The sequence below is a fragment of the Cervus canadensis genome, chromosome 2 (assembly GCF_019320065.1).
Source record: "Cervus canadensis isolate Bull #8, Minnesota chromosome 2, ASM1932006v1, whole genome shotgun sequence".
Taxonomy (NCBI): domain Eukaryota; kingdom Metazoa; phylum Chordata; class Mammalia; order Artiodactyla; family Cervidae; genus Cervus; species Cervus canadensis.
In genome coordinates, this window is record NC_057387.1 from 101,588,119 (window position 1) to 101,731,890 (window position 143,772).

At 42.2% G+C, this 143,772-nt stretch overlaps 4 protein-coding genes, 1 long non-coding RNA gene, 1 other non-coding gene and 3 pseudogenes across 9 annotated transcripts; 7 read left to right on the forward strand and 2 right to left on the reverse strand.

Annotated features, from left to right (window-relative positions):
• The first annotated feature begins 379 nt into the window (after positions 1 to 379).
• Positions 380 to 507, forward strand: LOC122437488 (annotated as a pseudogene).
• A 7,661-nt stretch (positions 508 to 8,168) lies between these two features.
• Positions 8,169 to 8,240, reverse strand: TRNAA-UGC. The gene has a single exon. It is a non-coding gene; the product is annotated as a tRNA-Ala (tRNA).
• Positions 8,241 to 15,785: 7,545 nt separating this feature from the next.
• RHBDL2 (rhomboid like 2) lies at positions 15,786 to 70,052 on the forward strand. Of its 4 annotated transcripts, none has more exons than XM_043461838.1 (9): positions 15,786 to 16,016; positions 16,683 to 16,761; positions 38,566 to 38,831; positions 41,671 to 41,819; positions 43,512 to 43,624; positions 58,797 to 58,897; positions 60,497 to 60,557; positions 68,657 to 68,718; positions 69,480 to 70,052. In XM_043461838.1, exons 3-9 carry the CDS (start codon positions 38,586 to 38,588, stop codon positions 69,657 to 69,659), a joined length of 912 nt encoding a protein of 303 aa, XP_043317773.1. In that variant the 5' UTR covers positions 15,786 to 16,016; positions 16,683 to 16,761; positions 38,566 to 38,585; the 3' UTR covers positions 69,660 to 70,052. The 4 variants fall into 4 exon arrangements, with proteins under 4 accessions (XP_043317773.1, XP_043317774.1, XP_043317775.1 ...); XM_043461839.1 differs by having other exon boundaries at positions 16,686 to 16,761; XM_043461837.1 differs by lacking the exon at positions 16,683 to 16,761 and having other exon boundaries at positions 15,788 to 16,016.
• Positions 24,125 to 76,778, reverse strand: LOC122437194. Its single transcript, XR_006268188.1, has 3 exons — positions 76,488 to 76,778; positions 26,060 to 26,152; positions 24,125 to 25,212 (listed from the first exon to the last, which is right to left on the reverse strand). It is a non-coding gene; the product is annotated as an uncharacterized LOC122437194 (long non-coding RNA).
• On the forward strand, positions 32,693 to 32,759 carry LOC122437581 (annotated as a pseudogene).
• LOC122437192 lies at positions 46,613 to 49,134 on the forward strand (annotated as a pseudogene).
• Positions 73,959 to 75,875, forward strand: GJA9 (gap junction protein alpha 9). The gene has a single exon (XM_043461835.1). The coding sequence runs from the start codon at positions 74,236 to 74,238 to the stop codon at positions 75,775 to 75,777; it is 1,542 nt and encodes a 513-aa protein (XP_043317770.1). The 5' UTR covers positions 73,959 to 74,235; the 3' UTR covers positions 75,778 to 75,875.
• A 196-nt stretch (positions 76,779 to 76,974) lies between the features above and the next one.
• On the forward strand, positions 76,975 to 83,942 carry LOC122437193 (MYC binding protein). The gene is made up of 5 exons (XM_043461841.1): positions 76,975 to 77,108; positions 77,303 to 77,375; positions 81,085 to 81,133; positions 81,324 to 81,453; positions 82,699 to 83,942. The coding sequence occupies exons 1-5, from the start codon at positions 77,025 to 77,027 to the stop codon at positions 82,741 to 82,743; spliced, it is 381 nt and encodes a 126-aa protein (XP_043317776.1). The 5' UTR covers positions 76,975 to 77,024; the 3' UTR covers positions 82,744 to 83,942.
• Positions 83,943 to 86,986: 3,044 nt separating this feature from the next.
• Positions 86,987 to 101,449, forward strand: RRAGC (Ras related GTP binding C). The gene is made up of 7 exons (XM_043461836.1): positions 86,987 to 87,335; positions 89,066 to 89,269; positions 90,227 to 90,426; positions 92,869 to 92,983; positions 93,941 to 94,083; positions 95,776 to 95,924; positions 99,900 to 101,449. Exons 1-7 carry the CDS (start codon positions 87,099 to 87,101, stop codon positions 100,049 to 100,051), a joined length of 1,200 nt encoding a protein of 399 aa, XP_043317771.1. The 5' UTR covers positions 86,987 to 87,098; the 3' UTR covers positions 100,052 to 101,449.
• The last annotated feature ends 42,323 nt before the right edge of the window (positions 101,450 to 143,772 follow it).

The window sequence follows — 143,772 nt, forward strand, 5'->3', positions numbered from 1 at the left end:
GTTATTTGACAGTGAGAGCTATGGAATACATTTTTCAAATTCAAGTGAATTACCCCTGTGAGTTCTATATAGTTGCTATCCAGAATGCTTTAGTCCATCTGATCTTGTGAGGATTTCATTCTTCTTGAAGTTTTTGTGACACTTGGTTTTACAGAATCTGAACACCTTTGGAAACAAACATGATGCTGTGGCCTAGGCAAACAGGGCAGAACAGAAATAACACTTCTCAGTCTGCTTGTTGAACTCAATGGGGTTGTGCAGGCTTAATATGAAGTGACATAGCCCTGCCACAGAAAGTGCTTCCTTCTCCAAGACAGACTAAATTTCAAGTTCACTTAGCTGACTTGAAATCTGTGGAATTCAGGTAAACAGGTAGGTGTTGCTCACTTTGGCAGTATATATACTAAAATGGGAACAATACAGAGAAGATTAGCATGGCCTCAATGATACTCAATTATTTTTGTGCTCAATGATGACACAAAAATTCATGAAGTGCTCCATATTAAAAAAAAGTGAGGAAGATTGCATTAGTCAGAACAATCTAAATGTTCTGCAACCAAATGGACCTTAGTTCTTTACTTACCTTGAAATATTTAAGCAAACGATCTAAATGAGAAAATACTATAAAGCCTCTTCCAGAAAAAATTTATAAAGATCTTTTTAATTGACCTTGATTTATACTTGATTTTTTTTCCCCTTAAACACACAAGCACAGAGTCTCCTATAAGAAAGGATTATTAGGCTTAATTTGCTTGAGGACACTGAGATGTTAATAGAGCTTCCCAGGTGGCATTAGTGGTAAAGAACCCACCTGCCAATGCAAGAGAGGTAAGAGATATGGGTTCAATCCTTGGGTTAGGTAGATCCCCTGGAGAAGTGCATGGCAACCCACTCTAGTATTCTTGCCTGGAGAATCCTGTGGACAGGAGCCTGGCTGGCTATAGTCCATATGGTTGCAAAGAGTTGGACATGACTGAAGTGACTTAGCATGCACGCCCTCACTGAGATGTTGATAGACTTTGAATTTCTAAGTATCTTCCACTATATTCCATTTTGCATGTAACTTGCATCCTATCAATCTAGTAAAAGTCTTTTTTGTTTTGTTTTAGTTTTTGATTCTTCAACCACAAACTTAAAGAACATGGTTCACTTAAAGAACATGAAATGTAGAATAGATGGAATCCATTTCTGCTTATAAATAATCTGATAGAAAATGAGGACAGAGCCATCGTTTATGAAAGTGAAATCAAGGTGTAATCAAGACAGAACTTCAAGGAATCCTTGAACAATAGTAACTTGCCAAGAAAATTCAAGACACCTTCATTAACTCTCAATATTCTTTATTCTTTAGTCCCATTCAATTGTATGTACATATTATTTTCCAGATTATTATGTCATAGACTGAGGTGAGAGGGAAATATTTGTTTTCAATATAGTCCAACAACTTTGGTAGCTAGGCTCCAAGATGGTACCCAATAATGCTCTCCTTTTGATATTTATTTATTTGTTATTTAAAAAATGTTACAACCAAAAGGTATTAAGAAGACCAAGTGTCCATCAATTGATATATGGATAAAATATAGTAATTCTATACAAGGGAATATTTTTTCAGAAAAAAAATTTCCCAGTTTTATTGAGATCTGATTGACATGTAATACTGTGCAAGCTTAAGGGACATAACTTGATAATTTGGTATGCCTATATATTGCAAGGTCTTCCCTCATAGCTCTGTTGGTAAAGAATCTGCCTGCAATGCAGGAAACCTGGGTTTGATTCCTGGGTTGTGAAGATCCCCTGGAGAAGGAAATGGCAACCCACTCTAGTACTCTTGCCTAGATAATCCCACAGGCAGAGGAGCCTGGCAGGCTACAGTCCATGGGGTTACAAGAGTTGGACACAACTTAACAACTAAACCACCACCATATATTGCAAAATGATTGTCACAGTAATTTTGTTAATAATTTTGTTAATGATTTAGTTAACATCTCTTAAACTACATAATTACTTTTTGTGTATGTATGGGAGGTGGGAATATTTAAGATTTACTCTCAGTAACTTTTGTGGCCTTGTGATATTCATTCTCTTGTGTTCTTCCCCTCCACGTTTAATAAAGACTGACTTGTGAGATCTTTAGAGTTCTCCCAAAGTGATAGTATGAACCTACTGAGCGGAGGTCATAAAGTAGGTCTTCTGCTTTTTAGTCTCTTGGGTAACTTGCTTTTGAGGAACAAGTCACTATTTTATGAAGATTCTAAGTAACTCTGGGAGATACTCACATGGAAAGGAACTGGGACCTCTTACCAACAGCTGACACCAACTTTGCCACTTGGAAGCAGATCCCATAACCCCAGTCAAGCTTCCAGATGACTACAACTTTAGCTGACATCTCAAATGCAATCTCATGAAAGATTCTGAACTTCCCTGCCAAATTGCTCCTGCATTCCTGACCCACAGAAACTGCAAGATGTAATAGTTTATTGTTGTTTTACCCCATTAAATTTTGGGGTAATGTGTTATATAGCAATAGATAATTAATATAATCTCCATTTTCAAGAATAATGACAGAAACCCTCAGGAAAGCAAGGACCTCAGGCCGGCAACTATAAGGAACTGAACTCTGCCAACACGCAGTGAACTTCAGATGAGATTGTATTCCTTTTGGACACCTTGATTGTATCCCACTTCAACACTGTGAGATACTGAACAGATGACTCAGCTAACTTGTACCCAAACTCCTTACTCATGGAAACTGTGAGATAATAAATTTGTGTTGTTTTAAAAAAGAAGAGTAATGGTAATCAGGGGAGCCTAGCCGTAATGTGGTCTGTAACAGTATAACAAAACTGCTGTCTCCAGATTTATCCCTAAAGATGTATTAAACAACAGTACATTTATTTTTGTAAGTAAATTTGGGGAAAAAATATCCTATTTAGTCCACAAAACTATTCCAAGAAGGCATTGCTAGTTTTAGGGGATGAACTATTTAGCAGATATTATGAGAAATGTCACAGGAAAGAGGTCTGACAAGCTTGGGAAGTGCTAGGTGAAGCAAAGCTGAACAGACTTCTCTTTTGATACAGGACTTCTTAGAGCCTCATGATGCTGACATGCACTATGACTCTTCAAGGGAGGATTATAATATGAAACACTTCCTTTGCTTAATTAACCAAGGGACCCCTTTTTTGGGAATCATCTAATGAGACTAAAATTCACGGAATATACTTGGGACACTGGCCAAAGAGAAATGACCCATACTGTACAATTCCCTATTATCAATATTGTCATTCAGAACCTTCAGAGATAACTGTGTCTGCTTCGAGTATACAGAACAAATAGAAGTTTAAATTTTTTCTTGTATAATCTATAATAGAAAATAATCTGAAAAAAAAATAAAAAAAATTAAAAAAAAAGAAAATAATCTGAAAAAAAATGCATATAAAACCAAATCACTTTGCTGTAGAGTTGAAACAACATGGTAAATTAACAGTACTTCAATTTGTAAAGAAAGCTTTAAATTTTATAAAACTGTAAAATATGGCAATAGAAAAATGAAATCATAGAACTCTGCAAAGAAAATAGAGATATTATGAACAGCCTGGGCTTCTGTGGTGGCTCAGATTGTAAAGAATTTGCCTGCAATGGGGAGATCTGGGTTCAGCCTCTGGGTTGGGAAGATTCCTTGGAGAAGAGAATGGCTACCCACTCCAGTATTCTTGCGTGGAGAATTCCATGGACAGAGGAACCTGTAAAACGTCTTTTGCTGGGCAAAGACAGCTTCTTCAATAAATGGTGCTGGGAAAACTGGATAGCTACATGTAAAAGAATGAAATTAGAATACTTCCTAACACCATACACAAACATAAACTAAAAATGGATTAAAGACCTAAATGTAAGACCAGAAACTATAAAACTCTTAGAGGAAAACACAGGCAGGACACTTGATGACATAAATCAAAGCGAGATCCTCTATGACCCACCTCCTAGAGTAATGGAAATAAAAACAAAAGTAAATAAGTGGGACCTGATTAAACTTAAAAACTTCTGCACAACAAATGAAACCATAAGCAATGTGAAAAGACAACCCTCAGAATGGGAGAAAATAATAGCAAATGAAACAACTGACAAAGGATTAATTTCCAAAATATACAAGCAGCTCATACAACTCAATGCCAGAAAAACAAACAACCCAATCAAAAAGTGGGGAAAAGACCTAAACAGACATTTCTCCAAAGAAGACATACAGATGGCTAACAAACACATGAAAAGATGTTCAACATAGCTCATTATTAGAGAAATGCAAATCAAAACTACAATGAGATATCACTTCACACCAATCAGAACGGCCCTCATCAAAAAGTCTACAAACAATAAATGCTGGAGAGGGTGTGGAGAAAAGGGAACCCTCTTGTAGTGTTGGTGGGAATGTAAATTGATACAGCCACTATGGAAGACCATATGGAGATTCCTTAAAACCTAGAAATAAAACCACCATTTGACACAGCAATCCCACTCCTACGCATATACCCTGAGGAAACCAAAACTGAAAGAGACACATGTATCCCATTGTTCATTGCATTTACAATAGCTAGAACATGGAAGCAACCTAGATGTCCATTGACAGATGAATGAATAAAGAAGTTGTGGTACATATACACAATGTGATATTACTCAGCCATAAAAAGGAACACATTTGAGTCAGTTCTAATGAGGTGGATGAAGCTAGACCTTATTATACAGAGTGAAGTGAGTCAGAAAGAGAAAGAGAAAGATCATTTTCTAATGCATATATACAGAATCTAGAAAAATGGTACTGAAAAATGTATTACAAGGCAACAGTGGAGAAACAGATATAGAGAATAGACTTATGGACAGGGGGAGAGGGGATGAGAGGGTTAGATGCATGGAAAGAGTAACATGGAAACTTACATCACCATGTGTAATATAGACAGTCAACAGGAATTTGCTGTCTGGCTCAGGAGACTCAAACAGGGGCTCTGTGTCAACCTAGAGGGGTGGAATGGGGAGGGAAATGGAAGGAAGGTCCAAAAGGGAGGGGATATATGTATACCTATTGCTGATTCATGTTGAGGTTTGACAGAAAACAGCAAAATTCATAAAGCAATTATCCTTCAATAAAAAACAAATAAATTTAAAAAATGTCTTTTGCCCATTTGTCTGTTTGGTTGCTTTTCCTTTCATTCTCTTTGATGAAAAGCCATTCATTTTAAAGTGGCTAGATTTATCAATCTTCTCCTTAATAGTAAGCATTTATTTACATCTTTAGGAAATTCTTCTCAGCCAAAGTTCTTAAAGACACTTTGTTATATTTTCTTCCAAAAGTTTAGACTTTTTGCCTTATTTGTTTCAGTTCTTTGTATATTTGGAATTTAATTTAAAAATGCTTTTATTTTATTTGTTTGGCTACAGCAGGTTGTAGTTGCAGCATGTAGAATCTTTGGTTGCAGCTTGTGAATTCTTAGTTGCAGCATGTAGGATCTAGTTCTCTGACCAGAGATGGAACCTGGGTCCCCTGCAATGAGGGCATGGAGTCTTAGTCACTGGACCATGATGGAGGCCTTGAAAAAATGTTTTTAATATTTTCACTATTTATAGTAGTAAGCATTGGAAGGATTGATGTTGAAGCTGAAACTCCAATACTTTGGCCACCTGATGTGAAGAGCTGACTCATTTGAAAAGACCCTGATGCTGGGAAAGATCGAGGGCAGGAAGAGAAGGGGACGACAGAGGATGAGACGGTTTGATGGCATCACCGACTCAATGGATATAGGTTTGGGTGGACTCCGGGAGTTGGTGATGGACAGGGAGGCCTGGCGTGCTGCGGTTCATGGGGTTGCAAAGAGTCGGACACGACTGAGCGAATGAACTGAACTGAACTGAACTGAAGCTCCTAATGGTCTTTGAAGGTCCTTACCACTTAATATTCACACCCTTGAGTAGTTTCCTCCCTGAGGGAATCAGGGCTGATTTCTATGATGGTAGTAGTGATGATGTGTGACTTTGAGAGTAGATTATAAAAGGCATTGTGGCTTCAACCTCAGTACCTTGGGATGTTTGCTCTGCGGTAAATCAGCCAGCAGGTTGTGTGAACTCAATCAGCCCTGTGAAGAGGTCCACAAGGAAAGGAATGGAGGCCTCCTGCTAACAATGTGTACCAACCTGCCAGCAAGATGAGTGAGACACTTAAAGTGCATCCTCCAGCCCCAGTCAAGCCTTCAGATGACTGCAGCATCATTAGAGATTCTGAGGACCATTCAACAAGGCTGTTTTTGAGATTAAATGTAAGACATAATAACTGTTTGCTGTTAAAACTGAATCACTAAGTTTTGGGGAAATATATAGCAGTAGGTCATTAATACACTATTTAAATATATTATTTCTCTATAAGTACTACTTTTGCTGCATGTCAAAAAATTTGACCTGTAATATTTTGGTTTCAAATATTTCCTTTAATTTACTTTTTAAATTGAAGTGTAGTTGATTTACAATGGTATGATCTATTTTCTAGTTTCCATGATGATTTCTTCCTTGACCATCAATCATTTGAAAATAAGTTTTTTAAATTTCCAGATTTTTAAATTTATCTTTTTGGTATTTTTCTTTCATATTTTATTATTCTGCTAAAATACACATAATGTGAAATTTGCCATTTGAAGCAATTTAAAATATATGATTCAGTGGTATTGGTTATATTCACCATGTTATAAAACTATCACCATAAAACTAAGATCATGGCATCCAGTCCCATCACTTCATGGCAAATAGAAGGGGAAAAAGTGGAAGCAGTGACAGATTTTCTTTTCTTAGTCTCCAAAATCACTGTGGATGGTGATTGCAGCCATGAAATTAAAAGATGCTTGCTCCTTGGAAGGAAACCTATGACAAACCTAAACAGACTATTAAAAAGCAGACATCACTTTGCCGACAAAGATCTGTCTAGTCAAAGCTATGGTTTTTCCAATAGTCATGTACAGATGTGAGAGTTGGACCATAAAGAAGACTAAGCATCGAAGAATTGATGGTTTTGAATTGTGGTGCTGGAGAAGAGTGTTGAGAGTCCCTTGGACTGCAAGGAGATCAAATCAGTCAATCCTAAAGAAATCAACCCTGAATATTCATTAAAAGGGCTGATGCTGAAGGTAAAGCTCCAATACTTTGGCCACCTGATGCACAGAGCTGACTCATTAGAAAAGACTCTGATGCTGGGAAAGACTGAAGGCAACAGGAGGAGGTGGAGGCAAAGGATGAGATGGTTAGATAGCATCACTGACTCAATGGACATGAGTTTGAACAAACTCCAGGAGATAGTGGAGGACAGGGAAGCCTGGTGTGCTGCAGTCTATGGGGTTGCAGAGTTGGACATGACTTAGTGACTGAACAACAAAACATCAAGAACAAAGAGAAGACTTAAAAAGCAATGAGAATCCACTGGGTTGTACACTTAAAGATGGTTAAAATGGTAAATACTATGTTACGTATATATATATTTTTTATTTGTATAAACCTAACTTCTTTTTTTTTTTTTAATTTTTTATTAGTTGGAGGCTAATTACTTCACAACATTTCAGTGGGTTTTGTCATACATTGATATGAATCAGCCATAGATTTACACGTATTCCCCATCCCGATCCCCCCTCCCACCTCCCTCTCCACCCGATTCCTCTGGGTCTTCCCAGTGCACCAGGCCCGAGCACTTGTCTCATGCATCCCACCTGGGCTGGGGATCTGTTTCACCATAGATAGTATACATGCTGTTCTTTTGAAATATCCCACCCTCACATTCTCCCACATAGTTCAATAGTCTGTTACGTATATTTTATCAAAAAAAGTTTTGAGAAGCTTAACTAAGGTCAGCAGTTCTAAATCAAAACCTTCACCAATCTCTGTAACTTGCAGGCGTGTGTGTGTGTGTGTATGTGTGTGAGCACGAGCATACTCAGTCAACTACGTCCAACTCCTTGTGACCCCATGGACTGTAGCCTGCCAGGGTCCTCTGCCAATGGAATTTTCCAGACAAGAATACTGGAATGGGTTGTTATTTCCTACTCCAGAGGATCTTCCTGAGCCAAGAGATCAAACCTGTATCTTGTGCATCTTCTGCACTAGCAGGCAGATTCTTTATGACTGAGCCTCGTGGGAAGCCCAAAATATGGAGATGCCGGGGATTGAACCCAGGGCCTCATACATGCAAAGCATGCGCTCTACCACTGAGCTACATCCCCTGACTAGCTTTTAGTATGGTGAATTTCAATATGGTGAATATAGCCAGGGATCACGCTGCATATACCAGTCCTTCCAGTTACCCTACTGTTGGTTTTTCTGGCAGTCAAGAGTTCCTAAATTTCTCTAAGTGAAATTAAACAAAGGAAAATGCCCAGGATTTTCAGACTCTCTTGTTACTTGCCTAGACTTCCAGTCATTGCTATTTGCTTTTTCTTGGTTGTAGTTTTAATTCCCTCTAATTTATTGCAACATATTAAACATAATTAAATTATAGCTTATAGTTCAAAATAGCAGTATCTCGGTACTTTCCTGGTGGTCCAGGAGTTAAGAATCTGACTTGCAGTGCTGGGGACACAAGTTCAATCCCTGGTCTGGAAAGATCCCACATGGCACAGGTCCCCACCCACATCCCACTAATCCTGTGTATCACAGGTATTGAGCCTAAGCCCCAGATCCTGGGGGGCCGCAACCATTGAAGCCCAAGTGTCTAGAGTCCATGCTCTGCAACAAAAGAAACCACTGCAATGAGAGGCCCAGGCACCACAACGGAGAGTAGACCCCACTCACCGCAACTAGAGAAAGCCCATGTGCAGCAATGGAGACTCAATGCAGCCAAAAATTTTTTTAAAAATTTTAAAAAAATATATATTTCTGATCTTTATGGGTATGATCCTCTAGCTGGTTGTTTCTGCTTGTAGGGATTTGTTTCTTCGAGTAGTCAGAGACTTTTTAAAAAAATTGTGAGTCATGTTGAAACTTTGTGGGAAATATTTGAGGACTGAGTTTAATCATATTCTTCAAGAGGAAGTTTGGGTTTGCTTCTCCCAGCTGTCTCTCTGTCCTGCCAATCCAGAAACACTCTAAATTTTCATCTTGGAGTGTTTGGTTCATACAGATAAGGAGAGTATGTCCCTAGGTAAACACATATAAGTGGAGGCATGGGATAGAGAATTCTCAGGAGAGGCAGTTTTGTGTTTATTTTTCACTCTTCTCTGATCCGCGTGAGGATATGTCTTCAACCCCACTCCCACTCTCCCAGTTTTTGTTTTTAGTTTGCCCGCTGCACACTGAGGATATTAGTGGCTTGGGTGCTGGAGAGGTGACTCAGCCTTGCCCTCTGACTTTATTTTCTGCTCTCTTTAGGCCCAGGATGGGCTTCCCTGTAGCTCAGCTGGTAAAGAATCCACCTTCAATGCAGGAGCTCCCGGTTTGATCCCTGGGTAGGGAAGATCCCCTGGAGAAGGGTAGTCTATCCACTCCAGTTTTCTTGGGTTTCCCTGGTGACTCAGATGGTAAAGAATCTACTTGTAATGTGGGAGACCTGGGTTCGATCCTTGGGTTGCAAAGATCCCATGGAGGAGGGCATGGCAACCCACTCTAGTATTCTGATCTGGAGAATTCACCACAGTCCATGGGGTCGCAAAGTCACTGAGTGACTTTCACTTTTACTTTTCCATACCTCCATGGTCCATGAAAACACAGATGCTGAGTCACTAAGAATCTGTATATGACATCGGTACAAATATGACTCTCACACTGGCTTACTCCTGTTTTCTCCTAGAGACTCCTCACATTCCAGTCTGGGTCAGTCATGCATTAAAAATATTTTCTTTTCATTTTATCTAGTTTCTTTTGTTTGTTTTTGCTTTTTTTTTTTTTTTTTGAAGTGGAAGTCCTCAGTCATGTCTGACCCTTTGCGACCCCATGGACTACATAATCCATGGAATCTTCCAGCTCAGAATACTGGAGTGGGTAGCTGTTCCCTTCCCCAGGGGATTTTCCCAACCCAGGGATTGAACCCAGGCCTCCCACATTGCAGGTGGATTCTTTACCAGCTCCACTGTATTAGATTTTCTGTACTTTTTCATAGATGAGTATCTTTTTAACAGTTTATTTGTCTTTTAGACATAGAATGCTAAAACCTATAAGGGAAGATCTCTTATTGGGAGACTTCTCTTTGCAGTTCATCTAACCTGTTTAGGCAAGAGCTCAGCATTCGGGAAACATGCTACTGGGAATCCGGAGGAATACGAGGAGTAGCTTGTTGCAGCCTGAATTATACCACTTTTTGTTAGAGCCCGACACCCTGGCCTTAGAGTTGTCCGGGTGTTCATGCTTCCTACCTCCAGTGACTCACCTGTACTTTTACCAATCGCTATGGATCGGACAAGGAGCTTGGTAGCCAGAAGCCAGAGAGACATGTCCTGACACCTGCTGGTGGCTGAGGGAGTCTTCACCTGGGAAAGGTGAGAACCTCATTTTTGGTGCCCAGTTTGAAAGTTCAACAAACATTCATTGTTTCCTACTTCGTGTCAGATTTGGGGCATAATTGCGTGGATACAAAGATGAAACAGTGAAGGTTACTGTTCTTGAAGAACTCATAATCCCAGGGCATACTTTTTAGCAGGGAGAGAGAGACACACACACCTAGGTATTGTAACTACATTGCGGTAGGTGTTATGGTGTGTGTGAGAAAATAGAACCTATGTGTGGGTCTCTGCAGCCAGTTCCTGGCTCAGCTGCTGAAACCCTTGTAGTTTCTTAATAGATAAGAGCATCTTTCTTTCTAATGGGGCAACTCTGAGTGGGCTCCTGGACGGGAGCTGGTCACCAGAAAGACCAAGCTATGGTTAGAAGCTTGGAATTTTCAGCCCTGCCTCCACCCCCACGTCTCCAGTGAGGGTAGAGGGCTTGGAAATGGGAGTAAATAATTGATCACGCCTATACAAGTAAGCCTCTGTAAAATGCCAAGAGCATGGGCTTCTGAGAGCTTCCATGCTGGTGAATGCAGCCAAATACTGGGAAGGTGTGTGCCCTAACTCCATGGAAACAGAAGCTCTTGCTCTTGGGATCCTCCCAGACCTCATCCTGTATGTCTTCACCTGTTTCTTCATCTGTATCCTTTATCATAAAATTTTTTAACAGACTGGTAAATGTGTTTCTGAGTTCTGTGACCCACTGTAGCAAGTTAATCAAATCTGAGTAGAGGAATGCGGGAATGTCCAATTTGTAACCAAGTTGTTTAGAAGTTGTGGGTAACCTGTTATTTGGGACTGGCATCTGAAGTGGGGACTGTCTCATGGGACTGAGCCCTTCATCTGCGCCATGTAACACTCTCTTCAGGGCAATCATGTCAGAACAGAGTTCATTGTAGGACACCCAGCTGGGGTCATAGAGAATTGCTTAGTGGTCACACATTTGGTGACCAGAAGTGTCAGAAGTTGTGTGGCAAGTTCAGAGTGCCATAGAAAAGATTTGTTAACTCCGCATCTCTTCATAAGGAACTCTCTGTAGCTCCCAGGCTTACTTTTAGTTACAGCTATAAGCAGAGACAAAGTGGAGTCTCCCTTCCCCTATGGACATTTTTAGGAAAAGGAAACAAATTGACCCAGCCTGAGTCAAATGTCCTCTTTCTGAGGACACTGAAAAACCAATGCAACAAATTCTGGGTGCAGATTACATATACGACAGCCAAAGTTTTGAGGGATGAATGAGGAGGAGCTGGGCGTGGTGAGCTGGAAAGGTGCGTGGCCCTTGCCTTCCTATAGCACCCAAACCCAAATCAGTCCTACCATCCTACTACGTTCTTTGCCAGAGCAGCAAAGCCCAGTCCTAAACACTGGGCTGCCTGGGAATTCCCAGGCAAAAGATCTAGATCTCATGATGTTGGTGGGATGAGGAGGGATGGTTCTGGGTATGTTACTTTACAAAGAAGAAGCCTGGTTCACTGACCTCGAGGGGCCATGATCTTTATATACAATGGAATACTACTCAGCCATAAAAAGAATGAAATAATGTTGTTTGTAGCAACATGGATGGAGCTAGAGATTAACATACTGAGTGAAGTAAGTCAGAAAGAGAAAGACAAATACCGTATGATATCACTTATATGTGGAATATAAAGCATGACACAAATGAACTTCTTTGCAAAACAGAAACAGACTTGCAGACATAGAGAGCAGACTTGTGGTTGCCAACGGGGAGGGGATGGGGGTGGAGGGATTGAGAGTTTGGGATTAGCAGATGCAAATTATTACATGCAGGATGGATAAAGAAGGCCCCACTGTATAACACAGGGATATCTTCTGGTAAAACATGATGGAAAAGAATATGGAAAAGAATGTGTGTGTATATATATATAAGTATATATATATATATGTAAAATCACTTTGATGTACAGCAGAAATTAACACAATCTGTAAATCAACTATACTTCAATAAAATACATTTTTAAAAAGGGAATGAGTATGATTTTGGTGAATTCACCACAGTGCAGGACCAGGCTCTGAATTTTGCAGGTTTAGAAACATGAGCTTGTCAATGTTTCAGAACCGACATGATTTGTAGGTACTGATCCATATGAATGGGGTTCAACAGCAACCAATACACAAATCCTAAACAAGAATTTTACAAAATGTATTTAAGGGCATATCAGTCTTCCCCAGATCTGCTTTTCAAATACCTTTTTGAACCCCAACTGAATGCTGAACCCTGTCCTGGGTGCTAGGGACACAGAGATCAATTAGATACAGGCTTTGCTCTCTGAGAGCTCCCTAATTTAAGTGTTTGTTGGGTGTGGGCAGACACCTTCCCTCTGTGAAATCACACAGCTTGAGAAACCAAGTCATAGTCAGGAAGCAGCTTGTTGAGGGTGAGACAAGAACAAGGGAGATTGGTTGGAGGCTGGACTGCACTGTGGTGTCTCTGACAGCCTGGGTCCCGCTTTACTTGGTGGGGAGAACTGGATCCTGGAGTTGAGTTGGCACAGCCACTGTTCCCGTGCAGTTCTGCAACCCAGCACTGCCACTGCTGGCCTCAGAGGCTCTTTGCACTTGTATGGCTGCCCATAGTCCCTTAAAGCAGGACCTTTTCTCTGTAGACGGTTCCCCTCTTATGGAAAATCTCCCCCCAGATCTGGGAGCTGAACAGTGTTGGTGGCATTCCCCAAGAGTCTCATCCATTTCCCACTGATCTTACCATCATGTCACTTAGGACAGCAGCTGCCCTGAGGGCCCCTCAGCCTTGCTTCCTTGTTAATCTGTGTTCTTTTTATTTAAGGGCGCAGGCTCCGGAGTGCATGTGCTGAGTAGTTAACAGCACCCAGGCTTGGTATCTTTGTTTCCCGACCCCAGATCAAATGTACATCGCCTGCATTGGAAGGCAGATTCTTAACCCCTGGACCACCAGGGAAGTCTCCACGTATATGTGTTGTTCTGATTAGACTCTCCATACTCCTCTGTGAGCCTCTACATTACTTTGGTCGAGTTTCTCTCCTCCCAATAGTTTTTTCAAACATTTGACAATTCCCTTCAATCTTCCACCCAACCTTTATCCCTCTAACAGGTGACCGTGCCACCTACTTTAGTTAGGAAATAGGAGTGGGGTGCCACTCCATTAAGCTCCTGAGGAAAGGCTCAGCTATCCATCTTTAGTGCTTTGGGGCATCTTCCAGGGCCACCCCTCCTCACTTCAGCTTACTTGCTCTGTCCACTCCAATTTGCATCTGTTTTTCTGGCCTTTCTGCTCAACCCCTATAGTGGGGCCGTGTTCCCTTTCCAGCCAGTTCATGTGTTGAAGCCCCAAGCCCCCATGTGATGGTACTGGACATGGAGCCTCTGGGGGGTAATTAGGTCAGGAAGGTGGAGTCCTCATGATGAGATGAGAGCCCTTCTGCAAAGAGATGCCAGAGAGCTTGCTTCTCTCTGCTTTCCACCAGGTGAGGACCTAGAGAGAAGGTGACTGTCTGCAAACCAGGAAGAAGGCCCTCTCTAGATACTGATCTGCCAGCACCTTGATCTTGGACTTCCCGGCATCCAGAACTGAAAAATGAGCTTGTTTAAGCCAGCCAGACGGGAATTTGTTTTTAACTTCTGGCTGCACCCTGCGGCTTTTGGGACCTCAGTTCCCCAACCAAGTAGCCAATTCATTGGAAGGTGGAATCTTAACCACTGGACTGCCAGGTCCCTATAGTATGTTGTTACAGGAGCCCAAAGTGACTCAAACCCTTGGCGCTCACTTCTGGCCATTTCCTCTTTATTTATTCCCTCTTTATTTATTTGGCTGTGCCAGGTCTTAGTCACAGCATGCAAACTCTTAGTTGCGGTATGTGGGATCTAGTTCCCCGACCAGGGATCAAACCTGGGCTCCCTGCATTGGGAGTGTGGAGTCAGCCACTGGACCACCATGCAAGTCCCCTTTCCTCTTTCTTTCTCCTACCCTATGCTCTGCATGTCTCTTGGTATTTCCTAGGGTCCTGTCTTAGATTCCCTTTTCTCCTTTCTCTGGTTTCTCTCCCTGAGTGACCTCACTCACTCCCAGGGCTTCAGTTGCTATTTCTGTACCACTTCTAAATATCTTTTTTCCAGCTGTTTGGTTCCCCTGTGTGAGATAATAGGGGAACTATTACCTGGTCTCTGTCCCAGGTTCCTGGTTTAGAGAGAGCGCCTAAAAGTCTTGTAATTTCCCAAGTGATAAGAGCGCTGCCAGCATCTTTTTGTTCTAATATTTGGTTTTTGACTCTGTCCCTGACACAAGGCTCTTAAAACACTTGTAAAACTTCTCAGTCCAGATAAGAGCACAATGAACATCTTTTGTTTTAACGAGGTCACTCTGGGTGAGCTTCTGAATGGGAGTTGGTCACTAGAAAGACCAAGCCAGGCAGTGTTAGAAGATTGAAATTTTCTATCCTCTGACAGGACAGAGGGGCTGGACATGGAGTTAATAATTGATCATGCCTATGTGAGGAGGTCTCCATAAAATCCCAACATTAGGAGTTCAGGGAATTTCCATGTTGGTAAACACATCCACCTATGGTTAGGGTGTTGCATCCCAACTCCACGAGCACAGACACTCCTGTGCTTGGTAGTCATCCAGACCTCACCCTATAGATCTCAGGAAGGGAACACAGGAACCTCTGATGTGTAGCTAAGTTGGACGAAAGTTGTGGGTGACCTGGGGACCTACTTCTTGCAATTGGCTTCTGAAGTGGGCAGCAGTCTGAGCCCTTCACCTGTGGGATCCGACATTCGCTTCAGGTAGATTGTGTCAGAACTGAGTTAAATTGGAGGACACCCAGCTGCTATTGCAGAATTGTTTGGGGTGGGTTAAATCCACACATCTGGTGTCAGAGTGTTGGATGGTATTCCTATGTGAGTAAAGAAGAAACACAGAAGGGAAGACCGTTTTTTCCTTAGACCTCCCCTTTCCCCCACCATCCATTTTCTGTCTGGTTCTGTCTTGCTCTGGGTCTTGGGGCGCGGACCCCTGTGGGATGCATCAATAAGTTCTCTTGCTCTCCAGCATCTTTTTGAGAAGGAATCAGGAAATAAGAAGGTGGGAAAAGAAAGGAGTCCTCCGGCTGCGGTCTTTCTCCAGAGAGCTGCGAACGCAGAGCAAGAGACCCGGGAGGGTAGGACTAGGAAGAGGATTGGAGTTCAGGGCCGGGGCCAAGGAGAAAGAGCAAAGGGGCGGTCACAGGCTCCCTGGCTAAAGTCCAGACAGGCGGAGCGAGAGGGCTCTTTCATCCAGGGCCAGCCCAGGGCTGAGGTTGCCGAGCTGGCTGGCCCAGCCCAGGCCCTCTCAGGGCTGGGAGGGGATTTCCTCGGGATCCCTCCCCCGGGGGCTGGGCGAGCGGGAACCTGTGCGGAGGATTTTAATTTGAGGAGCGACCTAGGAGTGTCTGGCAGGGCGGGAACTTCAGGACACCTGAGGCAGCCCCTTGGGCTGGAAGGCAGGGAGCAGCCTGTCCTGCCTGGGTCGCACCTTGGCCTCCCCAGGTAAGCTGCGGGCGCTGGGAGCCGTCGATCCGGTCCCTCCGTCGGGCGGGTGGAGTGGGGTGGGGGGGAGAGCCCGAGGCCCAGGGCCGACCGAAGAGTTCTCCCTTGGCAGCCTCCTTCCGGAGGAGGCTTCAGGAGTGTCCGCTCCTGCTACTTTCATTTTAAAAGTTGGCAGCAGGTTGGGCCAGGAGTCGGGGGGCTCTGACTCACCCCTCTCCTCGATGGTAGGAGGACCAGGTAATGCCATTGCCCCTCTGAGCCTTGGTCAATCTCTCGCCTTCTTTCTCTTCCTTCATCCTGTTCTCCTCAGTAACCTGTCCCCAACTCCAGGCCCCCAGAGCTCTCCTCCCTCCAACTGAGCCAGATCCTAGTCCTCCCTAGAATTCTGCCCCAGGGGGCCACAGCCAGGGCCGGGCTGTCTCTGGCTGCTTCCTACCAGCAAGTCTCCGAGATTGTTTCCTCCTTCCTGCTATGGGTGTCTGAAGGATTCTGTGCACTCCTTAATATGTTACTTTTTATTCTTTATTCATGATTCTCCCCCGGGGGTGGGGTGCCGGGGGTGGGGTGGGGCATGGGTGACGTTATGGGTGGGACACACAGTTTCCCTCTGCCTGGGAATAAGAGGACTGAAATTTATTTCACAAATGTATGGTGATCATCTATAAGCAGGTGGCCAGCGTGACAGAGTGGAAACATTTTGGAGTCTTAGAGGCATTTGGATTGATATCCCCGCCTCTTCCTGAAGGTCAGTTTCCTTATCTCTAAATAGTGTTGTTATGAAGAGGACATGAGATGTTGTTGTTGTTGTCGGGACTCCATGGACATGAGATGATACATATCAAACACCGAGTCCAATGCTGGGCACACAGCAAGGCCTCCAGAAACACCTGTGCTTCTTTGACCGCTTCCTGCCATGACCCGCCCTAACTGCCGCCCTTCCCTCTTTATCTTGTAAAGATGTAGCAGACGCCTTTGGCCTTGAAGGCGCTTGAGCCGACCTGTAAACCCTGAGCTGGGAGTGAAGGGGCTGAATAGGGAAAACGCCGCCTGCCGTTTGAGGTTAGAACAGCATCAGGGCTGGGACCTCTAGCTGGAAGGAAAGGAAGGCTCTCCCGCTGTGTTTCTGAAATTGCATACTTAGTGATGGGAACTGTCAGTTCCTATGACCCACTCCGCCTGGCCTCAGGTTACACCTTTTTAAATGGGTAATCTCATTTAATCATAACCCTATTATATTATCCTCAGCCCCATTTTACAGTTGAGAACATGAAGATACAAACAGACAAAGGGATTTGCCTAAGGTCACATGGCTAATAATAAGTAGTGGATCCAGAATTCAAATCTAGGTCAGACTCTGGATTTCTTGCATTTTGTTCAAATCCTTATTGTCCTTCAAGTTTCTGTGTATCAGAAAGAACAAAAGGCCATCAGCCTTCCCCCAGCTTCCTCGACACTGGCTTCTCACTTGCTATACATCAGTTTATCTCCTGCTCTGGGCTGCTTCATCCAATTGGGAAGAGCATAGTCCTCCCCTGATTCATTCATTCAGTCACTCATTCACACTTCATTCATTCATTCATGTGCTCTGTTGGTCCTATGTATATGTTCACAGCTTATAGTGAGCACCCTGTATGTTTCTGATACAGAAATGTTCAAGGAATCTTTTGTGAGTAAGTTAATTCAAACAATCGGATTTGTTCTGTGGGTTCCATAATAGGGATTCAAAGATGAATAAAATAGGTCTTCCCTGGCGACTCAGTGGTAAAGAATCCAGCCAATGCAGGATACACAGGTTTGATTCCCTGATCTGGGAAGATCCCACATGCCGTGGAGCAACTAGGTCCATTCACCACAATTATTGAGCCTATGCTCTAGAGCCCGGGAGCTGCAACTACTGAAGCCCACTCACCCTAAATCCCATGATTTACAAGAGAAGCCACCGCAATGAGAAGCCTGCACACAACAACTAGAGAATAGCCCACACAGCAACAAAGACCCAGCATAGCCAAACATAAATAAATAACTTTAAAAGATGAATAAAACAGAAGTTCTATCTTCAGGGCTTTCAGAGCCTTGTGGAGGAGACAGTGATAATACAAAGAAGACAGTGGTACCCTAAGGGGCATTTAATTCTTCCCTGTCTGCTTTATTCATTACTGTATCCCTTGCTTAGCACAATGGCAAGTGCATAGTAGAGGCTTAATAAGGCTTTGCAGAGGAAATGTTAGGACAGAGTCTTGGAGGGGGTGTTAGGACTTGGCCAGGAGAACAAATTGGGGAGGGAAGATGTTCTAGCAGAGAGAGATGCTCATGAAAAGGCCTAGTGGAGGGTGGGAGCTAGAATTGCTAGGCTCTTAGTAAGACCAAAACTAGCAGTTACCAGTGGGGAGAGAGAAAGGGATCGGGCAAGATAGGAGTAGGAGACTGAGAGGTTCAGGCTACTATGTGTAAAATAAACAAGCTACAAGGATATATTATATAGCACAAGGAATATAGCCAATATTTTATAACAGCTTTAAATGGAGTATAACCTATAAAAATTCTGAATTACTATGTTGTACACCTGAAACTAACATATTATCACAAGTCAACTATACCTCAATAAAAAATTAATTAGAGGTAACAAGGAAGAAAAGAATGAAGGTGGATTCTCTTACAGACAGAAGATTATTCTGGTTTGGCTGATCGATTTGACAGTGAGGACTGGTTTTAACAATTGGATTATATGGCAGACATTTTCCATAAATTGAGCAAGCTAAATCTGTAGCTCCAAGGTTTGGAGGAAGATATATCTAAAGCATGTCTCTAATAAAGACTATGCCAGAAAGTTCTATCTTGCAACTGATTTTAATTTGTGAGAAATAATTTATTGTTGACTTAAAAATGTATGAGAGTAACATAGCTTATCCAAAATTCTTATGGGGCTTCATGAGTAAGACTGTGAACACTACAGGTGTATGGCACACACAACATCATTGGCCAGGGATATTACAGTCGGGACTGATCAGGTGAGGTGAAGTGACTTGTCCGGAGATAAGCAGGAGGCAGAACTGTAGCAAGGACCAGGGTTTTCTAGGTGTGGCAATTCAGTGTTCTTTCCAAATCTCCTCCTTCTTCCTTCTTCTACTCACTTGGTGGTTTATTCAGCAAACAGTAAGCATTATTAGATGGGATAAAAAGGAAAACGTCCTACTTTCCTGGAGCTTATATTCTAGTAGAAAGAGACAGACAACAGATAAACAAACCAGATTTTTATTTTTACTTATTTATTTGACTGCATCAAATCTTAGGCAGTGAAAGGAGAAGAGAATGGCAGAGGATGAGATGGTTAGATAGCATTACCGACTCAACAGACATGAATTTGAGCAAACGCCAGGAAACAGTGAAGGACAGGGAAGCCTGGCTTGTATGCTCCAGTTTACCGGGTTGCAAAGAGCTGGACACACACAGTGATTGAAAACGACAACAACATTGAGTCTTAGTTGTCATACCAGAGATCTTCTTTGTTCCGTGTGGGACCATTATTGATTGTGGCTGTGGGCTTCAGTTTGTCGCAGCACGTGGGCTCCCAAGCTCTGGCTCAGTAGCTGCTTAGTTGCCCCATGGCATGTGGAATCTTCCCTCATAGCTCAGTCAGTAAAGAATCTGCCTGCAATGCAGTAGACCCGTGTTTGATTCCTGGGTTGGGAAGATCCCCTGGAGAAGGAAATGGCAATCCATTCTAGTATTCTTGCCTGGAAAATCCCATGGACAGAGGAGCCTGGCGGGCTACAGTCCATGGGGTTGCAAGAGTTGGACAAGACTTAGCGACTAAACCAACCAACCAACGAATGTGGAATCTTAGTTCCTTGACCAGGGATTGAACCCATGTACCCTGCATTGGAAGGTAGATTATTAACCACTAGACCACCAGGGAAATCCCCAAACCAGATATTTTTAGATAGTTAAGTGCTGAAAGTGAGTTAGAAGGGGGATGTGATAGAGTATATGGGGTGGGCAGAGGTTGGGCTGCCACTACAGAGAGGCCAGAAAAAGAGCTAGCCTTGAGTGTATGTGCTGGGGTGTGGGGGTGGGGTTTGGGGGGTGGGGAGGAGAAAGGGTTAGGTAGCGGGAACAGCAAGTGCAAAGACCCTGAGACAGGAGAGAGCTTGGTGTGTGCTTGAGACAGAAAGAAGCCCTTCTGGTTGCAGCACAGAGATGTTGGGAGAGTAGTAGAAGGTTAAAAGAAGGCTGGAGCTAGGTGTTGCAGGATTTATCAGCCATGCCAAGGATCCTGTATTTACCTTGAAGACAATGGGAAACCCTGAAGAATTTTATTTATTTATATATTTATTTATTATTTTATTTATTTATGTATTGGCTGTGCTGGGTCTTTGTTGCTGTGTGTGGGCTTTCTTTAGTTGCAGTGAGCAGGGGCTACTCTCTAGTTGCTTTGTGGGGACTTCTCATTGAGGTGGCTTCTCTTGTTGCAGAGCATGGACTCTAGCGCGTGGGCTTCGGTAGTAGCCACACATGGGCTCAGTAGTTGTGACGCATAGGCCCATTTGTTCCAGGGCATGTGAGATCCTCCCAGACCAAGGATTGAACAGGGTTCCCTGAATTGCAAAGTGGACTGCCAACCACTAAACTACCAGGAAAGCCCCCCACTGAAGGATTTTTAAGCAAACAGTTGGTGTACTCTGACATGATTGTGTTTTGTTTTGGAAGGGGGTCAGGAATGGAAACAGATGGCGATTAACTGAGAGGCTCTTTCAGGTAAGATAGCTGCCGTCCACTCTGGTAGGGGGTGTGAAGATGAATGGTGATCACGGGAAGGCAGAATGGTGTGGAATGTCATGTCATCCTCTAGACCTGATGAGGGGCTCTAGTAACTGTTGCTATATAACAAATCACTATAAAGCCTAGTAGCTTCCAACAACAGCCATTTGATTTTGTCATGAGTCTGTGGGTCTGGAATTTGGGTTTAAGTGAGGAGTTCTGCTGCATGTGGTGTCAGCTGAGATCATGCCCTTGGCTATATTCAGCTGGTGGATGAACTGGGCTGGAAGGTCCAAGAAGGCTTCACTCATAGGTCTGGCATTTTGGTGCTCTTCTACGTGGTCTCTCTCTCCTTGTGAGTAGCTTGGACTTCCTCATGGGATGGTGGCCTCAGTGGAGGTCATTCTTCTTATATGATGTCAGACCTCAAAGAGGGAACATTCCAAGAGGAACAGAAGTAGGGCTGCAGATATTTGCAGGCCTGGCCTTGGGGGTATCCGGCACGACTTCTGCCTCATGTTATCAGTCAAAACTAGTCACAGGTCTGGCCCAGATTCAAGGTGGGGAAACAAAACCACCTTTTAGTGGAGAAGCAGCAAGTAATACGCTCCATCTTTAATCTACCAGACTGAGCTTCTGGAAACTGAATAAGCACAGCTGCCCTGATGATACTGACCCACCTTAAAATCTAAAGCACCGTTCAGTAGCGCCCTCTTCTTACCTGAGGTTTTGCTTTCCCCGGTTTCAGTTACCTGAAGTCAACTTCGGTCTGAAAATATTAAGTGGAAAATTCCAGAAATGAACAATTCATAAATTTTGAATCGTGCACTCTTCTGAGTAGCCTGATGAAATCTCAAGCTGTCCTGCTCCATCTGGCCCAGGACGTGAATCATTTCTTTGTCTAATGTATCCTGCCCAATCATCTAGCTGCAGTCTTGGTTATCAGTTGAGGTATGCCAAAGTCACCCTTATTTTACTTAATAATGGCCCCAAAACACAAGGGTAATAGTGCAATTAATTGGCATTAATAATGCCAATTATCTGTGGCAATTCGGATATGCCACAGATAAGCTGTAAAGTGCTTCCTTTAAGTGAAAAGGTGAAAGTTCTTGACTTAATAAGGAAAGGAAAAAGGGAACTTCCCTGGTGGTTCAGTGGTGAGGACTCTGTGTTTCCACTGTAGGGGGCACAAGTTTGATTCCTGGTCAGGGAACTAAGATTCCACAAGTCACATGGTGTGGCCAACAACAACAACAACAAACAGTGGTAAGAAAAAAAATTGCATTCTGAGGCTGCTAAGATCTGTGGTAAAAATCAATCATCTATCTATGAAATTGTGAAGAAGGGAAAAAAAAATTCATGCTAGGTTTGCTATTTCACCTCAAACTGCAAAAGTTACAGCCACAATGTGTGATAAGTGCTTAGTTAAGATGGAAACAGCATTATATTTGTACAATAAGATATTTGGAGAGAGAGAGAAAGATGACAACATTCATACAATTTTTATTACAGAATATTGTTTTAATTATTCTACTTTATTATTAGTTATTTTTGTTAATGTTTCATTTATAAATTAAACTTTACCATAGGTATGTGTGTATAAGAAAAACCATTGTATAAATAAAATTTGGTGCTACCCACAGGTTCAGATATTCCCTGGGGACTTGGAATGTATTGCTGTGGATAAGGGGTGACTACTGTATCCTGTGTTGGAACAATTTATAGATCTTTATTCTCCACTGGGGAATAAAGAGGGCCTGGGGAATAGGAGGTGGTTTTGTTTTTGCTTTTTGGTGTGTTTCCAGAGTGTAGCATATACAAGGCATTCAGGGTATGTTGTCCAATAAATTCACACATCACGTAAGAAGTCATTGGTTGTCAATCATAGCATATATGAGAATCCCCCAGGGAGCTGTTACAACGACAGGCAGATTCCTGGGCAAGACCCCAGCCCAGAATACAAATTTCTAGGGCAGGGGGTTTCAACCTTAGCTGCACATCAGAAAATCCCAATGCCCAGGCCCTAGCTCCAGAGGCCTTAGTTCAACTGATTGGGGGTGGGTGGGGGGTGAGCTCAGACATTAATACTGCTTTACAATCTCCTCAGACAATTCTGATGTGTAGCCAGGGTTAAGAACCACTGCCCTGGGATTAGAACCAGCCATCTCCACTTGACTTTTTCAGATGATTCTGTAGGTGGTTTATGTCAGGGTGACCAGCTGTCCTTGGTGTGCTCAGGACTGTCCTAATTTTAGCACCCTAAATCACTTATCCCTAGTCCCATGCAAAGCAGCACAGTTGCTTACCATCAATGGACCATTTTTTAAGAAACACTGAAGATGAGGCAGTGAAAGCCTTTTTGAAGAATACCTACAAATACCTAAAAAGAGCAGTGATTCTGCCTTCTTACTGAAGGGACTGAAATAGTATCATAATGTTATCAAACAGAGCCAACTCCTTGAATTAAGGAGGTTGGGAGTTTTCTTTCAGCCCTGTGCTCTGGTGGGCTAGGTCATTGCGTGCTGCATGCTAAGTCACTTCAGTGGTGTCTGACTCTGTGTGACCCCTGAACTGTAGCCCGCCAGGCTTCTCTGTCCATGGCATTCTCCAGGCAAGAATACTGGAGTGGGTTGCCATTTCCTCCTCCTCCAGGGGATCTTCCCAACATGGGGATCAGACTTGTGTCTCTTACGTCTCCTGCATTGGCAGGCAGGTTCTTTACCACTAGCACCATCTGGGAGTTTTCCTTCAGCTCTGTGCTCTGGTGGGTTAGGTCATTAGCCTAGTTAAATAGTGTGTCTGTCTTTGGGACTTCTTCCATATTCTATTTCTTAGTGTGCATGAGGCAACTTTGAAAGTCTGATCACAATCAACAAGGAAAATGTGTTGAGAATAGTATGAGATACAACATAAAGCTTTGGTCTTTACAGTATGTATTATCATTACTATTATTTATTATAATAGAAAACAAAAATGTTATAATAGAGTACTTAAATAGCTCTGTGGGGAGGCAGTGGGTATACTAATAGTGGAGTGGCTCAGGATCTAGCCTCAGAAGAATGGGACAGTGCTCTGGCTTTGCTTTTGATGTGCAATCACAGGTACCTCTTTTTGCCTTAGTTGTTCATCTGTAAAATGGGAATAAAAATGGTGTCTTCTTCACAGGTCAGCTAGGAGGATTCACCGAAATACCACAAGTGATGGGGATTCCCTGGTGGTCCAGTGGTTAGGACTCAGTACTTTTACTGCTGTGGGCCTATGTTCGATCCCTGTTCAGGCAACTAAGATTCTGCAAGCCTTGAGGTGTGGCCAAATGAAACAAAAACAAAAAATAAACTAAAAACCCCACCAGTGAAAGTAGTTCTGTGGATTGGGAAGGGGCAGTACCATGATGGTCTTTGAATGGGAGAGACACAAAGAAATTATTCCACTGAGAGGTCTTGTACAAAGAAATTATTCCACCAGAGTCTTGGTCCCCCCACCTTGAACCACAGCCACAGTTGTGGGATTCCAAAGAAGAATCTTTTAACACACAGTAGGCATGCAGACACCTCAGGAAGAAGAGCATCCCTACCTTAGGTGCCCTCACAATTGAGGGCAAGTGTGTTTTGCTTCAGGAAGAAGGAACACTTTTGGAAAAGGGGATTTGTGATGGTACTTTCCATTTCATTTTGAAATCTTTTGCCTATTTATTTCAAGTGTATTCTCGGAGATGTAGCGAAAAGAAAACAACCACAACCACAAACCCATAAATTGGAAAGGCTGGTTCTTAATTTCTGTAGCTAAAAAAGCCCTCTTTCAGGCTATAACCACAGAGAGATTGCTGCAGGACTCTGGAATGAGGCATAATGATGGTCTGCAGTATGATGAAGGAGGCTGTTCGTCTCTGTGGCCCAGAAGCCCAATCCGTGGCCTCTCCAATTAGCCAGGTTGCCCGGCAACACCACCCAAAGCCTCCCCACCAGGCCCAGCTGGGCAGCAATTGGGTACACCCAGCATAGTCTGTTGCCCAGCCTTCTGGACACCCCGGCCACATCAAGGCTGGACTCAGCCTCTGCAAGGGCCCGCCTGGTACCAATGAATGGGTGGGGCCAGCTGTTTAAAAAAACAATTCAGATGTCTGAAACCTATTTGTTCGCGTGCAGCTGGGAAAGCAGCACAAGTTAGTGATCGAAAGCCTCTTCTGCCAAAGAGGAGTTGTCCTAAGGTTGGTGGCCTTGGCAGTGCTCTCCTGGGTGAGGTGAAGAAGGGAAGGTGAGCCTGACTTAGTCCTCGGGTTCTCAGAGAATCACATCCTTTTTCTTTCCTGGACGTCCTTCTCCATCTTGACTCTTTGCGGCAGTGATGGGAGTGGTGGGTGTTCCCAGTCCTGCTTGCCAGTTCTTCTACAGCTCCCATCTGGGAACTCTCAGGGCCTAGTTGGAATCTGATTGGAGAGCTGGAGGAGGAAGTGGGAGGAGGAAGGAGGGAAGGATGGGATGAAAATACTCAAAACTATGCACACTTCTTGAACACTTGTTACATGGAAATCACAAGGCAGAGGAACACATGGGATCTTTGGAGTCAGATGCCATCAAAGTTTCCTGTTCCAGCCTTCTTCTCACTAGCTCTATGACCTTGAGCCAGGTACTTGGGAAGCCTGAGTTACCTTATCCATAAATTGGGGATGTTATTATCCCAACTTACAAGACTGTTGTAAGAAGTAAAGAAGAGTGTGCTCTTAAAGTGTTTGGCATAGAACCTGGCACACAGTAAGTGCTCACTATTATGGCAACTCTTAGGATTTCATTTGATTCTTACAATAATTCTGTAAGACACTGAGGGGAGTAGAACTAGAGTCTTAACAGTGCCAAGCACAAGGAATAGTGCTCCCTGAAGACAGGTAACAGTTCTTTTTGTAACCAATACAGCATGGTAGCTCTGCAGTCTCGATGAAGGCTCAGTGGTGGCAGAATGATGACAGTGGGGGGGTGTGCGGAGGAAAAGGATGAGAGAAGTGCTTCTCGGTTTAAGAGAAATAACCAAAACTCTTAGTTAATATGCTGTACATGGAATTCCTCTCTCCTTCCCTCCCTCCTTCCGGTATTTATTTCTTTTTTTTTTTTTTCAATTTGTTTCAATTGTTTATTAACGGACCAGATTACAAAAATAATCCTGGTAGATACCTTAGTTCATCCTTCTAATAAGCCTGTTGATCTGGTCTCCGGTATTCTTTTAAATAAACTTTGTATTTTGGAACAATTGTAGATTTACTAATACATCATAGTTGCAGAGAGTTTGTTTACCTTTTACTCAGATACAAGTATTTTCTGAACACCTTCGATGCATCAGGAACTTTCTGGGCTTGAGGAATACGGCAACAAAACCATGTCAGCCTCCTGTTGGAAGATCACAGAGATTGTGAGATAGAGTGGACCTCTAATAGTACTCACACTTCTGACACCAAATGTGTGGGTTTTCCATGTCAAGCAATTCTGACGCTGACTACCCCACAGACTAAGGACTCAGTCCCACAAAGCTGCTACCTATTTCAGATGCCAGTTGCAAGCCTAGGCTTCCAGGGCTTTTGACCAGATGGCTATAATTTCAGCATTTCTGTCACCTCCCTCCTTGGGTTCCATAATTTGTTAGAGCAGCTCACTGAACTCAGGACAGGACATTACCTACTATCGTCAGTTTATTATAAAGACTACAACTCAGGAGCAGCCAAATGGAAGAGATGCATAGGGCAAGGTATGTGGGAAGGGACGTAGAGCCTCCACACCGTCTGTAAATGCATCACCCTCCCAGCACCTTGAACTGTTCACCTAACCTGGAAGCTCTCCTAACCCATTTGTTTAGGATTTGTATGGAGATTCAATTACATAGGAATGATTGATTAAATTATTGACCACTGGTGGTGAAACTCAGTTTCGAGCACTTCTTCCCATCCCAGAGGTGGGGGACTGAAAGTTCCAACCCTCTAGTCACATGGCTGTTTCCTCTGGCGACCAGTCCCCATCCTCTAAGAATAACTTCATTTACATAAACTCAGGTACAGTTGAAAGAGGCTTATTAAGAATAGCAAAAGATAGTCCTCTCACATCTATCGCTCAGGAAATTTCAAGGGTTCTAGGAGCTCAGTGCCTGGAGCTGGGGAGGAAGACCAAATATATATATTTCTTAATGTATTGCAATGTCATGGTAGATTACAAGATCACTGGAAGGAAATAAGCAGAAACAAAGGAAGTCCAGGCAGTTGGAAGTACACCAAAATTACAGAGCCAGGTAGGCAAAAAGAGCCACCTTGTCGCTGCTGCATGCTCACTGCTTCAGCCTGCATGAAGCACACAGCTGGCATTGGACGCTGGGTACCACACTGACCCCAGTGGCAGGCTGGATGGACACCAGATACTGCTGCCATTGCTTCAAAGTGCACCATGTGAAGAATCTTCCCCACCCACAGCTCCAGTCCTCCACATTTTAAGCAAATGCAACTGATTGCTGAAGCCCAGGTCACATACCTGAGCCTAATAACCTGGAAAAGTGGGTATCGGACATTTTTAGCTTTTGTACTGGGAAGTGGTCCCTGCTGCCCACCCAGATTCATGAGTAATTGGCTGAGAAAATTACATAAGCATTATCAAAAGAATACAGTGGAAGTGTTACAGAACCAAACTTGGGTCCACTCACCCACGCACTGAAGCCAATCTACTGACTCTGGGCTGTGGTGAAGGAAAGTGCTGTGTTTATTGCAGGGCATCAAGCAAGGAGTCCAGGGTGGCTAGTTCTCAAAACACCTGAACTCCCTAATGGGTTTCAGCCAAGCATTTTTTTAAAGGCAAGGTGAGGAAGGGGCGACCCAGGGTATGTGATCAGCTGGCACACAATTCTCTGATGAGGTACCAGGGTGGTGCCATGGGGTTAACATCAATCCTTAGGTTCAGTAGGCCTGGGGGCTCTGTGCTCATGGTCATCAGGAGTCAACATCTTTCATCTGGTGGGGGTTTCAGTATCTGCAAAACAACTCAAGAAATGTGCATCAGATACTGCTATCTAGGTACTTTAGAGAGGAGCTGAAGCAGAGGATATGGCAGAGAGGTCTATCCTGGGAAGGCCCCAGAGGGTCCTGCTCAGTTACAGAAGTCCTTAACTTACTTTTTTTTTGACTTAATTTATAACATAATTTTGAGAAACACTATATTGAAAATGCTATATGGCATTTTGAGGGACTCCAAGGAGTTCCAGTCCTTCACGTCTCAGTGCAGAAAGAATTCAGTGAGAGGCAAAGTGATAGATGAGAAGTAATTTATTAGAACAGGATGCTTGTGAGGCTTATAAGTGGGCAGGCAAAAGGTGCCCCACCCCAAGAACTTAATGGGCTACAGTTTTATAATCAAAGGAGAAGTCAGAAAGGGAGAAAACCACTTTCTTCCTCATTCTTGAGCAGATGTCATGCTTCCATCGTCACCTCCTCCTCTATGTCAGGTGGGGGAGTCTTTTTTGTCCCTACATGGTCAAAACACTATGACTGTAACTATGATTGTCATGACGCTATGGAAAAATTATCTCAGATCTTAGTACCTTGAGGATCTTTCACTTTGAAATGTTACCTTTCCATAAATTATTGGTTTTTATGTGTGCAGAGAGCATGTCCTAGGGGTCATTAACTTACCAGGCTCACTGGGCAAGATGCAGGTCTCACGCCACCATGGTTTACTGTCAGGGGGCATGTCTCATGCTTCTGTTGTGTGGTTTTGTTGCTAAGCAGCCCTGCTTGGTTTTGTGGTTAAGCAAACCTGCTTTCTTGAGTGATCATTAACTTACAAGGGTCTCCAATACTTTTTTCTTGATTTATAGTCCCCTAGTGGGATTAACTATTTAATTACCAATTTTGTCTCTTTACTCTGTCCCTATCAGTATTCTCAATAGTGAATAAGGGCACCTAAGAGGTCTTTGGGCTTCCCTTATAGCTCGGTTGGTAAAGAATCCACGTGCAATGCAGGAGACCCCAGTTCGATTCCTGAGTTGGTAAGATCCACTGGACAAGGGATAGGCTACCCACTCCAGTAATCTTGGGCTTCCCTTGTGGCTCAGCCAGTAAAGAATCCGCCTGCAATGTGGGAGACCTGGGTTTGATCACCTGCAGAGGGGAAAGAATACCCACTCTAGTCTGGAGAATTCCATGAACTGTATTGTCCATGGGGTCACAAAGAGTCGGACATGACTGAGCTTCATGACTTTCACTTCACAAGCGGTCTTCAGAAAAATCCCTTGCCAATGTCTAGAGTCTCCTATGTAAATCCTCTTATGGAAATCTCTTTTTCTACAGATACATATTTTTTAAAGGCAGATCACCTATTCTGGGTAAATGAGCACAGCCCTCCCCTTTCCAATCGTTGGCCAGCACACTGGCTCCATGATTCATAACAAGAGCAATGGTTATACCAGGTAAGGTCAGGAAGTAGAAAAGTTCTTTCCATTTTTCCTCTTTTTGAGAGTAATTGCTAACTTGAAGGGAAGGTCTTCAGTTCTTGCATGTAGGGGAACATCTCCATTTTTAACCAGAAAGTTCTGAGTGTTTTCTACTTTTCCAGTATTCTTTTTAATAATCTACCCCAGTTGTTCTCTAAGTGTAGGATGAGAACATTTCACAGCAGTTCCACCCAGTTTTGATCTGAATGTGTGTGCGTGTGTTCGTGTGTGTGTGATTTCAATAGAGTTGACAGCCAATTGCTGCAGATAAAAAGTAGCAGCTGAGGCATATTATCAAGTTTACATTCAAGAAAGCTTAAGAAACCTGCATGATCTTTGCTTAATGAATAAGGAAGCAGTCAATGTAGTAAACAATTCACTCCCTGAGTAACACTGATGAGAGTGACGAAGTAAATAATTGGATAGCTGTAGATGTTTTTATATTTCTGAGACTTATAATGTGTTGTAATCATTGCTGACTTGTTTTGAGATCTTGTGCTATGGACTGAGCCTCCAGAAATTCTGGTAATTCGGAAAATTCAGATAATCTATCCCAACTTTGATTTATAGAATCCATGGCGTATATAGGCTACACCCTCATGATTAATGACATGACCCTAGCTTAGACTTGCTTTGTGAGGCCCTAGGGAGGGGAACCTTTGACCCAGGAAGTGCTGGTGAGCAGATTTCAGCACAGTATTAGGAAGTAGAACTATCAGAAAATACAACAACCTGATTAAAGTACTTTAAGGTTCTTTGTAATTTTTCACTACTCTAAATGGTTCTGCTCTGAACATCTTTGAACGATAGCCTTGAGTACTTGCTCAAATACATTTCTAGAAGTAGATTTCTAGAAGTAGAATAAGTCTGTTGAAAGGTATATGAATTTCATATTTTATAGAAACCGCCCAGTTGCCTTGTGAAAGCCTGCATCCATTACACCTCATAAACAGCACCCATTTCCATATAGCCTCATAAGTATGGATCAGTGTTTTTCATTGTTGCCAGTCTGGTCAGTAGTGTTTCCATGGTGGTGAATTGTGTTCAGAAATTCAGCTGTGGGAGCAGAAGGTAAACAGGAGTGGGAGGGACAGGGAATGTCGGATGAGAAGCAGCACCCGTGGAGATGAACCAGAGGGAGGCCTCAATATTCATGCAACATGCGCACAGGCAGGTACGGAAGTCAGAGTGTGATAGTGTTTGAGAAGAGAGATCAAAACAAAAGGCCGCCATCTCTACCAACATGTTCATCTGTTTCTAGAATCTACTACAGTAGGTAGACCTAGATGTCAGATCCCTTTACTGCATGGACCAAAGAAGAAGGTCTTCCCTGGTGGCTCAGACAATAAAGAATCTGCCTGCCATGCAGGAGACCCGGGTTCGATCCCTGGGTTGGGAAGATCCCCTGGAGAAGGGAGTGGCAACCCACTCCAGTATTCTTGCCTGGAGAATCCCATGGACAGGGGAGCCTGGTGGGCTACAGTCCATGGGGTCGCTAAGAGCTGAACACGACTGAGTGGCTAATAAACACATACCAAGGAAGAAAGCAGACACAGAGTGAGCTCAGCTAAACTGAATGTCAGATACTTTTGCAACACAGGAAATATATTTCACTAAAGTAACTAAAATGATGGCCTTGAGGTCATAACATTTCTGGAAATTTTGAAGTCTGGAAAAAAGAGAAAAATTGTGGGGGGAGATTGGGGAGCTTGTTTTTCTAGCTTCTTTTGTAGGGGCGTGTGTGTTAGTCACTCAGTTGTGTCTGACTCTTTGTGACCCCATGGACTGTAGCCCACCAGGCTCCTCTGTCCATGAGATACGCCAGGCAAGAATACTGGAGTGGGTTGTCATTCCTTTTTGCAGGGGATCTTCACAACCCAGGGATTTAACGTGGGTCTCCCAGATTGCAGGCAGATTCTTTACTGTCTGAGTCGCCAGGGAAGCCCTTTTATAGATGTAAAGTTGTGTTATTAACAATGTGGAATTTTATTTCCTCATGAAATGATCATGTATGACTAGGGCTTATTAACACAATGTTAATCACTCCTACTAGAACTTATTTTTTTAAAAAAATATTTATTTATTTACTTTGCTGCATTGAATCTCAGCTGTGGCATGTGGGATCTAGTTCCCTAACCAGGGATTGAACCCAGGCCCCCTGCATTGAGAGTGTGGAGTCTTAGCCAGTGAACCACCAGGGAGTGAGTCCCTGAACTTCTTTTAAAAGTGCCTTAGTATTTGCATTTAAGAGCTGCTGATCTTAAATCCATACTCTGTTTCGCCATTTATGAGACATGAGACAAACTAGAAATAATCATCAATATTCAAGGAAAATTAATAAAATAATGGATTGGCAAAAAAGTTCATCCAGGTTTTCCACAAAATGTTGCAAAAAGCCTGAATGAAATTTTTGGCCAACCCAATAGTTATCTCTATACACTTAGAGTCTGACCCTCAGAGACTGGGTGAATATGAGGGAAGAAGCCTTTATTTTCAGTAAAGTTACTGGGAAAATAGTAATAAAAGGGGACTTCCTTAAATTTATTAACTATAATCTATTATAATGTACAACCTTGCCTAATGGAATGCATTTGAAAAAAAATTAAATGTGACCTAATTCCTAGTAACTTGCAGTGTGAAAATAGACCCCAGACCCAGTCCCACCCTTCCTTCTAGCCATCTATCTGCCTATCCACATACCCACTCATCCATCCATAGCTGATAAGACTAATAATTAAGGTGTGTTTACTAAGTGCCAGAAACTGTTCTAAGGCTTTATATGTGTTATCTCAAATAATCTTCCCCAAAATGCTATGAGGTGGCATTGCTAGATGCAAACTATTACATTTAGAATGGATAAGCAAGGGCCTACTGTATAGCACAGGAAGCTGTAATCAGTATCCTGTGATAAGTCATAATAAAAAATAATACAAATAAAAGATTGTCTGCACGTGTATAACTGAGTCACTTAGCTGTACAGCAGAGATCGGCACGACACTGTAAATCAACTATACTGCAATAAAAAAATTAAAAATGTCATGAAGTAAGTGCTATCCTTATCCCCACTTTAATTTTTTTTCCCCACCTCATTACTTGGCTTGCAGGATCTTAGTTTCCCAACCAGTGATCGAACTTATGTTCCCTGCAGTGGAAGTGCAGAGTCTTAACCACTTTATTTTTTTTATTATTTTATTTACATATTATTTATTTATTTATTTTTAACCACTTTAAAATGGGATCTGAAGATTTCCTGAAAAATTAAACATAGAATTACCATATGATCCAGCAATTCCACTCTTAGGTATATACCTGAAAGAATTGAAAACATGTATTTAAATAAAAACTTGTATCGGGATGTTCATAGCAGCTCTATTCACAGTGGCCAAAAGGTGGAAAAAATCCAAATGCCCTTAAACACATGAGTGGATGAACAATGTGGTTTTATTTATTTATCTATACAATGCATCGCTTCTCGGCCTTTTGGCTAAGATCAAATGTAGTATCTATACAATGCAATATTATTCAGCCATAATAAGGAATGATGTACTGACACATGCTACAACATGGATGAACCTTGACTTTAAGTGAGAGAAGCCAGGCTCAAAAGACCACATATTTTATAATTCCATTTATATGAAATATCTAGAATAGGTAAATCCACAGAGACAAAAAGCATATTAATGGTTGCCAGAGGCTGGAGGGATGGAGCAATAGGGAAGGGACTTCTTACTGAGTATGAGCGTTTTTTCTGGGGTGATGAAAAAATTTTGGAAATAGATAGTGGTGATGGTTGCACAACACTATAAATGTATTTAATGCTACTGAATTGTATACTTTAAAATGGTTAATTTTAGGGACTTCTCTGGCAGTCCAGTGGTTAGGACTTTGTGATTCCACTGCAAGGGGCCTGGGTTCAACCCCTGGTTGGGGAGCTAAGATCCCACATGCTGCTCGATGTGGCCCCCCCACCCCCCAAAAAAAGAAAATTCCAGTGAAAAAACTTAGAGGGTTTCCCAGGTGGTGCTAGTGGTACCACTTGGGAACATGTACCACCTCCAGTGCAGGAGACATAAGAGACGTGGGTTTGATCCCTGGGTCAGAAGATCCCCTGGAGAAGGAAATGGCACCTTTCTTCAGTATTCTTGCTGAGAGAATCCTATGGACAGAGGAGCCTGCTGGGCTATACTCCATGGGGTCGTAAAGAGCCAGCCATGACTGAGCATCTGAGCATGTGCATGAGAGGAAGTTTAGCTACATTGGACTAAGCAGAAAACGTCAGTAACATTGGGTACTGTTGATTAAGCACATGCTGATGACAAACAGTATATTCTATCTAGTCTTTCCAGTGACCTTGAAAATTTATTATTACTATTTAGTTTGTGTGTGTGGTAAAATACACATAACATAAAATTTACTATTTTAACTGTTTTTAAGTGTATAATTAATTCACAGCATTCACATTGTACAACCATCACCTTCATCCACCTCCAGAACTTTTTCATCTTCCCAAACCGAAACTCTGTACCCATTAAACATATACTTCTCCATTCCCCCTGCCTCCCACCCCGAGAAGCCCCCATTCTATGGCTCACAGTCCCAGATCCAGGGCTATTTACTGGGGTGGCATATAAAAATAAGACATGGCCATTCCTCAGATCTGTCCAGCCTGTGTACCTGCCCTTTAGCGACCTCGACACTGCCTTTTCCCACCGAGTTAGAGAAGGCCAGTTGCAGGAGGACAGTGTCACTGAAGCGCGCAGAGGGATGCCTGTGGCTGGGTAGTGGGGAAAAGTTAGCCAATGGAATGTGGTTGGGATGAAAGGCAGGGATGAAGGGTTTTCAACAGGAAGCTCAGTTAGGAAAGTGGAAGGTGAGAATTGGGAATATTGCTTGCCTTTTCTTCCCAGATTGTTCAAAGGAGTACGTGAGATTTGCATGACGATGTGCTTTGAAGAGACTGGGCTGCTCTGCACACTTTGTTAGAATTCACATTACAACAGAAGTGGATTTGTTTAAAGGGCATAACTTAGCAGAGCAGTTTTGATCGGGGTTGCAGATGACAAGGTGTTTAGTGGGTACAAACTCATCTTTCAGACATTGACCCACAAGGGAAGGGAAGAAATAGTACAGTGCTTGAGACTTTAGAGTCCAGGAGAGGTCTCATACAGATGGCTCTGTTTTTATTATATATATATATTTTTTAAGTTTAAGGTGTACAACATAATGATTGTTGTACAACTTACATATATCATGAAATGATTACCACAGTACATTCAGTGAGCATCCATCATTTCATATAGACACAACATTAAAGAAATAGGAAAACAATATTTTTCTTCATGACTAGAACTAGTGGGATTTATTCTAACAACTTTCATTTATAATGTACAGCAGTGTTAATTATCTTTATGATGTTGTAGTGTTACATCCCCAGTACATATGTATAACTACAGGAGAGGTAAGAGATGTGGGTTCGATCCCTGGGCTGGGAAGATCCCCCTGGAAGAGTAAATGACACCCCACTCCAGTATTCTTTCTGGGAGAATTTCATGGATAGAGGAGCCTGGCAGGCTACAGGCAATGAGATCGCAAAGAGTCGGACACAACTGAGTGAGCAGCAGCAGCAGGAATTTGTACCTTTTGACTACCTTCATCTAATTCCCCTTCCCACCCCCACCTTTGGTAGTCACATGTATCTGATGTGTCTGGTCTTTTTTTCTATGACTTTATTTGTTTTTGAAATAATTGACCCACAACACTGTTATTCCTGGTATACAGCATAGTGATCTGTTATTTCTATACTTTTCAATATGATCACCATGAAAAGTCTAGTTGTCATCTGTCACCATACATAGCTATTACACAGTTATTGACTGTATTCCCCACACTACATTTTATTCCTGTGACACTTATTTTGTAACTAAAATGTACCTCTTTATCTCCCATCTTTTTCTTACCTCCTCCCAACCTCCTCCTCTCTGGCAAAAACCTGTTTGTTCTCTGTATCTATGACTCTATTTCTGTTTGGTTGTGTTTGTTCACGTGTTTTACAGATTACCCATATAGATGAAGTCATACAGTATTTTTCTCTGCCTGACTCATTTCTCTTAGCATAATGCCCTTTCAGTCCATCCGTGTTGTTGCATAGCAAGATTTTATTCTTTTTCATGGCTGAGAAATATTCCTCTGTGTGTGTGTGCATGTGTATGCATACCACATATTCTTTATCCATTCATCTATTAATGGGCACTTAGATTGCTTCCATATCTTAGCTACTGTAAATAATTTAGCATTTAACAGAGAGGTACCTTTTCATTTTCTTTGGATAAATGCCTAGAAATGGAATTTCTGGATCTAATGGTAATTCTACTTTTCTTTGAGGAATCCATATACTGTTTTCCATGGACTTCCCTGGTGGCTCAGTTGGTAAAGAAACCACTTGCAGTGCAGGAGACTCTGATTTGATCCCTGGGTCAGGAAGATCTCCTGGAGAAGGAAATGGCAACCTACTCCAGTATTCTTGCCTGCGAAATTCTGTGAACAAGGAGCCTGGCAGGCTACAGCCCACAGGGTCTCAAAGTTGGACACAACTCTCAAGAGTTGGACACAACTTAGCAACTACACCACCACCATGTACTATTTTCCACAGTGGCTGTACCAATGTACATTTCTACCAACAGTGCATGAAGGCTCTCTTTTCTCAGCATCCTGGCCAACACTTGTTATGTTGTCTTTCTTGATAACAGCCACTCTGTCAGGTGTGAAGTGATTCTCATTGTGTTTTGATTTTTGTTTGTTTATTTTTGTCTGCACTGCATGACTTGTTGGGTCTATTTTCCTGACCAGGGATTGAACCTGGGCCACAGCAGTGAAAAATGTGGAGTCCTAACCGCTGAGATGCCAGGAAATTCCCCTTGTTGTGGTTCTGATTGTGTTTCCGTGATGATTAGTGATCTGCATCTTTTCATGTGTCTATTGGCCATCTGTATGTCTTCTTTATAGGAAAAATATCTATTCAGGTCCTCTGTCCATTTTTCCATTGGGTTGTTTGTTTTTTATGTTGGGTTGTATTATGAGTTCTTTGTATATTTTGGATATTAACTCCTTGTCAGATCTATCATTTGCAAATATCTCCTCCCATTCAGCAGGCAGCCTTTTCCTTTTGTTGGTAGTTTTCTTTGCTGTGCAAAAGCTTTATAGCATGATATAGTCCCATTTGTTTATTTTTGCTTTTGTTTCCCTTTCCTGAGGAGACATATCCAGAAAAAATATTGCTAAGACTGATGTCAAGGAGCAGACTGCCTGTGTTTTCTTCTAGAAGTTTTATGGTTTCAGGTCTTACATTTTAGGCTTTAATCCATTTTGAGTTTATTTTTGTATGTGGTGTGATGCTATCGTTCCCCCATTGTATATTCTTGCTTCCTTTGTCATAGGTTAATTGCCCATATAGGTGTGAGTTCATTTCTGGCCTCTATTCAATTCCTTTGCTCTGTATCTGTTTTTGTGACAGTACCATACCGTTTTGATTACTGTAGTTTTTTAAATTATAGTTTGAAATCAGAGAATGTGGTACCTCCTGTTTTGTTCTTCTTTTTTAAGATTGTTTTGGCTGGGTTATCTGCGATACTAACAAAGCTTAAGCTTCAGATTTCTACTTACACAGGCTTCTTCTAAAGCACTCTAAGTACTTTTATAGTTTTTCTATTTTATAATTTTAATTTTATATGTTTATATGTTTTAATGTTTATATGTTTAATGTTTATATGTTTAAGCTTCCCTCCCCCATATTGTTTAAGCTTCAGCATCCACAAAATGTGGACCACTCCTACATAAAGGGCAAAAATCTAGTGAAATCCCATCATGCAAATATCATCATGGTTAATTCTCCAGATTTTTTCCCTGTGTATCAATACATTACTTTTTAAAAAAAAAATAGATTGTACTCTATGTAGTGTCTGGCAACATTATTTTCTTCCTTTAATGTATTTGAGCCTCCCCCATCCCTGCCAGGGGCTCCTCTGGTGGCTCAGTGGTAAAGAATCTGCCTGCAATGCAGGAGACCGGAGTTCGATCCCTGGGTTGGGAAGATCCCCCAGAGGAGGTCACAGCAACCCACTCTAGTACTCTTGCCTGGAGAATCCATTTTTTGACTATGAAAATACTTGATTAAATAGTTCAACCAGGAGTAAAATATAACAGAACTAACTAAACCAAAAGGAGAAAGACGGTACAGATAGCACCATGACACCTGGAGAGGAGGGAGTATGTGGTCCAGGCCTCGCTGTTGCAGACACGCTGCCTCAGTGACTTCTGCATCTGCTTGGTGTCTGTTAGCATAGCTGTAACTACACAATTATTTGTGTGATTTTCTTGACCTCAGCCTCCTCCATGACACTGTAAACACTTTGGGATAGGAATGGTCGCCTGATACATAGTAGGTGTTCAACAGCTATCTGTTGCATAAATGCTTGAGTGTTTGGATATTGAGGATTGAGTTCAAGGGGATACTGGCTGTAGAAATTAGTAGGAACTCAGCCAAGAGTGCCAGATGTCCAAGAGTTGTTGGGAAGATGTGTTTTAGCGAGAGTTGCAGCGCTGCCCCTGGAGGACCAGGGAGCAATGGCCCACTTAACTCTTGTGCCACAACGGCAGCGGTGGCATGTTAGAAAGGACACTGATAATTTACAAAGAGAAGATGTGGCTTTAAATCTTTTTTTTTGGGGGGGTAATTTTTAAAACTAAAATGGGTGCCTGATACTTAGTACCTCTCAGCATAGTACCTGATACATAGTCGATGCTCATTAAATAATTTTTGATTTGGAATCAGAAACCAGAGACCGGTGTTTGGCTCGGGAGTAGAAGCAAGATGAAACTAAGAGTTGAGAGGAGACTATTTACTGAAGCTAGTCAACACTGAATTCGTTTACGCATGTGCGTGGCTTAGACTCTGAGATGCATCGCCTTGTGGCAAAGTTCTCTTACAGTAATGATTGCCTTGGGAGTCCGTGGCAGAGGGGAAGGAAAGCGTGTATGAGGTAGAGCTGCCATCCCAAAGCTCCAGTCCGCCCTTTGGGTGCTGACAGTAGGTAATTCCATAAGTGACTTCTGGGAAGCCCTCTTCCTCAGCTGGGGAGAACTAACTACTTTCTCACGATTATACTCGGATGGTGAGGGTATGGATATTACGTGTATTTGGGCAACAGACCTTCAGCCACCTTCTACTGACTCACGGGGAAGGCACTGGAAACCAATGGTTGTGCCAGAGCACCCAGGACAGAGCTACGGCCCAAAGACTATAGGGTCATCTGTTTTCCCCTGACGGTCTTGTTCCTTTCAGGTGGAGGAGGACCCAGGACAATGGCTGCTGCTCACGATTTGGAGATAGAGGAGGCTATGAATCTGAATATGGATAGAGAGATGAAGGAAGAGCTGGAAGAGGAGAAAATGAGAGAGGGCGGGGCAGATAAAGACCCCTTCAAGCCTAGAAAGGTCCACAGGATTGTCTCAAAATGGATGCTTCCTGAACCGGTGCGAAGAACATACCTGGAAAGAGCCAACTGCTTCCCGCCCCCTGTGTTCATCATCTCCATCAGCATCGCCGAGGTAAACATGCCGGGTGGTGTGCACCGGTGTGAGGACTCCGGGGGGGCTGCAGATACACTGGGGCTTTGGGTCAGATCTAGAGGAAAGACTGGGAAACATGAAGAGAGCTTGGGGGTGGCAAGTGCGGCACACACTGAACCCGACTTCGTCCTCCTCAGAGTTCCGTTCCTGGGTTCTTCCTGCCTTCCCAGGCACTTTCAGTCAAGTGTTGAGTTATTTTTCAAACAACTCCTCTGCCCAGCAGTGACCACAACTGCAGTGGCTTCATTTCATTTTAGTTGGTGGGGGCTTTAGAGATCAAATGATCTCTGGGTTTCCAATTGGTTTGATCGCAGGAACCAACTTTGATTGATTGGTAAGGTCTCTCAGGAGCTGTATGTTTAAAAGAGCTATAGGTTGCCTCCAGATTTCAGTAGGAAAAAATGGAACTGGGATCTACTAATGATGTTGGCTCTGGGCAGCATGTAGTGAGTATCAGACTCTGGTCCAGTCAGCTGTTTTGTTTTCCAGAAAAGAGTGGGGTGACTTGCCCAAGGCCACATACTTAGTTATTTGACCAGGACTGGGTTTCTCCTGAGCCTTATCTCACCCATCTTTTTCTCCCACACCATGATGCCTCATAAAGGAACTGACAGGATGGCTGCCTGTGGGATGTGACTTAGGAGCATTGAGTGTGTGTGTGTGTGTGTGTGTGTGTGTGTGTGTGTGTGTGTGTGTGTGTGTGTGTGTGTGTGTGTGTGTGTGTGTGTGTGTGTGTGTGTGTGTGTGTGTGAGTGACTCAGTCATGTCTGACTCTTTGTGACCCCGTGGACTATAGCCCTTCAGGCTCCTCTCTCCATGGAATTCTCCAGGCAAGAATACTGGAGTGGGTTGCCATTCCCTTCTCTAGGGGATCTTCCGGATCCAGAGATTGAACTCAGGTCTCCTGCATTGCAGGTGGATTTCTTTACCCTCTGAGCCACCAGGAAAGCCCCAACTTAAAGAGTATTAGGAAGTTCCTAATGTTATTCTCTTAGTTCCCACTGATGCCTCAACTTTTTTTAATCAAGGACTATTAGTCAGGGTTCTTTAAAAGAAGCATCATCAATAGGATGTACACACACACAATCTATCATCTATCTATACACATATGTGGAGAGAGAGAGAGAGATTGATTTATTTTAAGGAACTGGCTCATGTAATGTGGAGGCTTGGCAAACTTACTACCTACAGGGTGGGCCAGCAGACTAGCAGCCTGGGGGTGAGCCGAAGTCCAAAGGCCACTTGTTGGCACAATTCCTTGCTCAAGGAATGCTTCTTCTATCAAGACTTCAACTGATACGAGCTCACCCACATTACGGAGGGCAGTCTGCTTTATTCAAAGTCACAGAAACATGTAGGGTGATATTTGACCAAATACTGTGGTTTAGTTACCTTGACATAAAAATTTAACTATCACAGGGACCTGACCTCTTATGGCTTATATAAAGATAAGGCCAAAATGTGGTGTTCCTGAAAGAAGCTTTTGTCAATGCTGTTTTGGTTAGGGCAGACACAGAAACCAGCCCTGATTCACTGAAGGAGGAAACTATTCAAGGGTGTGAATATTAAGTGGTGAGGACCCTTGAGGTCCATCTTAGGGGCTTACTACTACAAACAGTGAAATGTTAAAGTCGTTTTTTCCTTTAGAATCAGAAATAAGACAAGAATGCCCATTATCACCATTTCTACTCAATATTTTGCTGGAGGTGATAGACCGTACATTAAAAAAAGAAAAGGGGGAATTCCCTGGCAGTTCAGAGGTTAGAATTCAATACTTTTACTGCAGGGGCCTGGGTTCAATCCCTGGTCAAGAAACTAAGATCTTGCCGACCGAGTGGTGCCGCCAAAAATTTTTTTTAAGGAAATTTTTTATTTTGGAGTAATTTTAGCTTTATAGAAAAGTTAGAGATAGTAAGACAGTTCCTTATGCCCCTTACCCAATTTTTCCCAATGTTAATATGTTACATTTCCATAGTTTTACATTTGTCATATTGATTTATTATTTATTATTATTGTCATATTGATATATTAGTATTAACTAAACTCCAGGCTTAATTTGAATTTTGCCAGTTTTTCCATCGGTAACCTCTTTCTGTCCCTTTTGTACTTTCGAACCCAGGGTATCACACTGTGTTTAGTTGTCACATCTCCCCAGTCTACTCTGATCTCTGACCCTCTCTCAGTCTTTTTTGCTTTCCATGGTTTTGATCGTCTCGAGGAGTACTGGCCAGGTATCCTATACAATGTCCCTCTGTCTGGGTTTGTCTGATATTTTTTCTCATGGTTAGACTGGAGTTATGAGTTTGGGGGAGGAAGACCACATAAGTGAAGAACCCTTCTCATCACATCACATTAGGGAATGGGGGACATCCCCATGACATCCCTGTGACATGAGCCTTCATCACTTGGTTAAGGCCATGTTTGCCAGGTTTTCCCACTGTAAAGTTACTATTTTTCCCTTTCCCTCCTCTATTTTTCAGAAGCCAGCAGTGACCTAATTTCATATTAAGTTGTAAATGAATGGTCAAATGGTGAAGGTGGGAAGAGGAGGGCAAAGGAGGAGGGGAAAGTGGGTGTAAGAAAGATTCTTTGAAGTTGGTCTAGGGCTGCTCCTAATTGCTGGAGGAAGTAGGAGATGCCTACAGTTACATGGTCCAGATATACAGCAGGGAATTGAATTCCTGCCATCTGACCACATGCTGTAGAGCGGCCCTCTTAAGAGCAAATTGTTTCAAACAGAGGTTGTGCCCGTGGGCTTTAATGGGGCCGCTTTCTGCAGCAGGTATGGTTACCTTTAGTGTCTGTCCCTCCCTGTCAGCTGGCGCTGTTTATTTACTATGCTGTATGGAAGCCTCAGAAACAGTGGATCACCTTGGACACAGGCATCTTGGAGAGTCCTTTTATCTACCGTCCTGAGAAGCGGGAGGAAGCCTGGAGATTTATCTCATACATGCTGGTTCATGCTGGGTAAGGAATGACAGTTGAGTCACTGATGTCAGAGGTGACTGTAAGTAACCATAACCCTGAACATTTGTTGGGTACTTTATTAACTTTTTATTTTATATTGGACTATAGTTGATTAACAATGATGTGTTAGTTTCACGTGTACAACAAAGTGATTCAGTTATACATGTACATGTATTTATTCTTTTTCAAAGTCTTTTCCCAATGAGGTTGTTACAGAATATTGAGCACAGTTCCCTGTGCTATAGGTGGTATATTATTGATCAGGTACTTTTATATCCATAATCTTGTTTGATGCAACCCTTGGACTAGGCAAGAACTGCTTGTGCTGTTTTATGTGAGGCTTAAGGGATATAGTCATTTGTAGAGTGAGATCTCAACCCATTAGTGTTAACTCCAAGTCCAGTGTACTTTGTATTGTATTGTAACTGCCTACTACTGGTATTTATGTAGGAAAATAAATGAGGAGAGACCAAATTATCACCAAACTAGAATTGTGTCCCCCAAGTTGTGTGGTGTTAAATGTTCCCTTTAAAATGTGAATTGCCAGTGCCTTCCTCCCCACCTCTGCCAAAGTTAAAAACGTAATTCATCAACATTTTGATGGGTGTAAAATAGTTTATTTAGAATAATACAAGCAATAGGTGATGCAGTGCCTGCCTTTCAGTTTTGCTTACAGTCTCTTAAATGCTAATAGCCTTTTATGACCTCGCTCAGAATTCTGATTCACCATGCCCCCTCAAAAAAACTAAAGCATTTTGCTACATAGCAACTAAATTAAGGATTACCGTTATATGGAAATTTGCCAAATGACATTCAGAGAGTTTCCATAGATGCTTGTGGGGTTTGACAAGCAAAATAATGTCAATTTCACTTAAAAATATTTTTCCATGTTTATAAACTATAATAAAAAGCATTTCTACTCAACAATGTTATATACCAAATCATAGTATATTTATGTGAGAGAAACCAAGTTTAGCTAGTGTTACTAGGTAAACATTTTTTTTTTTTCCATTCTGGTAAACTTAAAACCTTTTAAATACAGAACTGGGAATGGGAATGAGGTTTCTCCTGCCATATCTGTTTTATTTATTTCTTTGGCTGTGCCAGGTCTTAGCTGTGGCATGTGGGATCTAGTTCCCTGACCAGGGGTCAAATCCAGGCCTCCTGCATTAGGAGCAAGGGCAATCTTAGCCACTGGATCACTAGGGAAGTCCCACCACCTCTGTTTTATTAAAGACTACCCTGAGCTTGCAAGAGATGTTTAAAAACCTACTGAAATTTCAACTCAATATGAGTGAATTAGTATTCTCTCAATATTACTGTGCAACTAAAACAAAATCAAGTGCTGAGGCTGACATGTGATGGCAACTGTCAGCTAAACCCATAACTGCAAGCTTATATTCCATTCCTTGAAGCTTCCTCACTGCTCTCTGTTTGACATTATCAGTAATTATTGTAAAACAAAACTTATAAAGTAAATGAATATTTCTAAAATGTCCTTTTATCTGCTTCACATATTGAAGCTCCATGTAAGATTTTATCTCTTTAAAAAGTCACCTAAAAAAATTAGAAAATGGAATTCACATTAAGCATGTTCTTAACTGGAAACAACATATCAATGCCTGTTAACCTCCCAAGGAAATAACTGCCTGTGCTAGTCATAATGTTTGACAATGGTGTTTGTCTCCGCAGAGTTCAACACATCCTGGGGAATCTTATTATGCAGCTGAGTCTGGGTATCCCCTTGGAAATGGTCCACAAAGGCCTCCGAGTGGGGCTGGTGTACCTGGCAGGAGTGATAGCAGGTTAGTGTTCCGAATATAACACAGAATCAACATCTTTGGACTCTTAGGAGTTAATAAGCAAAGGTAATAAACTTTTAAATCAAGATTTGTGGCATTCTTAATATATGCTAGGGCACCTGGTAAGTTTAGAAGTTAGTTAACTAGAGATAAGCATATCGAGAGGTCTTTGTGCCCATTCTCAGGTACCTCAGAGTCAGAGTTCTGCACAATTGGAAACTGTGAGTAAGTACTTTGGTGTTCAGGTGTATATACTGGATAAAGGATAAAGCCAGAAGGTCCTTATGTCCCAAGACTAATGATTTTGGGAAATAACATGATCAAATTTGCATTTAAGAAAGATAACTTCAAGAGAACACTGAGAATAGCTAAAGGAACCCAAAGACTGGGTAGGAACTAGCATCCTGAGACTAGCAGCATATGCCAATGATCTCTCAAATTGAGTATGCCAAAAATTCATTAGGGTGTGGGCAGGAAATATAAAGAATTCCTATCTATCCATTTATTTATTAGAAACTTCAAAAAATTAAACTTTTTGAGATAATTATAAATTCACACTGTAAGAAAGAAATACCTATAGGTCTCATATACCCTTTAACTAGTTACCCCCAATGATAACAGCTGACAAAACCACAGTACAGTATTCTAATCAGGATGTCCACACTGATACAAAGTACAAAATATTTCCAACATCACAAAGATTCCTCACAGTTTCACTTTTATAGCCATACCCCTTTTTCTTCCATCCCCCTGGCAGCTCCACTAATCTGTTCTCTGTTTCTATAATTTTCTGACTTCAAGAATATAAATGGAAAAAAAAGAATATAAATGGAATTTATATAAATGGAATAACATAGTGTATAGCCATTTAGGATTAGCTTCTTCACTCAGCGTAAGTCTCTGGAGAGTCATGTAGGTTGTTGCATATATCAATAGTTTAGTCATTTTTATTGCTGGGTAGTATTCGATGGTACGGATGGAATACTACCACTAGTTTAATTGTTCACTCACTGGAGGATGTCTGTATTGTTTTGAGTTTCTGGTTATTACAAATAAAGTTCCAGTAAGCATTTGTGCACAGGTTTTTAAAAACGCAAGTATAGTTTTGTGAACTTGAGTCTTCATTTCTCTAGGATAAATGCCCAAGAGCAAGTTAGTTGAGTTGTATGGTAGTTGCATATTTAGTTTCTTTAAGAACCAGTCAAAATGTTTTCCAGAATGGCTGTTCCATTTCACTTTCCTCCCAGTACTGTGTAAGCAATTCAGTTTTAAACATCCTCACCAGCATCTGGTGTTGTCACTATTTTTTAAAACATTTATTTTTGGCTGAGCTGGGTCTTTGCTGCTGCACCCAGACTTTCTCTAGTCGTGGCGAGTGGGGGCTACTCTGGCTGTGGTGTGCGGGCTTCTCACTGCGGTGCCTTTTCTTGTTGTAGAGCACGGGCTCTAGGCACGCAGGCTTCCGTAGCTGTGGCACATGGGCTTAGCTGCCGGGCAGCATGTGCAGTCTCCCTGGACCAGGGATCGAACCTGTGTCCCCTAAGTTGGCAGGTGGATTCTTAACCACTGGACCACCAGGGAAGTCCACTCTCACTATTTTTAATTTTAGCTGTGCTCACATGTGTGTGATCTCATCATGGTCTTACCTTGCATTTTCCCTAGTGGCTAATGATGTTAAACATCTCTTCATGTGCTTATTTGCCATTTACGTATCCTCTTCAGTGAAATATCTGTTCGTGAATTTTGCCCACTATCTAATTAGATTTTTTTTAACTGTTGAATTTTAAGACTTCTTTACATATCCCAGACCTAGTCCTTTATAGAATATGTAGTTTACAGATATTCTCTTCAGTCCATAGCTTATGTTTTCATTGTCTTAGCAGAGTCTTTCACAGAGCAAAAGTTTTTAGTTTTGATGAGGTCTAGTTTATCAGTTTTTTCCTTTTATGAGTCATGCTTTTGGTGTCATGTCTAAGAACTCTTCATTGAGACGTAAGTCTTGAATTTATTCTCTATGTTATCTTCTAAAGTTATGTTTTGCACTTTACATTTAAATATGTGATTTATTTGAGTTGGTTAGTTTTTGCATAAAGCATGAGGTTCAGATTTTCTTTTTGTCTGTGAATTTCAGAATAAACTGCTGGAAAAGTCCATTCTTCCTTCACTGAGTTGCTTTTATACCTTGTCAAAAATCAGGTGGTTGTAGTTTCATGGAACTATTTCTGGGTTCTCCTTTTTGTTTCACTGATCAATGTGTCTCTCTCTCTACCAGTACCACACAGTCAGTACCACTGTAGCTGTAAGTCCTGAAATCAGCGAGAGGGATTCCTCTCATTTTTTGCTCATTTACTGATTAGTTGATGTATTTTTCCTTTAAAAACAGTTGGGTGTCTGTTTTTCCTGTGATAACAAAAGGCTTTCACTAGTAAGCTACTTTACAGATGTTGAAAAACAAACACAAAATATGTCCCTTTGAAGACATAATAGTATTTTTCTCTTAAGAAGTGAGAATGTAACTGCTTTTCCAAAAACACGCCTGCTCTGAAAAGGGCATTTTGAAAACTGGCTATTGGAAATCATTCCATCATAATGTGGTTTTGCTGCTGAAGAAGATGAAGTAACTCTTTTAAGTTCACACTTAAAAAAGCCAGCAAACACTTTTCTCATCTGATTTAAAATTTCTCAGTGGAGAGTTTTAGTCAATTTTAAACTTACTGATTGTTAACACTTTCTGATTAGTTTGCAAGAACAACTGACTGATGTTAGGGAAGGTGGGAATTAATTGCCATATTACAACAAATTTTTTGGATAACTAGAATAAGCATAGACAATGACGGGGCTTCCCTGGTGGCTCAGAGGGTAAAGAATCTGCCTGCAATGCAGGAGACACAGGAGACGTGGGTTCTATCCCTAAGTGGGGAAGATCCCCTGGGAAAGGAAATGGCAACCCACTCCAGTGTTCTTGGCTGGAGAATCCCATGGACTGAGGAGCCTGGCGGGCTATAGTCCATAGCCTCATAAAGAGTCAGATGTGACTGAAAAGACTGAGTGTGTATGTGCGTGCATGTGTGTGTGCACGCACACACACACACACACACACTGATGCAATTCTTCCAGCTGAAACTGGACATCACTTTTTTAATTTCATATTTTAAGTGATTAATAAAAAAATTTCTATGGAAAATAACTGAACTTAAAAGTACATCTTTGCGGGGCTTGGTGGCGGCGGCTGTGGAGCGAATGCAGAGTGGTGCCAATGTGGGGGCCCAGCTGGGCACACTGGGCTACGTGGCCCTCTCCTCAGTCTGGCTCCGGTGCAGCCTCCTCGGGAAGCTGTTCCACTGCTTCGCTCCGGCCATCAGGCTCCAGAGTTGGGACGGCAAGTACCTGCTGTGGCTCATCAAGGAGGTCATCAGCAAGGACACTCGGAGGCTCTGCTTTGCTCTGCCGTCACCCCAGCACATCCGGGGCCTCCCCGTCAGCCAGCACATCTACCTCTCTGCTCAAATCAACAGGAACCTGGTCCTTTGGCCCTACACGCCCGTTTCCAGTGATGACGACCAGGGCTTTGTGGACCTGGTCATCAAGGTTTACTTTAAAGACACCCATCCCACGTTTCCCTCTGAAGGAAAGATGTCCCAGTACATGGAAAGCATGAAGACTGGAGACACCATTTGAGTGCTGGGGCTCCAATGGGCTGCTGGTCTACCAGGGCAAAACAAAGTCTGCCATCTATCTGGACAAGAAATCCAACTCTGTCTTCAAGATGCTGAAGTCTGTGAGCATGATCGCTGGAGGGACCGGCATCACCTCAATGCTGCAGGTGATCCATGCCATCATGAGGGACCCCAGTGATCGCACCATGTGTCACCTGCTGTTTGCCAACCAGACCAAGGACATCGTGCAGCAGCCCGAGCTGGACAAACTGAGGAACAAACATTCTGCACGCTTCAAGCTCTGGTACACGGTGGACAGAGCCCCTGAAGCCTGGGACTACAGCCAGGGCTTCATGAGTGGGGAGGTGATCCAGGACCACCTTCCATCCCTGGAGGAGGAGCTGCTGGTGCAGATGTGTGGACCCCTGCCCATGAGCCAATGTACCTGCCTGGACCATGTGGGCCACCCCAAGGAGTGCTACTTTGCCTTCTGATGGATGGGCCTTGGCCGCTGGGCCCACCCCGCATTCACTGTGCCCTGCCCTGTGCAAGTCTGTGCCCACTTGCTCTACCACTGTTCATTACCACCACTTTCCCTCGCCTCTCCTGCTGTGGCTAGGTTCAGCCTGGCTTGCCCATGCCTGGGAAGTCCCAGGGCTGGCCCTTTGCCTTTGGGAGCAGGGCTCTCTTACAGGTGGGCCGCTTCGGCCACCTTTAGGGCAGGTTCCTGTTTGGGCCTCACCACAGGTGCTTGGGCCTTTGCCCTTCCCCGCCCCACTCTTGCCCCCAACACACACACTACTGGGTAGAGGCTGCCAGCACCATGTGCCCCACCTTCCCCAGAGCATCCCGCACTCTGGAAATAAACATGAAGGTACCGGCAGCCCCTAGCAGCAGGTGCCAAGCCCCTACCCCCTGCCTCGGGACCCTTGCCTCCTCCTCCTACCTGCTGTTCCACCCTGGCAAGGAGCCTCAACAGCCCCTCACTCTCTCTTCCTAAGGCCCAGCAATCACAAATCCACCCCCTGGGAAGAATGACAACCCTGTGCCGGTATAACTAAGAGTGTCTTGGACAGTCACCGTTTCACGTGCATTTGGCTTATTTCTGCTTCAGGGCCACTGCCAGGCCTCAGCATCTGACACTGCGTGGCAGGGGACACCAAAATGTCCCTTAGGCAGGGGCTGCTGGGGTGAAAGCCTGCCCCCATCCCAGGGCCCAGCAGGCCTGGCCAGCAGGGAGTGAGGCTCTCCCTGGGGCTGGAGTGGGAGGAGGGAGCTGGCTGAGGGCCCTTCCAGCTGGCACATGGGCCCTCCCAAAACCTCAGCCTTTCCCTCAAAGACCCAAACCTTTGGGAGGCTTTGGAAGTTCCAAGCAATCGACCTCTGATCATGTGCCTTGGGGTCCTGGGCCGCCAGCCCTGGTGGCAAAGCTAAGACCACGTGTGTTTATTTGTCTGTCCCAGTACCCCCTTCTGGTGCTCTTGCCCCAGGTGGGGGAGATTTAGAGTAGTCTTTTTCCTGAAGGACGTTCTCAGTGGCCTTGACGTTGCTTTAGACCACAGCATGTTAGTCTCTTGCATATCAGCTTTTTCAGAGTCATTTATGAGCAAATGTAACATTAAAGTAAAACTCTGCTGAGTTGAAAAAAAATCTCTGCATTTCTGTGGCATGATATTTAACCAGGGTTTTAAAATACAATAATGCTTATTTAATAATGTGCATACGTGCTAAGCTGCCTCAGTCATTTCACTCTTTGTGACCCTATGGACTGTAGCCCACCAGGCTCCTCTGTCCATGGGGATTCTTCAGTCAAGAATACTGGAGTGGGTTGCCAGCCCTCCTCCAGGGGATCTTCCCGACCCAAGGATTGAACCTGTGTCTCATGTCTCCCGCATTGGCTGGAGGGTTCTAACGCCACCTAGGAAGCCCTTATTTAATTAACACTGCTCACTGAAAGATTTTTTTTTAAGACTAATTTTTAGAGCAGTTTTGGGTTCATGGCAAAACTGAGAGGACAGTACTGAAGTTTCCCATTCATCCCCTGCCCCAACACCTGCATAGCTTCCTCCATTATCAACAGAATGGTACATTTGTTACAACTGATGAACTTACATTGATGGCATCATAATCTCCCAAAGTCCTTTAAAACTAGGGTTCATCTTTGGTGTTGTACATTCTGTGGTTTTGGACAAATGTACACTGACATGTATCCATCTATATATAGTATTATAAAGGGTATCCTTTTACTGTCTCCATTGTTTCCTTTTCCAGAATGTCAAATAGTTGGAATCATACACTATGTAGCCTTTGCAGATTGGTTTCACTTAGTAATATGCATTTCAGTTTCCCCCATTTTTCTTATTTCTTGATAAGAACTTTCTGTATCATTAATGAAGAAAAAATAATTTAAAAGTATCATGTTACCAGTATGTCCCATCCTTAAAAATTCTATGTTTGTGATTTTACAAAACATTAAAGTAGTAGTACATACATAAATATGTGTAATTTATAAGTGAATATACCTATACTGGAGAAGGAAATGGCAACCCACTCCAGTATTCTTGCCTGGAGAATCCCAGGGACGGGGGAGCCTGGTAGGCTGCCGTCTATGGGGTCACACAGAGTCGGACACGACTGAAGCGACTTAGCAGCAGCAGCAGCATACCTATATTGCAGAGGGTGGTTGTATTAGTTTTCAAGGCCAATATGACCTCCTCTTAACCACTCACATCTGTAACAATCCTGTTTCCAAATAAGGTCACATTCTGAGGTGCTAGGGTTTAGGACTTAAACATATTTTGGGGAGGGGGAGGACCCAATCCGACCCATGGCAGTGCTCAAAACTTTACCAATCACAACTGTGCCTGCTTCCTAGAGCAGTGGGGATGGAGAGTGGGAAGCCATGGCAAAGATGCAGTAAAGAGATGGGCTTGGCCAGTCTAGTGACGCAGCTACCCAACTTACTTCCCTCCCGCCTTTGTGGATGCTGTTGTTCCACCTCCTCCTTGTGTTCCTGCACACGCTCGTTTTTCCTGGCTCCAGCATCTTCCCCCACAGCTGGGTTTCAACCTGTGGAATCAGCTGTGCCCCAGTTTCAGCGTAGAGAGAACGTGAATAACCTGTTCACATCCCCTGCCTATTTTTGCAATACCTTTTGGCAGGTATCTCTTTGCTGTGTCGGTCTCTCCCTCACACTGCTGCTGGTCACCTTCCTCAAACACATCCTTCCTAAAACATTTACAGTGGCTGATAGAAAGTTGAAACATCCAAGAATTTTTTTTTTGGGGGGTGGGGAGGGGAGCTGGGCTGGGTCTTCATTGTGGCAGGTGGGCTTTAGTTGCCATGGGGCAACTAACCCAGGTTCCCTGCATTGGAACATGGATTCTCAACCACTGGACCAGAAAGTCCCTGAAATGTCTGAGATTGCTCTGTATTACCCTCCACCATCTGGCCCCACTGCCTTTATTCTTTTCTCCTTTTTCTTCAGGGAAAGAATATATATGAAGATGTTAGACATGTTTATATAACATAAAACATTAAAAAATCACTTTTGAGGTGTAATTGCCATACAAAATTTTGTATATATTTAATGTATACAACTTGACAAATCTGGAGAAAAGTATACACCCATAAAACCATCACCACATTCTATGCCGTAAACACATCTATCACCTATGAAGTTTCTTCCTGCTAGTGTCTTTCTTGCTTTGCTTTTTATTTTTAAATGAGGGAAGCAGTCTCCTAATACTTTATTTTTACCTTTTGACCCCTTTCACCTATTTCTTCCATTGCTTTGCTTTTTTCCTGGATTCCTTCATATGTAACATAATTCTAGTTTCCCTATCCTTGCTCCCGGCAGTGTGATCACTGAATCAGCAGCACTGGCCTCAACTGAGATCTTGTTAACATGCAGAATTTTGGGGCCCCACACCAGACCTACTAACCAGAATTTGCATTTGGACAAGTCCACAGGTGATTCATAAAAATTGAGGACCACTGGCTTGCACTCCAGACCTGGGTCCCCCAATCTGACTGACCATCAGAATCACCTGAGGAACTTGTTACAACTAAAATTATTCAGATCGCACCCAGATCTACTGAATCAGAATCTCCAAGAACATGGCCCTAGGATCTGTGGGGGTTTTTTTGCTTTCTCATTTTTCTGTTCGGTGAGGTTTTTTTGTTGCTGTTTAGTTGCTCTGTCATGTCTGTCTCTTTGCCACTCCATGGACTGCAGCCTGCCAAGCTTCTTGCATGGAATTTCCCAGTCAAGAATACTGGAGCAGGTTTCCATTTCCTTTTCCAGGGGATCTTTCTGACCCAGGGATCGAACCTGCGTCTCCTGCAAATCTCCAGCACTGAGCCACCAGGGAAGCCCTTAGAGAGGTATAATCAACATATAATAACTGCTGACCTTTAAAGATTATTTATTTTTGGTTGCGCTGGGTCTTTGCTGCGAGACGCAGGCTTTCTCTAGTTGTGAGTCTTCGTTCTGGTGCGTTGGGGTGACTTCTCTTGTTGGGGGCACAGGCTCAGCTGCTCTGCAGCACGTGGAGTCTTCCTGGACCAGGAACCCACGTCCTCTGCGTTGGCGGGTGAATTCTCATCCAGTACCACCAGAGAAGTCCACTCCTGACCTTTTGATACGTGTATATAACTGTGAAACTATCCACAGTCAAGGTAATGAACATTACTCCCCTCAGAGTTCCTGGAATCTGTGGGAATCACTTCTTCCTGCCTCTCTTTGTCCTCCTCCTGCCTTCCCCTGGCAACCATTGATCATCACAGATTAACTTGTATTTTCTAGAATTTTATATAAATGGAATCATGAAACATGTACTGTTTTTGGTTACTTATGTTATTCAGCATAATTATTCTGAGGTGTGTTCATGTTGTTGTGTATAAACAGATGATTCCTTTTTGTTGCTGAGTAGTATTTCATTGTGGGAAATTTGTTTATTCACTCTCCAGTTGATGGACATTTGGGATGTTTCCAGTTTGGGGTTATTACAGATGAAGTTAGTATGAACACAGTACAGTCTTTGTGTGGACAAATGTTTTCAGTTCTCTTGGATGCTTACCTAGGAACAGAATGGCTGGATTCTATCATAGGGTTATATTTAACTTTTGAGAAACTATCAAACTTTTAAAATAGCTTTTCTAAGATATATCAATAATTCGTACAACCTATAATGTGCCCATTTAAAGTGTATAATTCAATGTTTTTTAGTTGATTTACAGGGTTATGCACCCATTATCACAATCCAAATTTAAAACATTTTTGTGCTCCAAAGAAACCCTGTAGCCATTAGCAGTCACTCCCCACTCCTTACCCCAAATCCCTTCCCTAGCCTTAGGCAACCACTAATCTAATTTCTGTCTCTTTATATCTACCCATTCTAGACATTTCATATAATGAAATAATAAAATATGTGGTCTTTTCTTGACATCTTTTTAAAGCATAATGTTTTCATCCTTCACCCATGTTGTAGTATGTATCAGTACTACATTCCTTTTTATTGTTGGATGATATTCCATTGTATGGATATACCACATTTTCTTTATCCATTCACCATTTGGTGGACATTTGGGTTGTTTTCACTTTTGTCTATTATGAATATATTCTGTCAGGAATATTTGTGTACAGGTTTTTATGTGGATCTCTTGTGTATATATATTAATATCTGTGAGTGGAATTAAGTCATATGGTAACAAAGTGTATAGTTTTACATCCCCACCATAAATTTCAGCTCCTCTATATCCTCATCAACACTTGGTATGATCAGCCTTTTAATTTCAGCCAATCTGTTAGGTATATAAAGGTACTTCATTGGGTTTAAATTTGCATTTCCTAATGACAATGACGGTGAGCATCTTTTAATGTGCTTAGTTGCTACCCATACATCTTCTTTGGTAAAGTATATGTTTAAATCTTTTGCCAATTTGAAAATTGAATTAGGGACTTCCCTGGTGGTCCAGTGGTTAAGAATCTGCCTTTCAATGCAGGGGACACGGGTTTGAGCCCTGGTTGGGAAACTAAGATCCCACATGCTGCAGAACAACTAAGCCGCAACAAACCACAGCTAAGATCTGACACAGATACAAACAAATATTTTTAAAAATTGATTTACATTCCTTATATATTCTAAGTTCTTTATCAGATATATGACTTTTGGATATTGCCTCTGAGTCTGTTGCTTGTTTTTGCTCTTAATAGTATATTCTGAAGACTCAAATTTCTGAATTTTGATTAAGTATAATTTATCAGTTTTTAAATTTTAGGAATTATGCTTTCAGTGTCATATTTAAGAAATTTTGCCTGATCTAAAATCACAAAGATTTTCTCTACATTTTGCTCTAGAAGTTTTATAATCTTAGACTTTACATATAGGTACATGATCCATTTTTTATACATGGTACAAGGTATGGACTGAAGTATCACGTTTGTGCATGTAAATGTCTAATTGTACCAGCATCATTGGTTGAGAAGATAATCTTTTCTTTAATGAATTGCTTTTGCCTCTTGTCCAAATCAGTTGTCCATATATATATATATGTGGGTTTATTTCTGGACTTTCTGTTGTGTTTCCCTCATATATTTGTATATCTTTACATCAATTCCATTCTATCTTGATTAAGTAGTTTTCTCTTAAGTTTTGAAATTGGGACACCTCAGTGCTCCAACTTTGCTCTTTTTCAAGTTGTTTTGGTTATTCTAGGTCCTCTGCATTTCCATGTAAACTTGAGAATCAGTTTGTTAATTTCTATAAGATTGTCTACTGGGATTTTGATTTGGATTGCAATGTATCCTTAGATCAACTGGTGGAGAATTGACATTTTAACAATATCAGAGTCTTCCAACTCACGAACTAGGTATGGACTTCTGTTTATTTAGGTCTTTCAGAATTCCTTTCAGCATCTTCTTTAGCTTTCAGTATTGAGGGCTTGCACATTTTTGGGGTCATATTTATTTCTACATTTCATATTTTTGATGTACTGCAAATGGTAGTACTATTTTTAAAATTTCTATTCCTGATTTTCATTGCTATTACACAGAAATACAGTTGATCTTTTCGGTATTGATCTTGTACCCTCTAAGCTTGATAAATTCACTTATTATTTCTAGTAGTCCAATAGTTTAACTGTTAAACAATGAACTTGTAAAGAGATTTAAGTAATAAAAAAATCTTGTATATTTGCCCATGTTCTTACCATTTCTAATGCTCCCTTATCCTTTGTGTAGCTTTATTTTTTCATCTAACATCTTTTTCCTTCTTCCTGAAGATTTCCTTTAACATTTCTTATAGCATGGAAATGCTAGTCATCAATTATTTCAGCCTCTGTATGTCTGAAAAAGAAAATCTGTCTTTTGCCTTCATTTTTGTAATATATTTTGAGGTTTGGAGTCCTAGCTTGACAGTATTTTCCTTTCTTTACTTTAAAATGGTGCTTTACTGTTTTCATTTGCATTGTTTCTGATGATAAATCTCTCGTCATCCTTATTTTTGCTTCTCAGTATGAAGCCTTTTACTGTTAAGACTGTCACTGTTTTGAAGATGTGATTTTGTTACGCCTTGTAGTTTTCTTCATGATTCCTGTGCTGGGTTTGTTGAGGTTCTTGGATCTGTGCGTTTATAGTTCTCATAAAACTTTGGAAAAAATTTGGCTATTATTTCTTCAAGTAATTTTTATCTGCCTTCATTCTTCTTTTCTGGGGACTCCAATTATGCACTTATTATTATAGATATTATGAGGCTGCTTGAAATTGACCTATAGCTCATTGATGCTGTATGTATTAAAAAATATTCTTCTTTTTTTTTAACCCCACGGCATGGGGGATCTTAGTTCCCTGACTAGGGACTGAAACTGTGTCTCCTGGAGTGGAAGTGGTGAGTCTTAACCACTGGACTGCCAGGGAAGCCCCTGTGTGTTTTATTTTGGACAGTTTTATTGCCCCATCTTCATGTCCACTAAGCTTTTCTTTTGCAATGTCTCATCGGTCAATCAACTCAACTACTTTATTATTTCATCTTAGATGTTGTACTTTTCATCTTTAGAAATTTGATTTGAGCCTGTTTTATTGCTATTTAACTTTTGAACACATTGACTATATTTGAAATAATTATTTATTGCCCTTATTTGCTAAATCTTACACCTATGTCAGTTTTTTAAAATTACAATATAGTTGATTTAAAATGTTATGTTAGTTTTAGGAGTACAGAAGTGATTCAGTTGAACACACACACACACACATTCTTTTTCAGATTCTTTTCCCTTATAGGTTACTACTAGATATTGAGTATAGTTCCCTGTTTTATACAGTAGGTCCTTGTTGGTTATCTATTTTATATATAATAGTTGTATATATTAATCCCAGACTCCTAATTTATCTTCCCCCTTCCCTTTTGATAACCATAAGTTTGTTTTCTATGCCTGTGAGTCTATTTCTGTTTTACAAATAAGTTCATTTGTATCATTCTTTACAGATTCCACATATAGACAATATCATGTACTTGTCTTTCTCTGTATAGCTTACTTCATTTAGTATGATAATCTCTACATCCACCTGTGTTGCTGCAAATGGTATTATTTCACTCTTTTTTATGACTGACTAATATTCCATTGTGAGGCTTCCCTGATGGCTTGGTGGCAAAGAATCTGCCTGCAATGTAAGAAATGTGGGTTCAATCCCTGGGTCAGGAAGATCCCCTGGAGAAGGAAATAGCAACCGACTCCAGTATTCTTGCCTGAGAAATCCCTTGGATAGAGGAGCCTGGAGGGCTACAGTCCAGTGGGTTGCAAAAGAGTCAAGACATGACTTAGCGACTAAACAACAATATTCCCTTGTGTATATATATACCACATCTTATTTTATCCATTCATCTGTCAATGGATATCTAGGTTGCTTCCATGCCTTGGCTATTGTAATTAGTACTGCAATGAACACTGTGGTGCGTGTATCTTTTCAAGTTATCGTCCCCTCTGGGTGGGATTGCTAGATCATAAATAAGTTTACTTTTAGGTTTTTTTTTTTTAGTTTTGGTAGGTTTTAATTGATTTTTCTCTCTTCAGTATGGGTCACAATTTCATGCTTCTTTGCATGTCTTGAGTTTTTGTTTGGATGCTAGACATTTTATCTTTGGATGGTGGGTATTATTGTATTCATGTAAGTATTCTTTAGATTTGTTCTGTGACTCAGTTACGTTACTTGGAAGGAGTCTGAACTCTAGCTGCTGAGCTCCATATAGACCTAGACTCTAGACTCTATCTCATCAACCTGAAGTTTACTGTTATCTGCCTAGGTTTCCCCTTCATGCCCAGCTACCTGCAGTTTCTCTCAAGGCAGTAAGCTGGGCAATTAGTCAACTCATTTATTTCTTGTTTCTTAGGGTTCATTGTCCCTTGTTATCTGATGTCCAGTATCTTTAAGACCACTAGTTCATATATTTTGTCCATTGCTTTCAAGCAGGAGGAAAAATCTTGTCCCGTTACTTCATTTTGGCCAGAAGTGGACATCTATATTTTAAAAATAAATTTCTCATAACTAAGATACAACTACCCCAGCTCTAGCTTGTAGGTTAACATTTGAGAACAACTGCTTTAACCCTAACGGACTGCTTCTCACTGATCTTTAGTAACCCATATAACTTTGTTTCTATGTCTTTGCTTTTCCAGATCCCTAAATCCTGGCCTTCTTCCCCCTTTTTTTCCTGTCCAAATCTTAAAGTGTCTTCAGAATTTAATCAAAATGCTGTCTCCCCGTGTGTACCCCAATGTTCACTGCAGTACTGTTTACAATAACTAGGACATGGAAGCAACTTAGAAGTCCATCGGCAGGCAAATGGATAAGAAAATTGTTGTACATATACACAATGGAATACTACTCAGCTATTAAAAAGAATGCTTTGAGTCACTTCTAAAGAGGTGGATGAAACTGGAGCCTATTATATAGAGTGAAGTAAGTCAGAAAGAAAAACACCAATACAGTATATTAATGTATATATATAGAATTTAGAAAGATGGTAACAACGACCCTATATGTGAGAGAGCAAAAGAGACACAGATATAAAGAACAGACTTTTGGACTCTGGGAGAAGGCGAGGGTGGGATGATTTGCAAGAATAGCATTGAAACATGTATATTACCATATGTGAAATAGATCGCCAGTCTAAGTTCGATCCATGAAACAGGGCACTCAAAGCTGGTGCGCTGGGACAATCCAGCTGTGGCTGATTGATGTCAATGTATGGCAAAACCCACCACAATATTGTAAAGTAATCAGCCTCCAATTATAATAAATAAATTAATTAAAAAAAAAAAGCTGTCTCCCTCCTCTCAGAGTAGCAGGGCCCCCACCTTTCTGCTCAGAAAGTCATTCTTTCTTAAGTGCTTCCATAGCAAATTTATCACATTAAAAAAAAAATCACAGTAATTATTAGAGTCTGCATTTTTTGATAACTGTTTGATCATACATTTGTGATTTCTAAGGTCAGACACTTCCCCTTTTTTGCATTAAGTAGCTACTTTTTAATGAGAACTTTTTAAAAAAATTATTTAATTTCTTTTTGGCTGCGCTGGGTCTTTGTTGCTGGGCTTTCTCTAGTTGTGGTGAGTGGGGAGTTGGGGGTACTCTGTAGTTGGCTTCTCATTGCAGTGGCTACTCTTGTTGCAGAGCATGAGCTCTAGGGTATGGCATGTGGGCTCTTCCGGGACCAGGAATCGAACCTCTGTCCCTGCACTAGCAGGCAGATTCTTAACCACTGGACCACTAGGGCAGTCCTAAAGTAGGTACTGAATTGCACTGTATCTTAAAAAATGAAGGAGGGACTTGAAGGCAAGGGAATGACAGAACTAAGCAGTATAGAGAACACTTCAGAGTTCGCATAAGGTGGTTTTAAAGACTTATTTTGGTTCAGACAAGGTAAGATTGAATTAGCAAACAGAATTTCATCTTGCTTGGTGAAACTGATTGAATGGTATATTAAGAAGGATTCTGAGACTACATCTTGACTCCATGAGAAAGCTAGCCCATAGATAATAAAATATTGGAATGTCTCAGGTATTTTGATAGTTTTGGTTAAGCGTGTAGGATATTTTGAAACAACAGCTAACAAGTATATAACACATGTCAGAGTATTCTAATCATGATGTACATGTAAACTCGTTTATTTCCCCTGACAACCCACTGAAGTAAGTTTTATTTAACACCTCCATTTTTATAGAAAGGGAAACAAAGGGAGACATTAAAAAACTTGCTCAAGTCACACAGTTGCTAACTCTGGCTTCAGAGTATTTGTTTTTGTCACTGTTATATTGTCTTCATATTGAACATTTAATGTTTCATAATAATTGAGAGAGATCACATGGCTATACTTTTCTAGTATGGAAGGAACAAAGTGAATTTGTTGTTTGTTAATATAATGGCCCAAGCTTCCCCAACTTTTACCTTAGATTAGAAAGATTTATCCTTCATGATTCTTATAGTCATGTCTGAAATTCTTTGTGTTTCATTTCTTTAGGATCCCTTGCCAGCTCCATCTTTGACCCACTCAAATCTCTTGTGGGTGCTTCAGGAGGAGTCTATGCTCTGATGGGAGGCTATTTTATGAATGTTCTAGTGGTAAGAATTTTGGGAAACAAATCTATGGACCTTAAGAAATAATTTTAAATAATTACTGGTATTTGGTTCAGGGACTCTTGTTTATCAATATTTACTAAGCACACATCTTCCATCTGACCACAAGAGTTTTCCTTTCATCTCTGATCTCAAAAGTAATAAATACTAAATAATGTTCAAAACTGAAAAACAGAAAAGTCAAAGCCCCCAGTTTAGTATCTGTTACCAGTCTGATATACATCTGTTGAGATGTTTTCTGTATGTATTCAAAATTCTACCAATAGTAACACTACAAAAATGGAACTACCCTTACATTATTCTGCATCTTAACATAAAGTATCCTATCTACTCATAGGATACTTGAGTAGGACACAGAAATCCACCTCAGTCTTTTCAAGTGCTCCACAGCACCTTCTATATAGTAGCCCTACTTGTTCAATTTTTAATTGAAAGAAAAGATTCAGGGTGATTACAGCTTTTTACATTTCAAAACAATGCTGTCAGAAATGTTCTTTCCCCTGTCTTTTTGTAATTCCTAGAAGTGGATTTACTGGGTGAAGGCTTTACATTTTTATATATAAATGCCTCCAAAGTTGGCATACCATTTTACACAACCATGATATAGTATGTGAGATGCCAATAACTTAAAAACAGGATAAAATCCTGATTAAATTATCCCTTTAACCATGTAGGTGTGCCTTAAAAATACTCTAAGAGGAAAAATTTGAAGCAATTAAAAAACTGTTCCAAAACTAGAAGTCATTTAGAAAAGTGTTTTTCAAACTTTGGGTTGCATCACATTAGTGGTTGTGAACTCAGTTGAAGGGACTGTGAAAATCCTTTTACACAAAAATTTCAGTATGCATCATGTGTAATAAAGAGTAAGTACTGTTTGTGTGTGTGCTGGATTGTTAAGTAAATTGTTACTGTAGGTCTTGGTCACAACAGTTTGAAAATAATTGATTTTTAATTAACACAGATGTTTTAGCATCTCCCTCTGGGAAGAGAGCTAATAACTTTAAAGGGAAGGGACAGGTAATTTGGGTTGAAGTGGAGGTGTCTTTCTGAGTCTGCTTGGTCCTCTAGCAACACATGAGGGTAATGCAAGTTGGTCTGAGGCTTTTTGAAACTAAAATTAAACTGAGTGTTTTTGGACCAGTGTTTTAAATTTTTTAAAGATTATCTTAAAAAAAAAATCAAGGTAATGCTCAAATTTTAGCTGTTTTTGCTAACTCCTACTTAGAAGGAGGGTAAAGCTGTATCAAGTGAATATTAAACCAAAAACCTGGAAATATTTTCACCAGATTTAGTTTGACAGCATCTATTAACTATTTGTGACATATTAAGAGTTGATTTTTTATTACTTATAGAGTATTTCTTGCTATATCAAGGAACATCATGTTTCATTTTCACTCCAAAGTATATTGGCATTGTACTTCCCAAATACATTTGAAAACAACTGTTAACACCGGTGCTTTGATTGGCAAACATCTGACACACTTTATTTTAAATGAAAAAGCAGATGGAGGGGGCGTACAGTTGAGATTTCCTTTGCCAATAGATAACTTATGTTATTATTACTGTCATTTATCTCTTTGTAAGAATTTTAAAGAAATGATTCCTGCTTTTGGAGTTGTCAGACTACTCATCATCGTTCTTATAAGTAAGTGTGTTTTGTGAATACTTCACATCTTCAAGTTTATGGGTTCAACCTTCAGAAGGCCTTATTTCCCAAACACATCCTACACATCCTGATGGACATGTAGGATGACCGTTAGTCCAGAGTCTGAAACAGTGGTTCGGCTACTAGCCCGAAGTAGAAAGATATGAGTGGAATTTTCACAGACCCTGGTGGGTGGTTCTTAGAGGTGCCTGTTTCTGGGGTGTGGGGAGTTAACAGAGTAGGGCTCGAGGCATTCCGTCCACTTCATCCACAATACCATCACTTATATTTTTATTTTTTAAAAATTTTTATTGGAGTATAGTTGCTTTACATTGTGTTACTTTCTGCTGTCATTTATTTTTTATTAAATTAAAAAATTAATTATTCAACTTTACTTATTTTGGTTGTGCTGGGTCTGTTGCCACGTGGACTTTTCTCTAGTTATAGGGGGTGGGGGCTACTCTCTAGTTACAGCGCTTGGGCTTCTCATTCCAGTGGCTTTTCTTGTTGAGGAGCAGGAGCTCTAGGATGTGCGGGCTTCAGTAGCGGCAGTTCTAAGGCTCCAGAGCACAGGCTTAATAGTGGTGGTGAATGGCCTTAGTTGCTCCATGGCATGTGGGATCAAACCCGTGTCTCTTACATTGGCAGGTGGATTCTTTACCACTGAGCTACCAGGGAAGCCCTATTTATTTCTGACTGTGCGGGCTCTTCATTGTAGTGCGAAGGCTTCTCTAGTTGCAGTGTGTGGGCTCAGCTGCCCTGTGGCATGCGGGATCTTCATTCTCCTACCAGGGATCCCACATTCTCTGAATTGGGAGGCAGATTCTCACCCACTGGACAACCAGAGAAGTCCCTGTCATTTATTTTTTATACACTGGATTTTTCTCATTCATAAACTAGATTCTGTATACGATTTTGTTTGAAAGGGAAAACTTAAAAGCTATTCAGGTTATCCATTTTCTTCTTCAATTTCTACATTTTCAGATTAAAAACAGAACTGATCTAGGATGTAAGCATGGAGCGGTGGCTGAGGACTGAAGACCTGAGCAGAGGTGGAGGAAGAGAGGGGTCAGGGAATCGGGGATGACTGACATGGCTTTGGAAATCTCAAGAATGGTAGTGGGGAACGACATGCTCAAGGAGCTTAGGAAGCCTCATTCTGGAGAAGAGGTGGAATTTAGGTGGGTCTGAAAGTCAGGATTTTGGATGATGGCAGGCCATACAGAGCAGAAGCAAACAAGATCAAAGGCAGGGCTTGTAACTTGTATTTCCCAGCCTGCTCCTGCTGCAGTTCTATCTGCACAGAGGGTGTGGGGAAAAGGCTGACCTTAAGGCTCAGACTTGAAGACAAAGACAGAAGTGACATTTGATACAGGCTACTTTTGGCTGTCAGGGCTTCCCAGGTGGTGCTAGTGGTAAAGAACCTGCCTGCCAATGCAGGCAACGTAAGAGACGTGGGTTCGATCCCTGGGTTGGGAAGATACCCCGGAGGAGGGCACGACCCACTCTAGTATTCTTGCCTGGAGAATCCCGTGGACAGAGGAGCCTGGTGGGCTACAGTCCATGGGTTGCAAAGAGTCTGACATGACTGAAGAGACTTAGCACACGCACATGCAATGTTGGCTGTCCACATAGTAGGAAAAAAATGATCCTGCAAATTGATATCAAGTGTTCCAAAAAGAGACTAAGTTTAGTTTATGAATGGCATAATTATAAAACAGTATTTCACCCAGATAGAAAAGAAGTGACTTGTTTGTAGTTTATACCATAGCATATATAATGTTTTTCTCCATAGACATCTCTGAGAAATTTAAAAAGAGGGGAAGTAGTCAGCACAGGAAGGCAGGCAGATGTCTGGGAGTTAGTTAAGAGGAGTCACTGTGTGGGCTGAGCTATATGAGTTGTTAAGGGTCACAACCAGAACCAAGGAACAAGCCCTTAGACAGAAAAATATTCTTATACAAGTTACCTAGGTTTTCAGTTGATCTGTTTCAAATAATGACTTTTGTAAAATAAGCCTCAAACTCTCAGTGGGGAAATGATTTTAATTCTCTAATACTCTTTAATGGTGGAGTAAAAACCCTTTCCTCATGCACAAAGTTATCTCCAAATACAGTTTATGTAACATTCCGTCATTCTTGAGGTAAGTAATACAGTCGCTGAATAATGTGTTTTTTTTTTTTTTTTTTTGCAACTGACTCATACATGTTTATTGAGCTAAATCAATAGGGCACAAAAGAAGCTCAGAAACTTTCCCACAATACAGAAAAAATTATGGGCTCTTATCATATCCTACAAACACAGGTAGGACAGCTAACATCAACCTTCCCCACATGCCATTTTTTGGCCTGGTTGGGGTTTTCCTGGTGGCTCAGCTGTAAAGAACCTGTCTGTCAATGCAGGAGATGCAAGATGCGGGTTGGATCCCTGGGTTGGGAAGATCCCTTGGAGAAGGAAAGAGCATCTGCTCCAGCATTCTTGCCTGGAAAATTCCATGGACAGAGGAGCCTGGCAGGTTACAGGGGTCCTGCCTTTGGGGTCCGAAAGAGTCAGACACAACTGAGCATGCATGCAGACACACCTACAACAAACTCCAGATTAATGAAACACAAATACATTTTAATTTTAAACACGTTTCCTTGGGAAAATTTATAGCTTTTTTTTAAAAAATGGTAAATATTATTCTTAATTGTGAAGGACAGTTGGCCTTAAGGACTTCCTTCATTAAGCACCAATTTTTAAATGTGTTTTCTAACAAAGCAACTGAGCTTCCCTGGAAAAAGTTCAGGACATCTCGATTTTCATCCTTCAAAAAACCCAAATAAAGGTAACTCCCTTAAAATGAGTGTTAGGTTTTACTGAAGATAATGATTTGATTTATTGGAATAAGGGCTTCTTTTCAGGTGGGAAGACAGGTCTCAAGTTTAGAGACTGCAGCAGTTTATAAGTAAACTCCCCTTGGAAGCAGAAAGGGCCAGGCAGATACAAGTCAGAAGGCAGGAGACAAACTGAATGGAGAAACTAACATGCTAAGAGTTACATAGTTTTTGAAAGGAGGCCTCCTACTGTGAAAGTCTAGACCACAGTAACTGTTTCTAGTAAGTCTTCCTTGTGGTGGTTTTCTTACGCTTTCCTAGCACTGTATCTGTTATTTACACTCCATCAGGAAATGCAAATGACTTAAATACAATAATAGCCATATTTATAGCATTTGGTGTGATAGTCATTTACAATTAAATTAATATTGAGTACTTCCTCGACCTCAATTCCTACCCAGTGACTTCGGGGTCAATATTATATTGAAAGGGAAGCTAGCCAGAACACATGGTCCTGATGCTATTTTCCCAAAGGCAAGGACTAGGTCTTTCGGTCTCCTAGGACACTCACTAAGTAGAGCATAGGGTATTGGGGGACGGGTGTGGAATGTGACAGTTGCAGGACATGTTTCCAAGCACACATGTAGGGCAGAGTTCTTCTAACCCAAGAAGCCTGGAAGGTCCTTTAGCATCACCAACATGACTTATTTAAGGAATGTCTAAGTTCTGGCTCTTACTGTTCCATTATTGACTGTGGAATCACTTCCTTTCTTGGGCTGTCTTCTGTATTCCTGATGGTAATTATGAAAGGGTTAATGGGTAGGCAGGTCTCACTAAGGGGGCCAAAGGTCCCCAAGCTGCAGAAGGAGAAAAATGGCAAAGGATTTTTCTACATTCCTTTGCTCTGGCTTTAGCCAGGTAGGAGACTCCTTTAATTCTGTTGCAATCGGCTGTTCCTCAAAGTTACTTTTTCCCAACCTTGAGGGGCTGATTGCCCAACAAAATAATACATCTTACTCATGGGAGTGTTTTTCTTAGGCTATGTTAATAAAACAATGTATCTTGCTTGGAGGTCTGTTTTCCTTTAGTATCTTGCCTGGAGACATCTGGGTCCAGAGATGACTCCCCTTGCGTAGATATGTTTGTTGTGGGAGAGACTGCAGCCGGTACAACTCTCTGAGCCTTGAGGTGTTTCTTTTATCTATGATCAACTGCTTGCTAAAGCACATAAGATGACTTGCAAAAAACTGGAAAGGGGCTACTCTCCTGCCCCCTTCTGATGTCTATGTGAGAAGCTTTCTCTATCTCTTTTATACTTTAATAAAACTTGGCTACACAAAAGCTCCAAGTGGTCAAGCCTCGTCTCTGGCTCCACATCAAAATCCTTTCCTCTGGAGGCCAAGAATCCCAGCATCGTTCACGGCTCAGAGCCACAACCTTTCATCTTAGGGGCTCGCTCGGGATCTTCAAGACAAGGTGTAAGCTTTCATCTTTTAATTTGGGGTGATTAGGTGGGTGAGAGTGAAGCCCCCACAGTCAGACGGCTTAAGGTTCAAATCCCACCACTGCCTCAGAGCTATGTGGCCTTGGTCGAGTACTTAGCCTGTGTGTCTTGGTTTCTTTATGTATAAAACACCAGGTCTTTCCTCACTCGAGGTGGTGCAATAGCAGTAATTAGTTTGTCTGCCTGCTTCTGTCTTTGCTACTTTAGAGTATGACGGCAGCAAGAATCAGCTTTTAAAAATGTGAGTCAGGGGGTTTCCCTGGTGGCTCAGTGGTAAAGAAATCGCCTGCCAGTGCAGGAGACACGGTTCGATCCCTGATCAGGGAAGATCCCACATGCCATGGAGCAACCAAGTCCACGCGCCACAACGATCGCGCCTAGGGGGCTGCAACGACTGAAGCCTTGAGCCCTAGGGCCTGTGCTCAGCAAGAGAAGCCGCTGCAGTGGGAAGCCTGTGCACTGCAACTGGAGAGTAGCCCCCACTGGCCGCTCATGCATCAATGAAGGCCCAGTACAGCCAATAAATAAATAAATAAAAACTATTAAAAACCCAAGTCAGACATGTCACTTCTGTGCTCAAAAGCTTTGGAAGGGTAAAAGTCAAAGTCCTTACGAGGGTCCATAAGACTCTACGTGATCTGCCATCTGCCATGGTTTGATCACCTCACCTACTTGAGTCCAGAACCATCTGCAGGTCTTGGTAAAGCACAGACTGTCGAGTCGTACCTGTAGAGTTTCTGGTTCAGTAAGTTTGGGGTGGGCCTGAGAGTTTTCGTTTCTAGTAAGTTCCCAGTGAAGCTGGGAATCCCCAGTGGGAAAGGGAACCATCCTTTGAAAACTGTCGATGCCATCAGATCAACTGCTTTGGTATTCCTCACACACTCCAGGCACAGCTGGTCCTGCCTTAGGGACTTTGTACTTCAGTCTGCCTAGAAGGCTCTTTATTTTTTTAATTAATTAATTTATTTATTTCTTTTGTCATACATTGACATGAATCAGCAATAGATTTACACGTATTCCCCATCCCGATCCCCCCTCCCACCTCCCTCTCCACCCGATTCCTCTGGGTCTTCCCAGTGCACCAGGCCCGAGCACTTGTCTCATGCATCCCACCTGGGCTGGTGATCTGTTTCACCATAGATAGTATACATGCTGTTCTTTTGAAATATCCCACCCTCACATTCTCCCACAGAGTTCAAAAGTCTGTTCTGTATTTCTGTGTCTCTTTTTCTTTTTGCATATAGGGTTATCGTTACCATCTTTCTAAATTCCATATATATGTGTTAGTATGCTGTAATGTTCTTTATCTTTCTGGCTTACTTCACTCTGTATAAGGGGCTCCAGTTTCATCCATCTCATTAGGACTGATTCATATGAATTCTTTTTAATGGCTGAGTAATATTCCATGGTGTATATGTACCACAGCTTCCTTATCCATTCATCTGCTGATGGGCATCTAGGTTGCTTCCATGTCCTGGCTATTATAAACAGTGCTGCGATGAACATTGGGGTGCACGTGTCTCTTTCAGATCTGGTTTCCTCAGTGTGTATGCCCAGAAGTGGGATTGCTGGGTCATATGGCAGTTCTATTTCCAGTTTTTTAAGAAATCTCCACACTGTTTCCATAGCGGCTGTACTAGTTTGCATTCCCACCAACAGTGTAAGAGGGTTCCCTTTTCTCCACACCCTCTCCAGCATTTATTGCTTGTAGACTTTTGGATAGCAGCCATCCTGACTGGCGAGTAATGGTACCTCATTGTGGTTTTGATTTGCATTTCTCTGATAATGAGTGATGTTGAGCATCTTTTCATGTGTTTGTTAGCCATCTGTATGTCTTCTTTGGAGAAATGTCTGTTTAGTTCTTTGGCCCATTTTTTGATTGGGTCATTTATTTTTCTGGAATTGAGCTGCAGGAGTTGCTTGTATATTTTTGAGATTAATCCTTTGTCTGTTGCTTCATTTGCTATTATTTTCTCCCAATCTGAGGCTGTCTTTTCACCTTGCTTATAGTTTCCTTTGTTGTGCAAAAGCTTTTAAGTTTCATTAGGTCCCATTTGTTTAGTTTTGCTTTTATTTCCAATATTCTGGGAGATGGGTCATAGAGGATCTTGCTGTGATTTATGTCGGAGAGTGTTTTGCCTATGTTCTCCTCTAGGAGTTTTATAGTTTCTGGTCTTACATTTAGATCTTTAATCCATTTGAGTTTATTTTTGTGTATGGTGTCATTTATGATTAAAACTCTCCAAAAAAGCAGGAATAGAAGGAACATACCTCAACATAATAAAAGCTATATATGACAAACCCACAGCAAGCATCACCCTCAATGGTGAAAAATTGAAAGCATTTCCCCTGAAATCAGGAACAAGACAAGGGTGCCCACTCTCACCACTACTATTCAACATAGTGTTGGAAGTTTTGGCCACAGCAATCAGAGCAGAAAAAGAAGTAAAAGGAATCCAGATAGGAAAAGAAGAAGTGAAACTCTCACTGTTTGCAGATGACATGATCCTCTACATAGAAAACCCTAAAGACTCTACCAGAAAATTACTAGAGCTAATCAATGAATATAGTAAAGTTGCAGGATATAAAATTAACACACAGAAATCCCTTGCATTCCTATATACTAACAATGAAAAAACAGAAAGAGAAATTAAGGAAACAATACCATTCACCATTGCAACAAAAAGAATAAAATACTTAGGAGTATATCTACCTAAAGAAACAAAAGACCTATACATAGAAAACTATAAAACACTGATGAAAGAAATCAAAGAGGACACAAACAGATAGAGAAACATACCGTGTTCATGGATTGGAAGAATCAATATTGTCAAAATGGCTATTCTACCTAAAGCAATCTATAGATTCAATGCAATCCCTATCAAGTTACCAACGGTATTTTTCACAGAACTAGACCAAGAATTTTCACAATTTGTATGGAAATACAAAAAACCTCGAATAGCCAAAGTAATCTTGAGAAAGAATAATGGAACTGGAGGAATCAACCTGCCTGACTTCAGCTCTTACTACAAAGCCACAGTCATCAAGACAGTATGGTACTGGCACAAAGACAGAAATATAGATCAATGGAACAGAATAGAAAGCCCAGAGATAAATCCACGGACCTATGGACACCTTATCTTTGACAAAGGAGGCAAGGATATACAATGGAAAAAAGACAACCTCTTTAACAAGTGGTGCTGGGATAACTGGTCAACCACTTGTAAAAGAATGAAACTAGAACACTTTCTAACACCATAGAAGGCTCTTTAAAGGTCAGCATGGCTTGCTCCCTTATCCTCATCAAATGGCGTATTCTCCTTGAGATCCTTCCTGACTCTCCGGTTAAACACCACACCCTGCTCCCAGCATTCTCAATTCTCCTCTTTGTGCACTCTCTACAGCACTAAGCACCCTTTGACAATACTGTATGTTTTACTTATTCACTCGCCTTCCCCAGCTAGACTTTCAGTTCCATGAGGCAGTCTGATCTTTTCTTGGCAGTATATCCACCACCTAGAATAGTGGCTGGCACATGGGTGATCATTACTAAATACTCGTTGGATCAATGCATCTATAAAATGAGGTAATGACAGTACCAATTTCATGGCATTGTTGTGAGGATTAATGATACAAAGGTAGTACATGTAAAGTTCTCAGAACAGTACCTGGCACAGAGTAAGTCTCAATAAATGTTACCATTGCTAGAGGGGAACCAAAAATAACTGGTACGCTGTTGTGGAGATCCTGGGGCTTCATCAGGCTGTTTTCCCTTCTAGTTGTGTCAGACATGGGATTTGCTCTCTACAGACGGTTCTTTGTTCCTGCAAATGGGTCTCCGGTGAGTTCAGTTTATTTTTTAAATGAAAATTTGTTTACCTATGATATCAATAGCTAAAAAGGGTCACAAAATAGGGGCAGCAACAATTCAGAGATTTAAAGCTGTCAGATTTCCATATGGAAGTTAAGAAAATTCCTGAGCAAACTGGCCTTTGGGGTATCCTTTTCACTTCTCTCATAGCCCAGATAATTGGCTCTAGTTCTCTGTACCTGCTATACGGGTAGCTATTCCAAAAAATGGGAGTGAAGGGACTTTACTGTCTATGGAGAATAAAATGCAGATTGGAAAGCAGCAATGATATGGGTCCAGATGAATTTATAATACAAAGAAAACTGACAAAGATTTCCAGTTTTATTGAAATTGTTTCCTGAATTTGGTAATTTCTGAGTATTTGTGTGTGTTATTACCTGTGTTTTAATTCAGACATTCCATTTGTGTGGGATAGATTATGCTCCTGTAAAGAACCCTCACTAATCTCAACTCTTACTCTCTTGGCTGGCCTTGTACAGAACCATCCTAAATGTAATGATGGCCTCAAGACAGACAGGATGGCTGTTGTGTGTACCCAAGAGTCAGTGAAATGACATTTCTTTTAGCTTTGCATGATGGGGTTTTGTTGTCTCTTTTGTCTCACTACCTTGCTGTTCAGACTTTAAGACTCTTTGACTGGGATGGTATTTGTTCTCTAGTAAGAGAGATGCAGCTGAAATACACAATTACGATTTTCTTCACTTATTTTCATTTTCCCCTTTTCTCCCAAGGTGTCTTTTGCAGCTCACATTGCAGGTGGATTTGCTGGAATGTCCATTGGTTATACCGTGTTCAGCTGCTTTGATCAGGCACTGCTGAAAGATCCAAGGTTTTGGACAGCGATTGCAGCTTATTTAGCTTTTGTTTTATTTGCTGTGTTTTTCAACATTTTCCTATCTCCAGCGAACTGACGCCCTTAACACAAACCAGTGAATAAAAAGGGCCATCTGGGGGGAAAAAAAACAAAACTGGAGAACTCTCTATGAAGAAACAGAGAAGTCCCAGCAAACGCTAACAATTTGATAAAGAGAACACCCCTGAAGTTGTCGGTTTCAAAGACTGCTTACAAAAGGGGTTACGGTTTAAGGAAGAAGCTCTTCTGAGGGAATGAAGGGGAAGAGGAAGAGAGAAAAGGGAAGGGAAGTGAGAACCAGAGACTGGCTCTTTTCTAGGCATGCCATGTCAAGGGTATGCATTCTTTAAAAGAACTTGCTCTTAGGAGGATATGGTATAGAGACTGCCTGATAGAATCCACAAATAATGTACTCTGCTGATAATAAAAACTTTTCATGTCTGTCAGACTACTGATTATCACTTTCCATCACTGTTTGAGTCAATAGGTCACTGTTTGGGGTGCTTTATGTGCATTATTGCTAATCTTTTTAACAACCCAGAAAGGCAGCTGTTACTCTGCATCTTAGAGAGGAGGCTATGAGAACTCTTAAAAAAAAAAAAAAAATCAAGTAATTTGTCTAAGAGGGGGCAGGACTTAAAGGTTGCAAATGACAGGGCTTCCCAGATGGCTCAGTGAGTAAAGAATCCATCTGCAATGCAGGAGACACAGGAGACATGCATTTGATTACTGGGTTGGGAAGATCGCCTGCAGGAGGGCATGGCAACCCACTCCAGGATGGAGAATCCCATGGACACAGGAGCTGACGACAGTCCATGGGGTCACAAAGAGCGGGCCATGACTTAGTAACTAAACAAAAAAGATGTGCTATTGTTTCCTTAACCATTCCTCTTACTGAACACTTAAGTTGCTGCTGATTTTGTACCATTACCAACACTGCTATGTGATCACTCTAGTATGTATGGTGTGTCTTTGAGAATGATTGAATGAATAGATATTTCAAGCATCCAGAAGCAGAAATGTTATGTTACTTTTGATAGATTTTAACTACCTCTTTTTTTTTTGGCTGTGCCACACAGCTTGCAGGATCTTAGATCCCCAACCAAGGATTGAACCTGGACCACCACAGTAAAAGTTTTGACTTCTAACCGCTGGTGTGTGCTAAGTTGCTTCAGTTGTATTCAACTCTTTGCAACCCTATGGACTGCAGCCTGCCAGGGTCTTGTGTCCATAGGATTCTCCAGGCAAGAATCCTGGAGTGGGTTGCCATGCCCTCCTCCAGGGGATCTTCCCAACTCAGGGATGGAAACCCGGTCTCCTGCATCTCCTGCACTGCAGCGATTCTCTACCGCTGAGTCACCAGGGAAGCCCATCTAACCACTGGATGCCAGGGAATTCCCTAAATTACCTTTTAAATAGTTGTATCCATTTATATTCTTACTGATATTACATGACAGTAACCATTTCCTCATACATTTGCCAAAAGGTGGCTTTATAAATCTTGAAAAAATTTAATTTTGATTAAAAAATAATATTTTAATTCATATGTAACACTAATGAAGCATAGCATTTAAAAATTTATTAATTTACTTATAATTTATATATTACACATAATATATAATTTATATAATATGTAATATACAAGTATGAATATATATATATTTCCTGATGAAAGGGTTGAATTTAAACTGAAAAGTAGCTATTAGATGGCAAAGAAGCCCAAGGAAGAAATATTTATCTGCCATCGCCAACCCACCAGGTCAGTACTCTGGAGATCTTTAATGACCTAAAAGTGCAAAGTAATTGTTAATAACAGAAAACTAGACAGAGAAACAGGATTCATCTAACTATGAAATCGGACATGACCCATTGATTATTAAGACTGATGACTAAGAAGTTATTATCTAGTTAGGTTATTTTGGTACTAGAAACATTGTTTACGTTACCAAAAACAGTGATATCTTTCTGGGTCTCCAGGGGGCAAAGTTACCATTAAAAAAGCACACATGTCTGGCATTTTAAATTTGACATTTCTGAATAATAGAGGAACCATTTATTCAGCTTAATTTGGGGCTTATAGTTTTAGTCTTCTAAACTGTGCTGTATTAATTAGAAATATTGGAAATATTCTTTCTGTGGGCTGCCCAATAAGGTAGCAACTAGGCACATGTAGCTGTTTACATTTAATTCAAATTAAATGAAATTAAAAACTGTATCTCTGTTACACAAGCCTTGTAGAAAGTACTCAATAGCTATGTATTAATAGTGGCCATCTGATTGAACATGCAGACAGTACTCCAACACTGCTGCAAAAAGTTCCACTGGATTAAAAAAACTTCCATTGGGTGGCGCTGTTTAAGAAGCAAGAATGAAGGCAGGGAGATTGAGTTCAGCTGATGGCTGACTCACTGCGCTGAACCAAACTGAATCTGCTCTACACCTGCAAAGGGACACATTCAGAAAACACGATGAAGATGGCTGTGGTATAACTTTTAAGCGTGATCTGCTTCAAATTTACCTAAATCAAGAAAGGTCTGTGTTAATCTCTCTGTCTTAGCTAACGAAGAGTCATTTGAAATATTTTTTTCTTTTGAATTTTATGGTACTGTATCTGTGTATATTAGTATTCATGCTATTTGCTATGAAAGCTTTAGGACCTAAGATTTGAAGCTACATAACAGTACTTCCGCTTTCAGAAAATACTATGCACTTGTCCTTTCAGAAAAAAAAAACAACTTTAATTTTCTTTGGTAATTTTAAAAGTAAAGTGCTCATGGTAAAAGAAATTAAACATATATATAATTATAAAAAATTAAGTCAATTATTATCATTCTACCCATAGATAATCACAGTTAATATTTTGATGAATATCCTTCTTAGGCTTTATTGTATGCATCTCTACATATAAGTAAATTTACAATAATGGGGCTCTATTATTCTGTTTTATAACCCGAATGTCACTGAAACAATATATCCAATGTCTTTTTATATTAGTATATATTTATTATCTCTACTGGTTGCATAGTACCATACTGTGGATGTATTATTATTTATATGTACAATACAGTCTTGTATTGATAATTATTTTGGATAGTTTCAAGTTATAATTATTATAAACAGCAATAAGAATAATATCTTTGCTTATATTTTAAAGTGCTTTTGACTGTGGGTCAAAGAGTATACTGCTATTAACATAATAAAATCAAATACAAAATTTCTCTATTTCAGGAATACAGCTCAATTTTAGAAGGTTGATGCTTTTGCAACTCTTTTGAACTATATAAAGCTTTCAAAAAGGAACTAAAGACTCTAGAACTTGTTATTTAAAAAATCAAAACTTTCACTATTTGACATACCTAATTTAAATAATTAAAATTATAAGAGAAAATAGGTGATTTCTTAATATATCTTTCATAAAAACTTCAAGTGTGTTTAGAGAAGAAAAATAAGTTTAGTAAAACAGTTAAGAGGTGACTTTAGAACCACATTTATCTTTGAATACCAGTTCTAGCTGTGTGATCTTGGGTAATTTAAGGTGTACCTCAGTTTCCTCATCTGTAAAATGGGGAAACAATATACCTAGCTCACAGGAGTTTTGTGATGGATATATCTTGTAGCTATAATATCCCATTATGTTGTTTGATTGTGTAACATTTCCCTTTCTATGAGGAATACAGGACATGCATTTACATATTAAATGAAAATGAATGAAAACATTCCCCCATTTTTTTCTTTCCTTTGAGATGTATTTCCTCTTAGATATCCCAGGGTATCAGCTCTAATATGGAACCTACTGGCTGATAACCCAAGCATCTAAATTATAACTTGCCCTAATGCTCGCTCCACAAAGCAAGCTATATGTCTTAAAAGGGTCAAATACTGTTGTAATGAAAATTTCTATAATACTACCAACATACCAATGATCCAAGCAATATATAATAACATCCTCATAATAATTTTTCATAGCAAAGTACAGTAATAAATAAATATTCATAAATATTTTTACTGAAATGATTTCTGAAAATGCTCAAAAACGGCAAGAAGCTAGAATTTAGACACTTAAATGTGGATTAAAAAACTGATCTAAATTCTTATAGCAAGAGCCAGATCTGTTTCCTTCAGTTTCATAAAATGCTGTACCTTACTGGATTATGAAATGAAACACATGCCTTTTTCTTTGTACTGACATTGGTCACAGCTTTCATATTAAATAATCTTAATAAATAGGTTTGTAAGATCAAGTCAGTAGTCTCAGGAACCTCTCTAAGAATTCTCAGTTTAAAATAACAAAGCAAAAAGCCCAGTAAGACTCCTTTCTTCCAGGAACTCCTATAATTCTATTCTTCATAGAGAATACATACACCCCTCCTCCAGGTATCTTTTTTCCCCCCACTGCATTATAAGGTCTAAATGTAAGTGACCTCCTATTCTTGACATCTTAAGCATATTCTTGGTAACATATTATTACAACTTTCTAGGGAAAAAAGAGAGCAACCAGCATGCTGAAAGAGTGATGCTTTGTTCATATTTTGGCCACAGGTTTGCTTAAGAAATAGCACACGCTTCAGAAATGGAAGAATGTATCTGCCTCCTATTTGGTGGGGTTCAGAGATAAGATGACTGACTAAATAAACATGGGGGACTGGAATTTCCTTGGAGGCATCCTGGAGGAGGTTCACATCCACTCCACCGTGATTGGAAAGATGTGGCTCACCATCCTGTTCATATTTCGAATGCTTGTTCTGGGGGTAGCAGCTGAAGATGTCTGGAATGATGAGCAGTCTGGCTTCATCTGTAACACAGAACAACCCGGCTGCAGAAATGTATGCTATGATCAGGCCTTCCCTATCTCCCTCATTAGATACTGGGTTTTGCAGGTGATATTTGTGTCTTCACCATCCCTGGTCTACATGGGCCATGCTTTGTACCGACTAAGAGTTCTGGAGAAGGAGAGGCAGATGAAGAAGGCCCAACTGAGAGGTGAACTGGAGGAGGTAGAGCTTGAAACACCTGGGGATCGGAGGCGACTGGAGGAAGAACTGTGTCAGCTGGAGCAAAGGAAAGTAAATAAAGTTCCACTCAGAGGAACCTTGCTTTGCACTTACGTGATACACATTTTCACTCGCTCTGTGGTTGAAGTTGGGTTCATGATTGGACAGTATCTTTTATATGGATTTCACTTAGAGCCTCTATTTAAATGCCACGGCCACCCATGTCCAAATACAATTGATTGTTTTGTCTCTAGACCCACAGAAAAGACGATATTCCTATTATTCATGCAATCCATAGCGACTGTTTCACTTTTCCTAAATGTTTTAGAAATTTTCCATCTAGGTTTTAAAAAGATTAAAAGAGGGCTTTGGGGACAATGTAAATTGAAGGATGAACATGATGAATTTTGTACCAAGTCAAAACAAAACCTTGCCAAATATCAAAACACATCTGCAAACTCACTGAAACGACTCTCTTCTGCACCTGATTATAGTCTGTTAGTGGACAAGCAAACACACACAGCAGCGTATCCTAGTTTAAATCCCTCTGCATTTCAGACAGATCCTGATAACCATATTGGAAATGATGACAAAGGCATTTTGGATGAACAGGAAACTCTACTTTCTGAGATGTGCACATTTAGTATGGCTTGTGGTCATCTTCAAAATATCAGCTCAAGTAATAAAGAAGACACTTATAAACTATCTGGAAAAGAAGTTAATGGTAACCAGTTGAGGGGAAAAAGAGAAACTGATGGCAAAGACAGCAAAAGAAATCACTACTTGAAAGGTCACTGTTCTAGTCCAGGTGATGCTATAGAGCTTAACAACCACGTGGGACAGTCACCCCAAACAGCTTTCTCTCTGCCAGCTAACTGCACCTCGAAACGGAAGTGGCCCCGGGCTACCCGGGGTCCCTCTGCAGAAAATGAAAACCAGGCATTACCTCCTAAAGGTAACCTCAAGGGCCAGCTCAGGGAGAGCACAACCAGAACCCTTCCTCCTTCACAGGGAGACTTTCAACCACCTGACATTCCAGACACTCCTGATTCTTTGGGCGGGCTGTCCTTTGAATCCGAGTTGGTCAGAACCTGCAGTAACCCTACGGCTTGTACTCCAAATCATTTAGTGTCACTGACAAACAACCTCATTGGAAGGCGGGCTCCCACAGACCTTCAGATCTGAACATCCGTTGGCGCTTAGACATTCTACATATTACATTATCACAGAAGTAGTCTAGTGATGGTGGAGCACAGAAAAAATAGATAGGGCAGCTCTAAAGACCAGCTGTTTATACAAACGACTACAAATCCATTTTAAAAAGGGAAAATGGCTCTAGTTCTGAACTGGGAAGGATCAGTTTCAAGTTTAAAGACACAGAGTTACCAAATCAGGTTTACTTTTTTGTGGGTTCCCTTCAGAAAAACACTGATTTTGGGAAAATCTATGTCAGAATGAAAGCTAAATAGAACCAGGTTTTTCCTTGAAGGGAAAACAGCCTTCGGAGATTGTTCTTGATCTATGTAATTCCCTCTTTTAGTTATTGATCTTATTTCTGGACACTGATTAAACTTTGTTTGCCCTTGCTTCTTAACTTAGTTTCCTTATGGACTGCAACCCGATGTGTCCTGGATATAATCATCATGTTGCTTCTAGTAAATAAAATGTTAAAAAGATGTCGCTTTCTTTTACCAGTTTATAGCATCGTGCTTCAGTGCCAGGATCCGAGTCTTGGCTCTACTACACTGGCCACCTAACCATTACAGTTTACTAACAGTGTCTACCTTACGGGGATGGTGTGAGGATTAAAATAAGAAACACAGGTGTTTAACGCGCTGCCAGGCATACAGTAAGCGCTCAAAAGTGCTAGCTATTATTATTACATTACTGCTCACCCTCTGGAGACCCACATCAAGTCGGCCACAAAACAAGGAGACTCCAAACGTCAGAGCTGGAGCCCAAACAGACGATTCTAAGCAGTCTTCCAGCCATTGGAAATGCAAGGGTTGCCCTCGACGGTCGCGCGCCCTCTTCCAAGACGAGAGTCTACAAACCAGTATCGGCCGGCTGCCACTGCTCCTGAGGTCCTAGTTGAGACGGGTCCGCCCACTCTCGGCGTTAGGAGTGAGTCCTCGCGCTCCAGGGCTCCGCAGGCCCCGCCCCCTGGCGCCACGCCCGTCTTCGGCCCCACCTGGACACTCGCCCCGAGTTACCAAAACCTAGCCTCCTACTAAGCAACCAAATCTTGGCGAGGACCGGAAGAGGAAGGAGAGGCGAGGCTTCGCTAACCAGAGGGGCGGGTGCACGCAGCCTCCCTCGGCTCATCTCAGTATGGGGCATTCAGAGCGTCCTGGTCGCCATGAAAACAGGCCACACCCCGGCGATCCCGGCCCGGGGATCCCAAGTGCGCAGGCGCCCGTGCCCTTCCGCGCATGAGCAGTGCTGCTCCGAGCCCGCCAGCCACGGTCTCCGGCGCCAGCTACGCCGCTGCCGCTGTCACTATGGCCCATTACAAAGTGAGGGGGGCGCGGCGTGGCTGGGGGCGTGCGGGCGGTAGCCAGCCGCTGGTCGGCTCGGGTGGGAGTGGGGGCGTGCGCGCAGGTTTGGGGGGCTTGAGGTAGTGAGGCGCAGGCGGCGTTGCCGGACTCCCAGCGCCTTCTTCCTGCTCTGGCCCCCGGGCTTCGGCCACTGACCCGCCGTGTCTCCTCAGGCCGCCGACTCGAAGCGCGAGCAGTTCCGGAGGTACTTGGAGAAGTCGGGGGTGCTGGACACGCTGACCAAGGGTGAGCATGGGCCAAGAGAGGGTTCCTCATGCCGTCGTCGTGTTCCTCATGCCGTCGTCGTGTTCCTCGGCGCGGTGCCCCGAACGGGTCGTGATGTGGGGCAGGAGGGGAACAGGAGGGACCCACCCCGGGTCCAGCGAGGTGGGCCTCGGGGGTCAGCGGGGACCGGCGCACGCCTGGCTGCCGGACGCTGCCCGGGTCGGGTAGCCTCACCCTCCCCGTGGTGAGTAAAACTCTTGCAGCTGTTGCAAAGTCCCTCCAACTTCCGTTGCTCTGCCTCTAGCCGCCGCAGTGAGCATGTTGCTAGAGACCTTGGGAGAGCCCAACTCCTCTCTCCTGACAATTTTTCCCGAGCCCTCCAAATCCTGTACAGAAACATTTCCCCTCGAACAAAGGACAAATGGGGAAATGACCAGATTTGAAAGCAGCTTATAAAGTAGCTAAGTGAACCTAATCCCTAAAATAGCTCTTTGGATGTGGCTTTTCAACTGAACTCCGTTTTGTAGTCTATATCAACTCCTACATTGTGCATATTTCATAATTAAAGTAGAATTACAGTTTAAAAAACGTGACGACACATCAAAATGGTGCTATTGTTTTCACTTTTTAAAATGAAAGTCGTTACACTGTATCTCTTAATCTATAGTTCAAGATCTAAGTAGATGAATAAGGTGATTGACACTGGACGGTTCCAGGAGCTAGTGTGGGTACTGCTTATTTCATCAGCTAGGCTGTAAGGCGAATGCTGTTATCTATCACTCAGCTCACTGACTGGGCCTTTCAAGGGTGTGGAACAGAAGAGCTGGCAGGGATGATGATTTCGGTCCATATGAGAAGTATAGTTTAAGTATCTGGAAATACTTTGGTACCTGCTCTTTGTCCAGAAGCAAAAGTTAGGAAAAAACTCTGGGAGAATAACAACTCTGGGTCTTAGCAGAAAGCAGGGCTTTTAATTCTCAAGCCTGGGTTGGTCATTTTGAATTGCTACCTACCTTAGGTTCAATTTCCTATCTCTTTGCAAATTTCAGTCAACATTAAGGGAGTGTGAAAGTACTGTGCTGTCATCCTGGAAAGTATCACACTATTAGAATTTCATGGACCTCCCTCTCCCCTCAAAAAACTCCACAAGCACATTTCTTTAATTTATTTCGCCATTTTATTCAGGTGTCTGTTATAGGCACTGAGTATACAACGGTGGGGGTGGGGAAGCCCGTGCTCTAAATGAACTTATATCCTAGTTGGGGAAGACAGATAATAAACACAGAGTGTCAACCAGTGGTAAGTGTTGTGAAAAGAACGTTGCTGACAGAGTGATGGGTGTGGCATTTTACCTAGGGTGGTGGGGGAAGGCCTCTCTTAAGAAAGTAACCTTTGAACAAAGACCTGAAAGAAATGTGCTGTTGAGTTTCAGGAAGTGTAAGGAAGCCAGAGTGGCTGGATGGAGTAAATGAAACATACATTGGTAAAGGGTAGAGAAGTGGCCATTGTAGGAGGTAAATGAAGATATTAAGGCTTGTGGCCATACCTGGATTTTCCTTCATGAAAAACTAAACCTTTGGAGGCTTCTTTTCCCTCGCTGACATCTATTGGTATTCTCCCTCAACCTTCCTGGGTTTTCAGTTTCTTAAGTAATATCAGACAACAGAGTATCTACTGATGATCTATTTAACATTTGATTTTGTGTACTTCACACAGATTTAACATATAATTTTTATCCAGCTTATTTCCAAGAGGATTTGAAACTCCTTCTAACATTAAAACACTATAAGGATGGCTAAAGATAAGTCATTTAGAAGAAAAGGCATTTTAGTTATCTTGAGCACTGTATCAACCTCTAAAAATCCGGGCTGCTAAGACAAAAAGGGAAACACTGGGTATAGAGTTCTTGTCTGTTTAAAAGGAAGTATATTTCATCTATAGAAAAACACAGGAAACTTGACATTTACATTATGTTCTGTAATTACCAAACTTGTAAGTACCACTGTCAGAAATTTAGAAGCTAAAAGAAAGGGTAGGAGAAAAAGAGGAAGAAAGGGTAAGAATATTTATGTCTTATAAAATTAGAACTTGGTAGGGATCAGTGGGAATTAATGGAAAAAGAAACATAGGGTTGAGTATATAGTTTGAAGAAAAAGGTAGTAAGTAGAGGAATACAGTGTCCTGTAACACTGAAAGAAGAGGGAAGGAGAGGAGAGGGTAGTGGTGAAATAAATAAGCCAATTTCTCAAAAAATAGTGCTGTAAATACGTTTAAAAGTTTAACTATCAGAACTTAATGTAAGTTGTTTGTAGTAGTTGAGCATTTGATTTTTTTATGATGTCTAAATTATTTTGATGTTATTAAAACTAAAAGAGCAAAGCATGTTAAGTTGGTTTACAGGAGTTCTTAACTTGGGGCCTAGATATGCATGTTTTTTGTATATAGTTACAGCTTTTGGTCTTTGATCAGATTGTTCAGTTTTGTGCACAAAAAACTTAACCACTGATTTAGAGAGATTTTTATCTGAGTTACTACTCAGATCCTAGAAGGAATGTGTTCAGTAGACGATGAAAAAGGTAGTGCTGACATGAATTACTGGATATGAAACCACTAAAGTATGTATTTTAATTTGAGCACTTTGATTACTGGTAGTTTTTGGTTGGTGGTTATTTAGCATGTAGTGTGTGAAACTTCATTCTTGAAGTGTATTTTGGATTCAAAGCTTTCTTCCAAAAATTAACCACAGCCTTATTGATTCTCTAAAAATTTTTCTCAAATGTATCTACCTTGCTTTCATCCCTCTATTACTCTAGTACAGGTCACTTCTCTTTTTTTTGGTGGTGGTGGGGGATGCCACGTGGCATGCAGGATTTTAGTTCTCTGACCAAGGATCGGGCCCATGCCCCCTGTAGTGACAGCTTGGAGTCCTAACCACTGGACAGCCAGGGAATTCCCAGGTCACTCTCTTTTTAAACTGATTAGCATGTTGTTGTTTAGTTGCTAAGTTGTGTCTGAGACTCTTGCGAGCCTATGAACTGTAGCCCACCAGGCTCCTCTGTCCGTGGGATTTTCCAGGCAGGAATACTGGTTGCCATTTCCTTTTCTAGGGGATCTTCCCCACCCAGGGATTAAACCCCATCTCCATTAACAGGCCGATTCTGTACCACTGAGCCATAATTGCTCTTCTTGCGTTTAAATCGTTGTCCCCCTTGTTAGCCTACTTGACTCCACACAGGAGTCAAGAGTGATCCCGTCACTCCGCTGCTTAAAACTGTTTTAATTATATGCCATTTTGTTTTTAGGATAAAGGCCCTATTGAACTTGCAGGATCCTCCAGTCTCCTCCCTAACCACCTTTTCAGCTTCCTTTCAGTTCACAACTCCATCTAGCCACATTTGAATTTTCAGTTCCTGAATACATTGTTCTTTTGCCCTTGGCCTTCCCTTTTTATCTGAAACCTTCATTGCCTAGGTCTTAGGTCTTATTTCCCTTCCCTGGGCTGAGTTAGGTGTTCTTCCAGTGTGCTCCCATTACCCTTATTGATGCTTGATACTCTTTTGCACTAGACTGTAAATACGTTGAGAACAGGGACCTTGTCTGTCTTGTTCACCATGGTATGTCCTAGCGATGTGTGTGGTGTATAATAGATGCTTAATATTTACTGAGGTATGGCATATAATTTTGGCCATTTTAAGACTTTAATTTTTTTTTTCTGCTTTTTGATTTGCAGTATTGGTAGCCTTATATGAAGAACCAGAGAAACCTAATAGTGCTTTGGAGTATCCTTTTCATTTTTCAAGTCAGAAAAAGGCCTTTATTCTATTGAAAAAGTTACTTTGAGTATTTGGATTTTGATCTCTGGGTAAATATTGGTGGTAGGGTTGGGATGACTCTCATCAGAGTTATTTCAATAGAGGGCTATTTCATTAGTTTTAATGAGCTCAAGTAAATCCTTAACTTTTATATTAGTTTTTTAAAGCATCACTTAGGAGCTGCTACCCCAGAAAATCCAGAAATAGAGCTGCTTCGCCTAGAATTGGCAGAAATGAAAGAGAAATATGAAGCTATTGTAGAAGAAAATAAAAAACTGAAAACAAAGGTAAAATTTTTGAAAGAATTCATGTTAAAAATAATTTCACCTTTAATGATTATATGATCAGAACCTCACTAAAATGGACAGTAGAGGAGGGAGGAGGGCAAATATCAATCTCAGCTAACTGCAAGGAGTAGCTGATACCCTGTCTAGAAAACCACAAGCAAATTGTAAACAGGATGAGCAAAGTGTGGTCAAGAAGAGGTTCTTGGGAACCTTCATCAACAAAAAGATGAATTTACTGGTGAAGAATACTGGTTTGTAAGTAAATGGAAATTTCTGGGAGTCTTAGGCAGTTAAGTAGGTCAGTATGGGGCCACTGCTTTGCGAATGGCACCCCTCAAGACTGTGCAGTGCATGATCTGTATAGTTATGTGGTGGCCCTGACATGTGTTAACTGTAAACTTGTTTGCACTTAAGCTCTGTACATTTGTTTGCACTTAATTTTGTCTAGTGCTGAAGTTTTTTCTTTGTTTAAACTCCCATGAGAATTTTCATAAACTTTTAGTCAACTAAGCCTTTGAGGTTTTACTGCATTCTGAATCACATTTCACATGACTAGGCATTTCTCATAATGTGTTTTATCTTCTCAACAACTTTGTGAGATAAATGACACAGGTACACAGACCATTTTATAGGTGAGGAAACTAAAGCACAGTGAAGTCTAGCTTCTCAAATCTGACAGCTAATTGGAACAACTCATATCTCAGTGTTCTTGCAGTAAACCACAGTTCGGTATAAGAGATCATTCAGTATCTTAAATTAGCCAAGATTCCAGTGTATAAATACTAGATAACTTTTTTGGCATCTTTTACAGTCAAAGACATTAGCTGCTATTTCATTAACTGGCTAGCTTAATATATATCACATGCTTATTTTTTTTTCCTACTTTCTAGAAGAAAGTTTTCAGTAAACTTATGGTGGAGAGGAAGAAAATACCTTTACTATATAAGCCACAACATCTTTGGGAAGATATGGATTATTGCATAGCAGATGTTTGTGCAGTGCAGTCATGAATGAGAATTAAATTTTAGTTTCCCAGTAATTTTTAAGGTTTATACAAAAAAAACTTTCACTAGGTTTGATTGTATTAAATATTAAAAAAATCACTGGTTTAAAAAGGCTAGGATTTTATAAACTGATTCAGTCATTGAACAAAGTAGTTGACTCATTTTGTTACTGTTAAAAGTTTTCTTTTTTACCCAATTTAGAATAAAATTCACCTAAACACCTCTGTCTTTGCCCCCATAGCTTGCTCAGTATGAACCACCTCAGGAGGAGAAACGTGCTGAATAGGATTCATCTCAATTGAAAAGACACTGAAAAAAATGGTTTTGTATGACTCGAATAGTTTGTACAGTATATAATCTTTTCTGAACAGATGCTATAGCACTCTTTTAAATATGTTAAATTCACCTATCACACGTTAACTGTTATAAATACATATACTTAGAATCACCAATAAAAACTCAGTATAACTTTCTTTGGGTCTTAAAAAAGCAGGAGAATCAAAAGTGCATCCTGAAAGAAAAAAAAAAAATCTATAAACACAGCCATCAGATTCATTACCTTAAAAGACATTCTATCAGTCTGACTAGGAATGATGGTACTGGTTGTATTTTAGCCAAGGAAGCTTAGCACGGAGCTATTCCTTGGTTTAGCTCAGGATTATGAGCACAGGTACAGTCATTCTTTAAAATGAAGATGACACTGTCGTTTTATATTCTCTGTAGGCAGCTGGAGAGATCTGTGTGATACACGATGCTATTTCATGAGGATCTGTCTCATGAATCTTCTGCTTTGTTTATACTAGGTGGAACGAATGACTCTTTGCCACCACTTTGCCTTAGATAACTGTGTGTGCCAGTGTGAACTCTGACACCACCTTTCCTTCTATGCAATCATGCCCTATCTGATAATGTTGCCTTGCTTTACTGTGCTTCCCTGGGTCCCAGTTGCACATTGGCCTTTCTGTGTTGTTTTTCAATTTCCTGTAATAGCAGTTGCCCTGACTGTAATTTATATAAACTTAAAGAGAATCACACTGTTCCCCCTGCCTGCCTTAGTTGCTTAGCGGAACACAGAACAGAGGCAATATAAAATTCTGGGTTCACGCACAAGCCTGGATGACAAGGGGAATGAGCCATATATTGTGGAAAATTATAGTTTGTGGGTATAATTATATAGTGCTTTTTTCCCTCAAAGTATTTTTCTAGCTTTGAATTCATTTTATCTTCATTATCCCTGTGAAGTAGGTAGGCAAGTGTGAGGGGAGGTGGGGTGCTGAATCGTTAGGCCAAAGACTGATATGAATACCAATTATTTACCAATTGTAGAACCTTGGGCACATTAGTTAATTACTCCAAGACTCATTTTCCTCATCTGTTAAATGAAAATAATATCTGTGCTGCCTACCTCACAGGGTTGTTGTGAGGGTCAAATGGAATGTATGTGAAAGATTTGTAAATGGTAAAGCACTATATTCTTGTTTGTTAGTCCTTTTTCCTTTCTTGGAAGACCTACAGTCAGATGTTTTTGTGTTCCTCATCACTTATTTTCCTTATTGATTGACCAGCATTATTAAGAAGTAGCCCTATTTCATGTATTCTGTCCCCAGTGTTATAGAAATGTCTATTTTTTGGTCAAAACACACAGAAAACAATACAGTGAAAGCTGGTTTTTAACTAGCAAAAGCCTCAGCACCTGCTAGAAGCTGTGACCAAGCCAATTATAAGGGCATTTTAATCAGTCACATTGGCAGGAATGTGGCAGTGGTCTGTCTCTTCCAGTCACAAGTTTGTTTTTGTAGGGGAGTCAGATACGGCTGGAAGAACACTTACTTGAATTGGTTTATCTTTTACCAGTTTGAGTGCTTCCTACAGTGACAGCTGTGGGCTGAGTATTATAAAGATGAATGACTTGAAGTTAACTATGAGACATGTGTATAATCACAATGTGGGATAGGATGTGCTAAGAATGATAAATAATAATAAAACATGGCCTCATGGGGGGTTTTGGAAGAGAGGGAGACATGACTTCTTTAAGCAGTTGGTGTGATAGTCCCTTTGTGGACAGGCAAGTAGAATTTTTTTCTGGCAGCCAACCCTCATTTGCTTTCTTCCCTAATGAGACTGGTATTAATATTTATGTAAATCAGGTGATTGCCTCCTGTGCCATGGCAATGGCAACCTGTGGGTTGGATAATCAGACTTTTGGGGGGAACTGACATGCTTACACTGCTGTATCAGTCAGTGCTATGTAAGAATTCAGGGTGAGCCTGGCCTCTGCAGGTCCTCTTCAACATTTCTATCAAGGATCTGGATGAAGACAGTACACATGATGCTCAATGGAGTAAAAAAAAGGATCCGATCTGTTCAGTTCCTGCTGTTCCAGCTGCCTTATCTGTAAAATGTAGATTTCATATCTTGCCTATATCACAAGGTGTTATAAGGATCAAATTAAATGTAATGGATGTAAAAAGTATCTTGCAAATTGTAAAGGACTACACATGGGTCAGATGGTAGTAATGCTAATTCTCTAACTGCCACAGAGTTGGAAGGGCTGGTGAGTAGACTATATGAGATTAGCTTGAAAATGATTCACAACTTGGGAGTGCCTAAACTTCACAGCCTAAACGAAAAAGTTGAGATATCAAGTCTTACGTTTAGGTTAAAAATGCAGCTGTACAGGCTTAGGCACTTAGGGAGCGCTGCCAAAGTCCTGGTTCCAGTGACTGTTAGTGTGAACCACTTACAGTCTGTATATTTTTTTTAAAATTCCATTCTGGAAAGCATTAATAGAAATATTGTCCAGGTGCTAAACAGTCACCCTGAAGGCTCTATTGGTCCTTATTGTGTTGTAGGTGTCAGACATTTGATGGATGTTGACCAGCTCAATTGCATATAAATGTGGAGAGTACGTTTGAAACCACAAAGCTGTATTGTCCAACATGGTGGCCGCTAGCCGCATCTGGCAAGTAAAATTAAAAATTTAGTTCCTGAGTCACACCAGCAGTAATTGAAGTGCTCAATCCACACTGGCTACTATGTTGAGCAGCATAGATGTGGGACATTTCTGTCATCATTACTGGAGAAGCCCTGGCTTAAGTATGTTTTAATGTGGAACAGAGAAGACAGTGGGTAATGAAGACTGTAATCCAATATCTGAGGTGCTGTCATAAAAGAGATGACCACTGCTAATAGGCTGTGGTGTATAAGCTCCAAGGAGCGATTTTTGGCCTGAATAAGAGACTTTCAAGCCAAGTTTTACCACAGTGGAGTTGTTTGCCTATTGAGACAGTGCCCTGTCTTCCCTGGGCTCTACTGCAATGTACGCTGCAAATCTTTCATGCAGCGTCAGAGACGCTGTACAGTGGATTCTTTTTAGGTGAGAGGTTGCACTAGATGACCTCTAAGGATGTCTTACCTTTAACTTTGAGATTCAGACAAAACCAACTTTCAGATTTGCACACCTGCTTTCCCTTCATAGTCAAAAAAGTTTCTTTGAAAGATCAATACCACCACCCATGTCCACTTTAAGAGGAGGGCCCTCTTTGGTTAAATTTCCAATTCTAAAGCCGCCCTGTGAAGAGTAAAATTCCTCTTGCTTTCCCATATTTTGGTAACAAGTATTTGTTCTGGTTTGCTTTCATTATTCATTCCTTTGGTCTCTGATCTGAAGGAGGTCACACAAGATGCAATGTTCCACGAGGTGATGGAATTACTAAAGTAGACGACACTGGGTGGGGAGGAGGGGGAGTCAGATCCTGATGAGTGTGAAACAGTAGCAGTATTCATTGTCCGTGATTTGCTGAAGAAAGAGCGTAAGACATTCTAGCTTGCTAGCATTTGCTTTCCTATCAGGGTCCAGCTACCTGCTAGAACAAACTATCTCACCGATGACTCTACCTTGTTTGAGGTTTTGCCCTCACTCTGGCTAGCTCCTCCTCTACCTTTGAACATCCCAACCGATGCCATCCTTCCAGACCTGTTCAGACGCCAGCTCCTTAGAGATGCTCTCACCCACCCATGCCGAGCATTTTTATCTGCACCTTTGACCTTCCCACTTCCTATCTCATACAGAAGCTACTTACTCAGAGGTCCGATCTCCATTAACCTTGGGGCAACTTGAGGGCAGGCAGGGTCCAAGGTAGGTCCAGTTTTGTGCCCCAGGACTTCGCGGGCATAAGTATTGGTTGGGCAAGCACAATAGTAGGAGGAGGATAATCAATTCTCCCAAGTGCCCAGAAAGCGTCACTCATTGCGTTGGCCTCCGGAGTCCCGAAGAAGGCAGAACGGTGAGGAGCAATGCGCGTGGCTGGGTCGGACCGAAGTGCGGGCTGGGGCGGAGGGCAGAGGGCTCGGCCCGGCCACCCTCCTCGTGACTCCTCCTCCCCCCTCCACGGCTCCGAGTCAGGTGATTCCGGGCACGTGATGGGCACCACCTACCTTGCTGCTCCCGAGTGGCAGCTCAGGCGACCAATGAGGGGCCGGGATCGGGCGGGGAGCCTATGAGAGCCGGACGCCGGGGGGCGGGCCGCACAGCGGCGGCGGCTGCCGGGGGCGGCGGCGGCGGCGGCGGACTGGGGAGGCGGCGGCCTGGCTTGGCCTGGCCTGGCCTGTCAGGGCACGGGTGGCGGCGGCGCCAGCACCATGTCCCTGCAGTACGGGGCGGAGGAGACGCCCCTCGCCGGCAGTTACGGCGCGGCGGATTCCTTCCCAAAGGATTTCGGCTACGGCGTGGAGGAGGAGGAAGAGGAGGCGGCAGCCGCGGGCGGCGGGGTTGGGGCGGGGGCCGGAGGAGGCTGTGGCCCGGGGGGCGCTGACAGCTCCAAGCCGAGGATTCTGCTCATGGGCCTCCGGCGCAGCGGCAAGTCCTCCATCCAGAAGGTGAGTGGGGCCGTTCGGGCCCTCCGCCCCTCCCCCTCCCTCCCTCCCCGGGGGCGCCGGGGGCCAGCCGGGAGGGGAGGCCCTGAGGAGGGCGGCGGCCGGGGTGGCCGGCTGGGTTGTCCCAGCGCGCTTTCTCTTCTCCTCTGGGAAGCAGAGCCCGGGCGCGGTCGCGCCGGGACCCCGATCTCGGAGTCCACGCCCAGGTCAGCCGAGGCCGAGTGGATCCCCGCGCTCCCCGAGTGGCCGGAGCGAGGCAGGTGCCCGTGGCCTCACCTCCTGGGACCTCACTTCCTGGGACCCAGCCCCTGTGCCATTCACGAAACTGAGACTTGCTCCCCGGTTCTAACTCGGAGAACTTTCCCACACTCCCTCCCCGACCCCGGCTGTGTGTGTGCCTCTCACTTCAGGTGACCTGAGTTTGCAGGGCTTCCCAGGTGAGCCCCAGGCAGCAGCGTCAGAAAGAGTTGTGACTAACTCCTTGGCCTTTGTAATGCCTGCTCTTGTTACTAGTACGAAGGAGACTTCACTGTGGCATTCCTTAGTGGGAATGGGGGCTGTTCTTCCACCTGTTTTAGTACTTTTAGCCCGGTGAGTATAATTAGTAGTGATTTCCCCCTGTGTGTGTGTGTGGCTACAAAAGTCTTAAGACCTGGAGAATATTTACAGACCTTTGTACATGTGCTTTCACTTGGGAAGTGGCAGGGAAGGATGGAGGGCTATTCGCTTTTTTAGTAAGGGGGAATAGAGGCAGGGTTGTCGACCTCCATCAGCCATTCGTCTTAAACGCAAGGTGAGCTGGCGATAAAATGCCAGATACCTGGCCTTTTGCTCTTTTCACTCTGTGGCAAAGATCTCCAAAATCAATCTCTGCGTGATATTCTGTAGACATGATGATTTTAAAAAGTAGCCTTCCAAATGTATGGGATTACTGTGTTTTACTTATCTTTTCACCATTACAGCAAAATTTGAGTACATCGATGGCAGGTTTTAAGCAAACTGATTTTGATTCGTTACATTGTTTCTCACCGTCTAAACCTCAGGAGTAACTATCCCTTTTTCTCATCCAGCGAATAGAGAGGGGGAAATTAGTTCTGTGTTGAAATTGTGTGGATTGTGATAATTGTGATTCTTAACAATTGCGTTTATTTTTTTTATCATGGGAGCTGTCTTTTCCTTGTCAGGTCCCATTCGTCCCCTCCTCACAAATATTCCTTCTCTATCAATATGCCTTTTCCTATTTGGTATAATTTGCCTTTGTTTTATTTCTTCCACAAGACTGCAAACCCATGAAGGACAGGGTCCAGTCAGTTTCTTTTCTGACTATTCATTAGAACCTGATGTGGGCATTCTGATAAATTTTCAATGAACAAAACTTCTTAAACTTTAGCTATAAATTTTCATAATCTTAGAGCAGATTTTGGCAGAATTTATACAATGTAATGGGGAGAAAAAAAAACTGAGGAGAGACATTGCTACTGCTAGTATTGTATACGAACAAAATAGAAAAGTTTTAGCTTTTCTGGGTGATTTGGTTTTAATAATTTGGTGTGTTCTGTTCTGTTAGAAGTTAGAAGATAGTGAATACCAATGGATACCCCATTCACTTTTCATCTCTTTTAAACTTTTTGCTATAGGATCAAATTTTTTATGTTAATTCCGGGTGGAGTTTTGTACTTACTTTAAATACAAAAGTGGAAGAGTCATTAAATTGTCTTTTTTTCTTTTAACAGGTGGTGTTTCATAAAATGTCACCCAATGAGACCCTCTTTTTGGAAAGTACCAACAAGATTTACAAAGATGACATTTCTAATAGCTCCTTTGTGAATTTCCAAATATGGGATTTTCCTGGGCAAATGGACTTTTTTGACCCAACTTTTGACTATGAGATGATCTTCAGGGGAACAGGAGCGTTGATATATGTCATTGATGCACAGGTAGTTGGAAATGATGATGTTTACTTTTCTTCTCTGATGGCAGAAGATGTAGGAACAAAGGAAGGTTGTTTATCTTGTCATGTGCTTCTTACAGCTTGTTTCTTTGCCACTAGATTTCCTAACTGAGAGAGATGTACCTGCAGAGGTGCTTTAGGAGTAGGCATGCCTTTCTTCTGCAAGTACAGAATATGAGATGACTAGGAGATAGGATTTATATTTCTTGAGTTCTAGTTAATGAGCAGTGTTCCATTTTTGTTAATAGTAGATACTGCTATATTTTTATTAACTGTTGTAATGTTGTCACCCACTGAAAAGGTCTTATCAGTGCCTGTAATGAGGAATGTGAGAACTGAGTCAGTAAATATTAAATGAATAGTTTCTTTAGTTGTCCAAATTCAGTTTAGCTCAACTAGCACTTATTGAGGGCCTAGCAAGTGGGAGACACTCAGATAAATGGGACATGTCTCTATCTTTAACAATCTTAATTTTTTCTAAGCTTAAGCATTAGCTAGGAATGAGTTCTGAGGTACAGATTCTGTTATGAGTGTGTTCATACATATGACCTAATTTAATTTCTTCTTCACAGTGTTGTAAGGTAGGTATCGTAATTACAATTCAATGGCTGAGTAAACTGAGATCACAGAATTTAAGCAACCTACTTAAAGTCACACATCTAATAAATGGCAGAGCTGGGATTACTTAAAAAAAATTTTATTGGGAAGAAGTGTCCATTTTCATTTCCTTTTCTTATCAGTATTAAAAATTATAAGCATTAACTTGGTAGTTGAATTCTTTATCAAGAGATTGAAGATCTATTTAGTGGTATAAGTTAATGTAGCTGTTTGAATACTTATGAATGATTAGGGTAATATATACTCTGTGGTTGGGGAAAGAGGTGGTTTGAGGCTTTCCTAACATAAGATTTCTTTTTAAAAAATATTTTGTTCTGACTTACAGGATGACTACATGGAGGCTTTAACAAGACTTCACATTACTGTTTCTAAAGCCTACAAAGTTAACCCAGACATGAATTTTGAGGTTTTTATTCACAAAGTTGATGGTCTGTCTGATGATCACAAAATAGAAACACAGAGGGACATTCATCAAAGGGCCAATGATGACCTTGCAGATGCTGGGCTAGAAAAACTCCACCTTAGGTAACAACCTGTGTGTTTGATATGGGAGCCCTGAAAAGTGTGTAAATGTATTCCCATCTCTGTCATTACAAACACGTAGCTCTCTGTTACTGGTATACCCTTCCCAAATGTGTAATGTTTTTGATCTCTGTTGAATTCAAGCAGTTTTGGGAGCCTGATGTTATTGAGAAGTTAGTTCCCCTGCTTTTTTTGCATTTTCCCAGAGGTTGAAGTCATGCAAGGTCTGTTTCTGTAGGTGTGTTTACAAATTCATCTCAAGAGACTGGAGTCAGGCTGTTTCCTCATGGCATTAAATCTGCTTTGGGATTCCCCTTTCTTGGTTTCATTCCCCCCCCCCCCCCTTCCTTGCCTCAGTTCAAGGAATCTCACATTTGTTGTAGAACTCTGTAGCTTGATCTTTCACAGTATCTCTCTCAGTAGGAAGAGCCTTTTAAAGAGGGCACATTTTAAGTGTGGATTCTAATGTTTCTTGTTTATGTTTTTTAAAACACTTTATGCTTTTATGAACCTCTAAAAATTGGGTGAAGTGATTGTATCCATGAAATCTGCTTAGGGTTGCTATCAAGTTAACTGCTGATTTGTAATTCTCATTGCAAAATTAATATTAAAGAACACTTACTAGATAAGCTCAATGGTTTGTGTGCTTGTATTTTAAAAATATGTGAGAATTATTTCCTGCATCTTATTTTTTTATGGTTTAGGTAGAAATGAGTAATAAAAAGTACCCAAGAAAATGTTCTTTTGATGGTACAAAAAACTTAAAGGGGAAGCAGTGGAGAGACAACCGTAGCTATTTCCTTATCCATGGTCTATTACAATGACTTCCCTCTAGGCTTAAGCCAACCCCCATCCCTACCCTAATTTTCCTTGGGGCCTCTGGCTGCAAGATCTTTTTGTTACTCTCCTAGGAAACCACATAGAAAAGTCCCATTGACCTTTAGCCTGGATTAAAATATGTACAAGTAATTCATGCTTTTAAAGAAATTCAGCAGTATTTGTAGGAGAAGGTGAAAGTATCTTCCAATAAAATTCCTCAGTCTTATTTTTCTACCATGAATGATGGATTTTAAGCTATGATTGTCCTGTGTTCTTCAGGACCCATAGGAACCCTTCTGATCCTCTTAGCATCATGTCCGTGTCCCTTTCCAGAGCACCCACCTCAGTGGTATATACTATCCCTTTTTCCAGTTCTCTGTGGGGCCCAGGGCCTTGTTAACAGCATTAAACTTTTATTAATTACTAGCAGACCTATGGATGAGGTTCTTTTAATTTCCAGTTTCCAGAAACTCAGCTTCCTAGAATGCCCTGTACCTTGGGAGGTTTTTCCTGTCCCCATCCACCTCCAAACCTCACAGTTCCTGCAGGACCTTCTTACATTGCTGACCTAAAATATTCCTTTACCTTAGTGCCTGTTGGATAATCTTCCATTGTTCTAACACCTAGATTAGAGCCCCATCTAAGATAGGTTCTTAGGTGTACTCTTTGAAAGTATCTTTGAATTATGGTAAAAAGTGTGGTATAAACAGTTCTGTCTCTGACTTTGTTATCTGTGTTTATAATTATGTAATGGATACAGCTGCGTAACTAAAGAGTATACTTCCTGAGTGAAAAGCAAGTAGAGTTGACCACACTGTTTAAGTTGTAAAAGCCTCTCTCTCTCAAGTACGTGTTTTGTTAAATCTACAAATTTACTTCTTTGTGTATCCTTTTAGGCCTCCAGATAGCTGTCCCTTCTCTCTAGAGCTCCTGCTCTCATCTTCCTTAGCATGTTATTTACATAAATTCTAAGTGCCAGTTTTATTCATTTGTTTACTCAACAAATATTCATAAATACTCTACAGGGCAGTGGGCATGCAGCTTCGAGCAAGGCTGACGGCCTTTATTCTCATGGAGCTTACATTCTGATGAATGAGACAGCTCAAAAGCACATAAACAAACATATAGTGTAATTTTAAGTACTCATCAGTACTATGCAGAAAAACAGAGGGGGAAGAGGTTGAAAGCAAAGGGTACAGGAGTATGATTTTAGGTAGGGTCAGGAAGGAACTTTCTGAGGAGGTAACATTTTAGTAGAAACCTGTACTGTATTCTTACTTAATAAATGTCACCTGTCTCCTCTAAGCTTTCTCTTGTTTTTTGGTCAGTTGTGGGCTTAAGAAACCAAGCTTTTTGGATCAGATTGCAAGGACTTAGGTGAATGTTCAGGTTTCTGAGCACTACCTCAGTTGCCCTCTGTGTAAATGTATTAAAGGGATGGAGAGCTACAAGCCAGGTGGGAAAATTGCATATGTCATCTTGAGTGAGGGAGATGGTGCACAAAATAGGCTTTATTTGAACTTACTGAAATCAAATGTGAAGAAACTTAAAATTTTATGTATTGTGATAATTGTTGCTGGACTTAAGATATTTTTCAAATTAATCAAACTATGTTGTGTCTTTCAGCTTTTATTTGACTAGTATCTATGACCATTCAATATTTGAAGCCTTTAGTAAGGTGGTGCAGAAACTTATCCCACAGCTACCAACCTTGGAAAATCTATTAAATATTTTTATATCAGTAAGTGTGCTATTTAATATTCACTGTCGTTTCTGGTTCTGTTTTTGTTGAATATATTTGTATTATCAAATTCTCCAAAAAATGCCTTGAATTAATCTGAGTCAAGCTTAAAGACTAATGATACAGTTAAATATTAAATAAATAATAGAAACATTTAAAAAAATGGCTTGAGTTATTGTCTAAAATTTTCCTTAATACTCACCTTTTTTTGTCTTAAAAGGCCCTGATGAAAATTTTTTCATGCTTTTCTTAATTAAAAATATCTTCGTGATCTCTTTTCCTGAAGGAAGAGTAGAAACTGGGATATACTGGGTGTTGGGAATTAGACTCAGTTTAATCTCTGCCTTATTGGAGGTCACATTGAAAAATTGATCTTTGTTAACTGTAATCTCAGTGTCATATTTCACATTTCTTATTTTGAGGATTCAGCTTAATTAAAAAGGATATTCTTCCCATCAGTTTAGCATTCAGCGATCGTGTTTTCCAAACACTGCTTCGAAGGACTCCGTGTGTAGTGATCCCAACTCTTTGGGCTTTTGCACTATGCTAGATGTTGATGTGAAACATTGTTTGCTGAGTGCTCCATCAAACCTTCCTGGTAGCAGGATCGTTTGAATCAGAGATTGATTATTGTCAAGAAAAGGATTATCAAAAATATAGCATGGCTTGATTTTTGAAGGATTTTTTTGTTTGTTTCTTAGAAAGTAATTCATTTAAGTAACGAGGATGAAAGAAGAACAAATTTGAGTGTGCTATTATGTCAGTAAATCAGAGCAGAGAAACAGTTTGACTTTTCTCCTTTGGATAAGAGAATTGTCTCCTAAGCAAGTACTGTTTATTCTTGGTATTGGATTGTATTGTTAAAAATTCTCTTTGATGTTAATGATTCAGGATCTTTGATAAGTTTACGAATTGTGATTCTTTAAAAAATGAACACTTGATTTTGTTTTTTTCAAGAATTCAGGTATTGAAAAAGCTTTTCTCTTCGATGTTGTCAGCAAAATCTACATTGCAACAGACAGTTCTCCTGTGGATATGCAGTCATATGAACTTTGCTGTGACATGATTGATGTTGTAATTGATGTGTCTTGTATATATGGGTAAGTTGTGTTCGTATATATTTTTGTAAGATCTCAAACAAGTGGAAAACCACCAGTTTGACTTGCTGGGGGGATTAATTTCTGAGGCATCTAGCAAGTACTGTATGAAGTAGAATTGTTCTGACCATAGTGCTTCAGTTTGGAGCATAATTTCTCTGTGAGTGGACTGCTGGGTCTTACTGTTTCCGAGTGGATGGACAAGAGCAGTTGAAAAGATGTGACTAGTGCCAGACTTAATTATCAGTGAAAGTTTCACCTGCTTTAATTTGGGGGGTTTGTACTGTGTCTTCCTACTACTGTGACTTTTCACTACTGTTAGATCAATAAACTAGACTAATTTATTTAAAACACTGAACAACACGAGTGTGTACTGGTTCCTAATTTGATTTCAGGCTCTGTGGAACTGAGGAATCCTTAATCTTTCAGAGAATACAGAAACAAGGAATGTTTGACTTGTACATCTCCATTTCTAAGAAGTCTCTAAAATATAAACTCTTCTTTTATGCAAATTAACCACATTTTATACAGAAACTTGTAAAGAAATGGTTTTGTAGAATAGTTCAGAAGACAAGTGAAAACTTTGGTGGATTTACTAATAATCATTTCAAAAGCCAGTAACCTCTGCAGCCTCTAATAGTGATGGTTCGTCTTGTATGTTAATGTCAGCCCTCCCAAGCACTGTCCTGGTGCTCTGACATTACCTTTGCTTTTTGATACCTGTGTCCTTGATCTCTTGTTCCTCTGTGTTCCACCTAGTCTAAATTCCTCTTTCATCTCTCTGTCCCTACCCTGCACGTTGGTCTTTCTACCTGACTTGTCAGTATCATTCTCCAGCTGCCTCGGGGTAGGAGAATGCTTTTGTCTTAGCTCTTCTTTACGTGTCTATTCTTGTTTTCCATTCCTGTCAGTTTTGTGATTACATGCTTGCCTTTGTTTTTATTCTTTCCCCAGCAAAAATGTGATTTTTGTCTGTAGATCATGCAGAAAAGTTTCATGTTCCCGTTCCTAATTTTAAAAATAGATGAGTAGAATGTATTTTTTATAATTAAAGAATCAAATTTAGTTGTAAATCTTATTTTCGGTATAAGGCACATTGTAAACTGCATTACACATGATAAAGTGCATTATAAAAAAGAAAAGAAACAGCCATTACTTCATTATTATTAACCTGTGTGTGAAACTGTATGCTTTATTGAAGTTCAGTTTGTTGTTTACTTGGCTCTTGATTTGTGTTTTTTGAAGGGGGACTCCATATAATTCTGACAGTCTAATCTGATAAATGAAATAGCTTTCAGACCCTGTAAGGCTCACTTTGCAGGCATCTGGATTCCACAGTATCTTTGATAGACCATATTTACTTTAGTTTTTGTACTTACTCCTTTTTCACTACTGACAGTTTTCATATTTCAGGTCCTTCTTTATTTGCGGAGGGTGTCAGCACTGATTAGTGTGAGGGAAAATTAGAAGTGTGCTGCATTCCATGCATCCTAGGTCAACAAGGTGGTGTGAGCATGGAATGGTTATGCAGCAGGGGCTGGGCACCCACAGCTAAACACGGCTTCTGTTCCACTGTGGTCAAGCCAGCATGTTTTCTTAAAAGATATTTAGGAAACTGGGTAGAAAGCCTTGTGCAAATGTGATAAAATGCCCAGTTGGGAAACCTATAATGAGCAATACTTTGTATTAAAACAGGTTAAAGGAAGATGGAAGTGGAAGTGCTTATGACAAAGAGTCCATGGCCATCATCAAGCTGAATAACACAACTGTCCTGTATTTAAAGGAGGTGACTAAATTTTTGGCACTGGTTTGCATCCTTAGGGAAGAAAGTTTTGAAAGAAAAGGTAATGACATTTTAAAAACCGTCTTTATATAAAGGTCTTTGTCATAATTTCTTAGGTTCTGGAAAACAAGAGAAAACATTGTTGCAGTGTTAGAGGATTTACCAGTTAGTTTGATCCCCTGGAAAAGGGCATGGCAACGCACTCTAGTATTCTTGCCTGGAGAATTCCATGGACAGAGGAGCCTTGCGGGCTACAGTGTGTGGGTTCACAAAGAATTGGACATGACTGAGTGACTTAACACTTTCACTTTCATGACGTTTTCAACTACTTTTGTGCCTTTCCCTCCATGTACAGTCCATGCTTTTTCCTGCCTTCTTTTGGTCTTTTATTTTTAAATCACATTTTTTATTCCAGCCTCTGATTTCACGTCCTTCTGTTACGTGTCTGCCTGTATTTGGCTTCCACCTGAACCAGTCTGCTGAGGTGGTTTGAGAAGTTAGCAGGTCACCTTCTTGCCACATTTGGTGGCCCTTCCTCTTCAGCCTTCCAAAGCATGTGACCCTATCATCCAGTCCTCCCAGCTCTCTTCTCTCTGCTTTCCCAAAGCAGAACTCTTTGGGTTCTTCTGTGTGTCTGTTTCTCTGACCACCTGTTTCTTCTCTTTATTTTCTCTTTTTCTCAGTTCTGAGTGCCCTTCAGAGCCAGGGCTTCTGGCTCACTTCTTCACTTACTCTCCTGCTCAGCACATCACATCTCTGGCTTCAGTTAATCTCCGTGTAGTTGACTGAAAAATTCACCTCTCCAGCTCTGACTTGGGCCTGTTTCCATCCCGTGTTTGAAACTGTTAGTACGGCATCTTCACTTAAATATTTATCTTTCCATGGTGTCAAAAACTGATGAATATTTTCCCCATTGTTTCATGACTCTCCTGGCTACTCTACTTCCGTTACTAGTTATGCCTTTTTTCTGGTGTCCGTGCTTAGCTGTGTGCAGTCTGGTGGTATAATTGCTTCTGAGGCCCTTGCACAGCATCTCACAGAGGGTGTTCTTTGTTTTCCTTTTTCCATTCTTTTCTGTGGTTTTCGTTGAATCTTCACCAAATCTTAACATTTGTTTCTTGTGGAACTTTCTATGGTGTCCTATCCATTTCCACTCTTGGTGTCTCCAGTTCAAGTCCTCACCCATCCAGGCCTAAGGTGCTGCATTCAACATATTTATTGAGGGCTCCGTCTGTATCGTCTTTTATTCTAAAGGCAGACTAGTTTTCAGGATATTCCTTTTATCATGTTATCTAACTACTGAAGGATCTATAGTAGCTCTGTTACTCACTGAAACAAGTTCCTGTTCTGTCTGGGTTTGTGATATTAATTAATATTGAATGAGTTAATATTATTTCACTGATGCTCATATTAATGAAATATTTTAGATATACAAAGTTTTTTTGATAAAACAAAAATGTATATATTCCCCTTGAGCTTAAGATCTGAAACGTGACCAATAAATATTTGTCTTTTGTGCATTTCTCATTGAAACCCTCACTTGTGCTCCACTGAATGTAGCGTTTTCTTTTTCCTGTGTCTGAATTAGTCTTTTACTTCTTATCTATCCTTAAACTATATAAGGTATTATGTATCTGTGTAAACTATGTCAAAATGTAAGTCTTCTTCTGCAACTTGCTTGTTTCTCTTCATTCAAGATTGGTTTTGAGGTTTATCCATATCAATAGCATATTGCTTCAGTTCATTCTTTGTCACTGTGGAGTGCGATATCATAGTTTATATTCTTTTTGCTGTATGTTTAGATGATTTTTAAGATTACAAATAGTTTTGCAAGAAATGTTGGTGAACAAGTTTGCCTTTGCGCGTACGGGGAATTTCTCTATTATAGAAAGTATTTAGGAGTGGAGTTTATGGAGGGCATACACATTCAGTTTCATTGTTGTTGTTCAGTTGCCCAGTCTGACCTTTGTGACCCCATGGACTGCAGCCCCCCCGGGCCTCTGTGTCCCTCACCATCTCCCAAGGTTTGCCCAAGTTCATGTCCCCTGCTCAAGTTCATGTCAATTTTATTAGGCGTTATTGAATTGCTCTCCAAAGTGGCTTTATCCTTTTCACTCCAGACAGTGCTTTGTGAGAGTTTCTGTCACTTCATGTCCTTGCTAATGTTTAATGTTCAGTTGTTGTCAGTCTGGTAGGTGCGAAACGATGTCTCATTTGGGTCTCATTTTTTCTCTCTAATTACTGGTTAGAGCAAGTGTCTTTTTCATTGCAGGTCCTCTTTCATGTCTGTTTAGGCTTCTTCTCTAGTAATTTATTTGTTCCTATACTTTTATCTTTTTTGTATGTCTTAGGAGTTTCTTACTTTTCTCCATTCTAATCTTTAAAAATTTAAAAAAACTTTTGGTTCCTGGAAATTTTCAAGTAAACACAAAAGTTGAGCAGCACAGTGATTCCATGTACCTGTCTCTGCTTTCAGAGTCATGAACACATGGTCAGTCTTATTTCCTGTATATCTTCGTTTTTTTTAATCCTTTGTTGTGGAAACTGTCAAGCATAAAACAGAGAAAATAATGTAATGAAGCCCTTCTTCTCTATCACCCAGGTTGAACAACTATCAAAATCATAGCCATTCTTATTTCATCGCTATACCTTTCTCCTATTGGGTTATTTTGAAGCAGATCTCTAACATCAAATCATTTTGTCTGTAGAGATTTAAGCAGATATCTCTAAGAAGTAGTGCTCTTTTTGAAGCATAATAGTATTACGACTAATAGATGTTTAAAAAAAAATAACTGATTTCATATCATCATCACATATCCACACATTGTTCAGGTTTCCTTGATTGTCAGTTTAATTTTACCATTTGCAGAGAACTCAATTTTAATGTAGTTGAACTTATCAAAACCTTTATTTTTTCCTGAATCTGAAGAACTCCTTAATTTGACTCTGACCTGCTTCTTCAGACTCCACTCCCAGTACTTCTCCCAAGAATTGTCTACTCCCATCTCCAGTCAGACCAGCTTCTTTCCTGTCTTCCACCTGTGTGCTGTGTTCTCTCAGTGCAAACTCCCTGCTGTTTTCTTGTGATTTTGCTCCTCTTTCCTGCCTATTTAAATCTTGCCCATATCCTCAGAGCCTTGTCTCCGCCCTGAAGTTTTCTTGGCTGCTTTGGCCTTGCACTTGACTCTCCTGCCTATGGGCTTCTTCCCCATCTGTAGTCACTTTACCATCAGATGCTTGTGGTTTGTTTCTTGTGTGTTGTCTTTCTGTCCCGGTATGCTCGAGGACCCAGGTGCTTCTCTTTCAGCTCTGCTGTTCTCAGCGCTGGCTACTAGTTTCAGGTTCTTCTTGTGATGTGGAAGGACTTCTGGATCTCCAGCAATCTTGTGCAAATTCTGGGCACTAAGAAGGATTTAGGGAGGAATAGGGAGCTCTTCCTTTTAAGGAGGTTCCATGGAAGTCTCACACACTTGTACTTTTCTTGGTGGCCGGAATTGGTCATATGTCCATATGTACCTGCAAGGAACCCTTTGACTAAAATCTGATTTGGAAGCCAGTTCATAAGCAGAAAAGGACAGAGTTGCCCTCCCTCCCCTCTGAGGTAGGGGAGCTGGCTTCCTGAGACTCTGCCCTATGGGCCTTCCTGATACCTCCCATCCCCATGGCTTTACTGAGCAGTTTGCCCAACTATTGTTCCAACTGTTTCCTTCAGCTTTTCTTTGCCTGCCCCAGAGACTTGTAAAAGGAAAAACTTGATGTATCGAAAGTATTTTACTTTCACTTTAAAGTTCATTGTAAATTTTCTTAGCAAATTTGTCTTCCTAATTGCTTTTTTATTTACCCTCTTCATTCCCAGGCCCAGAGGTAATCAGTGTTAACAACTTGGGCATATGCTTTATCATGCTTCCATTGTAGAGAATTTCTCAATTGGATATATGTTTTAAAATACATACCAATTATTTCTTTCCGTCACCAAATGTTTCCTAGCAGATAGTTGACATTCAGGGTGCCTGATCTCCCTTTTTCTCTCCTGCAGGTTTAATAGACTATAACTTCCATTGTTTCCGAAAAGCTATTCATGAGGTTTTTGAGGTGGGTGTGACTTCTCACAGGAGCTGTAGTCACCAGACCAGTGCCCCCAGCCTGAAAGCGTTGACACACAACGGCACGCCACGAAATGCCATCTAGCCTGGACGCCAGCGATCGGGGCTCTGTGCCAGCTTATTCTTCACTCCAGGGTCAGATGCCACGTGCGACAGGACATGGGAGTTGCCGCTAATGGGAACCTGGTACCTGTCCCTCTAGAGACAAGGGGTAGAGTTTCTCATTTGGATGAAAACCCCTTCAGCCAGTGGTGTGCAACTGAAGCTACTATTTCTTTAAAAAAAAAAAAAAAAAAAGCAAAAAAGAATTCCAGAGACCACAGAAGTGTGTGTCTTTCTCCTCTTGGGGGCCCTACTTTAAGTAGTTGGGATGTCTTGGACCTGGAGATAACAGCCCTTAACCTGTCCTTACCAGGGAATGTTGCCATCAAATACCAGTTGAAAATAATAGAAAGAACTGAATTTTTATATGCTTCACTTAGATTTTCATTTGAGTAGTCTCTAAAAATCCTGCCTCGCTTAAGTTCTAACACTGCCTCTCAGATTTCAATTTTGGACCTTGCACACCTCAGACCTTCTAAATGCATTTGCTTGCTAACTCAAAAGACACATGGTCTGACTACAGCAAAAAAGGACATTCCTGTATTGGTTTCTGAAGAAATGAGAAAATTTTGTGCTGCATCAAGTCTAGAGCAAGTCTCCAACAGTGGCTGCTGCATTCGTTCCCTCTGAAGTGTTGAGGAGCAAACTTTGAGACAGAAGAAAATTTTGCACCTGTGTTTTGGATACCAGATACCTGGGTTCCTTCCCTCACATTTGATAAATGATTCTGATCACTGTTTTAAAAAAAAGGGAATTTAAAAAGTTGTTTTCCCCACAATCTCTTCCTCCTCTTAGGAGAAAAACTCATCGTGTCATTGAAATATTTAGCTCATTTTTCTTTAAACTTGATACCAGTCCCCACATACCTTTTATTCTAAGCTGTTGAGATTCTTTTAAGAATTGCTGTTTTGTTGACCCTGAATGACCCAAAGGCACTGGTGGACTGTCCACTGGGGGTTGAAGAGAGCATATGACACCATGACATGTGTTGTTAAACATACTTCGTCTCCGGTGTTCCGACACCAAGGGTCCGCTGTGGTACTTTCTTCACCTAGGATGTTGATTATAATTGTCTTTTTTGTTGAAGGTTGATACCCTTTTCATTGACTTAAACTTACACATTACTTTTACTCCACATGCCCAGTTGTTACGTATTCCAAAGCCACTGGACCACTTGAGTACGTAAGTGCCACTGTTGTATGAAGTGTGTGTTCAGGCCTGTAAACCCCACTGTGTGACTTGGCGTGCTTCCTGCAGGCGACTCTGACTGTTGAGTACTTACATGGACCATGGTGATATCCAAAAGAAAACGCTTTTATATTTATAGGTTATTTCATTGAACTATATAAAATGGGTATCAATAAATGTATTTACTCCAGAATCAGTTTTTTATTTGCATAAGATATGGAGGGTTGGGGCAATGAAATGTTGGCTTGTCCCACTCTGATTTTATTGTCCATTTCTTCTTTTGTTGCCTCATATGGTTAAGATGCTGTATGTTTCAGGACTTAAAGTTCTGTCCTGATGCAAGGATTTCATGCCTTGTGTCCAGACATCTCTCTTTTGCCCATTTCTGTTTAGGAGATCTAAACATAGGTAAAAATGCGTCTTTTGGTTGTGGTGGTTCACGGTGGGGACTATCCAGGGCCTCTCATAATTGATGTATGCTATCTAAGCCAGGAAGCATGTGAAGGAATGAGTTAAGTAGAGCACATTATACAAAATATGTGTTGATTGCAGTTGAATTTTCATTTCTTCCAGTTTCTGAGATACTCATTATTGACCCTTAAATGTCTGTTCTGCTTATATAGTTAGGTTGGATCTTAACTGGTTTGGGAAAATATATATATTAGGACGGAGGTAGGTCGAGGTTGAAAGATCTTTAATTTTGTGATTGGGCTATTTAAAAAAATGGAAATCACAAAAACAGATTAAAACAGCAACAAAAAAACCCCTTAAAGTATTATCTAATCCTATATCCATTTTCAAATTATGGAGACTGAAATCCAGAGGAGTAAAGAGCCCTGTCTAGGGTAATAGATGGGATGAACATTGTAACTTAAACTCTAAACCCAGGGTACTGTTGAGAGTGAGAGGGATGTGGTTAATAACTACACCAGAGCAATGGGTGTGTACTGTGCTGTTGGGGTAAACCAGGTGGCCGCTCGGTCACAGATGCAGTTAGTGAGGAAGGGGCGCCTGTGCCCCAGACCTGGCAGCCCTGTGCTGCCTGCTGCATCTCCGGCCTCGGGCTCCCGTCGACCCAATGGAGATGATAATGCCTTAGGAGGGACACGGGTGCCCATAAAATCCTTTTTTTCTACTACTATGGGAAGTTATAAATCCAGGGAGTGATAAGGAGAACAGGTGAAAAATGGTGAAACAGACTCAGGAAAAAGGAAACTTAAGTCAGAAAACTTAAGGATTTGCCTGAAATGTTTTGCGTCTCCATGGATGTTTATGTGTACCAGCTACCTCAGAGCGCTGGCAGAGATGGTGGAAAACCTTTATCTTTTGCAGCAGGGTGTTTGAACTGTTTCACATAACACTGCCTTTCCTGTTCACACACATTCATACATACATGTGCGTGTGTGTACACAGACACACTTATGTAATAATGTCTCAATAACCGGATGCTCAAGGTATTTGGAATTGTATATATTTACTTCCTACATTTAGGATTCTGTGTGTACACACAGAAACAAATGACTTGAAAGATAAAATTATGATTGTCACAAGCTTAATGTGTGTGATTCGTGGGCTTTGTTAAGGTTCTGTATCGGTCCTGTTTTGTTTTGCAAATGCTGAAGCTCTTGGAGTTCCGTCCAGAAGAGGTTAATTAGTGAATTCGTTATTTTTCATCTAAGCTACCAAAGTAACTTGAAATTCTCGCCTTTTATCCCCCAGAGACCTTGAAAGGAGCACAGTCTTCCAAGGGACTGTAGGCGGCAGCTGGGCAAAGCTGGAGTGTATTTCCATTAGTAGTGCTTGAACTGGTGGTATGGAGCCGAGAGTCTAGCCATAAAGAGCATGGAGGGAGGGACATGAAGGGGCAGCAACTACTACTTATTTCAGGTGTTTTCTCTGTGTATTACCTCATGTAATTTTCACAGTACCTGGTGAGGTAGGTCCGCTAGTTCTATTTGCAGATGGGGAAACAGGCCTGTGGAGGTGTAGTGGTGGAGCTAGAATTGAAATCCATGCAGTTTGATTCAAGAACCTGCATCCTTCAACCACCACTTTACCTCACTTCCTTCATAGGGAGGGAGGGTTTGCTCATGGAAAGTTGTGCAGGAAACAAGTTCTGTAAAGTTTGGAAACAGCATTCTGTAGTTCGTGGAGATTTACTATGTACAGTGAAATACTAAATTCTTTAAGAAGACCTGCAGTAAAGAAGTCTGATGACCTTTGTTTATAGCTCATGTTCCTAAATTTGATGGTTTTAAGAAATGCCTTTTCGAGAGCATGGGCTTCACAGGTGGCTCAGTGGTAAAGAACCTGCCTGCCAGTCCAGGAGACTCGGGTTTAATGCCTAGGTTGGGAAGATCCCCTGGAGGAGGAAATGGCCACCCACTCTGGTATTCTTGCCTGGAGAATCCCATGGACAGAGGAGCCTGGCGGGCTATATAGTTCATCGGGCCGCAAACAGAAGGGCATGACAGCATGTTAAATAAATAAACGGAAGGACACTTTACTGGCATGTTTTCAGTGGGATTGGAAATACGATTTTTATTCCATTTTCCAAGTGGCTTAGTATAACCTGTAGTGAACTGGTGATGAGTATATCTTGTATATTTTCGTAATTGAAATTAGTAGTTCCTGCTGTTCCTTCAGCTCGGAATCTGCTTCCCTTGGCTTATAGAAATTCTGTTCATCCTGCCAAGGTCAGCTTAAATGTCCTATCTTCTACAAAAGCCCTCTAACCACTGAGCCTCCCTAGCACCTTGACATGGGTGGGTTTGTTCTCTGCCCCCCTTTTTTGGTGACTTGTTCAGCACCTGTCTTTGTAGGTAGTGATGGGGGAAGCATATTTTATACTCTGTAGAATTTCTCCAATATCCCATATGTTGAGGAAAACCCAGACTCATTTGAATGTCTCTCATTGCAGCTTTGATGTGAAGGCAATGGTGTTTTTCCTGGCTGGGCAGTAAGCTTGTCAAGCTTTTTACCGGGTTTGCCTGCAGTGTCCAATTCCTCATTGCTTGACCTCTAGGTGGCGGTGTTGTATCATTTAAACTCAAGCTTTCAGGCTCCCAGAAGTTGGCTGTGTTTTGAAAGTTTCTCAATTGCCTGTATCACCCAAGTGTACACCTAACTTAGAGAGTCAAAGGATTGTTGAAGATATTTCCCCTGAAATCATACTCCGTGCTGATTTGAGACAGTGTGTTGGAGGCGAAGCAATTTGTGATTTTCACTTTCTCTGTTCATTACCAGCTTTTTAACAAGGGGTTGGATAGGATGAAGGTCATAACATCATTTTCTACAGTGGATTACAGGTTACAAAGGAGCTTTAACAAGCCCATGGTGTCCTTATGCCTGTAGCAGGCAGAACGACTTGCTCACCAAGCCATCTGCTGTAGATGAGTGTGCTCTTAAAGGAAGGAAGGAAATTTGCATTTCTCTAATAATTAGCAATGTTGAGCAAAAGGATGGTTTTTGAAGTGCAAGGGTCTTAAAGTGGAAGTTGCAATACTTTTCTAACGACACATTAGTAGTAATGGGCACTAGGGGCGGGTAGTAATGGGCACTTGTTTGGAAGGAAATGCCACATGTTTGATAATTTCTGCATTCATCACTTTTTTTTGCCTCAGATGAGGTTTGTTGTAATTATTTCACACTTGAGAACTAAAACACTGCAAAGGAAAAGGCTGCAGCACATTATCCTTCCATGGGCATATCCTCTTTCCACAATCCCAAGCTGTGACTTTGTTCCACAAATACAAATTTTAATGTAAAAAAACTAGATTCATCAGTGTAGCTTCAGAACTGTTTAAAATATAACCGAGAAAATTGCAAAAGGACAGTTATAATGAGGAACTGAGGAGAAGGAAACCAGTTACCCCTCGATCTCCCCCCGCACCCAGCGCCCATTAATGCCACTGTGTCGTTCAAAAAGTACTGCAACTTCCACTTTAAGACTCTTGCACTTCAAAAACCATCCTTTTGCTCAATATTACTAATTATTAGAGAAATGCAAAGCAATGAGGAATCACCTCATGCCAGTCAAAATGGCCATCATCAAAAAGTCTATAAATAATAAATGCTGGAGAAGGTGTGGAGAAAAGGGAACCCTCCTACAATGTTGGTGGAAATGTAAATTTGTGCAGTCACTATGAGAGCAGTATGGAGGTTCCTTAAAAAACTAAAAATAGAGCTACCATATGAGCCAGCAATCCCACTACTGGGCATATAGCCGGAAAGACTGGAAAATCTAATTTGGAAAGATACATGTACCCAATGTTCATAGCAGCACTGTTTACAGTCGCCAAGACATGAAAGCAACCTAAGTGTCCATCGACAGATGAATGGATAAAGATGTGATATGTATGCAGTGGAATATTAGTCACGAAAAGAATGAAATAATGCCCATTTGCAGCAACATGATGGACCTAGAGATTATCATACTAAGTGAAATAAATCAGAGAAAGACAAGTATCAAAGGATACCACTTAAATGTGGAATCTAAAAATGGATACAAATGAACTTATTTAAAAAACAGAAACAGACTCACAGGTATAGAACACAGTCTTAGGTTAACAAAGAGGAAGGAAAGAGGGATAAATTAGGAATTTGGGAGTAACAGATACATACTACTATATATAAAACATAAATAACAAGGACCTACTGTATAGCACAGGGAACTATATTCAATATCTTCTAATAACCTGTAATGGGAAGAATCTGAAAAAGAATATATATATATGTTTGTGTAACCGAATCACTTTGCTGTATGCGGGTGGTGATGGTGGTTTAGTTCCTAAGTCGTGTCTGACTCTTGTGATCCAATGGACTGTAGCCTGCTAGGCTCCTCTGTCCGTGGCATTTCCCAGACAAGAATGCTGGAGTGGGTTGTCATTTCCTTCTCCAGGGGTCTTCCCAACCCAGGTCTCCTGCATTGCAGGCAGTCTCCTTCACTGCAGGCAGATTCTTCATGGACTGAGCCACCAGGGAAGCTATATACTTGAAACTGATACAAAGTTGTAAATCTACTATAGTTTGTTTATTTTTTTTTAAAGCAGCTTTTGAGCTAAAGTGATCAAATATCAGAAGGGACACTGCAGATAATTAAAATTTGGTTTACTACAATATAGATAGGCGCTTGGGTTGTAAAAATGGAATATTGATCTTCTATAATGTTCTTTTTGCTGTTTTTGTTTTTTAAGAGAGGTGCTGTTACACTCACGTTAGTAAGTTGTGTACATTCCTTCCTTTCTTTTCATTGTTCTCTCTCCTGTCTCTATTGAAACAGGCATGCAAAGTTTGTGTTCTAGGTAATGAGTCAGCTGAGAAGGGAATGTTAATTTATTTGAGCCTGAGTGTGTGGGTGCTAAGTTGCTTCAGTCGTGTCTGACTCTTTGCAACCTTAAGAACTGCCAGGCTTCTCTGTCCATGGGATTCTTCAGGCAAGAATACTGGAGTAGGTTGCCATGCCCTCCTCCAGGGGATCTTCCTGACCCAGGGATCGAATTCGCTTCTCTTGTGTCTCCTACATTGGCTGGCAGATTCTTTACCACTAGTGCTACCTGGAAAGCCCTTATTTGAGCCTATCTTACTCTAAAAAGCAGTACTGGAACTCTCTGGACTGGAGCCTTGTCCCAGACAAGGTATTGGCTTTACACTTTTGCAAGATGAACTAAGAAGTAAGCTTAGAGCCCCACGGACATTTTCTAATACCTGTCTTTGGCGATTAGAGCTGTTTGCCGTTCCGTGCTTGGAGGATGCTTTATAGCTGCCCCGCAGCTCTTCCTGGTTAGTTGCTAAGACTGGAAGTTCTCTGGGCTCTGTCCTCACTGCATGACCCTTGTGGCAGGGTAGTGATAGAAATGGGATAATTCAGAAAGGCAGCCTATTTGCAAAAGGGAACTCATTTAGGTGTCAGAGGTCACAGGATCTTAGTGGAAATGTTCCCTGGTCAACTTGAGTGACAAGGCTGAGCTGGAGGGTGAGCTGAAGTTTGAGGGAGGGATTGGGTGCAGGACTGAGTGAAGGCCATGGTTGCTTAGTGGAAAGAGGCTCGCTGGGGAAGAAGTCAGAATGATCCTTGCCGTGAGAAGAAAACCAGGTAGATTGTGAAATGTGACACTCAGCAAGAGATGTGAAGGGTGAGAACAAATAGATCTTAATTTTACCTAGAAGTACTGGAGACTTGGAAAAACCTCTGAACTGGAGATCTGGACCATTTGCAACTTCTATAGGTTCTTTACTTTCCTCTCCCAATGTATTGTTAAATCTTGAAATCATTTATTTTTTAAAAAATCTTTTGGCTGCACCACGTGGGATTTTAGCTGTCTGACCAGGAATTGAACTCTCACTCCCTGCACTGGAACCGCAGAGTCTTAACCTCCTGAGCTACCAGGGAAGTCCCCAAACTATTTATGCTTGATTTCTTTCAGATCCAAGATAATGGTTACAAAAGTACTTGTTGAACACTGGAATTCTTTTTCATTTTACCCCAGGCCAAACCTTCGTCACACTTTATCAAAATTCTTACAGAAGCCTTGGCTTATCTCTTAGATTCTTCATTTACAAAATCTGGACTAGCCTATAAAAAAAGGAAGTGTAAAAAAAAAAAAAAAGTAAGTGAAAGCGAAGGTGGTAGTCACTCAGCCGTGTTTGACTCTTTGTGACCCCACGGACAGTAGCCCACCAGGCTCTTCTGTCCATGGAATTCTTCAGGCAAGAATACTGGAGTGGGTAGCCATTTCCTTCTCCAGGGAATCTTCCCAGCCCTGGGATCGAACCCAGGTCTCCTGCATTGCAGGCAGATTCTTTACTGTCTGAGCCACCAGGGAAGCCCCATAATAATAGCTCTGTTTTTGTTATGAGTATTATTAGCAGTAGCATTGGTATTAGATTATTTGAGTGCTTACAACTCATCAGCCATCAGGCTAAGAACTTTACTTCTGCCTTCTCATGTAGTCCACCAATGTTATGTTGCTATTGTTGTCTGGTCACTAAGTTGTGTATGACTCTTTGCAACCTCATGGACTGCAGCACACCAGGCTTCCCTGTCCTTTACTATCTCGAAGAGTTTGCTCAAATTCATGTCCATTGAGTCAGTGACGCCATCCAACTATCTCATTCTCTGTCACTCACTTCTCCCCCCTCCCTCCCCATCCTCAGTCTTTCACAGCATCAGGGTCTTTTCCAATGAGTTGACTCTTTGTATCAGGTGGCCAAAGTATTGGAACTTCAGCTTCAGTATAGTCCTTCCAATGAATATTCAGGGTTGATTTTCTTTAAGGTTGACTGGTTTGATATCCTTGCAGTCCAAGGGACTCTCAAGAATCTTCTCCAACAGTTCAAAAACATCAATTCTTCAGCGTTCTGCTTTCTTTATGGTCCAACACTCACATCCATACATGACTACTGGAAAAACCATAGTTTTAACTATAGGGACCTTTGTTGGCAAAGTAATGTCTCTGCTTTTTAATATGCTATCTAGGTTTGTTAGAGCTTTTCTTCCAAGGAGCAAGCGTCTTTTAATTTCATGGCTGCAGTCACCATCCACAGTAATTTTGGAGCCCAAGAAAATAAAATCTATCCCTGTTTCCATTTTTCTCCATCTATTTGCCATGAAGTGATGGAATAGGATGCCATGATCTTAGTTTTTTGAATGTTGATTTTTAAGCCAGCTTTTTTCACTCTCATCTTTCACCTTCATCAAGAGGCTCTTTAGTTCCTCTTCGCTTTCTGCCATTAGGGTAGTATCATCTGCATATCTGATGTTGATATTTCTCTGGGCAATCTTGATACTAGCTTGTGATTCATCCAGCCTAGCATTTTTATGACGTACTCTGCATATAAGTTAAATAAGCAATGTCATGAGGTTAGAGCTATTGTTGTGGTCCACTTTATAGATGAGAAAACTGAGGTGCAGAGATGAACTTCCAGGAACATATTGCTCATTACTGGCAGAGCTTTGATTTGAAGTCTCACTTGTCTGATGCCTGAGCAAAGGGCTTCCTTCTTGGGAGTGGCAGAACTCCTTAGAGCCTGAGTCTACAAAAGGAGGAAGAAAAATGGCTAGTGAGGACTCTGAACAGCTTGCCCAAGAGCAGTTTGAGAATAGCTCTAGTCATCCATCGTGGTTGAGGCAGGATACATGTTCACCAATAAGCTTTCTCCTCTTGGGCACAGGGATAACATTTCCAGCCTCCCTTGCAATTACAGATAGTTGTATGATTGAATTCTGCAGATAGTTGTATGATTGAATTCTGGCTGTAAGAATGTGAGGGAGTGGTGCACACCACTCCAAGTCTAACCCATAAAATCCTCTCTCTCATTATCCTTTCTTTCCACAAGATGGAAAAAAGAGCATGACAACTCTTCAGAAAATGCAGAGCTTTGATGTGGATGGAGCCTGGATTCCTGGACAGACTGTGAGAGCCTCATCTGCTGACCAGAAACAGTAGCATTGGAATGTTACATAAGCTGTGAATAAATGATGTGAAGTCTTCGAGATGACAGACTTGATTTGTTTTTTGTTTACTTGACTGCATCGGGTCTTAGTTGAGACATGCAGGATCTTCATTGCGTCAGGCAGGGTATTAGTTGAGTCGTGCCGGGCTCACTCATTGTGGCACGTAGGCTTCAGCGCATGAGCGTTCAGTAGTTGCCCTGGGACATGTGAGATCTTAGTTCCCAGACCAAGGGAGCCGAACCTGCATCTTCTGCATTGGAAGGTGGATTCTTAACCATTGGACCACCAGGGAAGTCCTTAGACTTGATGTGTTATAGCAGTTGGTATTATCTTAACTTACACACCTACACACTCTTTTGGTTGTGATTCTTAGGTAGGAACTTAGAGGTAGTGAATGAAAAAGGAAATCATCTCTCGAAAGAAGTAAACTGGAAAGATTCAGATTTTGTAGCCAGTTGCAAAATGCCCAAAATAATCCTTTTCAGGCCAAGGAGATTATAATAATTACAGAATTTGAAGGCTGCAGTTTGCTGGCTACTCTTCAGGGTCAACTTCTGATGCAAGGGGTTCACTGTATGACCCTAGGAGTCACTGAATGGGCTACAGGGGTTCTGAGAGCTCCTGCATTTGTGTGCAAAATTACATATACCAGAAGGAACCCCATGGACAGAAGGGACCCCACTTTTCTTCTCCAGTGTGTCTGTGCTCAAAAAAGTGAAGAATCAGTTGTGAATCTGAAACATAAACCACTTAGGTTGATTTAGAGCTGAAATGAAAGCCTGACTTTGCTGAATGTTCTGGATTTCACATTTTTTTCCCTGGGGTTTCCAATCCTAAGAGGAAAAGGAGAGCTTTTCTAGAAACCAGTACACTAGCATATGGCATGATTGCCAGTGAGCAAGTAAAATAGCCTGGGTGAGGGAAATCATGAATATATAATACAATAGTCTTGTGGTCAAGTAGCACATTAGGCCAATAGTCTCAGGAGTAAAATCAAGCCTGGGTCCTTGTTTACCATCTGGCCTCGAAGCCTCCTTGCTTCTGCATGTTGAAAGAGTCTTCATCCTTCAGATCTCTTGCTGGGGGCCTCCTTCTTTAACAAGCCTTCCAAGGTTCTGCTTTTCCCTTCTTGATCTCACTTCTCAGTGAGACTCCTGGCCCACATTCTGGCTCATCTCATCTCTTTTAATTATTCTGTACATACAAGGAAATCCTACAAGAGCTGTCACTAGGCTGAAGGCAGAGTTTGTGCAGTAGCCCTCTTTCATATCCACCAGGGATGCTCAGAACAGGACTATCCTCATACTAGACACTCAATACATACATTACTGTACTTGGGGAATCATGGCAAAGATGTAAATGGCGGGACTACAAGATACAGTTCTGACGGGTTAAGACAGTGGCATCTGGGCTTGCTGTGAGTGACCACAATGTGTTGATTGCCTGCTCTGGGCCAGAGTCCAGGCCAGATGCTTATCCACTCATTTAACAAATATTTGTTGAGTGCCTACTGAGTACTCTGTTTTAGATCCTGAGGATGTATCAGTGGGCAAGTTCTTGCCATTAGAGTGGTGACTGAATTTCATCCTGATAAAAGCTGGGATGCTGATGAAGGAAAACAGATTTAGAGACATGAAGTTGGGCGCCCTCAATTAAACCCTGGTAAGTGACTATTTAAATGATCTTTTGACTCCAGGTCCCAGAGGCTTGTCGACACACATAGTGTAGGGAGGAGAAATATGCAAGATATTAGAGGCAATTTAACAGAATTCTGTTTGTTGTCTGCTCCCCTCCCCCTCCGTAAGAATGGAAAGCTTTTTATGTCAAAATGTACTATAAGCAAAACAGGAGAACCCAGGGAAAACGTTCACTAATGTGTAATAGACAATGTTAATATTCTTAATGTAATTTTACAAAATGTAAGAAACACGTTCCAAAATAGAGCGAGGAGAAAAAATGACACGGACACAAAGCAGAAGAGGCCCAGAACATGAAAACCCGCAACACCTCACAAGTGATAGAAAGAAATGCAAAGTATAATAACAACCGGCTTCCCGTTCCCCTATCAAATGGGCACTTTTTCCCAAGGGATGATGCTGGGTGAGCATCTAAGAATGGGATCTTTCACACATGTGTTGCTGTCAGATCATTTTCAGTTCAGTTCAGTTCAGTTGCTCACTCATGTCCGACTCTTTGCCACCCCATGAACCACAGCACGCCAGGCCTCCCTGTCCATCACCAACTCCCGGAGTTCACCTAAACTCATGTCCATTGAGTCAGTGATGCCATCCAGCCATCTCATCCTCTGTCGTTCCCTTCTCCTCCTGCCCCCAATCCCTTCCAGCATCAGGGTCTTTTCTGATGAGTCAACTCTTCGCATCATGTGGCCAAAATATTGGAGTTTCAGCTCCAACATCAGTCCTTCCAATGAATACCCAGGACCGATTTCCTTCAGGATGGACTGGTTGGATCTCCTTGCAGATCATTTTAGGATGGTTTAAAAGTGATTGATTCTTGTACTTCTTTAAAATAACAGATTTTAAAAATAAAAAAGAAAAAAAAATAACAGATTTGAAAATTCCATTTTTTTACCTTTTTAATAGTTTTCCAATTTTTCCACAATGAATATGTATCCTTTTTATAAATAACTATATATATATATATACACACACACATGGATTTAAAAATATCCTATACAAATTGAAGGGAAGATGAGGAGGAGCGGTTTTGAGATTTCTAACATGCAGTAGAGCGTGGTCCTAGACTCAGAACAGTGTTAGGGCTTCCCTGGTGGCTCAGACATTAAAGAATCTGCATAGGGGACCAAATTTGTTGTCTGTAGTTTCCAGTACCTCACATTGCCCCTCTTTTATGCATCCTCACCTGGCCAATGTATGGCTCTTTTCCTTTCCACTCCTAGTCAGAGCCTGATCATCAAGCCCCCCAACTTTCTGAGTGTGGTCTGAGCAGTTTCTATTGTTGTTATGTTGTATGCCTTTTAAGCAGTGATTCTGAACCCCAGCTGTACTCCAGAATCACTTGGGGCTGATTTAAAAAAAGTAGTGAGACCAGGTTGTCCTAATAAGGCTGTCCCCTTGTGACTTGTTGTCTTTTAGTGTTGTTGAGATCCTCTGGATCCAACCAAATCTAGTTACTCTGGGTGTCCAGGTTTAGGTCATGAACATAATACATGCTTGTTGAATTGAGTTAAATAGTTTTGGTCTGCCAGCTCCTTGATCACAAAGAATTCGGATTTTGCCAATCTTTATTACTACTGCTATTTTTTGATGCTAACTCACGTGTCGATAGAGACACATGAGAGGTGTCAGATGTATATCTGCTAGTCTGTACACTGTTCTTTTTTCTTTTAACTTCCTGGGTTGCGATAGCTCAAACTGTCTGCAGTTATTACCAGGTTTACTGCAAAAATTTCAAAGCAAGATGAAGTTTGATTCACTTGGTTAAACAAAGAAATATATTGCATTGCACTATTTGACAGAAGCAATCATTAGCCCCCAGAGAGAAGTGACTGTATTTATCTATCTCTGGCACTTGATAGGTGCCCAGTAAATATAGGCAGAATGAATGAATGAGTGAATGAATGAATCACAAAATTGAAACCCTGGTAGTACAGTATATTTATCTCTTATAAGGGTCTCTAGCTCCTCCAACTACTCCCAGGCTACCTTGCACCACTACATTATTATTTTGGACGGAATATTATTGTTTTGGTGGTGTTTTACCCCAAACAACTTTCAAGCACTAAATATTCTTCAAAGGAAACCAGTTCATGGGCTAGGACAATGCTCAAGAACATTCCCTCTAGAACTGAGGTTCCTATAGATGGTCTGTCATTTTCTCAAACACCAGCATTTGCTCTCACACAAAATTTCCCCTTCCTCTCTCCTCTGACTAAAGACTCTAAAACACAGGTAGGAGCCTCATCAAACTTCTCCTGTTACATTTGCTCTGTCGGCAGACGTGGTACTGTGAAAGCAAATGTCACTGCAGCAGCCATAATTTAAGACGTCCTTTTAAAAAATTCCAATTTCATCATTTCACAGAAGAATAGATCAATATTTCTACAGTTAAGAGTTTAGTTAAAAACCCTGCTGTGCAATGAAATAATGCATCTGCTATTGGCGTAGAGCGACTGGGATGTTAATTCCCTGGTTTTGTGTCAGTTAAGGGCAAATTAGCCTTCCAGCACCAGTCATGACTCATTATGTCATTATGTAGAAGGCACTTACTGTACCTCCACTACTATGCAATTTAGATCCAATAAAAATTGTGACAGCGTTTTTATCCACTTCATTAAGCTACTAATTTCTTGTAAAAAAATGTACATTAATCTTTTTATAGCTTCATGCAGAGTGGCATATTTTTAGACTCTAACATTGATTAGGTCCTGGTTAAGAATAATTTTCACAGTACTTTTAAGAAATGTAAATAAAGTTACAATAATTTAATTTTTCAACATAGTTATGACAGTATTGATCTTAAAATGAACATGTTGGCTGAATTAAATGTGGAGCCCAAATGAAATACAGACTGAATATTTAAACATGCAACAAATTACAAAGCGTGGCTTAACAATACCCTGCAAACAGAATGAAGAGAGGGAGCGTGAACCTCCATGGAAAATATTAATTGCTCACATTTTAAAAGATGTAAATGGGGATTTTTTTTTGACATCTGACTTTTCTTACCCAAATGTTTAAGAAATACAGTAAAAAATTGTCTTTTTCCTTTGATTTTTCATTCCTTGTGAAGTATTAATGACTCTTCTGCCTGAATGCATTAGGGAAAAGTAGAAAAGGGAAAAGTTCTCTCTGCCAGGGCTGCGGTTTTAGTAGGTTAGAGTCGAAGAAGGATGTGCCCAAGGTTTTCAGAGGGTCCAGTGCATGTCAGGGTACCGGCATGGGCAGGGGCTGCTCCTATTCACTCCAAGCACCCATCCTCTCCGAGCTTTTCTGAACAGGGCTGACCAAGCCATGAGTCAAGTCTTCATTGGCTGTAAAGGTGAGCTCTAAATGCTGGCTGGAATTCGATGCAATCACACAGATTTTCCACTAGATCCTGACCTGCCTTGCTGGACTTACCTTCTTGCTCCGGACTCAGAGCTTCTATCTGACTTTGCTCCCATCTGGCAGTGGTGTCTTCTGCTTTCCAAGGCCAAGGAACTCCAGTTCTGTCCTGACCTCCAAACCTCCCCCATTGTAGCCCTTGACAAGTGTCCACTATGCTGCCCCCAAAAGGCATATAAAGAGGGAGAAGGTCTGTGGGATGATTCCGCTTTTATCACAGGAGCTACATGCAGTAGAGGCACAGAGGACTTAGATTCTTCCAGGAAATAACGATATCTCCTCTCTGAGTCTGTCCCTATCTCCCATGTGAAGGCTTTGTGCTGGCCGATTACAAAGGGTGGCTATAGCGCTAATTTTCTGGGACTGAAGACTTTCCTATCAATGAAGGAGTTCCTCCCTAGAACAGCACTTGGTGGGCTGTGAATGGATGCTTCCTGTGTTGGGAAGCTCACTTCTTTTTGTTTTGTTTTTTGAATTTATTGAGCCCTGTATCTCTCCCAAAAGGATTTAAAATGGGATTAGAGAAGAGCTTCTTGCCTTACGATTACTTTTTCACTTTTCATTGAGACAGTATAAGTCAGAGCCATTCTAAAGACAGCATAGGTCAGAGCAGTTCTAAGTGCCACTGCCGGCCAGTCACGTCTCAGTATGAAAGGCCTGGCAGCTGTTGCTAAGAGCAATTATGTTCCCGTTACCGTTGTCCAGGTTCCTGGTTCTGGGAGTCCGTTGTTCCCAGATAGCCCCAGTTCCCATCTCTCTGGCCCTCAGCAGCTCTCTAGCAAGCCCATTGTGGTTGGAAGCACTTGTTCTGCTTTTTGGCTGCCTCAGACCCTGGGCTCAAACAGAGCCTCCTTCCCTGGTGCGTCCCCAAAGCCACTCATCTTTGCAGATGCTGTTGCTGCTTCCCAGCTGTTTACTGCTGGTCCACACTGCTCTCCTAGGAGCAAGGCTGGGGGTTGCTCTTTTCATCTGTGCAGTACTTTACCCATTAAGAGCCGTTAGTCTTAGCCTTCATCTCCGAAGAGCATCACTGCCACTCTGTGAGGCAGAAAGACAAACTTTGACCCAGAGAGGCAACGTGACCAACCCAAGGTCACACAGCTAGCAGTCAGTGGGGCTGGGACTGAAACGCTGGCCTTCTAATTCAAGATCCTGTGCTCAGTATATCAGAGCTTACCAAATGCTTTTGGGAGGAGGGCGGAATAGTGGTCAAGTACTTGGGCACTAGAGCTGGGTAGATTTGATCTCAAATTCCAGCTCTCCCACTTAGTAGGTTACTTAGCTAAGGTGAGCTTAGGTAGCTCACCTAACTTCTCTGAACCTCTGTTTCGTCTTGTATGAAATGGAGATCAATACTTTTTAACATGATTGTGGTGAGGATTAAATGATAAAACATGAAGCACTCTGCCTTGTACCTGAATATACTCCATAAATGGCAGCCATCAACATCATCACCATCATCATTACCACTTCACTCAAAATCTCACCGTAACCCCATGCAACAGGTATGCATTGATTCATTTATAGCCATCTATTCCCAGGTAGCTCAGTGGTAAAGAATCTGCCTGCAATGCAGGAGACATGGGTTCCATCCCTGGGTTGGGAAGATCCCCTGGAGAAGGAAATCATAGCCCACTCCAGTATTTTTGCCTGGGAAATCCCATGGACACAAGAGCCTGGCAGGCTATATATATAGTCCATGGGGTTGCGAAAGAGTCGGAAATGACTTAGTGACTAAACAACAACAGAAACATAATCATAATAGCGACAGTTAACAGACGGAAAAAATGAGGCTTGGCATGGTTTGTGAGGATCTCCTGAAAGCCTGCTCTTGTGTTTCTTTCTGCCTGTGCTCAGCACCACTTTGACGAGCCCACACCTACAAGGCTCCCGCCTTCTCCGTTGCCTTCACATGCCCAGGCTCAGGGAGGATGGCCCTATGGCCTGGTGACCCGTGATTCTCAGGGGGCCATCTGGTGACACAAATGCAGTGGCTGAGGAAACGGGATCCAGCCCCGAGGAGGAGCTGAGCTGTGCCCCAGGCACCCAGCCTCTCTCTCCAGGAAGAACTCGTGTTCTGGGGTCACCTAATTACTCCCCGCAGAAAGCTCTTTCAACTTAAGTATAGGGTTCTGGAGATGACGCTGTCTGCAAGGCAACCCCAAGGACCGGCAGGCGGTTAAGTTCTGTTTCTCTTCCAAACAATGATTCTTTCGAGGTTTATATAAATACTCAATCAGTTTCCTATTATGACAATGTGGAGGAGCAGTTGACTGCATCTTCATAATTAAGACTTGAAGAAAAGTCAACGGCAGTGAATAAATTAGATGTTTTTGCTCTTCCTGTCTTGCTCTTCCTTGTGTATATATACCTCAGTCTCCTCCCGGGACCAGCCTACTAGCTGGGCCCCGATTCCCTGGCGGGCCTGTCCCGAGCATCAGGCTACAGGGGGAGGAGGGCTCTGGGCCGCCCTCACCCCACCAGGCTGCCAAGTCCCGGAGTAGGAGGGGTTAAGGCTCAAGGGCTTCTCTGCCAGATGGCGTTTGATACGAATATTGACGTTAATGGCGTTTGGATAATGACGCTGTCTGTGGCAGGGGCTTTATTACTGTTATGAACAGTGTGGTCCTGGAGGGAACCATTCCGATTAGTTACCTTTGTGTGTGAGTTGCAAATGTTTAACAGACAATTATCAGGAGACGGTGTTCTAGGGGATTCAGGGTATCCCTGGATTCCCAGGCAGGTTCTGAAAGCAGTTCGTGCCGCAGAGCTCAGCGCCTTGGAGAAGTCGGTTGGGGCTGCCTGAGATCATTGCGTTGTGTGCAGAAGCCGGTCACCCCGGTCTTCCCTGTTTGTCCTCTGACAAGGCTTCCCCGTTCTTGGAGGTTCTGCTTTGTTGCAACCTCTCCACATCAGATACATCAAAACCCTACCTCTTACACTTCCTGGGGGAGTCTGAGCCTCTTCCTCCTATTAAAAATGAATAATAAAATCCTCCGCTTTCATCCTAATGGGGTTAGTAGGAGGTGTTTAGCTTTTTATAGCTACCTAGATGATGGAAGGAGGCACATGAAGCCATCACAAAATTAAGGAAGAGGTCATCATCAGAAGGCCAGGGACTGAAGTCTTTTAAAAGCATTTCTGGTCTTAATTCAAAGCGTCTCTCTGGAGAGCTTCAGTGAGCAGAGGCCATGGGTTTCCTCTGTTGGAACCAAAGCTTTGGCAACATGGGGATGTGTGTATAGCAGGTTTCTCTGCAAGTCCTGTGCAAGGAGCAGTACCTTCAGAGCGAACAGGACCCTTTCAAGATGGACTTTCTGGTGGAGGGTTAGGGCCGTTTCCCTGCATCATGCAAAAGCCTTTTACCCTTGTGAGAAATGAATGAATGAATGAATGAATGGGACCTTAGGTGTTTGGTGGGTCCTGGAATGGCTTAAGAGCACAGGCTGGCCTTGGCTCTGGATCAGATGCTCCCGGGATCTTAGCTCTCAGGCAAAGTGGGAAATCAGGAGGCTGAACTGAACTTCTGGAAACAGCATAAAAATGGATTGTTGTGTGTGCTCCCAGTGCAGCTCTAAATCTGAATACAAAATAGAGAAGATGCTCTTTTGCTCCTTTCAGACTAATGATTTTGTCCTTTTTCCCTCTCCTCCTCATTTTATTTCTTCATCTATAACATCTACAAGAGGGCAGCCAGACTAATAAAACTGTGCTAAGCTCGCCTAATGCCAGCCATTGATCCAAGGGTGGGACCCGATTAATCAATGAGATTTTAGCAGTGTTCATGTCCCCAAGGGCCATCAGGCCCAAAGACAGCTCTTGCCTTCACCAAGGGGAGACATCTGAGAACTGAAGGCACTGGGATTCTCTGGGCGTGGATGCTGGGAGGTGGTGAAAGACAGGGTGCTTATGGCAGTTTCAGACAGCCACCTGGAGTGTTTGATGGCCTTGCTTTCAGGATGTGCACTCACTTCCTCTGCAGTGTGACATCACTGTGAGATTTGCTGGGCCCCACAAGTATGGGTCCTTTGGGAGATGGAAGGGGATTTCTAGAATAGAGAAAACCTCACTCAACATGCAAGATGCCTCTCACATAACTACAGACCTGGGGAATCGTCTCTTCTAACCCCCTCATTGTGTACTAGAGGAAACTGAGGCCCAGAGAGGGAAGGGACTTGTCCAAGGTCACACAGTAAATTAGTAATACTACAGAACCAGAATTCCAGCTCCTGGGCTGAGCTCTTCCTCATCTGTGTTATCTATAAAGCTGAGTCAGGATTAGAATCTGTTGCTGTCACGTGAGAGAATCAAAGGGTTGATGCAGCTGTTACAGAGAATCCAGGAAGGGTATAAATACTCAAACTGAAGGATTCAGTTTGAAAAAAATTGTAATACATTAAAAAATAGGTTGGATATTACTTTTCTACCTATTTCTTGAACATGTTTTTATTGTGAGCTATCGCACATATATAGAAATGTGCATAAAGCAGACATGATTTGACAATTAATATATAAAGCAAATAATTTTGCAGCCACAATCCACGTTAAGAACTAGAGTATTACCAGCTCCCCCAAAGCCCACTGTTTGCCCCTCCCTTATCTCAACCCCCTCCCTCCTAGAAATAATCCCTTTCTTGACCATTATCCTTGCCTTTCTTCATAATCCTACCCAAATAGCTTATTGCTGCTTGCTTTTAAACTTTGGATAAGTGGAATCATCTTATATGTATGTGTCTTATTTCTTGGTTCCAACATTATGAGATTCATCCATGCTGTTTCCTATAGTTGAATTTCATTCATTTTCATTGCAGGCATTTTTTCCTTTTACATGGGAATTACCTTAAAGAAACTTATTAGAACCCAGCCTTGTGAAATAAAGCATGATAAAACTCAGCTTACAGGGCAGGAGCTGGAACAAGGGTGCCTCAGAAAGGTTATTCTTTGGACTTTGGTTCTGGATGCTCGGATCAAATGCCATCCTCTTTTCATAGCATTAGGGACCTGATTGCTTTATGTATTCCCTCAGAGCATACACTAATTTAAAGGACACAGGATTGTGCCGGGGTCCAGGTCTCCACACAGCCAGGCCAGGGAAAGGGAATTCCTAATTCCTTGCTTTGCAAAGCAGAAACCAGACTTAAACTGTGAGCCCCCTAAGGGCAGGAGGTGTTTTATTTGCCTTACATCATCAGGACCCAGTATAGAGTCAGTCCACAAGTCACGCTAGTGGTAAAGATCCTGCCTGCCAATGCAGGAGACATGAGATTTAGGTTCAAACCCTGGGTTGGGGAAATCCCCCTGCAGAAGGGCATGGCAACCCACTCCAGTATTCTTGCCTGGAGAATCCCATGGACAGAGGGCTACAGTCCATGGGATCGCAAAGAGTGGGACACTAGACTGACACAACCTAGCACGCATGCACACTAGGAGAGCAATAAAAATTTGCCCACTGAAGGAAAGAATAAAAGTTATTCAGAATAACCCTCTTTAGGATGCCTGAATTTCCTCAACAATATAGCCTTTAGTGACCAGTGAGGGAGGAACTATTTCCTTGGTGGGCTGATGGAGGCCCCCCAAATGCAAAAACCAGCTTAGTGATGGAAGCAGGAATCTGGATCATCCTTAGTGCATTTGTGTCTTATATTCAAAAAGACCTTAGAAAGGTCAGTGTTAACCAGAGACTCACCATTTCTCAAGAAATTACATAAAAGGGAGTGCAGGGAAGAGAGGTTTATTAAAAACAAACACAGCCTGCAAGGTGCTTTTGCAGGGAGCTCCGGCGAGCTGGGTGGGGCTGCTCCAGGTCTCCTGATCTGAGGGGTAGGGTTTGTAGCCACTGCAGCTTCTCCCGCTGGCACTGAGCTTCCTGCTTTGTCGGGAGCAGCATAAAAGTGAGGCTCTCTCTGCTGCTTTGTGGGTTGCACTGGTTGGACAGCAGTCTGATGGGCTATCTGTGTTCTCCTCAAACTAAGGGTGCTCAGTGATCCCCACCTTACCCAGCCAGGTCAGGTATCACCATGGCTACCACGTGCAGCAGATGTCTATACATATTGTTGAATTGTTTTTAAGCTTTTTTTTTTTTTTAAAGCTCATCCGTTGAAGAAATACTGTGAAATATTTAGGCTACTCAAAGATCAACCCTTAGCCCCACCCTCCAGAGCCACTGGAAGCTTCCAGAACTTTTATCGACTCCATCCTTGGAAGTTAAAAATCTATACTCTTGCTTTTTTTTCTTTTTGAGGCACTCACTGTAATTTGCATGGATTTATTTCTAGGACAGTTCATTAAGTCAAACTTACCCAACCAGATGTGAATTCTGTGTCTGTTTTGATCACCAGGTTTTAGCTAAGGGTTTGGTAGGTACTTGGTGATGGGTAAATATTTGTTGAATGAATGATGGGTGAATGCTGAGGGGTCTGACTCAGTTGCGGACTGAAGGAAAAAGACCAGTCCTCCTCTAACCCTGTGCAGGTCTCAGTCAAGGGCAGTTCAGAGCTCTCGGCCGGGAACCACCGCCTGGAAGCCCCCGGTGAGCCCTGGAAGGCGCCGCGGGGAGGCCCGACTTCCTGGAAAGCTTCGCTTGGAATTGTCTTCAAAAGCTGCGACGCAGCCCCCGGAGTTTGAGCACGAATAAATCATTAGCATTTTATTTACAATTCTGGGTTTACAATTCCTAGAAAAGGATCCTGCTGTTCAGTGCGGATTCCTGCTTTGCTGGCTTTCCTCAGCGCCGCCTTCTTCTCCCGTCTTCGGGGGACTGGGTTTGCTCAAGACTCATTTGGGCAGGAGTGGGGTGTGAAGGAGGCGCGCGGAGGGCTGGCCTGGAGGAAGGGGCTGCACCTCTCTCCCCGACACATCTTTCCCGACGACCCTGAGCGGAGAAGTCGTTCCCTCTCCGTTTTACCAGGAAAACAGGTTTGATTCAAAAAGGGTCGGGGGCTTGTCCAGGGTCACACAGCTTACGGTGAAGTTTGCACCGAGTCCTTGGCTTCCAAACCCTGCCGGGCTGCAGCGGACCCCGGGATCCCCCCGGCTCGGGTCCCCCCGGCGCCCGCCCACCGCGCCCGCTAGATGGCAGCCTTGGTCTCCGCCGCGCGCGCGGCCAGCTAGGGCTCAGCGGGCGCCGCCGCCACGCTCCAGAGGGTCCGGCCGGAGGCCCCGCGGGCTGCTCCCAGGGAGGCGCTGCCGTGGGTATCCAAGGCCGGGAGACAGGGTCCAAGTGACCAGCGGAAGAGGGTTGCTGGAAGCGGTCCAGGCTCCCCTGCCTGGAATGAACGGGGTCTTGTTCCGGGCTCTCCTGGCGCGGGGTCCGAGAGAGCTCCGGGATTCTCCGCGGGGTGGCGGCGCTTTCAGCCCTGGCAATCCAGGGCGCGCGGGCGCAGGGCCCTCAGGGAGGCCACCTAGCCTGTCCTAATCCGATCCCTTTAGACGTGGCCCACGGTTAAGCCTTCCCCCTTCTCTCTGCCCCAGACTTGAGCGTTCTGAGCCTCACACTAGGGGCGTGGTGACCCTGGGCCAGTCCCTGCTGGCCTTTCAGTCACAGCGAAGCTTGGTCCACCAAGACCCGCAGGGGCCGACAGAGTCACCCCTCCTCTCCCCATCCCCACAGCCCCACCTTTGGGGAGCAGCGACTGGCGTGTCTCTGAGGCTAGCACACCTTGGGACCTGGGCCCAGCCACTGGAGAAAGACGTTTGTGTAGAGAAGGGGGCCACGGTGGTCCTGGGTCAAATCCTGTCCTTCCTGAGTAGGGGGAAGGTAGGATCCAGGGGCCTGTGGTCAGTCCTGTTGTCTCTGGAGTGTGTGATATGAATTTTTGGATTTGTTTCATTGGCCTCTTTCTTTTGGGCTCCAAGGTTTTCTTTTGGGAGCAGGTGAGGTTTACAAACACCCTCTCCCCTCCCTTCTCCAGTCAAATCCCTTCTCTCCAGGTGCCTTCTCTGCTTTCTAGAAGGAAGGGGGCTGCACTGGAATTTGTCTTGGCCTAGCGGCCGTCTTTATGCACTAGTCAGGGACAGACCTGATCTGCTTCAGATTCTGAGAAATTGGGCCTTGTCGTGGCACTTGCGGGGAGGGGTGGTCACTGAGGACCCTGGAGAAGGCCTTTCTCAAGGTCACTCCCCGGCATCCATGTGTCCCGCACAGCTGCAAGCCTTGTTCCAAAGACTTTTCTACTTTAGATCTGAGAGCCTTGCAAAGTTCTGCAGTTTGCTTTGGTTTGGAGAAGCATCTGAACATTCTTGGTAGAAGGCCTGGGTCTAGGAATTGGGTCAGGCACGGAAGGGACATTGTTTCCCCTGCTGTGGGTCTCCAGGCCATGCCTTCCCCAGTCTCAGCCCTGCAGGTCAAGTCCAATGAGGACAGGTCTGTGGAGTTAGGTCATGGTGATGGGTTAGGTCAGGGATGAGAACAGCCCCTGATCCCATTAGTGAGGCAGGGAGAGGGGCCTGCCAGCCAGTGTAGGCTGGTGCAGGTAACTGGGTATCCACCACATCCCCCTCTATTAAGACCACAGTTTCCATGACACAGCCGCTCTCTAATGGAGCCTGTCAACTCAGAGCCCTGCGAAAGTAGGATACCGGGCGTTAACCGAGCCTTACCCACGCAGGACGCAGACGGCGGTTTCGAAGGGGACTTGGACTTGGCACCTATCAGGCCCGCCATCAATTACTCGGTAATTATTCCGCACAACCTTGCAATCGGCCCGGGTCGCCGGCGTGCCCACCGGCGGACAGAGCGGGGAAGGTTGAGCGTCCCCCGGGGGCCCCAGCGCGCGCCGCGGGCGGAGAGGGCCTCTCCGAAGCCGCTGGAAAGGCCCCCTTTGACCGCGTGCCTGGGCCTAGCGCCGCCGTCTTTATTGGCAGCCGCAGAGGCTGTTTGGGGAAATGGAAAAACTTGTGTCGGCGGCGTCAGTCTTGCAAAGAGGGTAGCCAAGCAGTTTGCAGCGCGTTCTGTTCCTCGCGCTGCCGCCACCGCCCCGGCTCCTCGGAGCCTGCAGGGGAAGGGAGAGGGGGAGGAGGTGACCGAGTTCACGTCCCCGCCGCCGCCTCTCCCGGAGTGATGGATGGCTGTCTTCCCGGGCGGGGGAGCGCCCGCACAGCTCCCTCTGCAGGGAGCGCCGCTCAGCCTCCCACATCAGGCGCTGTGGCTTCAGCACGCTCCCTTTCCCCCAGTGCTCGGGGAAGATGGGCTCTGGGTCAGTTAACCTGGCCGGTTACTTTGTGTTAATGAGGCCAGTCTTTTCCGTTTCATCCCGACCTGTGCCAGTCTTGCTTAAACGTCCGTCTCCCTCTCCGGGCTCCGCTGACCCCACCTTTTACTAGTACCAACCCTTGAGGGTCTTCTGTCCTCAGATGCCTTAGGCTCAGGAGGTAACGAACAGTACTCACCTGAGTTCCCTTGGGATGGCACTTTGCCCTTGGGCTAGGGAACAACTCACCCCTGGGAAGACAGATGAGAGATGGTGGGTATCCATCCCTCTCTTCTTTAAGAGATTCCATTAATTGAAAGCTCTAGTTAAGCAGTTAATTACAGAAATAGATTCTATTTTGTCTTTCTTTTCTCCCTATCCCCAAATGGCCTTAATAAATCTTCAGTAGCTGGGAATTCTGAGATCAAAACCAGGGGGTGGGGCTGAGGGTTGGGGAAGAGAAACCCTTCCTATTGGAAGGCGCCTTTATTTTGCAGTTTGTCTCCTGTTAGGAGATCCTTGGGTCTAGCTCATGAGGCAAAATCAAATCCCAACTGTTGGTCTCAGGGCAGGATGTGTGGATGCTATTGCATTTGGGGGCCAGTGTACTTGAAAATCAACCTCCCCAACAATAATGATGATGAAAATAATAACATGAGGCAGCTAACATTTCTTGGGCACCTAGTATGTGTCAGGTACTGTGTACTCTGTCTCCGGTATCTTATTTAATCTTCAGAGCAGACCTATAAATTAGGTGCTATTGTCATCTCCATTTGGCAAGGGAGGAAATTGAGGCTCAGAGAGGTTAATTAACTTGCTTATGGTGACACAGCTGCAAAGGAACAGAGGTGGAACTCAGCCTAAGTCTTTCTGATTTCAAAACTCTGGACTTATTCGCTCTGCTTTATTGTTACAGAAACTTGCAGTTATTTGCTGCAAAGCACATTTGTATGTTGGGAAATACCCTTTACCATTATTTTACAATTTTGCAATGAGTGGCTGTTTGGTTTTGCCGTTTCTCTCTTTCTCTCTCTCTTTTTTTCAAAATAGAGTGGAAAAAAAAAAAAAAAGCCCCAGCTCTTACTTTCCAATGGGTCAGCCAGCTCAGAGGAGGAAGAAACTGCTGAGTTTCATTGCTGGCTTGTATAACAGAGAAGTTGCCTTACAATTATTTGTCTTAAAACTGATCGATTAATTTAACTAATATTTAATGCACTTACTGTGAAGTCTTATGGAGTGTCTTCCTTTTGCCACTGTGCCTTTTTTACAGAGTGGAGCTGGATGAATCTGTCCTCCCTGGGTACCCACTGTACTTGCCCTTCACCCTCTGTGAGGATGGGGAGGGCTACCCAATGAGAAACCTCTGCACAAGCTGTTCAACCAAGTTGGCTGTGAGTTGGCCCAGAGCCATGGAGAGTGAGAAACTTTCAAATTTCAAAACTGCCCTGGGCCAATTTAATAAACTTCTGCCACCTCCATCCTCTCCACATTTTTGAATTCTCAAAAATGCACTCCCATCTAAGATGCGTACAAGAGTGGAAGGATTTTGGAATATTAATAATGCAGACTTTTACAGCACAGCAAGGTGAATTCTCAAGGGGTAGCGGTTAACATCTGCTTTCTCTTTCCCAAGATAACAATGGGGAAGCCTGTGCTCTGCACACACACACACACCAAGCCAGGACTGTGAGAGCCGAATTTTTCTCTCAGCAAAGAGGTATATTGTCCCTATATCTGGCACTAGAAACAATAACCAGAAAACTTGGATGTAGCAAGAGTGACAGTGATAGAAGTTAAAAAAAACCAACAAAACAAAGCCAAATCTCTCATGGGGCTGTGAACAAGACCCTTTCTTGCAGGGGGTCTGAATGATGGTAAGAAGCTCTCTGTTTCCTCCCAGTGGGGCAATTCTTAGCAATCAGCATCAGAGTTGTGGTCCTGACATGTCCCCTGGGGAGCAGCAGGATGCTTTGTATCAGGAGACAAACAGAGATTCAGCCTCTGGTTCTAGACACAGGCTCTGGGGCATTCTGAGGGGGTCTTGTGCATGTCTTCTTTGAGGGTTTCTCTGCTTCTGCCATCATCTCTGCTCTCCATGGTAAAGACTATGGCTGCCAGTGAACTCTGGAAAGAGAGGAGCCTGGGTCCCCATCCCAGATCTGCCCATGCGAACCTCAATAAGTGAACTCTCTAAGCCTCTGTCTTCTTAGTTACAAAATGGGGATAGTAAAACTGGCCTGGTGGGTTGTGGGTTGCTTAGCACAGAGTATGGCTCAGTACAAGGTAGCTATTTTTTAAAAATCACACATAAATAGCTACAGTCCACACTTGTTTTCTAAGACCCATTTCACACCCTTTGAGCTGTTCATTTTAGAGAATAAAATGCTCTGTAACTTGGGAAGAAACTAGGTGACCCAGAATATAATTTCTGATCTAGCCTCACCCTATAGATTCACTTGAATAGTTTTATGGAAATGATCCAGAGTCAAATCTAGAAGCAGTGCAGATATTCTTTTAAAGGGAATCTCTTGGTTAGTTTTATTAGTTAAAAAAAAAAAATGACCTAGAAGTTATTTTTAAAAATGAAGGGTGCCAACCTCGTGCTTGTAGCTACCTAGGGACTCATCATGCAATTTTGGGGCTGAAACAAATATTCTTATATGTTGCAGCAATATCTTGTGGCTCAGAGAAATGTGAAGAAATGGTCAGGCTTCATCATACAAGTGCCAGCCTAGCTGAATATTGGAAGCCCTGAGCTCGCATACTGGCTTCTTGGTTTCTATCTTTCGCTTGCATAATGCAATTTAAATCCCTTGTTAATTTCCAGGTCGAGTTTCATTCATGAGGATAATCTTTAATTGATGTTAAATATAGGGATCAAGTTAAGTGCATTATTTCTTTTTTACAAAGTGCTAATTGTTCATGTTCTCATAAATTATTTTCTCTTCTCATGTAGCAGGTTTTATGAAAGAACTTTTCAGCCAGTGCTTTTAACCTCATTGTATGAATATTATCCTGTAATCAGCAGGTCGTTCAGATCCTTCCTGTGCTGGTGATCTTTATGTCACCCTTCAGAGCAGAAAGGAGAAGAAAAATGAGCTCGTTTGGAGCATATGAATATATGAGTGGCTCATGGACATTAAAACAAATTTTATACCCAAATATTTGAAACTTTAAGAGCATCTTTTCTGCTGCTCTGTTCCTACTAAGACTCTTGAGGGATTCAGCCTATATCTACTCTTTTTTTTTTTTAAAGTCTGAGCAAGTTATTGATTTTTATCTTATTTAGTTTTGTGATAAAATATACATTGCATAAAAGTTACTATCTTAACCATTTTTAAGTGTATAGTTCAATAATGTTAGTTACTTTCACAGTGTTGTGCCACCAATTTTCTGAATGCTTTCTATCATGCAAAACAGAAACTGTATCCACTAAACAACTACTCCCCATTCCTCCCTCCTGGCTTCCCCTGATACCTCCATTCCATCTTTGCTGTCTATGAATTTGACTACTCTAGGTACCTTGTATAAGTGGAATCATATAGCTAATATTTTGTGACTGGCTTATTTCACTTGGCATAATGGTCTCAAGGTCCACCCATCCATATGTCAGAATTTCCTACCTTTTTAAGGCTGAATAATATTCTATTTTATGTAAATGCCGCACTTTTTTTATCCAGTTACCTGTTGATGGACACTTGGGTGGCTCCCACTTTCAGCTGTTGTGAAAAATGCTGCCATGGACATAGATATATAGCCTGAAACTACTTCTGATTGTTTCATTTATTCTAAAAATGTTTAGACCATGCTCAGGAAGGACCCTGTGTTGAGCTGTCAGGAGGAAGATGCTATGTCCTCCTTCAAGGTACTTGCATCAGGAGAAAGACAAGGCGATAGTAATACCAACTGTTTATGGGGCTTTAACGTACATCATTTTATTTAATCTTCACCAAGACCCTCTGACGGAGAGGCTGTGTTACTCCTGTTTTGCATCCTAGGAAAGTGAAATTCAGAACCATTATGTCACTTGCCCAAGATCATCACAGTCCAGGAAACCAGGATTTGAACCTAGGTCTATTTGACTCAAAACTTGCATCTTTTCTTTTTGCTATGCCTGGCTTGCAGGATCTTAGTTCCCTGACCAGGGACTGGACCTGGGCCCGCTGCAGTAGAAGCACAGAGTCCTAACCACTGGACTGCCAGGGAATTCCCCAAACCTGGATTCTTGACTCAAACAATATTGTGCCTTTTGGGACAGCATAACCTGCCCCACCACCCCAGGAAACAAAAAAGAGGGGAAGACCACCGACATCGTGCTGGGAGAGTGCGGAGGGGATGAGATGTCTTCCTCTTGGGACTGGAGCAGACTTCTTGGAGGAAGTGATGTTTGGGCTAGGAGTAGCAGGAGGATGTGGGTGGGCAGAGATGGGAGGGAAGAAAATGTCACAGAAAGGATTATCATGAACAAACAAAGGGGAGAGAAAGCATGAGGATTCAGGGCAAGGCAAGTCCTTTGGGTGAAGTGTGAAAGGCTGAGAGAGGGGGCTGCAGAGAGACCCATGAAGTCTAGCCGTTAGAGCTGGAAGGGCCGAGGGATGTGGACGCTCTTTTCTCAGAGGAGGAAGTCAAGGTCCCAGGAGGAAAACGAAGTTTCAGATAGCCAGACTCCAGACCAGTGCTTGCTCCACAGCAAATTGGAAAAAGGTCTAGGGGTCTGGCTGTGGGGATGATGGGAAAGCCTTGAAGATGGTTGAGCAGAAGTATGATGTGGTGTGGACTCCCTGGGCATTTGATCTTGTATCCTGAGCCCCAGAACCCCAGGGTGGTCCGAGACAGTGAGGGGCAGTATTACCCACACCAGGGCTGTTGTGACTCTGCCCATTTCTGTTGCTCTCTGGGCCAGTGCTGAGTAGCCCCCTCCCCCAAATCCTGCTGTTGTGTGTGTGTAGTCGCTCAGTTGTGTCCAACTCTTTGTGACTCCATGGACTGTATCCCTCCAGTCTCCTCTGTCCATGGCATTCTCCAGGCAAGAATACTGGAGTGGGTTGCCATGCCCTCCTCTAGGGGATATTCCCAACCCAGGGCTTGAACCCAGGTCTCCCCCATTGCAGGTGGATTCTTTACCTTCTCAGCCACCAGGAAAGCCCCCAAATCCTGCTAGAAGCTAGTAATTGTCTCCCAGGAAACTAGTGAATTTTCTTCTCCCATCACAGGTAAATTTCCAGACTTTTAAAAAACCACTGGAGGCAGTATGTGTGAGGGAGGTTAGGAACACAGCCTCGGGAGTCAGACAGATGCTAGTTGAACCCACTTCTTTGTGCTATAATTTTCTTGGTGTCAAAAGAGGAATGCAGGGACTTCCCTGGCAGTCCAGTGGTTAAGACTCCTCGCTTCCACTACATGGGGGCTCGGGTTGGATCCCTGGTTGGGGAACTGAGATCCCCTGTGGTGAAAAAAGAAAAAAGAAAAGAGGAATGCAGTAGGACTCTCCTGCAGATTAAGTGAAATACCGTTTCAAAGAGAGGAGGGTGCTGGGCATTCAGAAAATAGTGTTTAGTGTGCAATGTCAGGACGGTTGTGGGTATTCCCAGGATGGCAGCAAGATGTTTTCTCTAAAGTAGCAGCCCAGTTGGGGCAGTCAGTGCCGGCACTCTGGCTGCAGATCCTGCCCTTGGTCTAGAACAACAGAGAAACCAAAGAGAGACCAAAGGCCAATGTCGGGTATCAAGCGACTGAGTTTTGGATTTTGAAGGCCCTACTTGAGTTGGAAAAGCTTGCTGCTGGGACTGAAGAAGCCAGACCTTTCTCTTCTTTCCACAAATTATTATTTGCCTGCCACGCCTCCTGTGGCAGGGCATTTCTCAAATGATGTTTCCACATGGAAGTAACTGAAGCCACGCTCAGGCTACATAACTCCTACCCTAGGCCTGGCCCTTCGCAATCTAGTAGAGCTTTTTTGGTACATGCTTGTGGCAGGATCTATTTTTGACATATGAATGCATTTTGCTTTTTTTTTTTCTTTTTTTTCCCCTATTCTCCAGTCGTTATGCTCTAAGCCAATAGCATGGCCCTTCAAATTCCTGGGGCAAAGCAGGAGTTGATTGAAGAGAGGGCTCTTGTTGTGTAGAAGCCAGAGTTACTTGAAAACGTGATGTTGGCTGGCTTAGAAAGTAGGGACTGCCTTGAAAAGCACCGAGAGAGGGAAAAGACAAAGGCTTCATGGGCCTGGGGTGGGAGAGGGTAGTGGATTCCTCCAAAGGGATCCCAGGGACCCATTTCTGGGAAAGAGAACACAGCCTTAGAAGGCTGGCAGAGTATGGGGGTAGCAGAGTTGATCTGGCCTAAGGGACTGTAAGGCTGGGCCTCCTGGCACATCCTTTGGAACAAGTAGGGCAGGTAGTGACCAGAGGGCCTGTCTGAGGCTTGATCCTGCCCAAGACGCCGGTATCCTGGAGCAACCCTGGGGCAAGGAAGAGACCTAGTCATGCCTGTTTAGATTTCCAGTGGTTTAGAGGGCTGGGTCTTCAGAGCAGGACTTAAACTTATTTAAAGAAAAGAAAAAGATTCCTTGGCCACTTGAGTGTGCAGACTGCACTTAATCCCTGCCACACTCCATTTGAGTCACTCGGCCTGGGCAGGGAAATGGGCAGGCACTGCTGACACTGTGGCGGATGAGTAAACATGCTCCAGGAGGGCAGCGCAAGCTCCCACAGCCAGGAGCTGGGGAGCCAGGCAGCGTTCTGTCTGTGGTGCCCCCCCTGCTTCAGGGTAGGACTTTGCTTGTGCCTTGAGATTTTCTCCAGGGACCCAGGGGAATGTGGATGGCAGCTTTCAGCTGAAGTCACTCTTTCACCTTCCATTTGGTCACTCGTTCAACATGGATATAGACCACTTCCTATACCTGGAGACAGTGCTGGCTGAATATTTCGTTGTACTCATATGTCATATTTTATTTTTCCATTCATCAGTTGATGGACATTTGGGTTATAACACATGCGTGTGTGCTAAGTCACTTTAATCATGTCCAACTCTTTGTGACCCTATGGGCTGTAGCCCTCCAGGCTCCTCTGTCCATGGGATTCTCCAGGCAAGAACACTGGAATGGGTTGCCATGCCCTTCTTTAGGGGATCTTCCTGACTCAGGGATCGAACCTGAGTCTCTTATGTCTCCTGCATTGGCAGGTGGGTTCCTTACCACTAGTGCCACCTGGGAAGCCTGGGTTTTAATACATTTTGGCTATTATGAATAAAAGCTGCTGTGAACATTCATATACAAGTTTTTGTGTGGACATATGTTTTCAATTCTCTTGGGTATATACCTAGGAGTAGAATTGCTGAATCATATGGTAACTCTATGTTTAACGGTTTTCCAATCACTACAGCATTTCGTATTCCCACCAGTAGTGTATGAGGGCTCCAGTGTCTCCACATCCTGCCTGTTTGGCTATAGCTATCCTAGTGGGTGAGGTAGTAGTTCATTGTATTTTTAATATGATTTCCCTGATGAATGATGTTGAGCATTTTTTCATATACATTTGGTATATCTCTTTTGGAAAATATCTATTCAAATTCTTTCCCCATTAAAAATAATCAGGTAGGTATCTTTTTATTATCGAGTTGTAAAAGTTCTTTATATATTCTAGATACAAGTGCCTTAACTAGATATGTGATTTGCAAATATTTTCTCCTATTTTGGGGACTGTCTTTTCTTTTTTTACCTCAAATGTTTCAAATTTTGATGTAGTTCAGTTTTCCTTTGTGCATATGCACACACACTTTCAGTATCATATGTGAAAAACCATTGCTTAACATGAAGTTACAAAGATTTACTCCTATATTTTCTTCTAAGAATCCTGTAGTTTTAGCTCTTACATTTAGGCCTATGATCTATTTTCAGTTCTTTTTTGTGTATGATGATGTGGCTATCCAGTTGTGCCAGCACTATTTGTTGTAAGGACTGGTCTTTCCCCATTGAGTTATCTTTTTTAAAAAAAAATTATTTATTTTTAATTGAAGGATAATTGCTTTACAGAATTTTGTTGTTTTCTGTCAAACCTCAACATGAATCAGCCATAGGTAAACATATCTTGACTCCTTTGGAAAAAATCAGTTTACCAATAATGTAAGGGCATGTTTCCGGACTTTCATTCTCTTCCATTGATCTATGCCTATCCTTATGCCAATGCCATGCTGTCTTGATTACTGTAGCTTTGTAGTAGGTTTTGCGCCCCCTTCTCCAGTCCCTTTCCCCAGGCTATGGGCAGGTGCACCAATGGTGGAAAGAGGCAGCTGCTCTTTTTAATTGATGCTGGGGCAGCAGATGCATGAACACTTACATTTGAACCAAGCATAGCCTTCTCCAGCCTCCTCATTTAAACTCGTGGGCCTGAAAACTTCAGTCGCAAAGGGAACGCCTCAGTCTACCTTAGAGACAAATACTTCTGCTCTTGGCTTCTTCCTCCAGCCGTGCGGTAGCTCCCTAGCTGTCAAGACCTCTGCCACTTCACCCCTCTGAGCTCCATTTACTTTGACAGTATTAATACCCACCTCTCAGGATTGTTGAAGAATAAATTAGATAATGTGTCAAGCACTAAGTGCTTTAGAAGCATTTACTCCGATGAGATATGTACTCAGCTTCATTTTTAAGGTGGGGAAATCGAGGCACACAGAGACGAGCCTGTAGATCAGGGCACCATATTATTTCGTGGCAGAGCCCGGACCCAAGCCCACTCCGGTCTCTGGAGCCTGTGCGCCCCCGCCGAAATTGCAGAGACCACGGCCCCCGCTCAGGGCATATTCTGCGGGGAAGCTTGTCCCTGCCCGGTTCCCTTCCCAGCCTTTTCTTCCCTGGAGGGCCGTCCCCAAGGATGTCTGGTCGGGCAGGGCGGGAGGCAGGGGTCCTCCGGAGGCCACCGGGCCCCCGGCCGGTGCGCCTTCCCAAACGCGGGCAGCCGCGTTCTGCCTCGGTGGCCCCGCTGCTAAGGACGCGGCCTGGGATGTGCTGAGCATTCGGGCTGGAAAATGAGCACAAAAGAACAAACAGGAAGGCCTCGGAAATGCTAATGCGGCGCCCGCGTGGCTGGCGGCGGCGCAGCCCGGGGCCGCGGTCACGGCGCTCTGCCTCATTATTGCTGCCGGGGGCCCGCGGCCGCGAGCAGCGGGGGACACGGGGCCGCACGCGGCGCGGCTGATGGTGGCGCTGATGGCGCGGCGGCGAGGCCCGCGGGCTCAGCGGGCGCCCGGCTTGCCCGGGCCGCACGCTCCGGGGCCCCGCGCCCCCAGTGGCGGTGTCCCCCCCGTTCTCTGCTCCCGCTCGCCCCTCTCCACCCCCGGTCCCCCTTGGCCCCCGGCGTCCCAGAGGTCCCCGCGCCCCTCTCCACCCCCGAATCCCCCGCGGACCCCTCCACCCTCGGTCCCCTGACCCCTTCCCGTCCCCGCGGCCCCAGTGAACCCGTGTGCCCCCCGCGGCCCTCCAGGACAGGGGCGAGCAGGGGGGAGGGCAGGGGCCGGGGAGCGGGTAGGGAGGTCTGTGTCAGGAGCTAGGAGTGGGCGCCTTGCCGCCCCACCTCCCCGGCCGCTGCAGAAGCCTCCCCCTGATTCCTCATTCCCATTAATTTTCTAATGAAAAGGACTTAACTTCTTTTAAAATAAAAAGTGATCAACGCTAGTAGTGAGAAGCTCGAACAATGCCGCGACGCAAGAAGTAAAAAGCGAAAGTCCTTCCAACCTGTATTTCCCCAAACTTCCTCTTCAGAGATAAACACCGTTTACCATTGGTATGGAGCCTTCCAGACTTTTTAATATAGCAATTTGATTTATAAAAAATTCATAATCGAAACATAATATAGGTCCTCCCTCCCCGCAGGCTGCAATCCTGTTACGCATTCTGGTCTCTCACTTGATTTCTTCGCCTAAGAATGTGCCTGGAGATCTTTCCACGTTTATCAGGCCAAGTCCTGTGTAATTCCTTTCAAAACCATATAATAATATTCCAGAGCACCGGGGTATGATAATTAACTTAACCTTTCCCTTGCTACTACTAATTAAATGCTTGCTACATGCCAGGTCTTTAAGCACCTTACCTGCACCATGTCATTTAATCAGCACAACAGAAGGCAAGTGTAATAATTCGTTTTTTAAGGAATGAAGAAACAGGCCCAGAGAGGTGAAGGAACTTGCCTGAGGTCACACAGCTAGTAAGTGGCAAAGTGAGGATTCAAGTGGACTTGACTCTGAAGTCTTGTTCTTCTCCTAAAGCTCAGTGCCCAGCTAGACGTATCCTCTAGGTCACTAAGTGTTGGCAGGGGGGCTCTTTTGCTACTTTGCTATATATATAAATATTTTAAATCTCACACACAAGCTCTACATCTTTTTCTGTGAGATTCTGCTGATTTCATCATGGTGATTCTAGACTAGTGACTTTGATCTGAGGATTAAATAATTGAAATTGTATTGCATTCATTTGTTAAAAAAACAAGCATTAGTGGGTATGAAGTGAAAAGTAATTCTTTTACTCCAGATTTCTAGTTTCCTTATTAGAGAGGAAACTGCTGTTAGTAGTTTCTTATGTATCTTTCTAGACATTTTCAATGCATACACTTTGCCACATAAATAGCATACTCCACAGGCTTCTGAACCTTGCTTTTCCCCCTGCCAACATTGTATTTGGAGATCATTTTGTATTGGCATGTACAGATCGATCTCATTCTTCTCCTTGTTGTTGTTGTCTTTTTTTTCAATTCAATTTTGTTTTTGAAATAGGTAATACATTCAAAAGATTCAGAAATCAGAATCATTGAAAGAGGAATATATTGAGAAGTCTTACTCCTATCCCTGTCTCCCCTGCGGGTGTTCCCCTTCCACCTTGAGCTTCTGCTTATATTAGTGTCTCTTTCCAAGGTCTCTTTGTATGACGTTCACTATACTTCTTGAAGTGTTTAGCTATCCTATTGACAAATGTTTAAGTTTTTCAGTTATTATTATTTTTTTGGTGATCCCATAAAAAAGCTGCAGCAAACATACTTTTGGTGCATATGTGTGAGCATGTCTGTAAGAAAAATTCTTAGAGGCAAAATTGCTGGCTCAGAGAATAAGTAGATTGAAAATGTGAAACTTATTGCCAATTTGTCCTTCAAAGAAAGTTGTACCCATTTATACCCCTGTTGACAATTCATGAGCATGCTGGTATCTCCATTTCTTTGTCTACACTAGGTATTATTACATTTTTGATCTTTGCCAATCTGCTAGGTAAAAAATAATTCATTGTTTTAATGACTGAGGCTGAACATCTTTAAAAACATTTAAGTCATTTGTGTTCTTTTTATGATCTTTTTTTCTATTGGGTTGTTGGACTTTTTCTTCTTGGTTTCCAAGAGCTCTTATGTAATATTATGGAAATTAGCTGTTTTCCAGCTTGCCATTGTCTTTTGATTTGGTTTTTGTTTTGTCTAGCAGAAATGTTTACATTTTGGTGTAGTTCAATTGATTAATTTTGAAAAAATTCATCAGATGTGTATTTTACTTAGAAAGATCTTAAAAATATTTTTTACATTTTCAAAAATGTTGTTCATGTTTTCTTTCATATGTTTCTAATTTTATTTTTTAGTGTTTAAATCTTTCATCTTTTTAGAATATGTTTTAGTATAAGAAGTGAGGTAAGAATTTAATTTTTCTCCCCAAAATGGCTAGCCGGTTGTTCCAACGGTATTTATTAAAGAATCAAACATTTTCTCATTGTTTTGAAATGCCATCTTTATTATATACCTAATCCTGATATATGTTTGTGTCTATTTCTAGACCTTTTATTCTCTCCATTGATTGGTTGGTTTATTCATCTTTCAGTACCAAATTATTTTAATTACTGATGTTTTATATTTTAATGTGTAATAGGATCAATCGCATGCCATTATTCTTTTTTTCCCCAGAATTTTTCTGGCTATATTTATATGCTTATTTTTACATATAAACTTAAGATTTACTTGTCTTGTTCCAAGAATTATTCTTCTGATATTTTGGGATTATGTTACATTTATGACATAATTTAGGGAGAATTGATTTCTTTATTCTTTTCTGTCAAGGTCATAATATGATTTTCCTTTACTCTGGAGGAGAAAATGCTCAGCAAGTATTTAATTTGTTCTTCTATATTGTGCAGCATCTCGGATATAGTGGGGCTACCTTAACTGGTTCTGCCCAGTGAAATATGAGTAAAGGGGACATGTGACACTTTGGGGCTGAGACAATGACAAACCCACGTGTGGTTTTCTCTGTTTTCTTCCTTTGCTTTGGTTATTATAGAAGCATGAGGTATTGTAGGATCCAAGCAAGCCTATCGCTGAACCACATAGGAGGATAGCTGCTTTGATACTCAACTGACTTCAGGTGTGTTAACCCACGGAATTTTGGTGCCGGTTGTTTCTGCAACATCGTTTAGCCTATACTGCCTAATGCACCTTCAGTAGCTTTAAAGCTTTGTTCTTTTAGATCGTGCTCATTTCTTTCTTTTGTTGCTATTATAAATGAAATTTTTTCCCTTCCTGTATATTTTCTAATGGCCTGTGATTTATATATAGGAAAGCTATCAGTGTTTATTATATTACATCTGTAATTACTCATCTTACTGAAACTCTTAGATGTTCTAATAGATTTTCAGTTGATTATTATTTTGGATTTACTTTCCTTTTAAAAGTTTTAATTCTTTAAGTTGAAATAGAGTTGATTTATAATATTATTTTAGCTTCAGGTGTATAGCATAGTGACTCAGTATTTTTATAGATTATACTCCATTAAAAGTTATTAGGGGATAATGGCTCTTTTCCCCTGTGCTATACAATGTATCCTTATTATTTACCTATTTTATACATAGTAGTTTGTATCTTTTAATCCCATGCCCCTATTTTGCCCCTCTCTCCTTTTTGGTAACTACTAGTTTGTTTTCTATGAGTCTGTTTCTGTTTTGCGTATACATTCATTTGTATTGTTTTCTGGGTTCCACATATAAATGACCCTCTTTTTCTTATTTATTTGCCACTCTGGAGGTTGATAACTAAGTGTTCTAGGGCCAGGTGTATTTTCTGTATTTGCAAAACAATTAAACCATCTTTTAAAAAATTGAGAGCTTTCCCACATACACCAAAAGCTGGAATCCTAGCTTCATGTGAAATTTTAGGTGATTAGACCACACTGGGCTGGTATTCCTGCAGGAGAAAATGCATTGGACCTCATGAGCTGCTGTCCTAAGACGGGTCAAGACTCCAGAATTTAACCTGTCCCTATTTTTTTAAACCGAATTCTCTTTACTTTTTTCATTACCTGCGTGGCCCCTGAAGGCATTTGAGTTTGTAACCTTGCCGGTACTTTCAGAAAGAAATTAAGTTAATATTGATGGATAGTGGATATCCTTGACTTATTTCTGATTTTAATGGAAATGCTTCTAGTATTTTACTGTTAAGTATGAAGCTGGCTTTTTCCTCTAATATTTTATTATGAAAAATTTCAAATATCAGAAAAGTGGAGAGAATTGTATATAGCAAACACTCATATACCCAGCACCTGGTTGCTACAATTAACATATTATTACATGTTTTATTACATATCTATCCATCTACCATTTGCTTCATCCATCCATCATTCTATTTGATTTTTTTGGATGCATTTCAAAGTGAGTTGAAGACATCAGTGCAATTTACTTCTAAAAATTTCAGCATGCATCTCATTAACCAGAGTTCAATGTTTGAGATGGTTCCTTTTTTTTAGGAGGGTAAAATTTACATACAATTCAATGCACAGATCCTAATTCTACCATTCTGTGAAATTAGATGAATTCATACTCTTCCATAACCTAAACTCTTATCAATATATGATATTACTATAATACCAGAATACTATTGTATTCATTCCTAGCTCAGTTCCCATCCCTCCACCTCAGTCAACCACAGTTGTGATTTTTTTCTTACCACAGATTAGTTAGATCTCTTCTGGAATTTCATATAAATCATTCTCTTATGTAAGCTTTATTTCACAAAGTGTTATGTTTTTTGAAATACATTCATGTGGCTATAGGTATCAGCAGTCCTTTTATTGCTGAGTCTTATTTCATGTTTAGGAAGTGAATGCTGTGTTCCCCCCAAAATTGATATGTTGAAGCCTCAGCCCCCAATGTGATGGTATTTGGAGATGGGGCCCTTAGGAGACAGTTAGGGTTAGATGAGGCCACTGTGGTGGAGCCCTGGTCTGATGGCATTAGTGCCTTTATAAGAAGAGACACTGCAGACCTCTCTCTCTCTTGCTCTCTTTTTCCTCTCCATGTGCAGATGCAATGAGAAGCTAGCCATCTGCAACCCAACAAAAGCACCTTTGCTAGAACCAGACCATGCTAATACCTTCACCTTGGACTGTCTAGTCTCCAGAACTGTGAAAAAATAGACTTTTGGGTTGTTTAAGCCACCAGTCCATGGTATTTTGTTATAACAGCCCGAGCAGACTAAGATATTCTTTACATGAATATACTACAGCTTGCTTAACTATTATCCTATTGATGAATACCCAGATACTTTCCAGTCTTAGGCTAATATGAATAAAGGTGTTATGAATATTTATGTAAAAGTCTTTTGGGGACATTTGCTTTCATTGCTCTAGAGAATATACCTAGGAAAATTGCTGGGTTGTAAGATAGGTATATATTTAATTTTATAAGAAAGTACCAGACCTTTTTCCAAAAGTTTGGCATGTCCACCAACAATATACGAGAGTTCCAGTTGCTCTGCATCCTAGCCAACACTCAGCGTTGCCTAAATTTTGTGTTGATGCTTAAGATGTATAAATCATGTTAATGAAGTATCTACCTATTCCTATTTTATTGAGTTTCTCTGTTTTAAAAATCTGGAATGAATGTTGAAATTTATAAACCTTTTCCAGCACCTGTAAAATGATCATATGGTCCTTATTCTTTAATTGGTTGTTATAGTGAATTATAGTAATAGATTTTCTAAAATTGAACCAGCCTTGCATTCCTGGGATGAACTCCATTTAGTCATGGTATGTTAATCTTCTAATATGTGGTAGGAGCCTGTTTGCTAATAATCTGTTTAGATTATTATTCAATATTCATGGATAGGATAAGATATTTTCACTCTTGGTTCTCTGTAGAGTTTTGGTTTTGATATTATACTGACTGTGAAAACAGATTTGGAAGCTTTTTAGCAGCCTCTACTCTGACCAGTGATTTTTGGACTTGTGCTTTCTGTATGAATTTTTTTTTTCCAGCTTGTTGGTTGGTTGATTTTTGGCCTCATAAAAGTTACTGGTCTGAGTTCCATCCCTGGGTCAGGAAGATCCCCTGGAGAAGGAAGTGCCAACCCACTCCAATATGCTTGCCTAGTTAATCCCATGGACAGAGGAGCCAAAGAGTCTGACAGGGCTGAGCAGACACATACTTGCTGCTTATTGTGTAAGCACCATGCTTATAGCCACAATATCCTGAGACAGTGTAGCTAGGGATTAAGAGCACAGGTTCTGAAACCTAGTAGGGTCAAATTCCAGCTCTGCCACTTACTCGTGACTTGGGGCAACTGAGGCTCAGTTGCCAGTGACTGGGTCAGAGCACAGAGATAAAGAAGACTTTCACGTCTTCATCTATAAAACAGGGACAATAATGGTATCCGCCTCCCAGGGTAGTTAGGAGATGCAGTGACAGGTGAAGATTCCAGCAGAGATCCTGGTATACCATAAGCACATGAGGGATATGGCAAAGCTGGTTCCAACTCCTTGGTTGAGTTGAATCAGTCAAACTGTTGCATTTCTCTGCCCAGCCACAAAACTTGTGCAGTGTTTCCCGCCCTAGACATGGTGTAAAGATGTGAGAAAAGCCCATCCACATTTCCCTGAATGTTCACCTGGGTTGATGATAGGAGCCATCTCCCAGATGTGTCCAGCTGGACTCACTCAGACCCATAGAGGGATGTCCTCTCCATCGCCTACTGCCTTCACTTGTCCCCATTTTTCTTAGAAAAGGAAAATTGACGAGTACTTTGGAGCAGGCTGTATTGTCAGTTTTTGTTCCTCTTTGTTTTGAATGATTATTTCTAATTTTAATTTTTTAAAAGCTAGCTCTGAGGCTTCCCTCTATTTTTTTTTTTTTTTTTGAGGCTTCCCTCTTATCATTCTACCTCAGTGGGTGTGAAAGTCTTCCTGGCTTTCCCCAGTGGAGAGGCAAGAGAGGGTAGAGGAGCTGATGGGGGACAGAGGCTACTTCATAAGGGAGTGAGCCCCCTACCACTGCAGGCGTTCAAGCAGAAGCAGGATGGCCACTAGATATTTGGAAGTTGCAGAAGGGATTCAGGCATTAGATGATGGGGGTGGGAATGGGAAGTGGGGTGGACTATGAAAAGCCAGTGAGAAAAGCATTAAAGCTGGACAGAACTGAGTACAACTTCCTACCTCTGCAGTTCCGTAATAGTGTGATTTCTGGCAAATCACTGCTGAAAAGAGCCTCAGTTTCCCCATCTATGAAATGGGCACAGGCATATCAACTCCACAGGAGGTTGTGAAGAACAAATGGGGTAATGGGGAGAAAATGCTGTTTCTTTTCACCCCAAGATTCTGTGAAGTAGGGAGGATTCTTCCTAACTTTCAGGAAGATGAATGTTGTTGTTTTTAGCACTTGTCTGTCTTTGCAGCTCAATCCCATCTTTTCCACACAGCAAAAGGTATGCTTGGGTTTAAAGGTTTTCATATTAGAGGGTCTAGATTATATGAAAGCTGTGACTGTGGCCAGACCAGACCAAATATCATGATGAGTGGGTGCTGTTGTGTGTTGTGGTTTCTGTTATATTTGGCTTCACTGTCTACTTTTCCTAAGTTTTGTGAATTAGTTATTGAGGCATTATTGCGATGTCCAGTTTGGTAAAGTGACCTTCCTTGGACAAGAAGTGCAGCTGCTTGGTCGCTTCCTGTGGAGCCGAGGAAAGTCAGATTGGAGTGTTAATTCTATTGTGCTGAAAAAAGAAACGCAGTTGAATACCATTGCAAACCATTACATTTTTAACACTTTAACAATTCACGATGCAGAAATTTCCAAGAGAGGAAAGATCTGGAATTTTGAAGGACAGGCCTGTCTTGAGATTTGATAGTTAAACATTACGTTCTAGAACTACAAGATGTAATAATAAAAAAATTTGGGAAAATTTCCCTATAATGGCAGATGGAGATTAAAATGCATTTGGGGACATTTCCAACATACATGAACAGAGTGGATGAAAGCAAGTCCTAAATGAGCTAACCTGTGGGAGCCAAGCTTGTCCTCACACCTCCAACTGAGGGGGGCGGCATTCAAGAGACCAAGGGGTCTTTAGCGAATTTGATTTTAAGGGGAGGAGTAAGAACTAAACCACCCCAGGTTGTTGAGATAAATTGATTCTGGGACAGAAAAATAGTTTTGGTTTGGAGTTTCAGTTATAAAAGATGGTGGCATTGGTAAAGATCCATTTAGTACCAGTATGGACAAAAAATGATGCCCATTCTTCAGCTGGGGTAAACTGAGGCTCAGAAACACACAGCTTTCTAGAGGCTACCTGAGGAGTGAGGCATATGTGAGACAATAATGCACATCTCCTTATCCTAGTCTTACACATGGATCCTCTCCAACTGGATCTCAATACCCTGTTGTTTGGGCTGGCATGAACCCCACCAGGATTATAGATTCAGCTTCAGCAGGTGCTAATTAGCAATGTGGAGAAGAGAAACCTTCAAATCCTAGCCAAAGGCTGTATCATCTGCCCCATGCCCTGCAGTTGGTCCTCCCAGGAGGCTGAGTGTGGATGACTCTGGGTGCTTTATCTCCCGCCCCGCTGCATAAACAATTCAGAGGCAAACGTGCCTGCTGGAGGGAGTGTCACTGAGGTGGTGGGATGCTCATTGCTACTTAAAAGCTGTGGGATTGTCAGTGAACTGGTACTGCAAGATGGGGGAGGGGTGGCATGCTCTGTACTGTCTGATGCGGCCCCTCCCTCTCCCCTCTCCCCAGTTCCCTTGCTGTTACTGTCTTCATTGATTCTACTGAAACTCACTAAATGCTCAGAGTGAATGGATTTCCAGTGGACACCAGTCAAGTGGCTGAGTCTTTCACCTGGGGTGATGTGGGGCAGAACAGAGGCATGATGGGGGAGCAGAATTAAGACCACAGGTGTGTGAGTCTGGGGACACAACCCACAACCTGGGAAAGTTTGAAAAGCCCCTCTGTAGCTTCCCTAGGCTGGGGTTACATCTGACTGACATTATCAACACGCTTTGTTTATGGTGGAGGCATCTGAACCTTGAGAGGTTGTTGGATGACTGGTCAAGTGTTGGATTCTTTTCCCATCTGGAGCTTTAGATCCTGCTAGCAACAACCTATCTCCTGAAATCTCTCCTGTCTGGAGAGAGACTTGGTAGGCTGCTGGGGGTCAGGTGGAGACCCACTGAAAGATGAGTTCCTTTCAAGGGGGAGTGAGGTTGTCCAGGAAACAGGACATTACCATGGGTCAGGCTACTCATAGGTTGATCATATTCTGAGGATTTTAGAGGCTGCTTTCTGGAAGGCTGAAACACCCAAGGACCTCTTTGTTACTGGCTAGTCAAAGGCCAGACCACTTCCTGCAGCAGCCCTGAGCTCCTGCCCATCACCTTGTACCCTGGGCCCCGGGCTCTGGGGGTCAGCTTCCATGCCAGCATCCTCACCAACCTCACGTGCATATATTTTTCAGTGGGAACAACAAAAGCACTAGAGAAAAGGGGACTCTTTTCTCTAGAGCATTTATTATTAGGGGCCAATGGTACCCGGAGGAAAAACACTGGCTTCCAAATTCTGCACTGGAAACCAAACCTAATTTAGGGAAGTACAACGTGCTGAAGAAAGATTGCCTCTTAATTTTAGATTCATGCGGAATGCAGGCAGGAAGGCAGAATCTCTTAACATAACACAGGCTTTTTGGTGGTATAACAGAATAATAAATCCTTGAGGAATTCCCCAAGCAAGGTAAAGTAGGATAATATACATTTCTTAATATTGCAGAAGTTTCCTTAATCTTATTGTTTAAACTTTTCAATAAACCGTAATGTTTATTAGAAGTTTTTCATTTCCAACTGTCAGATAATTCCTTTTGCTAAGTTGGGATAAACAGCCCCCCACCCCCAGTGCCTCTGGTTTTAGTTTCCTTTGATACAGATCTGACCAGACATTTGATGTAATAGAGAAGTATTGTGTTTTCTACTGTGGTGAACTTAAGAGGTTCAAGTGTATTAATGCAATTGAATTGATTGTAATATTTTATAAAAGTTTCTCCAAATGGAAATATTGTTAGCAATTCGACTTCTCAGAGGTTATGAGAGAAGAGACGGAGGTTTGCTTGCGGTGCAGAAGGCTTCTGATTCAGCACAAGGGTGGACAGACAAGGAGGCTTGGTATTGGGGAGTTCATTTCCCCATTTTCTAGAAAGAACCTCATTGGCAGGAAGAGCAGCCAGGCTTTCCCCAGAAAGGTCTGCAGGAGGGACAAAATGCATTTTTATTTTGTAAGGGCTATGCGTTTGCCCACAGTGAGCACGGCATGGCTGCTTCCATATAAAATCTCCTTTGCTGAGCACCCCAGATTGGAACGTCAAGCAGACTACACCAAGCTGGAGATTAAGCTGAAGAATTCCAAGCCCCTTTTGCAGGAAAGGGGTGGGACATGGCAGTGATAATCACCAGTGAGAAAGAACTTTTTCTTTAGCAAATGCCCTAGAAGTACCGTTTTTTCTTTGCAGTAGCT

Excerpts from the sequence above, each read along its gene's own strand:
- RRAGC (XM_043461836.1), top strand. The coding sequence starts at position 87,099 with ATGTCCCTGCAGTACGGGGCGGAGGAGACGCCCCTCGCCGGCAGTTAC. Across the intron at positions 89,270-90,226 it reads TATATGTCATTGATGCACAG|GATGACTACATGGAGGCTTT; the intron begins GTAGTTGGAAAT and ends TCTGACTTACAG. Across the intron at positions 95,925-99,899 it reads AGAAAGTTTTGAAAGAAAAG|GTTTAATAGACTATAACTTC; the intron begins GTAATGACATTT and ends TCTCTCCTGCAG.
- GJA9 (XM_043461835.1), top strand. The coding sequence starts at position 74,236 with ATGGGGGACTGGAATTTCCTTGGAGGCATCCTGGAGGAGGTTCACATC.
- LOC122437193 (XM_043461841.1), top strand. The coding sequence starts at position 77,025 with ATGAGCAGTGCTGCTCCGAGCCCGCCAGCCACGGTCTCCGGCGCCAGC. Across the intron at positions 77,109-77,302 it reads TCACTATGGCCCATTACAAA|GCCGCCGACTCGAAGCGCGA; the intron begins GTGAGGGGGGCG and ends GTGTCTCCTCAG. Across the intron at positions 81,134-81,323 it reads AAACCTAATAGTGCTTTGGA|TTTTTTAAAGCATCACTTAG; the intron begins GTATCCTTTTCA and ends CTTTTATATTAG.
- RHBDL2 (XM_043461838.1), top strand. The coding sequence starts at position 38,586 with ATGGCTGCTGCTCACGATTTGGAGATAGAGGAGGCTATGAATCTGAAT. Across the intron at positions 38,832-41,670 it reads TCTCCATCAGCATCGCCGAG|CTGGCGCTGTTTATTTACTA; the intron begins GTAAACATGCCG and ends CCTCCCTGTCAG. Across the intron at positions 68,719-69,479 it reads TTCCTGCAAATGGGTCTCCG|GTGTCTTTTGCAGCTCACAT; the intron begins GTGAGTTCAGTT and ends TTTTCTCCCAAG.